This window comes from Carex rostrata, chromosome 20 (genome assembly GCF_964058835.1).
Source record: "Carex rostrata chromosome 20, lpCarRost1.2, whole genome shotgun sequence".
Classification (NCBI taxonomy): Eukaryota; Viridiplantae; Streptophyta; class Magnoliopsida; order Poales; family Cyperaceae; genus Carex; species Carex rostrata.
This window is the reverse complement of record NC_135937.1, coordinates 317468-453611: the sequence shown is the minus strand read 5'-3', so window position 1 is coordinate 453611 and position 136144 is coordinate 317468. Positions and strand designations below refer to the sequence as shown.

Genomic DNA, 136144 nt, shown 5'->3' with positions numbered 1-136144 from the left:
TTCACAAAACTAAATTCTGATATATGTTGTAGAGGTTCAATTTATTTCTGAAAACTAATGTAGATGCCTAATTTTAGAAATCATATAATGTGAAAAAACCAACGCCTTATCAATTGAACCATTCTTGCACAGCCCATTTATATGAGTATCCCTTTTGAAAATCATGATTTGTAGAAAACCCAATACCTTCTCGGTTTCACCTCTTTAGCTTAACCAGCTACTAGAGTGCTGTAGGTCACAACATTATGCTCATTCCATTTGGAAATCATGATATGTAGAAAATCCATTACCTTCTCAGTTTCACTTTTCTAGCAGCGCAGTTATAAGTGTTGTAGACTTCATGCATTTTGTTAAGCCCCTGTACAACTATTCTAAATTTATGTATAACTTCTGTACGTATATCAACTATTGTTCTATATATACTTCTTTTATCTAAACTTTTTTATATGCTTCTCCATTTGCCTCAACAACTACTATGTCTTAACAGCCGCTGCCGAAGCAACGCGAGGTACAAATCTAGTATTTAGAAATATTGCATGTAAATACGTTCATATTTAAAATATGCTTTCACCATTTTGAAAAATAAAAAAAATAAATATTATTAGCGTAGAACAAGGGTGTTTATAAGTTCATCAAATCTCTTTGTGAACTCAACTCTAAAATATATTGAATTGGCTTCAAATAACGAATCTGATCCATTGAAATTCATTTACCTTACAAGCAATGTGTCTACATACGAAAATTTAAAAATTTTAAAAATTAATTTAGTATAAAGTCAAACGGTCAAAATTATAAAGTTTATCAATTAATTTTAATGCATTTATTTTTTAAACATTTTTTTACCACTTGACTTTATACATTTTTATTTGAAAATTTAAAATTTGAGTATGTGGACACATTTTCAACTATTAAAATTTGTCATTTGAAGTCAATTAAATAAATTTTAGAATTGAATTTATAAAGAGACTTGATAAACTTAAGAACATCCTAGTACTAATATTATTATTATTCTTACCGGTATACAGGGGCGAACCTAGCATGTAGGGGTGGGCAGCCACCATCCCCCCACCCCCTGGATTTTGAGTTTTAGTGGTGATCTATCAGTATTGATCGACTTTGCCCGTTCTGCATGTTTGATTTGTAATTCGAGTTAAATTTAGTGTTAAAATCAAAATAAATTTCTTAAATTATGATTGGTAATTAGAATTATAGATTAAAGAATCAGAAATTACAAGTCATAATATAAGTGAAACACTCGATTTTTTTATCGAGTGCTCAATTAGTTATTTAAATACGATTCGATATTATTTTTTAGGGAAAATTAGTTTCATGCCACCCCAAAATGACGAATTTAGAAAAATCTCACCTCAAAGTTTTTCTTTTGCTAAATGCCACTCCAAATCTTATATATTAAGAAAAATGCACCATAAACAAATTATTATACATTTGTATTAAAAAATAAACAAAATATGTTGAAGTTACTGAAATAACCTTGATCCAAATTTCACTATTCTCCTTAAAAATGCGATTTCAACAGAAATGAAGCTATGAACATAATTACGTAAATTATTAGTTTTAGAATTAAGACAAACCTAAAGAGGGAAATGCTTAAAAAAACTGCAATTTACTCCTGAAACTCGAATTAAGAATTTTTGTTAATATAACCTTTAAGGAGAGTGGGGAACGAATGTTATATGCTGTCATCCTGTGAGTTGCATACAATGTAGAGGCAACGCAAGCCTTGCTAAATCCTGAAAGGAGGACACAATAACAGAGACACAGAGTGGTGCACATAACATGTTTGATGAAATGCCCGAATGAAGATAAGCACAGAGAGCTGAGACAAGAGACAAGAGAAGATGAAGATGACCTGAGGGAGACACGAGAAGAAGGCGTTTCGCCAAGCTCGCACATGGCACCACTACCGCCATCTACCGTTCATAACTTCATAGCTTCATCTCTGCATACACCATTCTCCTTAGAACGGAGAGGAGGCAAGCGACTAGGAGAACATGGTCTAGGAGGAGAGCTGGATGACAGCAACCACTTGCGACTGGGAGAAGAGGCTCGACGGAAGATAGGAGATGGCACTTTTTGATAGAAGAGAAGAGATGCATGATGGTGAGGGTTTTATTATACTGTTTAACCATTTCTTTTGGATCGGATTGAACTCATTAAGGGTGTAGAAATGAAAGGATGAGGGTATTTTTGAAATATACAAAAATACTACTCAAAATACAACATATTATATTTATTTTTTAATACAAATATATAATAATTTGTCTACGGTGGCAATTTTCTTAATATATGAGATTTGGATGGTATTTTTCTTAATATATGAGATTTGAAGTGGTCTTTAGCAAAAGGAAAACTTTTTTTTTTTTTTGAAAACTTGGAAGCAACTCCAAGGCTGATATATTAAAAATTAAAATAGTCCCTTACATCCACATCCACAACCAGTATTTTAAAGGAAAAAATAGAAATGAAAACAGGCTAATTAAGGAGTATGTCCTAGTTGAAAATAAATAAGTAAAGAAACTGTCAAAGGAGCATGCACGCCATGCAATCCTTTCACTACAATCTATTAATAGTTCCATCTAGCAAAAGAAGGAAAACTTTGAAGTGGCATTTTTCTAAATTCATCCTTTTGAGGTGGCATAGAACCAAATTCTCCTATTTTTTATTGAGCACTGAATTAATGAAATAAGGAAGTTCAAATTTTGATGAAATATTACTTAATGGGATGCATTTTCTTGATATGAAATTATTATGCAAGTCTCTAATTAATTCAAAAGGCTATATAAATATTAAAGTCTGTATAGCATAATTAATTAAGATGTTACTCTCTATAGGAAATATCACAAACTCAAAATTCGATGTCTATGTATATTACTAAAATTGATTTGAAATCTTTACTCATCATCTCATAACAACAATACTACCAATATAAAGTCACAGTCATGAATTAGGGAAATCTAATGATGTAATTGGTCACGATAATATGACCAATTATCCTGGTTCAAATTAACACATCTCCATATTTATTTAATTAGATACTAGATGACTTAATGTTTTGTTTTTTTTTATATATTTTTGCTTGTATAATATTCACGATGCCAGTAAACATGAAACCAAAAGACCCAAGTACCAGATGATTAATTAAATTTCTAAACAAACAAGTTTTCACCCAAAACAAAAGGTACACCAGAGAGGCTGCCTCATACAACAAAATCTCTACTGGAACAGGAAAACAAGGACCAAAAACAAATCCAACTAGCAACAACAATCTCAAGAAATAACCTTTTAGTCTCTCATCTCTCTGCTAAATATTCTCAAAAAACCTAAAGGTTGCAGTAAAACAATATTATTTTTTTCAGTAGAAAAATCCAAGAACCTTTCCACCAACATTCTTTCTCCTGGCCTCCTCGTGGTCCATGATACCAGCAGATGTGGTGAGCACAATGTACCCAAACTGCATTAGGAAATAAAAAAAAAAAACAGAATTTAAGAAATAAAAACGAGCTTGTGTATTGGTAAATTCGCACCATTAATCACAACACGCAATAGCTCATACAAGTGGTAATTCAGGAAAGTTGATTAAAAGTATTAAAATTCTTTCTATAATGATTTATATTTCATTTGAACTTGGTTATCGCATTAGGCAAAAGCGTTATAGGTTCCATAAACAATACTTCTGGCTTCTTACCATACACATGAGAGGTTTCATACCCCCACACATGAGATACTTATAAAAAAAGCCATAAATAATTACAAATGTTAACCTGTCTAGAAGGAAGAAGCCTGGCAGTCCATGACTCAATATCCTTCACACTAACATCAAAGCGAGGACTGATAACACCACACTTGTTCAACCTCCCATTCAACTCCACCACAATCTTACCAGCTCTGTGGTCATCCACGTACTCAAACTCACCAATGTAACCTGCATTTTATGTTATTCAGATGAGATTTTAAATATACAAACAAATGGGGCTTATAAGCAACATGAACTGCAAGGTAATAACATGAAAAGGTGAGGGCAGAGATTCAGTTTGAAGATTGGTGTCATTTGAATTGTAAACAAGGTTTAGCACATTCAGAAAAGGCAAGAGAAAGACTGGATAAATCTAGTACATATTGCAATTTAGAGAAAGAGATGGTACTGGAAGATGGACTTTGTGCACTCTGTGACTAACTAACAGCTTACCACATTCCTAACATCGACAATCACCATAAGCACCAATTACAATGGCACATCTTATTCACAATCCCAAACACTGTATAATATAAAGAACTGAAAAATATTGTTTACTGCAACAAGAGGGATGAAAATGCTAAATTACCATGCTTCTGCATGACAATAAGAAACTTGATGATGACTTTGGAAGAGGGACGAATCATAACCTGGCGCTTGCCTCTCTTCTCAGCATTGTACATGCTCTTCAGTGCATCATTCAACACACTAACCCTCACCATTTTTACTTACCTACAAATAACACAACCAGCATTTATAGTCTGCAAACCACACGGGGAAATTTTGGATTATATTGAGCTTTTAACCGAGTAAATATGGATATTATATACTGGTAAATGAAAGATCATATACAACTAGTCAACCAGAACAAAATTTAAATCGGGTTTAATTGGAAAATAATGATCCAACAATTCTAGTACTCAGGCTGCCTTACACAAATCTCTACACAAATGGTACTATCCGCGTCTGGTATTGGTATCCTACAATCAACATAAAATTGGGGTGCTTTGTTCGCTAAAACAGATCCCCTTTCAACGATGCATCAAAATCAAACACAAACGAAATAAGAAAAAAAATAATAATAAACTAAGCGCAGAAACCAGGAGAGCCCCAGCTCAGATAACGGAGAATCCGCTACGGGAGCTTTGAGAACTCACAATTTAGCGACACAGCAGAAGTTTTGCTTTGTTTTTGTTCGTGGCAATTAAATCGGATCCCAACATTAGTTAGGAATCAGAAAGCAAAAAGAGAAGAGGCTAACCTTCGAGCAGGTGCGCAGATCGGCGGCTAGGGTTAGGGTTTTTGAGAGAAGAAGTTTTGGTGAGGGTTCAGAATTCTCTTATTTATAGTAGGAGTTAATGGGTTCTCTTTGTACTGGATTCCGGGTACAAATCTTTTCGGATCCTATTTTGAACTTTTGACACCGGTAACTATTTTATTACATCAAACATAGCTTTACCAGCTTCAAACAATTTTCATCAATTTTGTAGCTCCAAGCGAAAGTAAAAACAATAAACCTAGAATTTCACTATGCAGTACAGTCAATATGGAAGAGCAAGCAATATATTTTCCACAAACTTAAAACCTGCAGAAGAAACTTTTATGTTTTAGAATTTTAAGAGTGACTAACATACACAAATTATTTTCCATTTTATGGAGTTTATTCCGTTCTATTTTAGTAATGATTAATTGTATAAAGAATAATCATTCTAGTACTCGCACTAAGAGAAATAATATATTACGGTCTCCACTAATTATATAGTCTCAACTAATTATTATTCTAAAATTCCAGCAACATCATTTATCTATGGTCCCCACTAATTATATAGTTTCCCTTTTACAATCCCCGCACTCGTTCTCGCGTCAACTTTTCTCTAACAAAACTAGTTGACTTCATAGGAATAAATACTTCAATGCATAAATATAAATACTTTTAGTACTTAAATATTAATACTTTCAATGTCATATGTAAAAAATACTTAGATATGTATACATTCGTAGTTATAAAATACTTTCAGTGTCATATGTAAAAAATATTTAGATATGTATACCTTCGTAGTTATAAATACTTAGAAAATAAGATATTAACACTTAAAAAAATATTAATACTTTGATGCGTGACTTGTTATGATTATCCTTTTTGGAGTTCTCCAATCATCTTCACATCAACCTTCCTCTAACAAAAATAGTTGACCTCATACGTATAAATACTTCAATGTATAAGTATAAATACTTTCAATACTTAGATATTAATACTTTCAGTATCATATATAAAAAATACTTGCAAGTATAGGTATAAATACTTGTACGGCGAGGTATAAATATTTGCGCGACGACGAGCCTGAAAGTACGTCATCATAATCTCATTTGAAAGAAAATATTACGTAGATATTAATAATATGGGAAAAAAAATTGTGTAGATTTTGCAGTCCCTGCAGGAAGTTATCTTTCTACATTTAATTTTCAGTGGTCCCCCTACAGGTACAGTGATGCGGGTACTATTATCTTCGCGCTACAGTACCCGCACAATAAATAATTGCTCACCTCATAGCTATAAATATTTTCGTACATAGGTATAAATATTTTTGTGCATAGATATTAATACTTTAGGAAAAAAATTGAACTGTGGAGTTTTTGTGATCCCCACAAAAAGTTATTTTTTCGCATTTAATTTTCGGTAGTCCCCCTGCGGGTACTGTAGCACGGGTACTGTTATCAGCTTCCTTGTATAAAACATAACATTGCTCAAATGTTTTATTATTCTTAGTTGAGAAATAAACATTAGACGACTCATCTTGAAATCCAGTACATAGACTTTTTTTTATAGAGGCTAGAGTATATGCATAGCGTATAAAGGTTCATACTTCGTACTATGAATTAATATCTTTATCTATTAAGTTCTAATAATTAATCTGAACCATTTAACATGATCTACCTATAAAATATACTTGTAGATCAAATTTATATTTCTAAAAAAATTTACTATTTTTTTAGATTGGCATAAAATCACTCAATCTAAATAGTGATTTTCTACTTATTTAAAAGATAGTAAAAAAAAATTAAAATGTAAAATTTAGTTTGTAAGTATATTATCAATTATTATGTTCGGGTTCAAAAGACTTTACGGTTTAAACACCCTTTTCAGAGAGATTTATTTTCATGTGTGCGTTGCAACCCGTATGAACATCTAAGTGCTCTTTCTTTAGTTTTCCCTGATTGAATATTTCTTTATAATAACCCTCTTTACTGTAAGTAAAGGCTCTCATGGTAAGTACACCTGATGTATTATTTTGAATAAGACTTGTTTGAATACTAAATCTAACATGATATGCATAGACATTGTAGAACTTATATGCTGCATTCTCAGTTGCAAATTCCATACCAATTTTTGGTTCTTCAAACTCTTGTACTTGTGTGTTTTCTTGATAAGTAGTTTTTCATCGATTCATTATCTAAACAAAAGCCTAAATTTAAGTATGGCATCAGTATACATAACAAAAGAGAGAGAGAGAATGAGACATTCACCTCTGATGTTATCATGGTCTCTATGCTCCATTTTAGAGTTAATTTGTAGAATTAATAATAAAAAATTAACTAGTCCAATCAATACAAGAGAAGAAGTAACAACAATGCTAAGCAAAATTGGTTTAGACATTACTACAAACACTAAAACTATGTGATGATTATCTTCTTCATAATTACTAAAAATTAAAGAATTCACCTCGTGGATGAAGAATGACGCTTTCATTTCCAATATTAGAGTCGGAGGAAAGAGCATTTGTTTGAAGTTTTGAAGAAGGTTGGGTTGACAACATGAGATTCTATAGACCATGAGAACTTATTTTTGTTCTCAGTGACAATAATTGAAGAACAATCGTAAGGGAAAAAGTTAGAGAAAGAATACAATCTGTATTCTTGATATCATTCTAGAGTAGAGTAGAGAAAAGGAGCAATTTCCTCCTCTTTTTTTTTATCTCATGGAGTAAACCTCCGTTACTTAACAGAGAAAATAACTACTGTCAACATCAATTAAGAAATCAAGATGAAATTATGATGAAATTATAACCTACGATGGAGAAAGGCTTTGGAGAAGAGTTCAGTCTAAAAGGCTTACGACAAAACTTGTTTCCGATTCAAAACTCACTTATGAGTTATTGATCAATAAAAAGTTATTGATCTTGGTTCAAAAATCACTTCTCAGTAAATAAAGAAAATATCGTGGTCCTTCTATTTAAAAAAAAAATCAATATGATATGACAAAATGTCAAAGTCGAATGATTTAAGATCAATTTTTTTTCAAAATAAATACAGTATCTTAGAATTTGAATGTACTAGAAGAACCACGATATTTTCTTTATTTATTCAGTAAGTGACTTTTGAACCGGGATCAATAATTCAAATCCAAATTTTTTTTCCAATAACAAGAAGTATTTAAATTTTTCTTACTTCCGCAAAAAATTCGACCTAAAAAATATTGATCTAAATTATTTGTCACAGACTTTCTAATAAATCCAATTATATAGTATTCCATCTATTTGCAAAGAAATATAAAAATATTTCTAATATTTCAATACAAAAATAAATAAATCAAAACATTTGGATCTGGAAAGAGAATCTTTGGATTTGAAAAATTATTTTCCAGAAAGAGACCCTGAAGCTGAATAATAATTCTCCGGTACTTCAAAATCACTGTAGATTTGTAAATTTGAAATTTTTGGGGGATATTAATAAAAATGTGAAATATGTTTGAGTTCTATTATAGAACCACAACGCGTGTAAGTTTATGAAAGTACAAAAGTTATCTGTCTAAACATCTAATAAAAACTTGACAAGATCAATACTTTTTTGAGTTCGTCTAGTATAAGATCGATAATTTATAAAATGACACTTATTATCAGAAGCCTTGGTTTTGTAAAAACTAACTCAAAAATTATAAAAGTCTATACGAACACTCTCATGACGAAGAACAAGACGATTTCCAATTTTCTTTTGACTTTTGAAATTAAAAAGAGGTGGTGACAATTAGGGGTGTTCAAATGGTTCGGTGTGTTCGGTTTTTAAACGAATCAGAAAATTTTGTTTTAAATGGATCGGTTTTTCGGTTAAAATGGATCGGTTTGGTTGAAATTTGAATAATTTTGGTTTAAATAGATCGGTTCAGTTTAGACTTCTCAAAACCGATTAAATCGAAATGTCTGGTTTATATTGGTTCGACTCTGATTTTATTGGTGTTATAATGATTTCGTTAAATCAAACCGGACCGAACTAAATTGAACTTCAATTGTTGTGTATGACAATGTATTCTTTTTGTTAATAATGGTATCAATAGATTTACTTCGGTTTGAACCGAACAAACTGAAATTATTTAGGTTTGTTCGGTTCGGTTCTTAATTGATTGATACATTTAATTGGTTCGGTTTTATTTTTGAAAAAAAAAATGATTTGATCATTTTACTTCAGTTGAAGTTTGAACCGTACCGGCCATTTGAATAGGGTGACAATTTGTGATCCCAAACTGTTATCGCATCAGAATTTCTTCCTGATCATTTGTCATTAATGGCTGGTCAATAATGATATTATGAGAATTTTTATTGGCCAAAAGTAATAATTTATTGGTGAGGCCATTATAGTAAATTTAAAGAAGGTCATGACTCATGAATATTAACAAAAAGAAAATGCAAATTTAGTAATAACTATTCCCCATATTTGGTTGTGGTCTAACGAGGTCTAAATTATTTATGTTTGGTGGAATAACGATTTGGTTGTGGCCGGTCTAAATTGGTAATAATTATTCCCCATATTTGGTTGTGGCCGGCTCAATTAAGGCACGTTTGGTGGAATAACGAGGCCTAAACTCCTTATTATAGATAACGATATTAATATTTGGATAAATTTGTTTATAAAATGAGGAGGGATCAAGTTACAACAAATTACCACAACCATTTTCTACATTTTTAAAGTCCAAATCGTCGATCCAAATCATTAGATGTGTCTCTACAATAAAATGTGTTTGGAGACCAAATTTTACAATTTTTGGAATTTTTTTACTATTTATTAAGATGGTACAAAAACTAGTCAAATTCATACCATTGAATTTTGTACCCATCTTAATAAATAATAAAAAAAATCCAAAAAATGTAAAATTTGATCTCTAAGCACATTTTATTGTAGAGATCACATCTAATTGGTTTGGATCGACGATTTGGACTTTGAAAATGTAAAAAATAGTTGTGGTAACTCAAAAATTGTTATAACTTGATCCCTCCTCTTATAAAATAATTCAGTATTTATAACATAAACGGAGGTATTATATTTGCATAAATATTTTTTTTTAATTTAGTTTTCTGATTTCTTTTTTTAAAGTTCATATGATTAATTATTCGACAATTATTTGTTTTGTATCCGTATTCGTAGATTATCCGCTCTGTATTCGTATCCGTTTAAGGCGGATTTAATTTTGAATTTTAACATCCATTTACTATCCGTATCTCTATTTGTATCCGCTTATTGACAAACGGATACAGATTTAGTATCAGCATTATCCGCTCCGAATCCGCTCCGTTTTCACCCCTAGAAAAAGGAGGATACATCATTTTATGTTTTGCAGATTTGCTGGGGTTATTTATTATTCTCATCCGGAGTCTAATATTGAGATTCTCAAGGGTTCAGAAGCAATTTCCAACAAAAAGGACTTGAATTATCGTGTAGATCCTTTCTTCAATTCTTCTCCATCTCAGTGCTGACTGCTGAGTGCTCTCTTTCACCTCGCCAATGCCACCTTCACTGAAACCTCTCCCCCCTTGCTCCGATCACAAAATCGTCCATAGGCTGCTCTCCATCCTCCAATCCCCACCTTCCTCGTGGCATCTCCACCTCCCCTCCATTACCCCTCTCCTATGCTCACACCACCTCGACCGTCTTCTTCTCTCCATTACCCTCCCTGTCTCTCCCCTTCTTCTCCGCTCCCCATCATTACCGTCCCCTACCTTTCCTTTTCGCTTCATTACACTTCTATCATCTTCACTCTCCTTCCCACTTTCTCCTCTCTCGTTCGCACTCCTCTCCTATACCCTCCCCTCCACTTTGCCTCGCCACCTGTCTTTATCTGTGTTTCACAGTTTTCTTTCTTCTCATCCAACTCTTTCTCCTCTTACCATCTTCAATCTTCTACTAAAAACCCAAGTTCACCTTTTTTCACCCTTGTTCCCGTTGCCCCTTGATTGCCTTGTACATGCTTACCTCTTTCGCCGGCAGCATATCAATGCTTACAACATCACCATGTTATCCATCGAGCACTCAATTGTACTAAAGATGAAAACTTTCAGTGATGTCATGTTCTCCTTATTGAGATTCAGGTGTTTTTCTCTTGTAGTTAACCTGTTCGACAAATTGCTTGAAAGAGGAAATTTGGGATTTTATCCTGATGAGTATATCTACACTGCTGGTATAAGAGCTTTTTGCGAATTAAAGGATTTGACACGTGCCCAGAATGTGATTTGTAAGATGGAGGAAGAAAAAATAAATTCATCTGTGATTCCATACAATGCAATGATATATGGGTTTTGCAAGAATGGGAGAATTAAAGAGGCAATTGAGATGGAGGAGGAACTGAAGCACAAAGGTATATCCCCAGACGGGGTTACTTACAAGACCTTGTTATATGGGCTGTGTAAAGATGGTTTATTTGATGAAGGTTTGACTTTGGTTGATGAGATGATTAAATTAGGGTTTCTACCGTGGAAGAGTAGTTGTTGTCTGTTAATTGATGGACTTAGGAAAAGGGGTAACATTGAAAAGGCTTTTGAACTTGTTAATAAACTGTGGAAACTGGGTTTGATTCCTAATATATTTGCATTTAATGCATTGATGGATTCTTTGTGTAAAAGTGGGAAGTTTGACGAAGCTGAGTTACTTTTTCAGAAAATTAGGGATAAAGGGTTGGCACCTAATGAGGTCAGTTATTCGATTATGATACATTCTTTGTGTAAGATAGGTGATATGGGTAAAGCACATAAGCTCTTTGATAAAATGCGGGATGAAGGTATTCAGGTTAAGTCTGTTTACCCTTATAATTCCTTGATTCATGGTTATTGTAAAGAGGGTAATTTGAACAAAGCCATGCTTTTATTGAGAGAATTGATTCAAAATGGGATTAAACCTCATGGTTCGACTTATACCACCTTGATGACTGGCTTTTCCAAAGAAGGGAACCTAACTATGGTTCTAGATCTTCATAATGAAATACCTATAGTTGGTCTGAAATGGAATGTTTATACTTTCACGGCACTAATATGTAGCTTTTGCAAAGTTGGTAAAATGAAAGAAGCCTCTGAGTTTTTTGATGAGATGATAAAGCTAAAAATTGCCCCAAATGAGGTGACATATAATGTTTTAATCGAGGGCTATTGCTCAATTGGGGATACAACAAGGGCATTTGAGTTGTTTGATTGTTTGGTGGAAAGGGGTCTCAAGCCTGACAATTACACTTATCGGGCGTTAATTAGTGGATTATGCTTAACCAATTTGGCATCTAAAGCCCATGAGTTCATACTTGATATTGAGAAAAATAATCATTTGCTAAATCATATTAGTTTTAGCGAGCTCATGCGTGGTTTCTGCAAAGAAGGGCAAATAAAGGAGGCATTGAGTATCTGGTATGAGATGGAAAATAGAGGTCTGATTCTGGATACAAAGAGCTTTACCATTTTAATTAGTGGGCTTTTGAAAGGACCCGATAAGGAACATGTGTACCCGATAGTGAAGCAGATGGTTATGCGGGGTCTTAAGCCCGATGATGTATTATATACAAGCATAATGCTTGCCTATTTTAATGAAGGGAGTGTTACCAAAGCTTTACCTTTTTTGGGTAAGATATTCTCTGAGGGTCTTTCCAGAAATGAGGTCACAATCTCGATTTTGGTAAATGGGTTATGTAAAGCAGGTCTGTTAGAAAAAGCAGAGTGGATACGTGATAATTGCGTACATAACGAGGTAATATGTGGTACTTTTATTGACCATTTTGTACAAGGGGGTAAATTGGATGAGGCAGTGAATCTACATGCGACAATGCTCAAAAGGTCTTTAGCTAACCAGTTTTCTTTCAACATGTTGGTAAATGGATGTTGTAAGGCTGGAGAGATCCAATATGCTATTGATATGTTAACCCATATGGATCTACTGGGTTTTTCACCTGATTGTATTACATACACCACAATTATTCATGAGCTTTGCAAGAGGGGTGAAATTAGAAGAGCAATAGATCTGTGGGGTGAGATGGTAAACAAGGGGACTAAACTGGACCTAGTTGCTTATAATATTCTGATACATGGTTGTAGTACTCATGGAGAGTTTACAAAGGCATTTGGGTTGTTTGAGGATTTGATTACGAGTGGTTTAAGGCCGAATTGGGGAACCTACAGAGCCCTTTTTCAGGGCACCTTTCTTTTTGATTCCTATAAAGGAGAAACATTACTTTTAAATGAGTGATTTTGAACTTGTAGAGGCTTGCTCGGCTTTGCGACACAGGAGCAGATGTATTTATTTTAATTTTATGAACCAGGTAGCAACAAATTATATACAATTTGTATCTAACAATCGTTTTTTTTTAAATATATTTAAAAAAAGGCTGCCAAAACAGCATTTCTACTGGTGTTGTAGCGTAGTGTACCGTATCATATCATACCATGCACCATACCATACCATATTCAGTGGTTGTAATAAAAGGGTAGCTCAAAAAACAAAAAAAAAACACAAAAAGAAGAAAAAAAAAACGAAATGTGAAAAAGGTTAAAATAATAAGCTTTTATTGAAGACTTTAAGATACAAGTATGTCGAAACTATACTGTCCCAAATAGTTCGTGTCTTGTACCAGTACGCGTGACTGCTATTCTTACTCTACTTTGGAGCCATACTAATTACATTTTCCTGATATATTCTTAATTACGCTACTGTTGAAATAATTTTTATTTCATTGCGTTGTTTAGACTTTATAATCTAACTTGCCATGAGCCATCTGATCCCTGCTGGTCGGGTCAGTTTGGAAATGACAATAATAATAATAAAAAAAAAACAGCATAGTAATTGCCAAGTTTATAACTAGAGCTATACAAGTTTTATGCATGCTTTTAAAAATAAGCATATCATCCAAATCAAAATATTCATTCATAGAGCTAAAGAAATGGAGAAATATCAAAGACACATCGTACTTATTGCTACAATAATTTTGCTAGATATCATACTTATCATCAAACATATATAATTTCCCTCATTGCTGACGGATTACTTCAAACCACAACTAAGTAGCCACCCAATATTTTCTTCTAATACTCAAGGAATTTACTGAGCTGATTTAACAAGCTTTTCACTGAACTGCCACAAATCTTTGGCCAATTTCTCATCACGCGCCAAAACATTAGTTTTTTGTTCATTGCAATCAGAAAAGTACTTTGCTGTGACTCCTTTTAAGCTTGGGTTCGTCGCTACAAAGCATGTTGTGGCTGCCCCCTAAAAAAAGTATTGAAATAAAATGAAAGATATTGTATTAGAGAAGTAATGATAACAAAAATTGTACTCTGTATCTTCACTGGAATTGTACCGATCAGTACCAAGTTGTGATGCATGGTACAGTAATGCTTAATTATTAGTAAATAAACAAAGAAATAGTTAAAAATTTGACACTGAAAACATTGGTAAGAAAATATGATTCATTACAGTTGCTAATTTCTAAACAAAAAATTACTGACTTTAGCAAATGAAGTGACAAAATGCAAACCTGGGGAACAGTTTTCCAGCACATGTAGGTGAATACTTTGAGCATTTCTACACAGATAAAATTGAGGAGAGTGAGCAGATATATATTTAATTTCCAAAATTAGAAGAGAAGTTGTGTAATTCAGATACATACTCATGACAAATAAGGAGTGCCTCATAAGGTTTGTCATGATTAAACCAGGATGAACTGAGTTCACTGTAATATTTGCACCTTCTTTCTGTTTCACAACAACAACCATAAAAGTAATTACTATTCTTTATTTCAATATATAAAAAAAAAACTGAAATGAAGAAAAGTACAAAATAAAAGATACCCTTAAGCGCCTTGAGAGTTCTTTTGCATGAAGTATATTGGCAAGTTTAGATTGCCCATATGCTTTCTTATCAGAATATCTACAAGAAAAATTAAATCAGATATAAATATGAAACCATCTTTGGAAAATATCTGGTTATCCAAACTGCAGACCCACAGTTATATATGGTGATAAATTGAGAGGTAGCATATATACACTGTTGGATCGTTCAGTTGTTCAAAGCAAATTCCTTTGTCATAGGTATGGTGATGTGCGATGGACGACAAATTTACGATCCTGCCTTCAATTCCTGTGTTCTTCGCAGTGCTCTTCATTTTCTCGAGAAGCAAGTTAGTCAGTAAGAAATGACCTGTTTGAGTAGAAATAACCAGATAGATGTTTGTATTGTTATCCATTTTGTTTTTAAATAGTCAAACTATAACAAAAAAAATATTATATTTATTTATTAATATTTTCATTGATTCTTATGATTGTGTGCTTCTATGATTATATCTGAATCATTACCTAGGTGATTGGTGGCGAACTGCAACTCAATTCCATCTTTGGAGAGTTGAAAGGGACAGAACATAATTCCTGCGTTGTTTCTGTACCAAAGAATTTAAAATGCCAATGTGAAGTTAAATGTCAAAAATTTAAACGCATAAAAAGTTAAAAACACAACTGAAATGTAACAGTGCAAATATATTATATAATGTGTTCAAGAATTTGTGCTTGTGTTAGTGCGGTTACATTAGTAAGTTGAGAGGTAGGTCCATGGAGAGGAACTCATCGGCGAATGTTCGCACAGATTTCAAAGAGCTAAGGTCGAGTTTTATGGTATCAACACGAGCCTTCGGGGTTTTCTCTAATATCAGTGCCTTTGCATTCGATGCTGCTTCCATGTTTCTTGCAGCAATTATTACGTGGGCCCCTCGCAGTGCAAGTACCCTTGCCGTCTCTAGACCTATCCCACTGGCACCTCCTGTTTCAAAAAAAAAAAAAAAATGCTGGTTACCATGATCAGGGGCAGAACCAAGGAGGTGAAAGCGGGGGTCAGGCACCCCCCAACAACTTGTGTATGCATATGGAACCAAGGAGATTTTCTTTGTTTGCATGTTTAGTTGCATGTGTATCTATTAATAAACTTGTGTATGCACTCCCCGAAAAATTTCAGCTCTATTAATAAAACCCAGCATATGCACTCCCCAAAAAATTTCGCCGCCCCCCAAATTCAAATCCTGGTTCCGCCCCTGACCATGTTCTGTAAAAGGACTGAAATGAGAACTGTATATGTCAGATAGTTAACGTGACATTTTTTAGTCCCAAGAAAAGAAGGTTCCATCAATTTCGGAAAACACAGTAAATTAGGCAATTTGATAGATATGTAGGGGTATATATAAAATTTCACATTCGCACAACAAGAAGTCAAGAGTTATGAAAAAGTACGAAGTTGGGTGTGAAATTATGGTACAACAAATTTAAAATCATACAGTCTGGATGTAGTCATTAAATGCGAAGGAAAAGTTCCCAAATTCTAGCAAAATTAAATGCCTGAAGAATCGATCATAAATGGATCTTAATTAAGTTCTTAAACAATTAATAACCCTGTAGGCAAAAAATAATCCAAATATGAATCTTAACCATGCATATATAGTACATGTCCAAACTTATCTAGAAGACCGGTAGTTCACATTTATTATGAACCTCAAAGAGAATATTATAGGTAGAAAGAGCATTCTTCTTGTTATTATATGGGTATTAATACCGTGAATATTTGGTGAGTGCTTTTTGATTAAATGGTACAGATGTATACTAATGTAGTACTGGAGAAGGTGTGCATGTAAGGAGTACGTAGTTGACAACAGCTAGACAAGTCAATATTTTTTTATGAGATCCTTTAAAACAGCAAAAAAAAGAAAGATATAAATTAAATTCTAATATGAAATAACAGGTGTAGTTAAATGTTTCACATAATTTAAAAATTCCCATAAAGCATCTTAAGAAATAAAGTAATTCATAATTAAAGTAAACTACAATTAATGACATATAAACAAAAAAGATTGTACAAACCAGTTACAATTGCAGTGAGTTTACTAGCGTCGATTCCCTCGGTGACTTGGTGAGATGTAGAAGCGGATCCGAACCCGCTTGGACCCGGCCACCCGGTTACAAGAGAGAACACACCCATTTTCGTTATGAAGTTGTCAGTTGGTTTTGTTCTTTCTTCACAGTTTCACAGTCACAGGGGAGGAGGGAGAGAGATAAATTAAGAGACAGGATGTGAAAAGTTAAAGAGTAGTTTTTATTTATAATTTTATATTGAGATGATGTTGGTTGTTGGTTGTAGCTAGTTTGGTGGCTGGTATAAAGAGAGAGGCGGTCATTTAAATTTTAAACGGGTAAAATTTTGGAGATTTTTCTTAATTTAGTTAATTATATATGCTTTATTCAGACTCGCTCGATCGTCGATTTTAGTTTTCTAGAGGAAAGATTAATGTCAGAAGGTGGCAAGAAGGGTACCGGATTGGATTGTGAATGAGGCGACCTTATGGGAAATTTTTAGCTTAGTTTTGTTGAGGGGGACCTAGTTCTTAGTTTTCTTAGTTTTTACTTGTTTGCGAAATGTTTGGTCGAAATTGAAGCACCGTAGCATGGGGCTGATACATTGTGAAACAAGATATTGCATCAATTACTTAGAAAACCGTAAATAGCAGTACTATTTTGAGAGCAATATTTATATTATTGAACGAAAGACAGAAAATGCTTCTATTTTCATATTCAATTTATTTTTGTATAGAATTCTTCTAATTATGATAAAAGAAACCCTAATAAAAGTTAATATTATATATGTAAAAGGAAACTATTAATTAAATACTATTTTGGACAATATAAGAATGACTCGACTTATTGTCTTTTATTTATTTTTAATTTATGGCGACATTGTTATTTTAAGAGTTGAATTGAATAAGTCAAGTCATTCTTGAATGAATTGGATCCGTAAGGTTTAGGCTGCAAAATTAATTTACATTCAGTCATCTTTAACAAACATAACAGACAAAACTGTATTATGAAGAATCAACAATACAGGTGGCAACCATGGGATTAATAACTCATGCACATTTTCAGTCAAATAAGAGCAGTTTGCATTAATATGAACTTAATTATAGGTGGCAGTAGTGGCTTTTGAGTGTTGACTTGATAATGACTTGGAATTAATGATTAATATAAGGCTGACAAATGTTAGTAGAAATTAAAGGATGGCAGCGGGTTTATGGTGGCTTTTGTGCGGGATGGGATTGCACGGGTGCGGGAACCCGCTATTTAATTTATGGGAACCCAGGCTCATGAGTACATACATAAATTATTGTAGGAATATGTTAAAATTGGTGTTCGGTTGTATCGTAGGATTAATTGTGGAAAATTCTATTTTTCTTTCTAAAATGTTTCATATAATACAATTATTTTTATTAATAAAATTATTAATAATGAAATTAAATCAAATTGATGAAATAATATTTTAAATTAGTTATTAGTTATTATTTTATAAAATATAAATATTTTTTATAATTAAATAAATAAGTATTTAATGAGATAGATATACTATGTCATTTGCATTCAATAATTTGAAAACATATTTAACAAACCATCAGATTTGTTAAATAACTAAAATGGGTACAAAAGTATATATGATACATCTCTTCCAAGAAAAACAAATTGTATTAACAAAACTGCTAAAAAATAGTCTTCATTAATGGATCAAGAAACCCTTTAAGATTTTATTAAAATATGAAAGCTACGCCATTTGGGAAAATGAAAATGCATTCTGAGTGCATAATTTTTTTCCCACCACTTTTGACCTAGACGGGAACAGTTTGAGGAAAAATGATGGGAGATTTTGAGGAAAAAAAAGGTACGCTGAACGACTCAGGGAAATGTTGAGGGAACCCATTCCTTTTCCCGTATAAAATTTTCAGCCGAACATGCCTTAAATTTAGTTTGCTATGTCTATCTAATATCTATCCAAATTTTGAATAAATAAAATTTGACGAAGATATTATTCCTCAATCCTCACCAAGTTACGAAAGATTGTGTTTGAGAATGCCCCAATTAATGCATAATTGTAAGAAATTCCACATCTGATGGTGGCGGATTTGATGTGCGATTCGGATCATCCGATCAAGATCAAATGACTCTTATATCATTAAAGACATATAAAATAAAAATGTAATCAGGTAGTTGATATCTCATAGTATTTGCCATTGTGATGAAAATTGCTAGCCAGCAAGTATTGATCATATCCTAATTTGTTGGTACCACGGAGAACATGTTTGCACTATATATTGTCACATTCAAGTATTCAACGATCAACATTGAAACCAATACACCGCTAGCTGCAATTATTGTTGTGGTGAAGTCCGTGAACTGAATTTATATATATAGGCCGCTGGTTGATGTTGATTCTAATTAATATTTTCGATTTTCGTTTTACTAGTCAATTTGTAGCTAGCTTGATTGTTCTTTTTATTTTATAAAACATGACATGCCTTCCATTATAATAAGCCGAAAATTTATAATTAATTTTTAATCTACCCCACAGAATGTTGATTTTGTTTTGTTTAAATATTCATAATAAGAACAATTAATGGATATCATTTTGTTGGTTTAATTAATTCGTAATAAGAACAATTAATGGATATCATGTTTTACCTTGGTAGTGGCGTCAGAAGGGGTTGATTCAGTCTAGAAATTAAGTTTGATAGTGACATCGGAGGAGGTACGTAGCTAGCTAGGTGAAAGGTCCAATCCTGAAAAATTAGAAGAAAGATTAAAAGAGGAAATGAACCGCCCATTCATAAAATTAAGTTGTTTGCTAACAGAAACACTGATTGCATGAACAATATAATATTGAACAGTTTGGATTCGTTGATTTTAGAGTTGAGTTGAAAAAAGAGTTTGGTGAAACTTAGAAACACCCTATTTTTACTAAAATTATTTCCACTATTTTGAAATTATATAATATATTGAATTCATGCCAGCTGCAACAATGTTGACAACCCTTCCTGATTTCTGATGATTCTATTGCAATGCCCCATCTCTCAAAAGTGAAAAAGTTGTAGAAGCTAAGATTCTTTAATATTTGTGCTAATATCTAAACTCAAAATTGGGTCAGATTTGACCATTTATTTTTTGGTATTTAGGAATCTTAAGACTTAAGAGCAGTTATTTTGTTGGTTCCTTGGAATTGGTTGTACACGTGATTCCCCCTGACATGAGATGCGTAGGTCCTCGATCTGGGCGTGTCGGACTGCATGTCAAATTGTTTAATTTTGTGATTTTCTGTCCACCGTTACGTTATGCTAACAGCTAACAGCTAACAGAGTAAGATGCGTCTTTACAAAATTGTCCTACAAGTGTCCGCCTAAAACTATACTAATAGATCATATCAGATCCATACATTTAACTTTCTTAAAACTATACTACTTAATCCGTCTAATCTTAACCAGATGGCTGAGAGGTTTGCTTTAAAATTAATTTTTACGTTTCTATATTTTCAATCTGATTATGAAATATTAATTTATATTTTCTGCTACACGGTGTACGTACTTAAGTCCAGTGCAGGTTTTAAATTGAATTTTGAAACCCATCAAATGGCACTGCAAAATATTCAAATTTATCAATCATTTCGATCTAAAATAAAAATGAAATTATTATTTCCGGTTATTTAATAATTATGAGACGCCGCTACAAGAAAAACTGCATATATGCATCTTAATTAAATATATATATATTTTTTTTTGGCGAAACTACCGTTAGACTTCTATTTACGCAACAATATGGTATAAAGTGCAAGTTGACATATGCAGAAAGAAAAAAAAAGTACAAATTTGTAGATTTTCTAATCTAATCAATATTGAATTCTTTATTTAAAATTGGAAAGAAAAACAAGAATCGCGGTTGGAAAGGTTCTAGTAGCAAAAGTCATTGGAATCGATATTTGATATATTGGAATAATGCATTTTGTTATTGATTGACCCTAGACGGATAAAACATTAACAATTTTTTAGCTAACTAAAAGCCTTTTGCCTAACCCATATTAATTGATCAATGGGCCACATGATTTTCTTTCTGATTATCATAGATGTACTGAAAATTAAAATTAGTAGTGAAGAACATAAAATCTACATAAACTGACACCACACTTAGAGAAGATGTCAAATTTCACTGTCCAGGTTGGCTGATCACACTTGGAGAGTATATGGCACCTAGATCTAAAGCTAACATGAGTCAGGAAACAACACCCCTGTTCATATTCTTGGAGCTTGATTCATAATGTTCACATTAATTGAGCCCCTTTCACATAAGGAGGAGTTAACCTCTTGTTCACATTAGTAGGACAACGTCGGAAGCTATGAACCTACTGAATGGAAGCTAAAGCTGGCGATAGACATCATCTATTTTGTTGGTTAGAAAACCGTCATCAGAGAGACGGTCACTCGAACATTAAGAACATCACGGTGAAGAAAAAGAATAAGAGGTCAAGAACAAAGAGGGTAGGAGGAAGAGAAAGGAGAAGAGAATGAAAAAGAGGGAAAAATAGACTACAACATTAACAACAAACAACACCAATATCAAACAACAACAAAACAACAACAAAATAAAACTACGAGAGAGCCGGAACAAAGTAGTGGCGAGAAACATAAACGTAAACGCCTGCTAACAAGACGGTGAAGAAAAACTGTAGAGGTGGACGTCAAAGAGGAGATGGGTGGCACGTTGGGGGGAACACGCTTAAAGTAGCAATAACAACACATACCCCAATATGTAATTACCAAAAAAGTATGTCAATTAGCTGAAGCAACGTTCCAAAATGTGGCTCGAAGCATTCTCACCTCCTCTTCTACCATCTCCGCACTTGGGAGAACACGGTTTACGAAATCCACGGTGAAAAAGTGTTTTTCCCACTCTACCAATAATGGTACCTTTGTCTCATCAAGCAACTTAACCCCGTTGCCTTGATCCATGTCAACTGACAACCCAAAGTCACATCAAGAAAACCAATGGTGTCTCCACCAAAGAATTTCTTCCCGCCAGAGCAATTCTTAAAAGCTCCTTCCAACTGCTCAAGAGCAACAATTGTATCTAAAATTTTTGTTGCCGTTGTCTCCTCTGTCATAGCCTTTAGGATACCAACAAATGAAGATAGCAACTGCACGGATGAAAGAAAACATGAAAAATTTGTTACTTGTGTACTAATGCAATCTCATAACTTCAATCATTATAGGATTTAATTTCATATGTATTGTGGTTGATCGTGGAATTAAACAACTAGTAAAAGTACCTTATCGTCAATGTACATTGCCCAGAAACGAGCAATGACGCGTTCATGGGGATCAGCAGGGAGCACAGAAGGTCCAGCACTAGATCACTTCTCATCAACGACTCGCATATGCTTTTATCGTTGTGGATGAGTACCGGTACTTTTATTTTAAATCTTGCCATAGAGACAAGCGCAACAAGAAATCTCAACGTCGCACTGCATAGACTTTTTTATTTTATTTCACATGTAGTTAATTAGTTGTAAGAAAGCTGCTGCTTTGAGATCAAGCAAAAGATACTTGAGCAAGAACTGTAGCTACTGTTCAACTATATAAGACAAGGGTTTCTTATTAGGATCCACCATGACAACTTTCTTAAAATTCATATTCTTCGGCAATTTTCGCTCCAGAATGGAAAATGGGCTCTGATGCAATTTTGTTGGGCTGAAAGACTAATTTCAGCTGAAGGAATTATGCCAAGATATTAGATTAGCATCGCATCTCTAATTAGAAAATAGGAAATCAGAAAATTAGCGGGCCGCAGATCTCTCTCAGCCTCTAAATTTCAACTTTGAAACTGGTTCAATTTGGGCCGAGTTTGGGTCCAGAAGTGCTAGGTTTGCAATATTTTTTGTGAACCGAATCTATACAAGTATCATGTAAGACAAACCAGCTGACATCATCAAGGTGACGCCATAAGCAATTAACAAATTAATTAGGTCTGTCACAATTGCAATTCTCTTGTGGCGCTCACTATACTGTAAAATCCATATAAAATAGAACTTCATACAAATTTAAGAGCACGCTCCAATTTCTATACAAGATTACAAGCAGCAATGCCTCAGTGAATCTCAAATGTTTCTAAAGCCATGTGCATCTCATGTTCTTATCGACTTATATCTAGTACAATAATTGGATGGGGCATTTAAAAAGCATCTTCAACTCATCAGCCAAATGGGATCCAATGGCCAAAGCAGAGACTGTGTGTGTGTGAGATTGAGAAGAGCGGTAGAGAGAGGTTGCCTTCGCAGGAGAGATGACGCCATGGCCACATTAATTATAAATGGTGATTGCATCATCTTTCCAGTGACGGTAACCTAGCAGTCTACCAATAATAATTCGTTTTTATTGCCAAATTAATTTTCTCTCCTTTCTGCCTCTCATCATAAACCTCTCAGTTTTTGTAATTTCTTTTTTCAGAGATTTCCGTAAAATCAAATTGAAAAGAAGAGCTCAAGTTTCCCTTACATTTTTTTTTAAATGTTCTTATTATCATTTTTTAAATAAAAGTGGTATTAACCATCAGTTTTATTAGAAACTATAGCATATTACAAAATGTGCCCTAAGGCAATGTTTAACTATTGTAGCTAATACTCAAAAGGATCACTTTAGTTGTGAAGCAACTAAGTGATATCTAAACAGTAGAGATTAGAAGGAAACGTAAGGTTTTCATAGTACTAAACAACATTACGAATTAGTAAGTGCCATATTAGATCCCAATAGAGAATTAAGGGGCTTAAGAGGAATCAACAAAGGATGAGCTGGATTGGTTTCGATTAGAAGATATTGTAATGGTTGCATCCAAGGCATCAAAGTCAGCTCTGTCTCGAAGATACTCAGAGAGGTCTGACTCTCTAGTTCATGAAAGGGATCTTCCTTTGAATCTCAGATACTGGTGTTCTCCGATGATGTATCGGTCCCCGAGAAGATTATAATGGAACCCAAGTTAAAAGAGACACATCCATTGACAAAATTTAAGTTGAATTTGAGTAAGAGTCATCTAATCTAGATTGGCACCAGTATGAAGTGAGATGATTTGGCTACCAATATTCTGAGGTAAGGTGATTGCAGTGTTGTTGAAACAAATTTTATACTTAGCTAACCATATAGTCCAGATAGTAGCAGCTCTTATCAATTTTATTAGTAATGATTTCTTAAGTGGTATATGTTGGTCCCAAAGGCACCTAGAGAGGGAGGGGAGGGGAGGGGAGGGGGGGGGGGGGGGGGGGGGGGGGGTGAATAGGTTTTTTTTATATTTTTTTTGTCTAAGTAATAAGATTATAGCGTGTCTATAAGTTATTCTTAGCGAAAATTAACTAGAATAACTTTGTCCTAAACTAAAAGTAAAGTAAATAGTAGAGTTTAGAGACACTTGACACGAGAGTTATTTACGAAGTTCGGCACTCACGTCTACGTCTCCGGTGCCCGCGACCTTCTAGATGGCGCGCCTTTCTTTACCTAATAAGAAATGATTACAAGGTGGAACCGGTGAGCTTTTACAAACTTATGGGAAGTCACACGGTCCTAACAGGAGCACTAAAGGCTCAAAGGAAATAATCCGATTCGCGAGGTCTCAAGGATTGCAAGGTGAGCGTGAGGCTCAAGATAACAAGGGTTACAAGGTGTTTGTAGTAAATAAAGATATCTCATAAATCACTCGGGTTGTTAAAGTTGATTGAGTATAGTGGAGAAGATTTTCAGTTGTTGAATGAGTATTGAAGTTTAAGATCTAGCAACCATGGTGGCTCTCTTGTTAATAGAGGAGATGAAGTTTGGCAGCTGGAGCACCCCTAGAAATCTAGCTTTGACTTCTATATAAAGGGAGAGAAGCAAATCTAGGTTTATTCTTGTTTCCATGTCTGACGTCTATTTTTCACGGCTTATACCGATCCATCCGTTCATATTCTAAAAAGGTTAATACATAGAAGTTGTAGATATCGGTCTCCTGAGAATTTCAAGCTTTGATTCACTCAAATCCGAGATCGTATGACCAAACGGTGGCCAAAATATGAAAGGTGTGTAGGCTGACAGAATTCTAGCGTTGTGACAGTTCGGGTAGCGTTGTAACGGTCCGTCTCTGGATTGCTTAGTGTTCAGTGATGCTAAAAGGTATTTTATGCATCACGGACTATCCTGGGATGTATTTTTACCGTTATAACTGTAACTGGACCGTTATACGGTCCTCAACTGTTCTGGAACTTCAGCACTCTTCAAACAGGCGTATCTTGGTGCTCGAGTGTCCGATTTTGGTATATGACCACTTTTAGGAAAACTTGTGAAGAGTAGATATTGATTCTGAAGTCTTGGCCTTCATTGAAATATTTCTATATCTTATGAGCCTGCACACATCTCAACTCAAGGAAATTATTAAATGCAATTTATGTATGTTTTGCAAATCTAGTCAAACAGATAAGTCGAGGGCTCCCAAAACCAACAGTATATAATGATCTGGAGACCATAAGTCTGGTATAGTAGTACAATTAAAGGTAAATCCATTGTGATTAGCTATCCAATACTATATAGCAAAGGCTAAGGGGGCAAGTAACAAATAAGTGGTATGTTGTTTCATATTGACCACAAATGGGCAGCTAAGACCACCATTCCAACCTTTGGTAACCAAATTTGTTTTTGTTAAAATATCGTCCTGTCTAAGAAGCCAAATGAAAACTTTAATTTTGAGGGGTATTTTAGATTTCCAGGTGAGGTCAAAGGATTTATTTGGGTACCCCCCCTTTAGATAATCAAGTATAGAGTGAGTGGACAGTGAATACACCAGTAGAAGACCAACAACAATGAATTAAGTCAGGAGCATTGGATTGTTGAGGTAAGGTGTTGGTAGAGAACATATGTTGAAGGTCTTGCCATTCTAAAACTAAAGTACTTAATTGATGGGTTGATGGTAATGACAAATAAATTTGGATGAATCACACCATGTATCTAACCAGAAACTAGTATCCTTGCCATTACCTATTTTTCTAGCTATACCTAAATTGTAAATATGTGTAAATGAGATGATTCCTGACCAAAAGGAGGATGGTCTTACAATATTTAAGCATGTGGTGCTATACTTATCAATCATAACAAGCCCTAGTTCTTACTAAATCATGCAATTAATACATTTATTTAAACTTTATTCCTATAATTTAGCTACTCCTCAAAGCCTCAAAGTACATTGTATTAGAGAAATGTGTATAGGGACGGGACTAGAAAATTATGAAGTGTTTCTGATTGTTGTTTAAAGCTAAATATTGGAAAATGCAACCGGGAAAAAAAAGTAAACAAATTCCATAAAAAAATTGAGAAAATGATAATCAAATCAAGAGCCAAAAAACCCAAAAAGACTCCACCTGGTATAATAAATTGATATGATTATAATATATGAGTTGGGTGCAGCAATGATTTTAAATGAAAGGTAAATTGGTGGTACAATGGTACCGGAAACGGTATCCACCTGGTACACGAGAGCAATAATCTTTGGTATGAGTTTGCTGCAGCTTCTCCTGGCTATTTTGTTCACGTTCTAAATAGTTAATTTTGCGGGGCGGGCGGGGCGGGGGGGGGGGGGGGGGGGGGGGGGTCTAAATGTAATTTTTTTATGCTCTGAGGCGTTGTACAGGATTTTTTTTTATTTTAACACAAAATGTTGGTGCAACAGTTATCACTTACCTTAAAAAAAAAAAGGTGAATCGATCGATGAGATTTTTAATAGAAGATTAATAATGGATTAAATGAAGAAAAATATGATAAAAATATGCAGTTTTTGTTGAAAAAGAAGATAATTTGATATTTTGATTGAAAAATTGAAATGATCAATATAACTATGAGGTTAAGCCTAATGGAAAAATGAACTAATAAGACTTAGGACAGATAGTAACAGATCTCATCTCTTTAAAGAATGATGTTTAATTTTCTCAAGTGACATCGAAAAAATATATATTTGTCGTAATTCATCGGAGTCTTTATTTCAGAAAAAAAATATTAATGGGAAAATATAATATTTTGGTATTTTCTTAAAAAAAAAAAGAGAATATGGTGATGCTAGCAATTATCCAAAAAAATGGAGGAAATGTTTAGAGATGTAAATTGGAAGGACTAGATGACTCCTCTTTTATTATCGCACTTGACCTGACTTATGGTAAATGCCATTTGATTGACTTATAGTTGGGGGCTTTGTCAAATTCCATTAAAAGTTTTAATGGTGTAGTTTACTACTTCTTTCCGAATTTATTGTATAATATATATATATTTTTTTTTTTAAATGCAAGTTGATAGATCATTCATGGTGATTGATTGTGTGTGTGTGAGAGAGAGAGAATCGCCTTTTTTTTTTCTTTTTCTTCCTACAGCATACATTAATGCCAAATGTGAGGAGAGTTGTGCAAAATTCTCATTTTCCTTTCATCTCAGAAACAAAAAAAAAATCTAGACCGCAATTTTATTTTCGGTCAAGATTGCATGATATTTGATGGCAGCAGAACGACCTGATTTTTTTTATTAATACCCTAAAAATTAATCAAAATACCAAATATGTCATCCGCTTTTTTTTTTAGAGTTAATTTCTCATATACCCTTAAAGAGTTCTTCAATTTCTTATTTATCCCTCTACTCTTTGTTATATTTAATATGCCATTTAATTTTTTCTTTTATTTCTTATTGGCCCATTACACAATAATTTTGAAGTTAATTATGATTAAATCTCTAAATAAAATAATAAAGACAAAAATGCCCCTTCGTAAATTCCAATTAAAAATTTGATAGTAGAGACAGATTGAGTCACTTGAAGATAAAAGATGAAAAATTGAGTTCCAATTTTTTGAGTAAATGTTAGAGGTCAAGTCATCAAATTATTTAATACTCATGATCATGGTGCGTTTGGATGCACTAGAGAATAGCGAGAATAGCTACTGTTGAGAATAGTAAATTAAAAATAGCGAGAACAGCTACTATTTAAGAATAGCGCTAACTCAAAGCTATTCGGAAGTTGTTTGGATTGAACATTTAGAATAGCTACTGTAGGGATTGAGGCTTTGAGAGAGTTCATTTGCTATTCCATGTTTCTGTAGGAATAGCGAGAACAGCGAGAACAGCGCTATTCTCGCTGTTCAGGGAGTACGTTTGGATGGATGAGAATAGCGCTGTTCTCGCTGTTCTCGCTCTCGCTGCATCCAAACATACAACAAAGAATCTGGTAGCGAGGACCTGCGAAACGTGGCAGATTGCGTCGCTTGAAGATTTTAGTTTCGGATCATTCGCTCTCCTCTCAAAATATCTGATCGCACCTACTGATTTTTCTGCTGCTGCTTTTTACTGGTCTTTCTTTTCTGTTTTTTTTTTCTTTGTTTGCTGTCTTTTTTATTTTGTTGGTAATCTTTAGATTTCCTTTGTTTCCCGATTTTTTTTAAAATACCCAAAAAAAATTATTTTATAAAAAATAACTAGGTTCTGAGTAGAATTTTAAAAATACCCAGACCGCACATTTTTTCCGCGCCCCGAATTTTTATTTTTATTTTTATTCCGCGGCCCGGATTATTTTTTTTATTTTCTTTTTAGAGTTTGAGAAAGAAAATATTGTTTTTTTTGCCCAACTTTGCACCTCTGGTTAACATATCAAAATACCTTCAAAAATTATGAAAATTTACCGACATGCATTTTTGACTTCATAGAACAAGACTGTGGAGTTTCATACAAAATCAAGAATGCATGTCGGTAAATTATGTTTGAGTTTTTGTATGAAAATTTGTTATGTTTAGTTTTATTATGTTTAAGTTTTCAGTTTTGTTATGTTTCATTATTTTACGATCTGTTTTGAGATTTTGTATGAAACTTCACAGTTTTATTCTATGAAGTCAAGAATGCATGTCGATAAATTTTCATGATTTTTGAAGGTATTTTGATATGTTAATCAGATGTGCAAATTTGGACTCAGAAGCACTTCTTCAGTAGTTCGGGCAATTTTTGAGAGCCGATATCTCACGATCTGTTTTGAGATTTTGTATGAAACTTCACAGTCTTATTCTATGAAGTCAAGAATGCATGTCGGTAAATTTTCATGATTTTTGAAGGTATTTTGGTATGTTAATCAGAGGTGCAAATTTGGGCTCAGAAGCACACCTTCAATAGTTTGGGCAATTTTTGAGAGCCGATATCTTACGATTTGTTTTGAGATTTTGTATGAAACTTCACAGTTTTGTTCTATGAAGTTAAGAATGGATGTCGGTAAATTTTCATGATTTTTGAAGGTGTTTTGATATGTTAACTAGAGGTGCAAAGTTAGACCAAAAAAAATCAAAAAAATAATATTTTCTTTCTCCAAACTCTAAAAGAAAAAAGAAAAAAAATATCCGGGCCACGAAAAAAATCCGCGCTTGGAATAAAAAATAATAAAAAAAAATTTCGGGCCGCGAATTTTTTCTGTGGCCCGGAATAAAAATTCCGGGGCGCAGAAAAAATGTGCAGCCTGGGTATTTTTGAAATTCCGCTCAGAACCTGATTATTTTTAATAAAATAAATTTTTTTTGGATATTTTTAAAAAAATCGACTTTGTTTCTGATTTAAATTTCTCTCCTCTTAAACTCAAATGTCTTGAGCAATTTTAACTTTTTTTTTTAATTGCCTCCATCAGTCAAAATCGACAAACAAAGCTTGCAACTTGGAATTATAAAAAGACCCAGAATCAATCACAAGAAATAAAAATTATAAAAAAGGGCCTAGAAAATTCATCATTACTGTCTGAGGGATCGTACTCCATGCACCAAAAGCTCCCTCAGAGGTTCGCTTATGTCCCATAATTTTCACCGAATTTTAAGAAAACACCCTCTTCACCAAACAAGAACAATTGTGATTCCTCTCAAGTCTCAAATTGAAAACTGCTCGCTCAAAAAGGACGAAAGACCCACTTCACCAAGCAAGAACAAGTGTGATTTTCCATTCTTCTTCTCTCTTGGCTTGGCCGATGTTGAGTCAATAGTTTGACACCTTGCTTTGAAGAGGACAAATAGAAGCCCCAAGAAATTAATCAAAGAGAGCTTCAGCCTTGTCGGGAACTTCACACGAGGTACCCCTTCAAGTGCACATCATTCATCTTCTCTAAACTTGAGAAGTTGAGAGCATTAGATAGCGTTGCCCAACCATTTAGCCTTTCTCATTTCTATGTTGCGTTTGTCAAAGGGATATTGAGTTTGTCAAAGGGACCAAGATAAAGATAAAAGAGAGAAGGATATAATAGGAAAATAAAATTTCGGACAATACTTAAATATGAATTTTTAGTTGTATGGATAAATAAGAAAAGATAAAGAGAATTAAGGGATATATTGAATATACCAAAGAGTCTAAGGGTAAATAAGAAATTAAGAAAGGCTTTTGAGGGTACATAGAAAATTAACTCTTTTTTTTAAATGTCCTGACTATCCAGCTGAGAGGCGGTCAGCTTTTTCTATCAAATCGCTCCGCGTTGGGGTGGTCAACTTCTTCTTTTTTACCAAACCGCTCAGGGGCGGGACGGTTAGCTATAATATATATATACATGCTATGCATAGCATAGAGCCCCTCCATGCAACGCCTTGGATTTTGACTTTTCAAAATTCTAACGGTCGATCCGAACCGTTCATCTTGTTCTCCATATTAATATGTGTTTGGGGACCAAATTTTACATTTTTTGAAATTTTTTTACTATTTCTTTAGATTTATTGAAAATCGCTGTTTTCAGCAAATCTGAAGCATAAAAAAACAGCAATTTTCAATAAATCTAAAGAAATAGTAAAAAAATTTCAAAAAATGTAAAATTTGGTCTCCAAACACATATTAATATGGAGAACAAGATGAACGATTCGGATCGACCGTTAGGATTTTGAAAAGTCAAAATCCAAGGCGTTGCACGGAGGGGCTCTATGCTATGCATAGCATGCTAGCATATTCATATATATATATATATATATATATATATAGCGAGAGAGAGAGAGAGAGATGGACTTGGGTGAGACGCGGAGCACCACGCGTTTGTACTTCACGCCATATTTTCATTTTGAAAGTCCAAACAACCGATCCGAACCGTTAGATGTGATCTCCATATTGAAATGTGCTTGGAGACCAAATTTTACATTTTTTAGAATTTTTTTACTATTTATTAAGCCACTTTGAAAATCTGAAAATCCGGGTGAACAGTAAAAATTTCTGGACCACCAGATCAGCGATTTTCAAAGTGGCTTAATAAATAGTAAAAAAATTTTAAAAAATGTAAAATTTGGTCTCCAAGCACATTTCAATATGGAGATCGTGTTGAGCGGTTCGGATCGGTTGTTTGGATTTTCAAAATGGCTAAAATGTACCATGGAGCACCAAACGCGTATACTCCACGTCTCACCCAAGCCCATCTCTCTCTCTCTCTCTATATATATATATATAGAGTGTGGCTAATTTGCTACCGGAAGCACTTCGACTGAGGTGCTTCCGGGGCTATATTAGCATATGTGATGTTCAAACAACAAATCCAAACTGTTAGATGTTTAATCTATATTAAAATCTACTTGGAGACCAAATTTTATATTTTTTGAAATTTTTTTACTATTTATTAAGATGGTTTGAAAGTTGCTGTTTTTTTATGGTGCAGAATTTTAATAAAAATAACAATTTTTAATAAATCTATAAAAATAGTAAAAAATTTCCAAAAAAATGTAAAATTTGGTCTGCAAACACATATTAATATGGAGAACAAGATAAACGGTTTGGATCAGTTATTTGGACTTTGAATCCGATGATTTATAGTCCAATGTACAAAAGATGCTATGCATTGCAATGCACCATAGCCCAACTCTCTCTCTCTAATCAATACAAAAACTGGTTTTGAGGATTCCTTTCTCAATTTATAATTTATCTTTGACATAGACTTTTGTTTATTACTGATTTTTAAAGGGGCATATGATATGTTTTTTTATTCCACTAGGTATAAATAATAGAGAAATTTGGATATATACCCATCACAACTTCATTAATTAGATATTTACCCATCCAAAATTAAAATTTAGATATTTACTCATCTAAACAGATCCAAATTATTAATATACCCATTTTGAAATTTTTTCACTAAAAAATATAAATCAATATTCATAAAATATTTGAATGACAATTTTACCCTTAGCAGTTATTTCCTAAAAACTTTCTCACTGTGTTCTTGTGCAAGTACGATCTCTTCCTCCTCCGTCCTCCCTCTAGCCCATCCCGCCCTTCCTCTCCTTGCCTTCCCTCTCCTCCAGCCCGACGGTATAGTGGTATGATTGTAAAACTATTATAAAGTTTAGTAACTTGTAAAATAAATAAATTATAAATACAGCTTAGCTCGTAACAGATGAATTTATCAGCTCTTGAAGCATTATAGAGTAACCAATCAAGATCTCTCTATTTGAATAAGGAGCACGGCTTCTGAGTAGAAGAGGAGAAAACTGGTAAGAGCATTGCAGGTACTGTAGCGCGAAGATAATAGTACTCGTAGTGTTGTACCCGCGGGGGACCACCGAAAATTAAATGCAGAAAGATAACTAGCAAGTGCATATTCATATGGAGATCATGTTGAACGGTTCGGATCGACCGTTAGGATTTTGAAAACTCAAATATTGAGCCGTTGCACGAAGACCCTCTATATTATGTGTAGCACCGTACCCGACTCCTTATTTTATTATGTTCAGTTTAAAACTAATGATAGTATTTTTTTTATTTACGGTTTAGTTTTGACAATTTAAAACTAAATAAATTAAAACAAACCATATCGAGTGAGTGCTCATATTATTAATTATAACCATAAATAACCAGATTAAAATTTAATTTATTTAGTCGGTTTAATTTTATATTTATACTAACTGAATAAAATTTTAATTGGACAGATTTAAATCGAACACCACTATTCACAAATAATCTCACATCAACGAATAACAATACAATACGGTTACGGAATAACAACAAAAGTTTATATAAAAACCAATATACACTCTAAAATACAAATAAAATAATATACTTTAAGTGATACCTTCCGTAAAAGAAAATCACCTAGATTTTTGTGCCGCATGAAATACCCCATTAACATCAATATTCAAATTCAAATTAATTCAAAAAAATCCTTTGTCTAAAAATAGAGCAAAAATCTAGTAACGCCTGTTAAAAATAGACTTCACCACCGTTTGGTATTACCTTCCAAAAATAGCCTAGTGCCGTTTCGGAAAGCCTACTTAAAAAAAATTTAAACGTGGGTTCGGATCCACTGGCATCACTTCGGGGCAGTATCCATATATACCCACTTTACTTCCTTACTAACCCAGTTCATAGCTCTAATCTATCGAGAGACCACCAGAACCAGCTTTTCAAACTTCCCAATCGCTCCGCCCCTTTCGATCCTCTATCAGCCGCGCCGAGCCAAATTCTCGAGGAATCTCTCTCTCAATTTTCGGGTAAGATCTCTCTCTCTCTCTCTCTCTCTCTCAATCGTGAATATAGTGGATTGCAAGGGTTGAGGCAATACTGGTCAAATGGAGTGGGAATTAGTTTAGAGGCTTAGATCCAAACTTTTTATGTATGACGGAGTAATAGATTTTCTATCGAGATTATGCTTTCAAGATTATACTAGAGATTATGTTTTAAGGATGTTGTTACTTAATGGAGTAATTTTATTATTGTTGTTCAAAGGAAATCCCGTTAACAGTGTTGTTTATGATTGATTTAAGTCATTGTTTATTTTTTTATACTAGGAATCATGCGTGGCATTTATTCGACTGAAAGCACCACAGAAAAGAGAAGAAAGATTGCACATGTTGATAGGATAAGTAACTTGCCAGATCCTATACTGATTCTCATTCTCTCTTTGCTGAGCACAAAGGAGTCTGTCCAGACCTCCTTGCTAGCCAAAAGGTTCCAGAACCTTTGGGCTTCTGTACCTGTTCTCGGCTTTGATTTTGACGATTTCCTCCCTGATGATCACTCAGAATATCTGGATGAAGACGAAGAGAATCTCTTTGAATATGAAGAAAATTTCACAAAATTTGTTGATGGTATTTTTGAACACCGAGAGCCATCAAATTTGGATTCATTCAAACTCAAGTGGAAGGAGGATGAAAGTGACCCCACTCCTGCCACTGCATGGCTTGAAACTGTTGCAAAGTTGAAACCCAAGTTTTTCTTTGTCCATATTTTCACAGAGAATTTTAATTTTGAAGTTCCTGATTCTGTCTTCGTTTGTGAGTCATTGGAAGAGTTGGAATTAGAATTGGGATTTGAGGCTATAAGCCCAAGGTCTGTAAACCTTCCCTGCCTCAAGAAAGTAACCCTTGATTCCATAGAGATTGTAGATGAGGTAATGCAAAAGCTGTCGGGGTTGCCTGCTTTAGAAGAAATGGTGCTCAGCTACTGCCAATTGAACATTTGTGATATATCTTCTGGCACGTTGAAGCGTCTGGTTCTTGATGGCTATCACAATGACAAAACTCCTCCTGACATATCAATTTCAACACCGAGTCTGCTGTACTTGGAGGTACGTTCTTGGACAATAGGAAGAATAAAGTTCAAGAAACTGGAGTCTCTTGTGAAGGCATGCATCCAGTACCATGAGTTTGATGATGAGGACCCTCTGTTTCTGACAGGTCTTTCAAATGTGACCTATCTCGAGTTAATGCTGTCTGAATGGGGTCAATTGGTATGAGTAACTTTCTATTCTAATATTTGTTAGGTTGTAGAGGAAACATGTTACCTGATGTTTGGTTGGGATTATTTTTTGTTCTTTTAAAACTATGGTAATTGACCTTGATGTGACAGCACTGATTTAGCACCAACTGTTATTGAAATCCTCCAACTCTAAGGAAATATGGCTTGCGGGTAGAACATTTTTTGTTCATTTAATCTTGTTTTGTTTTAACAATTTTCTCTTTTCGGTGTGCTGTACCAATTAAATTTTGGCCCTTCCAGTTTGGCAGCATTTGGTACTCGGTACAATTAAATTTCATTACAATAAGTATGGAAAATGTGAATGACTTCTATTTTTGTTCTTTTAGCAAATGAAGGATGTATTGAAGGAAGAAACAACCAAATTTCCAACCTTCAATAATTTAAAGACCTTGAAAATTGGAGAATGGTGCATGACTGATGAGTTTGATGTGTTAGCTTGTTTCCTCTTCCATGCAAGTAACCTTGAGAAGCTGACTCTGCTCCATCGCCAGGTAAATTTTTGTAGGTTCACAGGATGTAGTGAGAATAATAGGCTTCATTTTAACTAAGACTGAGTTGAGCCGTAATTGCAGCATTCTTGCAAAATTTTATGACATAACTGGATTATAACAAATGTTCAATAATATTAGCTACATTTTTAAGGTCCCCTCATATGCCAACCCACTCAACAAGCTGTTATCTTTAATGAATTTCCTTTTATTTTTCATCGAAAATGACTAAATTGGGCACCTAGATTTTTATCTTTATCATCAAGTCAGTTCTGCTGTGATTTTCCAAATTGCTAGTTTCAAGTAGGATTCATAAATGTGTAATCATTTTGGTTATCCACTGTTAGTGCATTTTTCTGTCAATGAAGTCAATAATTAACTCTTGAATTCAGATTATTTATTGTTTCATTTATTCTGAGAACCAATATTCAATGGGCAAGAATCTCTTGGACATACTAAATAGTATATTGTTTTGCTTGCTTGAAATTTCAATGGCTCGAAGCTAGTTTAGAATTTTGAATAACACACATTCATTTTATTGATTGGAAAAGGAAATCTCTACCAGTCAGTAGTTTTTTAATTGGATAGACTGTCTGCTTCCCTGGGAATTTGGCATCCATCTGTCCTGCCTTGAGAGTGAAAACAAAGAGCCAAAATTATGTTCCTTTGGAGTTCCGTGTATTATATAATTAACTGATATAGAAAATTATTTTTTTGGCATCCAACAGGTTTTGGGAAATTTGCTTGAGTACTTGTATTGTGTATATTTAAATTGTTAACTCAGGTGCTACCGTGCTAGTGATGACTAGAAAAGTACTATAGAATAGCTGAGATGTTACATCTGAAATGCTTGTTAATTTGCTATTATAGGAATATGTTTAATTTTTATGGGTCCAGATGAATGTGTGGAGTGCAAGAAAAGAGCCAGTGTTGATTATTATTAATAAATAAATACTCTAAGTGACTATGATCATTGGAAACTTCCCAAAACCTGTTGCAAACTACGAGTTCCAAACTTTTAGCTTAGGGGCCCTTGTTGAATATTTTGTACTAATTACCTTTGAAATTTCCACATACTGTTGCTTCAACTAGTTTTTAATTAAGGGCTGAGTCCTTCCTAATTAATGAAATAGATGATCAGCATTAGGGACATTAATGAACTAACTCTTGATTAATTTTCCAATGAAGTCACCGGCAGGTCAGTACAAGATGGAGATAAGCCTTGGATTGGGGGACAATGTTGACATTATGGAGATCAATGGCAAGAAGAATGATAAAATAGTCAATGAGCTAGTGAAGCGTGTAGATACACATCTCAAAACCAGACCGAAGACGAATATCATTTCCTCCGAGTAGTAATATACGGAATCATGATGTTTGGTAACTTTCTGCTGGCTATATTTATAATCTTTTCAGATTATTCTGCTTTTGTAGTGTAATAATTATGTAGTGTTGTCTTTTTTAGTTGTTTTTTAAATTTATGTTTAATAATTATGTAACTTATTTTGAAGACCCAAAGTATTTCTCACTCCCTCACTCTTTTCTTTTTCCCCTCTTCTAGCACGTCTATACTCTCCACTCTTGTTTATCTTTGTTTTCCCGGCCATCTATTGCCAAGGTGTCTCTCCATTATATTTCGTACACAAGTACATAATAATTCTAGCTAATTCAAAAATCTTCTATTAAATCAATTTAATTCAAAAGGCTACTCTCTTATTCTATTGAACTCTTGCCATCTTCTACCCGATTAGAGTATAAGAAATAAGGGTATAACATTTAAAACAATTAAAACACCTATATTCTAGCTTACCTTCATTTTTTAAGTAAACAACCACTTCTTTATTTCATTTGAAATATCGTTTAAGCCAAATCCTAACAAGCGTCAAGCTTTCACAACGAGAAAATAAGAGAAAAAAGATAAATATTGTTCCCTCCTGGTTGCTGGTTGTAATCTGTGAAAGTGCTAAATTTCTCAGCTGTGAAGCTATGACCTATGACTATATTTTACTTTTTGGATCATGTTGTCTTTGATGCTATGAGCTATGACTATGTTTTACTTAATAATGTTTTACTTTTTGGATCATGTTTTACTATGTCTAATCATGTTCCCTCCAGGTTCTAATCTGTACAGTCCTGATGTGCTCCTATGCTCACAATAAAAAATATCAAACCATTTTGGGCCCAAGATCAAAGCACCTATTGGGCCGAAAATTCTGGGCCAACACATACGGTATATGATGCCTAACATTTCACTTTCCAATTTTAGAATATGTGAAGCATACTCGAGATATCTTTTGGAAACCTTACGCAATGTGATCGTATTTTCCTGGAATAAGAACTGAATTCAAGTAGCAGAAAGCAACACTTGGATTTGTGCTTCAACCGAATAATACATTCTACCATACTTTTCCGTTTTTTTTTATATATATAGTTATCAAGTACTCGTAATGCTAGTTTTTGATTATTTTGTCTTAAATTTCTTTTATCATTTAAATGATTAATGACACGGAGTTTGACCATGTGGACCGTATCCGTATGCAGCAGCAGCAGGATATCGCATATGAAAATCTTTTAGAATGATTCTTTAATTACTGCCACATGTGCTAGCTGACTAGCTCAAATCTCAAACCATAAAGTAGTAGTGAACTCCACTGTGAGTGTGAAGTACTACAGAGGATACTGATCTGACCATGTGATGTGAGCTATGACTTTATTGGTTCTCTCTCTTTTCTTTTTTTAGAATTTCATTTTGCGAGCTTTTTAATTTTATAAGAGGATTCATAATTTTAATTTTTATTAAAAATATATACGAAATTCTCCATTATATTTTCAATAACAAAAATCGCCATAATTCACTAAACAATATGTACGTTCAGCCGACAGCCTATATCTTTCTTTCCTTTTTATAGAAAAAAATAACAATGAAGCTTAACCTTGAGCCTTCAAATTTTCTTTCAGTCCATTTCTAACCTTATATAGTATCAAATTTCGTGAACAAATGCTACCTAAAATTAACAAGGGCTCTAAGATTCTTGAATTATAAGAAATCTGGAATTTTTTTTTTTGGTAATTATAAGAAATATGGAATTAGATGCAACATTCTTGACGGAGTTGTAAGATGGTTAAGATCCTCGATTGTATTAAATTTGACCGATTTAATAGTTATTTAATTTTTTATTAAATAATTATAAGTAAGGATGGAGTTTTGATGGTTTTATGATGAATTAACAATTAAAATTTAAATCGGCAAAATATATTATATAAAATTTTTAAATAATTTAAAACACGTCCATAATTTTTTATAAGATATCAAATACTTCCAAAAATATTCCGCTTTCAAAACTTGCATCGAATACTCATGGGAAGTATCCATCCATTAATTATCGAATCAGATGCATCTAATAGTGCAGAGATATTTTGAAATAAAGGGATATATATTTGTCATTTTAATTATTTTAAAATAATTAAAGAGTGAGGCAATGGTACTAGCTATACTTAGCGCAGATTGGTTCATACTGTGAATTATTTTTTTTTCAAATTTCTAACACTCAATCTGAACCGTTTAATATAATATTCATATGAATATGTACTTGTAAACTAAATTTTATTTTTCAAAATCTTTTTTACTATTTTTTTAGATGGGTAGCAAATTACTGTTTTTGGATGGTCCATAATTTTTAAATCAAGTGATTTTCTATCTATCTAAAAAAATAGTAAAAAAAATTATAAAAGATGTAAAGTTTAGTTTACAAGTACATATTCATATGAAGGTCATATTGAACGATTTCAATCGACTGTTAAAATTTAAAAAAAAAAATCAAAATATTGATCCGTAGTATGGATCAATCCACAGTACCATAACCTCACTGTAATTAAATTTTAAAGTTAGAGAAATAAAAGGAGATTTTGGATAAAATATTAAGTTTTATTGTACGAATACTGAATATTATGATATTTTTATGGAAAAATTAATTATTTTAGAAGTTTAGATAGACGCACTAGAAATTCTCCCTTTAAATTTAGTCGGATCGAAATGTGTGAATCACTGCTTGAAAACTTGAAATCATGCTAAAAAAAGAAGGATCAAAATGTGTGAACTGTCAAACCACATACCATCATGGGTTAGAACTTAAAAGGACCGTTACAATATTTCTGGGATAGAATTGGAAAATTTAGATTGAAAAATAAGAGTGCAAATGTATGACAGATCTGAAATTAAGTCTTTATTTAAAATAAAATTCTAACTACTAAATTATAAGTACACATATAACATTTTATGAGAGACTGAATTGTATAAAAATTTCTAAGACAATAAAATTACATTAAATTTTAATATACATAATTACAAAAATTAAAACCGTTAAAATAACTATACATCCTTAATTACATTAAAGTATGCTCCTGAATATTTCAATCTAGTGGGCATGAAATATTCTATACAATGATGAATTTCGACGGTCTCGCCAACTAATATTTTATTAAGGCCTATTAGCAACTTTTGGTGCGTGTAGGGAGCAAGAAATAATATTGTTGTTGACTTGTTGACTTGTAGTTTCCCTTTAGCACTAAATTCACACGTGTTAGAAACTTAAAAATAATTATAGATACTATTTGGGTTGTTTCGGCAAAAATTTCATAACATGAGTCACCTTTATAATTAATACAATCTGGTAATTAAGAAAATATGAAGGGCCGGTCGGCCTCCCCTTGTATGATTTTATGATCCCATCTTTCATAATCTTATGACAGCTATTTATTAACAAACTACAATAATAACCAACAATCAGAGACGGACCCACACACAATCATAATTAATATCTATGAGTTTCATTTCATGAGAAAATAGTTGTTTTTCGACCATTGATCTATCGTTGGTTTGCCACGCATATCACAACCCTCCTCTTTTATTCTGGCTTGAGATTAAAAAAAAAATTATGTAGATGTCATTTTGAAAAAATGATTATTTATGGTGTTAAAAGCACCTGTAGAATATTAGAAGGATTTTGCAATAAATCAAATTAAAAGAATTGGTTCCAATACCATGATCCGGTGTACATTTTCCTCTGCTGGACCGAATTAAAGGAAGGAATTACATAATAAAATCAATGGTATCTTTAATGGAAAAATAGTAAGCGTTGTATTACTACCCGTTATTAATTTGGAATATTAATTTAAAAGAATTAACTAATGACATTGGCTTGCTTACAAAGTACAAATTAACTAATGATAATTAGTCAATGATACAGATACAGCCCATATATTGGGATTTGGGGGCTACAGCCTACAGCCTACAGGAGTTATGAATTATAAGTAATCATACCTCATAATCTAAGTATTCATACTTATAACTAAAGTATGAATTATTACATTGAAAACTATCTTAATTTAATATATTTTTACAAATTACTCAGTTTGGTGCTTGATTGTATTAATACGAAATATGACAAATATTTATACATCGTAATACAAATATTCATACCTAAGATACCTAACATATTTATAAAATAACTGGATACAAGTATAGATGCCTATGTGCGCAAATATTAATACCCAGTTTTTATCATCTACAACCTAAAGTCTGCTACTAGATCACAACTTACATATTGGCAAAGCTCACATATTAGCGAATACAAGTCGACAAACTCAAATCTCATATGAGGGCTTCTACTACTCTTCAGATCTGCATGAGAAAAAAATCACACATTGAGAATAGATAACAAATAACAAAACTTATACAACACATTAATTCCAAATAAATAAGAAATTATATATATCTAGCAAACTAGTAAATAAGAGAGACCAATTTATCTCTCTAGCTTATATCTTTGAGCCTCTTAATTTATCAATAATTCCAACCCCTTTCTTTTACTTGGGTTTGCCTTCTCCCCACACCCACACCTTGTACCAATTGTACTGAATTGACATTTATTTAACAAATTAATACTAATCGCATCAGTCTCTATATATATATGTACCCAATAATGATAATCACACGTGGCACGGTGGCAGCAAGCTTCAATTCTATCTCTATCTCTCTTTACTTTCAAATACTAATAAAAATATATATCGTTAATAACATGCTAAATTATTCTTCTATTACGTACATCATCCTGACGTTATATATCCTTTAATTTGTCCAGCCTGCGAATATTCTTTGATATACCTGCAAAATACGTACAAGCTCGCTTGTAAAACCACGACACAGGTTAGTATTTTGACTATAATTTTGTCATGCTAACTCCAATTGAGATAAAAATTAATTAATTAATTTTCTGAAAAACTCACAAAGAGATTTACAACTTTTCTATTTTCAGTTTCCTTCGGATTAGAATGCATAATGCCCACAAATTTATACAAAGCAAGTGCATGCTTCATATCTTTTCAGGACTTGATCAAATTTTCATGCATTGTTCTTCACTTCTTCTTCATTGATTTGTGCTCCAAAATAGTTTATTCTCATCATTTCTGCACATAAAATTTCAAACTACGCGAATCATCCAATCTTAATATAAACTTAAATTAAAATCAAGGAATTTGATCTAATCTATTAATAAACCCTAACCAATAGATATGTACATTTCATGCCATCTGAATTCCACAATATCATACTAAAATTAAGACACATGACAAATTCAAATCGCACTCTTTTTTTGTGGTATGGAGAAAAAAGGTGCAGAAATATTTTTGCTGAAGAAAGTAAATCAATTCAGCCGTAGCAATGAAAACTATGTATAATTTATAATTTAGATAGTTTTAACTACTAACTACTTTTGGCTTTAACTAAAGATGAAAGATTTCTTTCACTTACTTTTTCTCTGATCATTCTTGTTCATTTTTCCGACGATCCGTGATGAATTTTGCGAATATAAAAATACGAACCTTTTTTATTCAATTTTCTCTTTCAAATGAGATCCATGAAAACTAACTTTTGAGTTATATTTGTATTATTTTTTTTTACCACTTTAAATCTCTGTGACTTTCAGTTTTTTATCTTGTTTCAAAACAATTTAGACCTCTGTTTATAAGCCTTCAAATATTTCGTATAAATCTCACGTACAAACATATAAATATCATCAATAACCCTTCATATCTCTAGAATAAAACATATAAACCTTATGTACAAAGCCTTGAAAATTTTAATAGTTGTAGACTGAGATTTAAAAACTTGAAAATTGTACTCATGAATTTTATTTAAGAAAAAAAAACAAATAACTTCAAAATTACTTAACACTATTTCTTCATGGATCTTATTTCAAAGATAAAATCGAATATAAAATGTTCGTATTTTTATATTCGTAAAATTTATCATGGATCGTCGGAAAAATAGATTGGAATGATCAGAAAAAATAAAAAAAGAGTGGGTGAAAAGAATATCTCATTTTTTTGGCTTGAAAACAAAAGTAGTTAAGAGTTAAAACTATTTAGAAATACCTTTAGATAGATGGTTAAATGTTTGCGAGTAACATTTTAAAAAGTCATAAACATAGCTTTAAATGTTTGAATATATATATATATATTTTTTGTATCATTCATGACCCGTAGGTCTTACAACAATTCACTTCTCACACAGCTATCCAAATCCTCAATACAAAGATCTAAATCCTGTTCTATCCTGTTCCAGCTAATAATTCTCCCCCAAGTTAACCAACAGATGTGCCACTTGTAGTCTCTCATTCTCCCTGCCACAGTAAACTGAACTTAGCTGATTGGATGGGTCTTTTTGAATTTGCCAAGCCTCTCAAACTTCATTAAAATATCTCCTATCATGAATTAGAGGTTGATTATGAGCCAATGAATCCACAATTTTCAAAGAGTCAGAGAAGAGATAGGCCCGTTCAGTTGTGAGTTGTGACTGATAGCAACAATTTCCAAAGAGTCAAAGAAGAGATAGGCCCGTTCAGTTGTGACTGATAGCAACATTTTAAATATTAGCACTGAAAATAAAAGTTAGACAACATTGAAAGATTTTTTTTTTTCTGTTAAATTACTTGAAGGACGCACTCAGATACAATGGCTCGGGAGATCAGAACATTTCTCTATTATAAAGAGAGAGAAAATCTCATACAAAATAACATATTTTTATAAACAAAATTTAGACTAAATGACAAATAACATTCTTAAATACCATATTAAATAATATCTACATATATGCATTTAATACAAAATTTAGACTAAATGACAAATGACATATATGTTTTTATTTTATTTTTTGACATATTTTCATACAAAAATCTCATACAAAATGACATATTAAATAACAAATAATATTTCTTAAATTATATAAAAAAAAATGAAAGATTGACCAATCATTTATCAATCAATCTAAAAATTCTTTAAATTACATTTAAAAAATTGAAAAAAAAAACACTACTAACTTAGTGTAGTTTAAGTACAAAACTAAAATTAATTAAGAAATAAAGAATGCTTAGTCGGTTTCATTTTGGTATTAGAAACTTCCAATTTAGAATTTTTTTGTAGCCACCTCTGTGATTCTCTGGGAAACCTGTCAAACATACCCTTGTCTTACCCCCACATATTCCTCCCTCAGTTGAGTAAACTAACGCCATTTTTTCTCCGGGGGATTTCATCTCTCTCCCTCAAAAATCTCAAAATTAGGTATGTTATATCAAAATTATGCAATTTTTATATGACATTTTTTATACAATTTTTAAAAAGAAACTAAAATTGACCTTATGTTTTTAACAAAAAAACTATTCTTTGTGAGCCCATACTTAAAAAAAATGTTAAATTGTAGTTAAAATTGTGTATATATAATATTAACTCCATTAAATAATTTTCTGCCTTCACCTCTGCGTTTACATTGTCGTCCAAAATATGAAAAAGGTATTAATAATGTAAGAGATCTTAGTGTTCCTAGATATAGCAAGGATGATTAAGGATGTATCTTTTTTTTTTTTTTTTTCTCCACTATAAAGATAATTTTTGCTCCACAGCCAAGGAATGTAAATTTAAAGATTGATAACTTAGAAAGGATATCATTTTCATTTGGCAAAAGCAGCTTGTCACATGTAACTGTCTTGATTAGAGGTGTCAATGACACCCATTTACCTGTTTACCCTACCTGGATCGTATTTAATAAGATAGGTATGGGCAAAAAAAAATTCGTTAACTTATGATATGGATGAAGATTTTTTTTTGGTTAGATAAATATGTATGAGTACGGGTAAAGGTTATTTCGTACTCCTTGTATAACGGATAATTATATAAAATAAATTATATTATTAGAAGAATATTGCACTAAATATTTTAGTTTTTTATTTGAATGTTTTATTAGTTAGTTAAGGAATTGAATTGGTTAGAAGTAGGGCTGCAAACAAATCGAACCAAATCAAATCTTCTCTAGTTCGAATTTGAATTCAAAATCATTTCGAACCAAATTCAGTTCGAAATTGAAATAGATTTCAAACCTAAAAGATTAGTTCGAATTTGGTTCGATACAATTCGAACTAGTTCGATTTGATTCAAAATTAGTTCAAAATTCAGAGTAATTCGAGAGGAGACAGAGCAGAAGAAGAGGCGACGGTAAGAAAGAATGCTGATTTAGGCGACGCAGCGGAGGAGCGGACGGAGCGGAAGAACGAAAGTCGGCTAGGTTATCCTGGTGAGAGTGAGAGTGAGAGTGAGAGTGAGAGCGAGGGAAAAAGAATCTGGCGACTGACGACCTCTATTTTGTCATTTTATTGAATATATATCGAATATAAAGCGATATATATTATTAGCTGGGCCTTGGGCCTTCATCATTTTATTCAATATAAAGCGAGCGTGAAAGCGAGAGGGTATCCTGACGACTGGCAAACAATTCGCGAACTATTGAATCGAATCTGCACCGGTTGGAATTCAAAATTGAATTAATTTTGAATCGAACTGTTTTGAATTAATTTTGAACTGAATTACTTTCGAATTGATTTTTTTACAGATGCATACCAATTGGCAACCCCAAACTTATCAAATGAACTAATCTTAATTCCGCCCCTGTGAATAGGATATGGATAAAAACAATTCTTAGTGGATATGGATATAAAAATAGATCCATCCTGCTTGTATCGTATCCATTGACACCCCTAGTCTTGATTGTCATCGATAAAACTTCTAGAATATTAAAATCAATACACAAACCAATCAAAATCGTTCCCAAGCATGTGCTTTTGAGACCACCACCCCCCTGCCTACTCCAAAGCAATCATTTCCAATAGGGGGGTCAACAGCCATGAAACCATCATCCCTACCCCCTTTCTACAAATTTTCTCCATCAAATGCTCTACTATTCCTCATCCATATATTCACATTATCAAGTACAGTATACACGGCACAAGTTGGAACAACAACCGCTGCACAGAATGACCTGATCGACCAATTGCCGGGCCAACCGGGCCCGGTCAATTTCACACAGTACTCGGGGTATGTGACGGTCAATGCTACGGCCGGCAGAGCACTGTTCTATTGGTTGCAAGAGGCGCAAGGTGGGTCCGAGGTGTCAGACTCTGCACCATTGGTACTCTGGCTGAATGGAGGGCCCGGTTGTTCTTCGGTTGCGTATGGTGCGTCTGAAGAGCTCGGTGTATTCCGAATCAATTCCGACGGAGAGACGCTTTTCTTGAATGAGTATGCATGGAACAAAGGTGAAGTTTAATTACTACAACTGTAGTGATAGCTGTTCTTCTTTTTCTTCTTTCAGTTGTGATTTTTATTTGTTTGGTGCTTATTTTGTGACAATAAAGTTCGTTCAACCGATCAAGGTCCCACTTCATAACTAATCATAAAGCACAGCAGATTTATAAATTAAATAAATAAATAAAATAAAAACTGAGAAGAGCTAGTGAATTTGCAAGGTCCGGTCCCTTTTATTTATGGTTGTGAATTTGGATATTAATTTTTAATGTTGAGAATTTTTTACTTTCAGAATAAATTGATATTAAAAGGCTCTGAATGAGCCACGTGATAGAAATTGCTAGTGTTAAGACTTAAGACAGCTCGATTTGACTTGCAATTAAAATAAAAATAGATGCATCATGCATGGCCAACTTGGACTTGGAATGCTGCAAATAATGAGCTAGTTTCTTGATCACTCTTTTCTATTTTTTTTATTTTCTTTTTCTTTTTTCTTTTGATGCATAACATTACATACAAGTATAAATTATTTATTTTGTTTTCTTTTGAGAAGATGAGAAGAATATTCGTCACTTTCTCCCTCCGGCCCCCACCTCCTACTCATAGACTCATAGACTCATAGTCCGGTGGTCCACTAATTGATGAATACCCTTTTTTTTGTTCCTCCTTAATTTTAACTATAGATTTCAAAATTGAGATCCTTAGCGGGTTCATCCACACCTTATTGTTAATTAATTATCTTTTGCCGATTGATTTTTTTCCAAGTAACGTGGAAATGTGCTATGATCGAGTGGCTTGTTTCGAATTCTATTTGTGTTAGATCATCTTTATATATTTTACGGAATCGTAACTTTAATATGACACTTAAAATTTCAATTACAATATTATGAAGAGGAGGGCTCAAATGCCCCATTGCTTTATACTCCAATCGTATCCCAATATATTTATTTTTAATTTCAAAGTTCAAACAAAAGATCTGAACTGCTCAACATGATATCCACGTTAAAATGTGTTCAGAGATCAAATTTTATATTTTTTGAAACTTTTTATTATTTTTATTATTTGTTAAGGTAGGTACAAAATTACTGTTTTTCAAGAAATTATGGACATCTAAAAAAATAATTTTGTACTTATCTTAAAAAAAATAGTAAAAAAATTTGAAAAAAAAATTTAAAATTTGGTCTCCAGTCATATTTTAACGTGGATATATCATATTAAGCGGTTCGGATCATCTGTTTGAACTTTAAAATTGAAGATAAAGATATTGGGTACGATTGGAGTATGAAGCAACAGGGCATTAAAATACTTATTAGTTCCGCAATTAATAATTTATTTTAAAGTGTCACATGAATTTTTAAAAATATTTCGTTAGTGATATGAATATTTTTATCTTTGAGATTAATGTAAGGGATTGCTTTATTTATTAATTCAAAAAATATTTTCTAATTAAGAACTTAAAGTTGGTAAATATAAATGTTTTAAAATTAATATGATAACATTGTTAAATTATTGATGTGACAAATTAATTTTAAAATTTTAAAATTATAGAGACGGAGATGTTATTAAATATATTTGTTCAAAGCGGGCCATCAATCGTTATTTATTTTTGTACTTATTCATATAAAATTATCTATAATGGACACTTCTATTTATCTTGATACTGGCGGAAAATTTGACATGAAAATGACTGTATTGCATTGCAACCGACACCAAAAAATAATAATATTGTATCATATATTTTTTGTTTTTTTGTCTTTAGTATGAAAGCTATCTAAATTGTAATAATAGAGTGAAAAGTTAAATCACTTGCCATAGAAAAGGCGTTTAACAACCTTTTAAACAATAGAAAATGCTTAGTCCCCATATGGAATAAAACGTAAGAGATGAAGGGCTTTTGAATAAATGTCAACACAGGCATCCGCATCCGCTCTCAGTGCCTCTCAGGAGTAACACACGGAACAATTAGTACTGGATCGAAAATAAAAACTCAAATCTACCCCACTTGCCAACCCCAATTCCTTCTTGGGACTTGGGTGCCTGTGTCCGTGAGCCCTGCGGTATTTGGAGTTACGCAGCAGCGCAGGGTCATGATAGCTCGTTATATTCTGTATCGTTGCCATGACTCATGAGGAGTTTGATGAAATGTCTGACACTCTTGAGGTGTTATTTTCTTGTTATAGGGAACTATCACTATTCTTCTTAACTACTATATTTTTACTGCTATGACTTTATATCATGTTACTTCGTAGTTTAGTATATGAAATTACTCATACTATGCTTCTAATTAATTAGCTACCTGACTTAGTCTGTGCCATGAGTTCATGACAGTTCATTGTAAAGTTCTTCATATAATTTTTTTTTTGCCTGGCTTATGTTTTACTTGATGCTTTATTATGTGTTAATTTTTCAATAGAATGTTAAGTTTTTTCTTTTTAATAAAATGTAAACTTTTTTAGTCTTCTTGGACTTGTTTATGATTTTACCAGGCTATATATGACCATTTTCTTTATTAGGCGGTGACACTTGCTGATATTAAATTGTGTTAAATGGCAGTGGCAAATATACTTTTCCTAGATTCTCCGGCAGGGGTTGGCTTCTCCTATTCTAATACAAGCTCAGATCTTTACAAGTTTGGTGATGCTAACACAGGTATGTGTGTGCACGCGCCTGTGCCTGCAATTTCGTCTTGATGCAGTTTGATGTAACTTTGATGTTTTGATTTAGCTGTAATGTAATTCTAATTGATATAGAATAGTGAAAATAATTCATCTTCTTTTTGTGTCTGTTCTCATTTCTGTATGTCTGTACATCATTATTTTTATGGGACAATAGCCAATAGGAACCAGTCGTCCACCTTGCACATTTGCAACGAACACTTAATTTCCTAGGGTTTAGGGATCCAATTATCTGGCTAATAATGTGGTTTATTGGTCGTTATTTTATTGTAGCTCGGGATTCATATGCTTTTCTATTGGGATGGTTTGAGAGGTTTCCCAAGTACAAATACAGGGATTTCTACATCGCAGGAGAGAGCTATGCAGGTAAATTTTCTCCACTAGTCTTTTTTATGCATGTTGATTGTATCTTTTGCACAAACCTATCTTGAAGATTAATCTAAAATTTTAACAAAATTGTTAGGGCACTACGTTCCCCAGCTATCACAAATTGTTTATGAGCAAAACAAAGGCGTGGAGAATCCCATTATCAACTTCAAGGGATTTATGGTAACATGTTTTCCTCTTCGATGTTGTTTATGTGCATTTTTAAATTCTTCCTTTAAATATCAATTAGTTGCCTTTCTTATGGAAGGGATCATCCTTTTACTTTGCTTCCTTTTGTGCTTCTCTAAAATTATGAATATGAAGTGTTAGGCCTGATATATAAGCAGAGTAGGGAATATGAAGAGGACACACATTTTTTTTTTATTGCTATTCAAAATATAAAAGATTGATCTAGTGACATACTAGGTCAGACCCATTTTATCTTAAAATGTTAAGCAGAATACCTACCATAAATCGCACATTTACTGATTTCCAATCACGTATATTTAACTGGAACTACACCCAATCAATCAAATATTAGGTCGGCAATGCAGTTACAGATGACTACAACGATTATATAGGCCTATTCGAGTTCTGGTGGAATCACGGGCTTATCTCTGATGAGACATATCAAAATTTGAAATTGGTCTGCCCAATGGACTCTTCTGAGCACCCCACAAATGCCTGTAATAATACCATCAATACAGCCTATGATGAGATGGGGAACATTGACCCGTACAGCATCTACACTCCCACATGTAAGAAGGCTAGCAGCAAGCACAAGCAACTTAGAGCTGGCTATGTGAGAACTCCTGCCACTATTTATAATCTTCTTTGATGTGTTTAGTTATTAATCTGATAAGGTGGGTGACAGATAGATTACATTGTTACAATAATCCTTCATGGAAAAAAAAATGAATTCAAATTGTCAACATATCTATCAGTTTGAAGGTTTTGATGATGTCATGCGTTCATGAAAAAAAAAGATTTAAATTGTCAACATGTCTATCAGTTTGAAGGTTTTGATGATGTTCTGCATTGTGATTGTCCGAATCGAGTCAGTTTCACTTTTGGTTGGGTTTTCTGTGCATAAAGATGAAAAAGAACACGGGTCATCCTTTCATTAATGTCAAAAATAACTTCTGATACTTTGGAACCGTAGTAGAAAAATCGGGTCCAAATTAATTACTGTTTCAGTTCCAAAGAAAAAAAAATGTTCAGATATACTTCCTGAAATGGTTGACAATCTTCTACTCTTAATTGGGATTCTGAATTTGCTTGATTTTTAAGTTCTGATGCTTTAAAAGGTGATTAACTAACAATGATAAAGAAATGTTTGTACTTAGCGTTTGATGTTTGGAGGTTATGACCCATGCACGGAGAGATACTCTACAGAATACTACAACCACCCAGCTGTGCAAAAGGCTCTGCATGCAAATCTTACAAAAATCCCCTACTCTTGGAAGACATGCAGGTTTGCCCAAAAACAATTAAAAATCCTTAAGAATGTTAATGGTTTGGTCCTTTTTTATTATTACGAGTATGTCAGCGCATTATACTTGGTTTACATATTGTAGTATCTGGACTTGGCAATTGTTAGAATGTCTAATTTGACTCCTATATTACCTAGTTAATTACATTAGGGAAAAAGGGGGAAAAAAAGGTGATATGATTGCCCAGCAAACTGGTAAAATAACTGCTGGCAGGATCTTTCTGAGCTAGCCCCTTTGCCCAATAAAACTTCTATTGCACATATTTTCCGAATGATCTGATAATTTCTGTTTGGTTCTTCTTTTTGAACAGTGATATAGTAGGAGTTTATTGGGGTGATTCACCGAGATCCATGTTGCCCATCTATGAAGAGCTCATCGCGACTGGGCTGAATATTTGGGTTTTTAGGTAGTACAAAATTGTTTGCTTATGACCATCAAATTAGTCAAATATGACATGAAGATGTGAATGAATGAGAGATTGAGAGATCTAGATCTCCTCCAATACTGTACAGTTATTCAAAATTTCTCTAAATCTTGCACTTTCTGACACTTACCATTATTTGGTGTTGCAGTGGTGATACAGATTCAGTGGTTCCTCTGACTGGCACAAGATATTCCATTGATGCCTTGAATCTTCCTACTATCAAAAATTGGTATGCATGGTATGATGGCACCGGAGAGGTACTCAATTCCAACCCGCTAATAAAATGCTGAAATCTTTGCCCCTGCAGGAGCACAATAAAGCCAAGCTATTATATAAAAATTCTTAACAAAAACTCAGCCAAATTCTACTAGTGTCATCAACTAGACCTAGTCAAGATTTTCTTATTGAGTGATTGCACAAGTGGTTATCAAAATTTTCCCTAATGATTTTATTAAACAATAACTCAGCCATTGATTTGTTTCTCCCAAACCATTGATTTTTGTTGATCCTGATTTGGTCAGTGTGTCATCATTTATATCGAATGCACAGTCGTTAACATTTTTAGTTTTTATAGTGACAGTAGCCTGCTTACTTGTTTGGTTTTGCTATCAGGTTGGTGGATGGAGCCAGGTGTACAAAGGTCTGACACTTGCAACCGTAAGGGGCGCAGGCCACGAGGTTCCTTTGCACCAGCCACTTCGAGGCCTAATTCTTTTTGAGCATTTCATAACCAATAAGCCTCTACCTAGTGGCAACAACAAGAATTAAACTTGGAAGCAATTTAAAAAAGATTGGTCATGACAAAAAAATAAAAAAATAAAAAATTGTACTTATTTTTCCTTTCATTTATTTCTGAGAGGGAAATTCTTTATACGAAAAAAAAAGATAAATTACACAGTTCCTTATGTCGCCATCGGAAAGTGTAAATCAACATATTTATTTCAATTAATTAAAAATTTCGTAAGATAGTTGTATTCAAATAATTCTTACTATCGTTAAACCTGTCATCTACATTCTCAAGCCATATTATTGTGTTATATGTCGATCGGCAAACGACGAGGGAAGATTATTAGATCAGAGGTGTTCAGACACGTTTTTACCAACATCTTTAATTTATAGTTAAGATTATTGATCAGTTCTTTAAATAATGGCGGGTAGACATGTCTGTAAGTTTCTCTTAACAGCCATATAAATTCATCAGTTTGTAATCTTAACAGTAAACCCCTAGCATCCACATGATACAGTTCCGAGTGCTTGTCATTTCCCCCGTGCAGATATATGAGAAAAAACAAATTAAAATTGTAATTAATTTAGCGTTATAATTTCCAACATGATACAGTGTTGCAGTAAAACAATTGCACTTGTCATTTTTCATCATTCCTATTTTCTATTTCTTTCTTAAGAAATAGGAACGTATTGTAACGGTTGAGATTTTCCAAAAAGCCACGCAAAATATGAGATATCTCAGAGGATGCGAATTCGATCGGATGAGTTCCCGTTTTCTGTTGTCGAGGATCTTCTGTATCTATCCGTGCGGCTAAAATAATAAAGCACTTAATTGTTAATATAGTGCAAATCTGTCCCTCGACACGGATAACACATAACATCCGCCACTAATTTTCTGGGCTACGCGAGACAGCTAGAATGCATATCCTCTGCATTAACTCAAAAATGAATATCAACCGTATGATTTTAAACGGACTAATTCAATATCTGCTTATGATAATGATATGGAGACTCTTTAATATTAATGTGGATTTAGTTTGTACATATCTTAAAACATATTGGATGGTCCGAATTCATTAACTCAAAAGATTCATTTTTGAGTTAATGTAGAAGATACGAATTCATACAACTGGTACCGATAAAAAAAAGTAACCATTTTCTTACTGAAATTTTTATTAATAGAAAAATAAATAAATAAATATCGATAATGAAGAAAAAAATAATGTAAAATTGAGATCTAAGAAAAACATGATAGTTTATAATGTTTAGAGGAGAATGTTATAAACAATTACAACCCGATTAATTAGTCTGCTCTAATTATTCTCTAATTAAACTGCGAAAAAAAAAATTCTGGACTTTATAGACTATCACGGTCAGAGAGGTACAAGGTTTTGGACTTCATATAAATCAGTTTAAACTGAAATATATCTCAAGTCGAAGTATCTTTATTATTAAAAAAAATCAATAAATCTCTTATCTCTAACAAATTAAAAAAATCAGTTTAAACTGTCCTCTTAATTTGGGAGATAATTTTTTAATTTGTTAGAGGTGAGAGATTTATCAAATTCTTTAATAATAAAGATACTTGGACTTGAGTTATGTTTCAGTTTAAATTGATTTCTATGAAGTCCAGCAATTGTACCTCTTTGGCCATGATAGTCTATGAAGTCCACAACTTTTTTTTTCTGCAGTTTAATTAGAGCATAATTAGAGCAAACTAATCAGACCGTGATTGTTTATAATGTCCTCTGGACGTTATAAACTATCACATTTTTTTTCTAAATTTCAATTTTACGCCATTTCCTTCTCCATTCTCGATATTTATTTATTCCTATTAATAAAAATTTCAGATTTTCTTAAGTCCCATTAAAATTTGTAAATTGTATAATCTTATTCTATGTAATTAATCTTAATATTTAAATGGATATATATTTTCGTGTGTATTGCGGAATAAGGTATTGCTTTTTTTTCTTTTTTTTTTCAAAATATCTGTCTCGTTATAGTGGGAAGAATGAATTTAGTATTTAATATTATTGAGATTCATTATAATGATTTATTCATTCATTTTATGAATTAGGTCACATAATTTATAAATTCCTTATTCGAAAATAAAATAAAAAACGTGCATAGTTCTTATATCGCATACTTCAAAGTTTTTTTAATTTTTTCAAAATGATCATGTTCTTAGTGCAAACACAATATTTCCAATATGAATATGTTTTGTTATCATGCAAAAGATCTCCCAGATTTACAAAACCCTTCAATTTTCAATTATGATAAAGTCATATATTGCTTTGTTCAAATAACATTATAATTAGCTTTTAGTTCAACAGCTTACTAAAATAAAAAAAAATAAAAAAAAAAGCATTTCACTAGACTTCTAAAGCTGGAACAACATGGAAAAATTGCACCGTTATATAATTTTATATAACTTTTAGTATAGATAGAATACATTGATTTTTTTTTTTTTTGTTTCTTTTTATTTGCAAGTTTTTACATTAAAAATTACCCTGATGGAGTTACTACGCCATTTCTTTCGTTTTAAAATAGGATCTAAACTTGCGTGACTTCGACTTTAATATCTTTTAAAATCATGTATTATATCTTCATTCCGTTCATTGTTCTATTTTATGAACATGCAGACTACCGATTTTTTTATTTTTATCCAAAATTTAAATTGAATTTCAAAAATCAACCGAACCGCATTTCAAATTTTAAAACTACCCAAACCGCTAAACGGTTAACCGGACCCTAGGTTCGGTTAACGGTTTAGCGAACCCTTGGTTCGGTTAACCGTTTAGCGAACCCTTGGTTCGGTTAACCGTTTAGCGGACCAAGGCTTTGGGTTTGGTTAACCGTTTAGCGGACCAAGGCTTTGGGTTCGGTTAACCGTTTAGCGGACCAAGGGTTCGGTTAACGGTTTAGCGGACCAACAGTATGGGTTTCGGCTCTATAAATATCAGTCCGACGGAGAGATGAAACCAAAAAAAAAAAAATTGTTGTTTGAGAGACGAACGGAAGAAAAGGAAAAAAAAAAAAAACCGCTGTTTGAGATACGAACCGAAGAAAAGAAGAAAAAAGAAGGTAATTTATTTTTATAATTAATTTGTAAATTATATAAGTTAATTTGAAATTTCGTCTACTGGAGAAGAAGAAATTAAAATATCCAACCAAAATACAACATATTATAACCGTAATATTTGCATATATTATTGTTATTCAATATGTACCACAATTTTTTTTTTGACCAACTTGTGATAAATAAAATAAATTGGCAAATTGTTCATTATTGTTATAAAAAATATAAATCAAAAGTAATGGAGAAAGAATGTTACTTATTATTTAATTCATTATTTAATTTAATAACAAATTACGGATTCTTTTTTTTTGAAAACTTGGTAGTAGCTACCAAGGTTCCAAAATAGTTTAGAATATGACAAAAAAATTCTAAAATGATTTAGAATTGTTTTAGGAATCCTTACGGAGCTCTGACTGTCTGATCAACCGGCTCTTCGATTCAGGTATTTTTTGTTTTTTATTTATTTTAATTGATAATATAATTAATTAGTTCATTTTAAACGGTTCAGAATATTGTCGAAATAATTTAGAATTTTTTAGAACATTCCAAAACGGTGTAGAATAATTTAGGAATATCCAAAATGGTTTAGAATAATTTAGAAAAATGTAAAATGATATAGAATAATTTTTAGAGGTCCAGACAAGTTTTAATTACTTATATGTTGTTATTTTATAAATTGCCAGACCAATCGAAACTAAAAATGACAACCATTTGTGCGAAAATTTTTATTGGAGGGGAAATCCAATACAATGATGACGAGGTCCTTTACAGTACCCGAGCTAAATACTCAGTACCGCTAACCGTGAACCACAATTTTGATTATCTTCAGAATGAGATTTATAAATTTGTTGGGTACAATGCTAGTCAAGCAAATCTGGAAATTCAAGCCAGGTTTAATATGTCCACCGATGGACAACGTGACTATCAATTAGTACCGGTAATGGACCAACAATCGTTCGAATTCATGTTAGGAGTTGTGTCGTCTTTTTCACAAAGGTTACCAATTCTGGAGTTATATGTAGAATTGGAACCGAACTGTACCAGTCAGATTCCTGAACCTCGATCCCGACCCAGTACAAGTCGAAATCCTGTGGATCCTGACCCAATGCCAGTTAGATCCCGACCCAGTACCGATCGGCACTCTGTGGATGTACCAATGAGACACCGACCCAGTATCGTTAGCAACTCTGTGGATCAACCAGTTATACCCGGACTCAGTACCAGTCGAAACTCTGTGGATTTACCAGTTAGACCCCGACCCAATACCAGTCGGGTCCGTAGACAGGTACGTGATTATTCGCATTTACCTGTGGATGCAATTGATTCTGACAGTTTGGAAAGTGGAGATGAGATGCTCTCAGATGAGTCATTGGGTTCCGACGATGATATTGAACCACTCAGCCAGTCGCAATCAAAGTCTCGTCAAACACAATCCCGTCAATCACAGTACCCGATAACTGGTCGAGAAAATATGACACATCCGGTTGATAGTTTCAATGACATATCTGGTTTTCGGCCTGCGGATGTCGATTTTTTCGGCAGCTCAAAAAAAACATTCGATAATCCGTTGGCTAAGGGCGTAGTCTATGAGTCAAAAACGGCTCTAAGGATAGCAATCAATGAGTTCCATCTCGATAAGAACTGTGAGTGCAAGGTTCTTAGAAGTGAACCCAGACGTTACGAGGTGGCGTGCAGAGATGTTTTTTGTAAATTTAAGTTATGCGCCAAGCAAAACGGTCTTTCAGAATCTTGGATTATTACCAAACAAGCGTATCCTCATACGTGCAGAGTATTAGCAACACGTACTGATCATTGTCAGCTGACAGCAGAGATGGTTGCCCTTGCAATTGATAAGACTATTAGAAGGGATGTGTGCTCTCCTATAAATCATATCCGAGATATCGTCATGCAGAAATATAATAAGGTAACCCCCAAGTACAATAAATTATGGAGAGGCCGTGAGCTTGCTATTGCAAATCTGTTTGGGAGTTGGGAGAACTCGTACAACTTGCTTATTCCACTATTAGAAGCCATCAAAAGAAACAATCCAGGAACCAAGTATTGTGTGATCTCGACCCCGATTGATGGAGAAACTGACAGGCTTTTCCACAGAGCGGCATGGGCATTTGGAGCTTGTATTGCAGCGATACCGTTCCTCAGACCAGTGATTAGTATCGATGCATGTTTCATGTCGGGACGGTACCAAGGAAGGCTGCTGATGGCATGTATGTACGATGCCGAAAACCAATTACTTCCAGTGGCTTTTGCAATTGTGGAGAAAGAAAGTGCTGACAACTGGGGTTTTTTTATGAGATGGTTGAGGCTGGAAGTAATTGGAGATAATCGATTCTTTTGTGTCATATCGGATAGACATTTGGGAATTAAAGCCATGTTCCAGGATCCAAATCTCGGGTGGGATGAGACTACCGATCAATGTGTGCACCGGTATTGCTCTCAACATGTTGCCGAAAATCTCTACAAGCACGTGGGGCGTAAGAGAGAGGTTAGCGATAGGTTCATAGCTGGAGTGAACAAATGCAAACCTAGGAGGTTGCAGGAGATGTTACAAGACTTTGAAATTGGTTGTCCGAAGGCTATCGACTACCTTAACAAGGTGGGTAAGAGGAACCCTAATGATGAAGACGAGCTTCCATGTCCGGAGAAGTTGTATCAAGCAGAGGACGGAGGTCACCGATGGGGGATAATGACAACAAATGGGTCAAAGTCACTGAACGCCGTGTTCAAAATTAGTCGGCGATTACCGGTTTCAGCGGTCGTGGAGGACACGTTTTATAAGTTGAATAAATGGTTTTTTGACCGATGGAGCAAAGCTCAAATGAGATTTCAGCATGGTCAGGTGTGGTCCGAAAGGGTAACCCAGTTATTGCAAAAGCGTATCGAAAAAGGAAGGGACATGACTGTGATTCCTTACCGTGGAAGACATGGTATTTTTGAGGTCATGGTTAAGGGTGAAAAAATACCAGTAAGGCGTAATCAACCGAGACTTGAGTATACTCGTAGGGATTTCGGTTATAGGGTTGTTGTTATGGACAACAACAAGGTTGAATGTGAATGTCAGAAGCCTCAACTGACCGGCATACCATGTTCTCATTTCATGGCAGTTGTCCGCGAAATGAGATATGATGAAAATTTATACGTCAACCCCTTGTACCGTATGTCAATAGTGTTACAAACATGGAGTGGACATTGGGAACCGAAAGGCAACCAATGTGAATGGCCTGCATATAATGGCCCGAAAATTATACCTGATTCGAATCTGATCAAGAAAGGACGGAGACGACACGACCACATACCGATGGAAATGGACAGAATGCGTGGTCGGAGACTCGGACACCAGCCTCATCGTGAGACAATTGATCGGAATGCTGCAGGTATAGCTGATCAATCAACTATAAATACATGTTTTAATTAAATTCACAATTTAATACATGCTCTACACTACATGTAGAGGATGCAACAAGACATGCACAAGCAGCGGCAGAGCAACCGGCAAGAACAAATACAACTGTTTGGCGCACCATCGGACAACATTTCAATCTGCGTCGTAGAAATTAACTTGTGTGTTATTTTATTTGTATATGTTTAGAACTAATTCATTCTGTATGTGTTGAGAACTATTTTAATTTGCTGATTTTTAAATTGTAGACGATAAAGATGAACAGTAACAATCGAGAAAAGACCGAGGAAAAGAAAAACAACTGTCAAGACCGAAGAAAAGAAAAGACAGAGGAAAAGAAAAACAACTATTTTGAAATATCTGATGATGATTTTGTAGATAAAAAGGTCTGGCTAGCACGTCCTATGGGAGTGATAAAAAAGACTGGCTAGCATTGTTAGTAAGTAGGTTGTCAATTTAAGTTTAGTTCAACTATTTTATTTGTATGTGCTAAGAACTATTTTATTTGTACGTGTTGAAAACTATTTTAGTTTAGAGGAGGCGGTTACGATGAAATGGTTAAAGTTACAGATAACCAAAATAGATAACTTTTACAGACATAGATAAAAGATAAGTAAATAGATCAAAGGCCGGGCATGTCTGGGTACAAACTGGACGACATCAGGTCCAAGATATATGCACGGACATACCTAGCAAAATTCAAGACAAGGTGAGTACATTATTGATAGGCTAAAGAACGGATAAATTGATATATATATATATATATACTTACCACTTCAGCGTATCCTCGTCGCGTTCTACTGGTAGATTCTCAAATCGTTCACGAAACTTAGATTTGAGGAAAGTCAACTCCATGCTTTTTTCATTTCTCTCAGACCCCCGTTTTTTCAAAAGATCACTCTGCTCATGCTCTTTGATTCCTAACAATTCGAAGAGCCTGCCTTTTGCATTCCTCCCGTCTGTAGTCCCCGTCACTGGGACTCCCGTAATGGGCAAACCCCATAAACAGCTGACGTCCTCCAAAGTAACTGTAATTTATCAAATTAAAAAATATAAATTTCTTCATTTGAATTGTCAGTAAATTATCACAAAGAACAGATTTATTTGAAATGGTTTCGAAGTTAATACCTGTCATCTCTCTGAATGGAAGATGAAAGGTGTGTGTCTCGGGACGCCACCGCTCCACAAGTCCGTGTATCAGCGCCGCATCGATTTTTTTGTGAGGCATGCATGCGATCTGGTATAAACCCAATCGAATCAAGAATGGCGCGTATGCAGCGTGGTACGCGGTCATGCAACGGTAGTGCTTCACGTTTATAACCTCATTTTTCTACATTACCGAAAATAAAAATTAGAAATTAAAACAAGATGATATTTCTGAACAATTCAGAAAAAAAGAAATAAGTAATTGCTTACCTCCTCAGAAGCCTGACACACCCTGTGACTGGTATGCGGTATCCACAACAGATCACTAAAAGTATCCCGCGCCATAGGTACTTCATCATTGATTTCGTCTGTCATGCTACAAAATTAATTCAAAGTTAATTCATTATTTTCAAAAAATTTAAACTAATCTAAACCGTTTTGGATGTTTCTAATTATTTCTAAACCAATTTGGATTACCTAAATTTTCTAAACTATTTTACACTATTTTAAAATTTTCTAAATTATTCTAGACCGTTTTTGAACTTTTCTAAATTATTATCGACTATTTTGGAACTTTCTAAATTATTCGGGCACCACTTTAAAATTTTCTAAATTATTCTACACTATTTTACAACTTCCTAATTTATTTTTCACCATTTTGGTATTTTACAAATTACTCTAAACTATTTTGGAACTTTTCTAAATTATTCTACACTATTTTGGAAGTTTCTAAATTATTTTTCACCATTTTGAAATTTTACAAATTACTCTAAACCATTTTGGAACTTTTCTAAATTATTCTAAACTATTTTGAATTTTCTAAATTATTTTTCACCATTTTGGAATTTTACAAATTACTCTATTTTTGAACTTTCTAATTTATTTTTCACCATTTTGGTATTTTACAAATTACTCTAAACTATTTTGGAACTTTTCTAAATTATTCTACACTATTTTGGAAGTTTCTAAATTATTCGGGCAACACTTTAAAATTTTCTAAATTAATCTACACTATTTTGGAACTTCCTAAATTATTCTACACTATTTTGGAACTTTTCTAAATTATTCTACACTATTTTGCAACTTTCTAAATTATTCAGGCAACTATTTTAATTTTTTCTAAACGGAACTAAACCATTTCATAATAATCAAAACAATATTCCAAGTAATATTCCAAACAAATTCTAAACAATCTTCAATATTCCAAACAATATTCCAAACAATCTTAAACAATATTTCAAATAATCTTAAACAATATTCCAAATAATTTCAAACAATCTAAACAATATTTCAAATAATTCTAAACAATCTAAACAATCCAAACAATATTCCAAATAATTCTAAACAATCTAAACAATCCAAACAATATTCCATGATTCTAAACAATCTAATCAATATTCTAAAATATTCTAATTAATATCATAAACTATTTTAATATTTTAAAAAAAAAAAAACCTGATTAGTCTCTGAAACTTCTTCTCTCTTCTTCCCGCACTGATGCAACTCTTTCTTCCCAAATGCAACACTCAACACTCAAACTCAAACTTAAACTAAAATTCAGCAGCTCCACGTGTCGTCACCCCAGCCTGCATGACCCCCACGTATAAAAATAAAAAATATAAAAAATAACGTGGGTTCGGTTAACCAATAACCGGACCGATGATTTACAGCCACGTGGCGACACACCCTACATGACCCCCACGCGTCTAATTTAAAAAAAAAAAAAGCTGGGTTCGGTTAACCAATAACCGGACCAGTCTTTCCGGTTGATAGCTAACCGAACCAAGGGAGTCCGGTTCACGGTTAACCGAACCCGTCTTCATCTTTCCGCTAAACAGATAACCGGGTTTTTTGTGCTGGTCCGGTTAACCGTTAACCGGAAATTTGGTCCGGTTAACGGTTAACCGGTTTGGGTAGATTTCGAATTTCACAAGCAAACCGGTTGATTTTTGAAATTCAATTTAATTTTTGGATAAAAATAAAAAAATCGGTGCAGACTACATGGTAAAAAGGTTGTACTTTCCTATTTGATATTTAATGGACATGAAAACAAAAAAGTAAACTATATATATCTTTTATTTATTTAGATCTCCAAAATTTGGATTTATTCAGTAAACATTAATAAAATTACCTAAATATATCAACTAACTCTTTAATATATATATATTTTTAATATCTTGTCCGGCCAATTTTTTTTGTAACATTTTATGTCTGCGTAAAGTATAATTATTTTTCTTTTGACCAAAAAAAAATCAGTTTAATTATGCCATCCTTTTTCTAACTTGAACTCCTATATATTCACAATTAGAAAACAACAGCTTTTATACGGAAAATGACCAATGCATGAAATTCGCCCAACAATCTATACTCGTATATAAAACTAGTATTTTGCCCGTTGCAATGAAAATATATTATAAGAGAATTAAAAAAATTCATACAAAATGATATATTTTTATAAAAAAATGTAGATTAAATAACAAATAATGCTAGTTAAATGACATCTACAAATAAATAAAGTTCCTTAAATGATATATTGAATGATATATATGTTATTATTATTTTTTTTATCTTTTTGACATATTTTAAAAAAGAGTAAAGATGTTGCTCCCCTTAAATTTGTCCCCTATCTGCCCCCCCCCCCCCCCCCCTAACAATCTTCTTTTTTTGTTCCTTCGCGTGGTCAAAATCCACCCTCTTCAATCTTCTCTTAGAAATTAAAAAAAAAATTCAACACAACTCAAAACTCACCCTGTTCTTCTCCTCTACTGTTCGCCACCATCTATCCACGCCGACAATTGTGATGGCGGTCGAGATTCGCCGAGGCAAGCGTGGTGCACCGTCGAGATCCGGCGAGGAGAGCGTGGTGCACCGTCGAGATCCGGCGAGGAGAGCGTGGTGCACCGTCGAGATCCGACGAGGAGAGCATGGTGCACCGTCAAGATTTGGCGGAGAGAGCATGGTGCACCATTTGAGGGGGTCCATGCTAGCCCAGCAAAGGTTGTTACAGTGGAACATATGAATATTTTATTAGTTAGAGATGAATATTTTATTTGTTAGATATGCATACTTCATGTTAGATATGAATACTTCTTGGAAGAGATGGAGTGAGAGAGACGAATCTGACTTTTGAATGTTGAATTGTAGAAATTATTTCGAACATGTATGAATACTTCATTAGTTAGATATGAATACTTCATTTGTTAGATATGTATGAAGAAGGGTCTAACTTTGAATTTTGAATTGTATAAATTATTTCAAACATGTATGAATACTTCGTATCGTCAGTATGAATACTTCATTTGTTTAGATATGAATACTTCTTTAGTTAGATATGAATAACATATTGATTTGCTGTAGTGGTCCCCAATCTTAGCAAATGTCGCTTTCAGACAGTTGCGGTCCCCAATCCAGGTTGTCACAAGACGTCAATGGCCCCCTAGTCGTTATTGGTCCCCTCCAACTTGTGTTTACATATGACGAATGGTTCTGATAATAAATATGAATACTATACATTCGTATGTATGAATACTATACATTTTGACTATTAACTCAGAGTATAAATACCTCCATATCAGATGTTGGAGTCAGTTAGTGGTCCCCTGTCAAAAGTTGTTTGTCTTTTAGTGCGGGGAACGTTTAGGGGACTGATATGGAGGTACTGTTAGTCATTCCCTTTAAAAAAAAATCTCATACAAGATAACATATTAAATAACAAATAACATTTTTTAAATGATATAAAAAAATAGGAAGAAATAAAGATATGATCAATCAATTAAAAAATTCTTTAAATGACGTTTAAAAAATAGAAATAAATATGGACCAATAAGAAAAAATAATATAATTTTCATGTGACAAATACGTGTCTAACTAAATTTGGATTTCTACACGTAAAAAAATATAAAAATAGAATCAGAAAAAGAATGGTGATTATAAATGCAACTTCTCCTTTACATTTCTTGCGAGTTGTAACACATGGACTAAGTGCTTAATTGGAACATAGGGTCTGATCTCTCGCTTGCATTAATTTAAAATCATTGTGTCATTGATTAAAATTTCATAATAACCGCTAATAACTAACTCTAACTGCCAATAACTTCCTATAACTGTAATTTCCGAAAGTACAGTTTGAAAGTACATTTATTTTGTCTTGTTGTGCAAGTTGCAATCTTTTTCTAACTATCATGGGACCACTTCAAATAGTTGCTGGATGTTTTGTGATTAAGTGATATATTTTATGTGATATATTGTATAATTATACAGCATGTAAAAGTAATTTTACAGTATTCGCGCAAGTCAAAGCTGTGGACAAATGGTGGACAAAAGGCTGTGGACAATTAGACGCTTCCAAATAAAATACCTTTCTTCATAAATTATTAACAAAATACTCTTGTAGGCCCTATTTTCCCTCCCTCTCACTTCTCCTTGTTTACTCCAATAATTTTTTATTGTGACCCAGCACAAAAGAATAGACAACATTTGGCCCAAGAAAAAGCTACTAAAAAAAGCATTAGTTACTATATCTTTCAAGGATTTGTTTGGCAACTTCCATTTGAGATTGAATATTCCCGCTGATGCACAATCGCCAAAAAGGAGTGGAATTATGAAAAGTAAGTTCGATCATTTTGACGGAATAGCGGAAGATAGCATGCAATATATATCTACACCCGGAATAGTGAATTGCATCTCCTTAATTTTTAAGTTTTTATCCTTATAGTTTTCCTTCTTTTTTTTCCGCCTCCCTAAGATATATCGATGGTTTCTTGTTGAGAAAAGAAAAGAAAAATTCAAGAGCGTGCCTCATAATTACTCACATCGTAAAAGAGGGAAGAAAAGAACACAGAGCGAAAGGGTTTGACGATGATGCCAGTGAAATATATTTAGTATTGTGTCCTTGAAGTTTTAAATTAATGTTATCCTTAATTTGGATATTTGTATTTTTTTTAATCAAATTATTTATAGCTAACCTCAGTTTCACCAAAAACTGAAAAAACTTGTAGAATGACTAACCTCAGTAGTTCATTCGAATTTTGAGAAACAAAAGAAGCTATATATTTTTTTCAATACAAATCAATATATAACAGTCCATCATCAGTTACTTTACTCTGGAAAAAAAAAATTATTAACTACTACATAAAGAATTCAAACCCATGATCTCTTCAATATCACCCCCTCTAGTACCTTGTATGCTCTAAATAACTGGGAAATGCGGACTTGGGAAAATAGGCCTAATATGAGTCTCTAATATGAGATCGGACTTGGGAAATGCGGTGCATGCGTGTCAGCACATACCCAGCCGTGGTCTGGTCGTCATCCAAAAAGCAGCCATCAGACTGGTCTAACTCGCCAGACACGATCTTTCCGGCACAGGAGAAGGAGGAACCGGTGTGGCATGAGAATGTTAGGTCAGTGAAGACATTATCAGGCACCTCTAAGTTGACCTCGCCATCCGGTGTTATCATTTACTTTCACCTCTGGCTCTTAATTTGTTCAGACTGAAATCGACATGTGATGTGCTGCTACATTTCATGTCGACTGGGGACGGTCCAATGGATGGTTGTGACTTGTGAGAGATAGAGTTGTGGTGGCTGAGGTGGCCATCTGGTGCTTAATTTGGGGTGTGAATTACTTTGTCAGTATTTTAAATGGAGGTGGTGTACTGTATACAAACTTAGGATAGAGTCTTTGGGGGTAAGGGAATGTGAGGAGCAAAATAGGACGAGATAATTAATGTATGGTTGCGATACTGACACGTGGCATGAAATTCGTTGGAGGTGGGTATGAGGGAGTGCATAATTGCATAGACCTGTTTCTGCATTTGGCTAATATTAAATTGATTATTTTTAAGGTCCATGTAACTAAGTCATTTTTCAATTTTTAAAGTTTAAAACGTTCATTCGAACCGTTCAAGTTGATATATATATTAAAATGTGTTTGGAGACCAAATTTTATATTTTTCTTGCGAGTTGTAACACATGGACTAAGTGCTTAATTGGAACATAGGGTCTGATCTCTCGCTTGCATTAATTTAAAATCATTGCGTCATTGATTAAAATTTCATAATATTAATTAGACTATCAAATTTTCAAATTTGTTGTTTACAATACATTAATTTAAGTAAACAATATCTTTATTAAAAAAACGTCTATGCTTTACATTTTTATTTGAATGATGTGACATCAATTATAAATTTATCGTAGTTGTTAAAAAAAATATAGAGAGTATGCTGTTGCTAGTATATACAATGTTAACCAATAAATAGATTTCTTCCACGGGAAAAATAAAGATGATTTGGGTTTTAAAACCCCTTAATTTGTAGCACATAAGGGAAAAATTAAATATAGATTCAATATGGCCCAAAAGATTTATTCCCGATTTCAGTTTTCTTTGTTTTGCTAGACCATACAAAAAGTTGAAATATGCTTACATGTAAGATCTATATATGTTAATATGAATAAATGCCGTTGAAGGAAATAAAGGTGACATGAGAATGCCAACAGCTAGCTAGCGTCTCTGTTCGTGAGCTCCACCCCAATACTATATACCACTGGGCAATTCATGTAGCCATAACTATAGCATCAAATTTACTAGTCCATTCTTTGAAAACAGACCCTATATATTATATATATACTATTCAAAAAAATATCATTACAACATACAATGCTAGCCGTTGTAATGCACAAAATACTCGAGCGTTGAATTTACATCATATTTTTTTTTTTGTTAAAGAATATACATCATTGTGCACCAGTTCCATACCAACAGAAACCATGCATACAAGAACCACAATAATTACCTACATAAATATAACACCTCTCCCTCCAAAGGACCAATTATCCAACAAGAAGATTTTCCAAGAGATGAAATTAACCAACAAAAAGCATCAAACGAGAAAACAATAATTTGTACCAATCTGGATCTTCTTCAAGCCTGTTCAAGGCAACAACCTGCCCCAAAAGAATCATCTCTGAGTCTCTAACCTTTAAGAATCCTATTTAAGGCAACAAAACTAACCCCAAAAAGAATCATTTCAGGTTGGAGGCCAGAGCCGTTAACATGGAATCATCATGCACAGCCTTACTTCATAAACTTTCTCTATTTAAATCTCTAATTTTCCTTCTCCATCTATTTGCATTCTTATGCACAGCATACACCGCACAACAACCAACTGTCTTAAAAGATGCTGCCCAAAATGATCTCATTGACCAACTGCCAGGTCAACCCGGTCCAGTCAACTTCACGCAGTATTCGGGGTATGTCACAGTCAACGCTACAGCCGGCAGAGCCCTTTTCTATTGGTTGCAGGAGGCTCAGGGTGGGTCCACGGTGTCAGACTTGGCGCCATTGGTACTGTGGCTGAATGGCGGGCCGGGATGCTCTTCCATCGCATATGGCGCATCAGAAGAGTTGGGTGCTTTTCGAATCAACTCTGATGGAGCAACGCTCTACTTGAATGAATATTCATGGAATAAAGGTTAATTTTGTGTACTGCAGGGATTTCATATTGCTACTGATTCAAACAGTACCTCTTCCCTAATTTATATTACATAATTAAGCCACAAATTTGTGTTAAATTGCAGTGGCAAATGTGCTTTTCTTGGAATCTCCTGCCGGAGTTGGCTTCTCATATTCCAATACCACCTCAGATCTTAGGACTTGTGGAGATAATAGAACAGGTACATGTTGTCAACATGTCCAGCGCCTTATTAAACATGTACAATCAGCAAGGCATTTATAAATCTTTGTTATACTCATTATTAAATATATTTTGGTTTGTTTTGGTTTGAGATGTTTAATTATTGTTTTACTGTAGCTTCGGATGCATATACTTTCTTGTTGAATTGGATTGAGAAGTTCCCCAAATACAAATACAGAGATTTCTACATTGCTGGAGAGAGCTACGCCGGTAATTAATTTCTCTCTGCTGAGTAACATCATATCCATTCTTCAGCTATGCAAATTGAAATTTATGTATACAATTTTTATGACTAAAATTGTTCACCATTTTATGTATTAAAATTGGATATATTGTCAGGGCACTATGTTCCTCAGCTATCCCAAATTGTCTATGAGAAGAACAAAGGCATAAATAAACCCATTATCAACTTCAAAGGATATATGGTAATTCATCTCCCTATTTCAATCTAGCATCAGTTTAGCTTCAGTCTGCAAAATGGCCACTGACAAATTGCATTAAAAATCAAGTAGCATTTGAAGTTATAGCTACATGACAGTAGTATGTACACAATAATTGCCCTCCTTAAAAATGGATAAAGCAATAACTTTTTCTCTATCTAAATCTTCATATTTTGTTGCCTTTTAGAATAAACAGCAGCATAGTGCGTGACACACTTGACATGCACCCAGTTTTCTAATTTTGGAATTTAAATTAAAAAGACATATTACTATTTGTGTAAAAAAGGAAAAGACTACCAACATTGTGTTACATATTCAGCTTGAAAATTAGGGCAATATCAATAAACTAAACTATAACATAACCCACACAATTACTTCTAATACAATTACACACTTATTAACAACTGAAACAATATGATCAATATTAGGTTGGCAATGGACTGATAGATGACAGCAATGACTACAAAGGACTGTTTGAATACTGGTGGAACCATGGATTGATATCTACCGCTACATATAAACTCCTACAAACTGCTTGTGCATTGAATTCTTTTATAAGTCCCGCCGGCGGATGTATTAATGCTCTAGATAAAGCCTATGATGAACAAGGTAACATTGACTGGTACAGTCTCTACACACCCAAATGCCAGAAGTTTCTTTCTAAAGTACTCATGCGAAGACAATACAGAGCTGGACATGTAAGAATTCTTGTGATTATCTATAATATTTTGAAATTGTATTTGCTTGTTAATATACTACAAAGTTGGAAATCAGCTTCAATCTTCCTCCAACAAAAGTAAAAAGTCGAACATTTTAATTCCTTTTGAGAAACTTGTTAGGAACATTTAATTCAGTAAGTCTGATTGTTCATATTATTATTAGAAAATATTTGATGGCTACATATGACACGATGATATATAAACACCCATTACAGAAAAAAAGTTTGTTATCTGCAAACATGATCAAAAGAGTAGGATTAATTTGTTAGAGTAAATCATATATTGGTAACTTGGAGTTAACTTGGGCACCTTTTACAATCGTCTGCATAGCGCCTATTGACTTACAGAAGAAACAGGCACCGAGCTGAACAGGGCACTGACAGCAAAGTGCCCGTGTCAGTGAGTTTTTGCCAACTGAGGGCCTTATGATGAACATAAACAAGTAAGAATATGAGTGATTCAACTGAATACATGTCTGCATGTAGGTTAAGACCAATCTTTTCAGATTTTCCACATGGAATTGGAATTTGAATGTTTCTGATGTAGCATTTTCAAAATAAATGGAGAAGTCCAACAAGTGTCATGTCCATAGTTTGCTTTCTTGGGAATTAAATTAACAACTCTTGCATGAAAGTTATTCCAATACCATAACACTTTATTAGGCTTTAGAAATAATTTGCTGATATGCGTGGTGATAGATCCTTCTCAGTTTACAGTACTTAACTATACTGATAAAGAAGTATTTGTTCTCAGCCTTGGTTTGCAGGTTATGACCCGTGTACAGAGATATACACTAGGGAATACTACAACACCCCAGCTGTGCAAAAGGCTATGCATGCAAATGTTACAGGCATCCCCTATGCTTGGGAAACATGCAGGTTTGCACTATATATTCCATCTGAAAATCATCAGTCCAAGACTTTATGTTTCGTTTTTTTGCATGCATATCTTATTTGATTTGTCCTGTTGGACTCTATAACCAGGAGCAGTAGAATTTCTGATTTGACTGACAGCATGCCGAGGAAAAAGGGGGTTACTTTCTTACATTTCTGTAAATGGAATTCAGTGGCAAATGGATATAACAACTTTTAACATAATGTTTTAATACATGGCTTCAGTAATTAAGCAATGCATGCAACTTTTGTTTGTGCTTCAAGTTGCCCTGACATGTGGTGACACCGAACAACCCAATAGGCTTATGTTAAAACATTACATCACATCAATTTTATTGAAAATTCATATTTAGATTGAATTTCTATATGCTATTTATATTTAAGTAAAAAGGCATTTTATGAGTTCTTTGAAAGATGTACTTGTTTCAATTTGCTTCTTCTGGAAGTGTAATAATTATTAATATATGTACTTTTTCTGGTAATCTGGAAACAGTGATACAGTAAGGACCAATTGGAGCGATTCACCCAGCTCCATGTTTCCCATCTATCAAGAACTCATTGACGCTGGACTGAGGATTTGGGTTTTCAGGTAAGACAAAAATAGAAAGAAAAAAAAAATGTTCTGCACAAGTCTATGTACGCAACAAGTCGAAGAGTTGGATACTTGCAGTTTTTAACAATATAATTGTCATTTGGTTTAAATAGTGGAGATACAGATTCAGTGGTGCCTCTGACTTCCACGAGATACTCGATTGATGCCTTGAACCTTCCTACTACCACTAGCTGGTACGCGTGGTATGACTATACTGCAGAGGTAAATTAGCCCCCAACTGCAATGCAAATATTAACAACTGTCGAGTCTCCAAATACTCCATTTTCTAAACTATTTGTAAATAAAAAATATATACTCAAGTTGCCATATAATGCGCCTTTGCATGTTTGTCAGGTGGGTGGATGGAGCCAGGTGTACAAAGGTTTGACACTAGCATCGGTGAGGGGTGCCGGCCATGAGGTTCCTTTGCATCAGCCACTTCGAGCCCTAATTCTCTTTGAATATTTCTTAAATGATAAGCCTCTGCCAAGTACAACCCCAAAGAGTTGATCGGAAAGAAGAAAAGGATACCCAAGTATGCGTAACAATAAATTTTACAAAAATAGCTGGTCCTTACATATTAAACCATGATAATACCGGTACAGATGTGTCATTATTTGTTTTTGTATTCATTGTTTTGCATCAGATGGACAAGTGCATATGTTCTTTTGGCTCCATAGGATGCATACAAAAGTTATCGGGTTTTTTTTTTTTTATTTCTGAACACCATGTATTCAAATAAATTGAGTTTGTAAGCTACGATTATATTTATAAATGAAGCATTGCTTGATTATATTAGTGATCATTTAGCAATAAATTCTTGGTTTCCTTACAAGTTACAATGATAGATGTGCACGAAGATTATGGCCGGCTATGGTGATTATAATATTTGTAGCTGGGGTTTGATATTAACTGAAAGTTCAAATGGATCCAAACCCTTCATTTATTCTGATGAAATATATAGGTATCCATATCTCTTCCATATCTCTGAGATGGTTATGTATATGAAACCGTCGGTGATGATCATAATCGCTGACCATTTATAAGCGTCAGTGATTGTCCATATCATCACTAACAGGATCCAGAACCATCATTGATATCAATTTACAACCATCGATGATTATGTGGTTATGTACTAGTGCATTCTGAATTATTGAAATTTTTGCAAATTTAATGTTCGTTCGGGAACACATTGCCAAATAGGTAACATTTTTCTTATTAATATATTTGTTGGCGCTAAGCCAACCTTCAAATATATATATATATATATATATAGCCGACGGCCATATTTGATGAATGATACAATTAATGAGTTTTGTCCAGGGCAACTATAATTTTCATCACTTTATTTCAAGGTGTAAATACTTTGTAGTAACTTAACTATTCAAAGAAATAAAGCTTTATTAATTTTTATGTTTATTAATAAAGCTTTATTTCTTTGAATAGTTTAGTGAAATGTTAGGAAGTTAGCCATGACAAAGTGTTTCCAATGAAACAACATCAATTAGCCATAGCAAAGCGTTTCCAATGAAACATCATTCACTTATTTAAAGATTTGAAAGGAACAAAGTGTTTCCAATGAAACAAACTTCAATTAGCCATGGCAAAGCGTTTCCAATGAAACATCATTCACTTATTTAAAGATTTGAAAGGAAAGATATAGCATAATTTGTAGGTATTAGGACCTGCGCTTAACCCTTCAAAAGTTGACCCAAAATTGGGACATAATTTGGTGCTTTTCCTATTTTGAAAGCTATACGCTGTTAATCCGATCTGGTTGGACCCCTACAGTTTGAATTGCGACTAACCATTTTGCTAAGGCAACAACACACATGCAACCTTTTTAGATAATAATATTGTTTTTTATATGAGAGAGAGATCGTTTGGAAACTGATAATTTATTGGCCTGGTGACATAAAAAACAATAAATGTCACTATGTTCACATAAAAGAGTACTAAATATAACAATATTAAAATACTTCAAATCTTTTACATATCTACTTATCTACTTAAAACTATTGTCCACTACGTTAATATTGGTTCAAGCCACCTCCCCATCATTATTAATGTTCCGGATCTTATACACTTTCTCATAGATTGCTGCTTTTTTTCTCTCAAGTTTTTCAATCCGCTCCTTGATATTAAGCATTGTAGTTAGTCGCTGTGCTTGAGACATATCTTTCTCCCATTTTGCAATCTGACGATCAAGGGCTTGAATCTGTAACCAATACAGTATATATAACAATCTGTCACAGTCAGTAACAATTAATAAAGATCTTTCCACCTACCCGACAACCATATTAGAAAGAGATGAGAAGAACTCACTTGGCGACTAGGCCAGCGCTGCAGTCCATTTCTTCGGCAAACATGTTTCAGAGCAGTGGAACAAACTCCAAGCTGCTTTGCAGCCTCTGCTATTGGAAGGTGCAAGTAATGTGCCAGTTCAGGTAGCCCCATGTTTGCTGTTCGTTGACGCTGTCAAAAGCATTCACCAAGATACATTTTATTATATCATCGTATTATAATTAAAGATGATGATATCTATTCTATAGCTAAGCATTTTCATAAACAAACCTGTAGTGCTAATTGATTTCCTGAGGAACGGCGGTTGGTAGCAGCAGGATCAACAGGTCTAACTTGTGGGGAATCTGGAATGTCAATAGCAGTGCTACTGGAACTACCATCTGTAGGCATGGCTGGTGATGAGATCAAATCCAATGGAGGATTTTGCATTTGAGTCTGACCAGGTATCATAGCTGTTGGTGCCGGCATTTCAGGTAAGTTGAAGCTAGATTCAATATCCTCAAATAAATCATCTTGAGTATATGAAGATTCTATAATTAATCATAATAAATAAATAATTAGAATATAAGTAGGGTTTCTAAAAGAAATTTTATTAATAATATTTGAGTTTTAAAATTTTAAGTTGTTAATTTAATGTCAACGATCATTTTTGTGATTTGTATAGGTATATTTTGTAAACCGTGAAAATTCATGCTAACATTTCATTTTCCAAACAAATTATTTAATAATAAAATTTCATTAGTTATATAATATGTTAATTTCCCAGTAACAACAGTTTCCTGGGCATGATCAATTTCTGCTATCAACGAATGATCAAGTACATATACCTCCAATTTCAAAATCTGGCGAGTCCTTAAACTCAAATTCTAGCGAGTCTTCGAAGCCAAACCAAGACCCCAAATCTACACTCAATGTCTCATCCATTGCGGTGGTGTTCATATCAGCGCAAAGGGTATCATAGAAAGAGGTCAGAGAGTCTTGCACAGTTCCGGTGGTATCTGTTTGAAGAAGAGATACACTCCCAACAATGAAACTTCTAACCCAATTAAATGACCTCATACTTAAGCTGCAATTGACAAAAAACAAAAAAAAGCACAAGCACAATTATATTTTCAGTGTCACAATAATGTGCATTCATATAATCTTGAATAAACTATGTGGTTTAAGTACATTCAAAAAATAAAATGATATTTATTGATCGAAGTTTCTTACTCCACATAAAAAAGCTCCCTTGTGGATGGCCTTCCTTCCATTCCAAAGGACTCGACATCAAATACTGCATGGTCAAATGTTCCGATTGCACCATGAACAGTGAAGATCAGATTTCGGTTAGCTACACTCAACAGGAAGTATAAATTATAAAGAGAGAAAGTCGTCAAAACCATCAATGAGAAGAAAACCATGCACCAAAGTGCCTATTGAAGATAATGACGAATCATCTTTCAAAAAAAGATAACGAACCAAATCAAGAATTCTAGATGATACAAGAATCAGTAAAGAAATAATTGTTGTTTTTTGTTTTCTGATAAAAATTACAAGGCATAATTAGTAATTAAACTACGCTATATCAATCTTTATTGAGTCGGGTTTTGTTCTTGATTTGATTCCTTTCTATCTGTTCAATATTTTTTACTATCTTCAACAGTGCCTAACGAAAAATTAAAACTCAGAACTCACAACTAGAGTGTGATACTAATCTCAGAGTAATGCATCCACTGCAGTCCCTCTGTCCAGGCAAGTATCTATGGAAAACTGGTTCGTATGGAGCTTCATTACTTGGATTGGTAGACGATGAATCCTCTATCTGGATGTTTTCCATGGCCGTAATAATGACCCCTTCAATGCTTAGTTCAGTACTTTCGGTCTCCATATCTGCAGTGGCGGGAACTATATTTGTTCCATCAAAACCCTGCGTTTGTTGAAGTGCCTCTTGATCAGGCAGTAGTAGTGGCACTTGTTGAAGTGTTTCCTGAGGCAACAGTGGCATCTGTTGATACGCTTCCTGAGGAAATAGCGGTGTTTCTTGATGAAGTGCTTCCTCATGAGTTAATGGCAGCGTTTGTTGATGGAGCACTTCCTGAGTTAGTGGCACCAGCGTTTGTTGAAATGCATCCTGAGGAAATAGCGGTGTTTCTTGATGAAGTGCTTCCTCATGAGTTAATGGCAGCGTTTGTTGATGGAGCACTTCCTGAGTTAGTGGCACCAGCGTTTGTTGAAATGCATCCTGAGGAAATAGCGGTGTTTCTTGATGAAGTGCTTCCTCATGAGTTAATGGCAGCGTTTGTTGATGGAGCACTTCCTGAGTTAGTGGCACCAGCGTTTGTTGAAATGCATCCTGAGGAAATAGCGGTGTTTCTTGATGAAGTGCTTCCTGGGGCAACAGCAACAGTGGTGGAGTTGGTTCCAGCGCTTCCTGAGGTGATAATGGTAGTGGCGAAAGCACCGTTCCTTCAAGGAGATCAGGGTCCAGAGGCGATAGTGGCAGCGGCAATAATGGCAGCGGCGAAAGGGAACCAAAGAAACGAGACACATCTCCGTCAGGATCATACTGTTCATTGGTAGGGTCCATGTTGGAAGAAGTGAGAGCAGGCACTGATCAGTCTTTGACACTTAATTGACAGTACAATGGATGGAAGTAATTAAAGAGCGAAACAAATTAAGTAGGGTAATGGCGGCGGGTTAAAATAATAAAGTGAAGTAAGTTAAGATGGGGCCAGGGGCAGGGGATCTGTACGGACAGAGGAGTCTGTTGGTAACGACTTTTTGAATATGAAAAGGTGCTAACTGGAGTGTCCAGTTGGGTCAGGATTCCGTCTCATACATACACTGTTCAATACATAAATGGATAGATATATATGAAACAAAATAAAAATTGATGCAATAACGACAAGTTCGGCCCTTATTTGGGCTTCAATTTAACTCAATATTATTTCGGCCTAAAACAGAGGCTCAATTGATGGCCCATTGATTAGAGTTAACTTGATGAACCAGATCCAAATTAGACCATAGAGCCTAGCATAATTTTACATCCAAAATTCAAGAGCATTTATAGAATTATTGCAAGGATGTTGCATGCAATTTTTGGCAACCAACTTTCATATAAAAAATATTTTATTTTAATTCAAAATTTATATAATAAAATATCATCCCATTAATCAGATTGTGAAGTTCATCAAGTACATAAAAACAAGAACAAATTAAACAATGGCTTATTCGGTTAGACAGAATCATGTCGGCATGCTATGTAATATTTTATTATTTGCTTGATGACAATGCCGGAGACTCGGCTTGCTATATAAAAATTAATTTCAGAGTGCTCTTTTTTAATTAAAAGAAATTAAAGCTTTTAAGATCGTTATGCATGACCAGTATCAATTGATAACAGATTTGGAGTGTCGGCTTAGTAATTTATATCAAGGTTCTAAATAGCGTTTATAGCGGCATAGCGGGGAGACAAAAAAATAAAAAAACCTTTAGCGAATAGCGTAGCTATAGCGGAAGCTATCATAAATAGTGTTTTTTTATTTCAAAAATTATATTTTATATTTCTACTAATAGTAAACATGTCTCATCAAGAAAAAAAAAACACCAAATTGATTAAGAAGTTCTAATATTCATATTGAAGTTCAATTTCTCACGGACAAGGTCCCTAGACATTGTTTTCATTTTTCATTTTTGGAAAATCCAACAATAATGCATAATACAAAATTTAATTGATATAGCGGTATAGCCCGCATATGTTCCATTATATTAATATAGTTTGATAAATTAAAAAAAAGTCCATCTGGACATTAACGCCCATTAAAATTGCAAAATCATAAGACCATGTAGCATAGCGGACCGCTATAGCGGTCGTAGCTCGATTAGCGCAGTGTTACTCCGTAGCTTAGCTTTCTAGGTCCAAAACCGCTGTAGCTAGCTATTTAGAAGCTTGATTTATATCAATCATTTTTATTTATGATTATCTAATTAAGAGTCTGGTAAATTTTTCTGAGAAACAAGAAATCATCCTGTTTTATATCTTTTCACTAAACTAAAAGTATGAACATTGATTGATTATTGGAGGCATGGAGTTCGAGTTTCACCAATTTAATTTCAAACACCTAGGGGTGGCGACGGTTATGGTAAGGATCGGATGGATACCCGTTACAAATTGTTTATATATATAATTTATTCTTATCTGCTACAAATTATCTTACTCGTACTCTGTTTTTATCCGTTATGGTTGTTGAATAACGAAACGGTAACTGATAAATAACGAATAATACTAATATAATAATTATTTTTATTAGTTATTAAATAAAATATTAAAACATATTCATTTATTTTATACATGTATAGTACTTTATTGAAAAAAAAAGTCTGATCATGCTAAGCACAAGTAAACTAATTAAAGTACTCTTTTTAATACTTATTAATATATATTATATAATATTTTTTTTCTAATTATCTGATCGAATAACGGATATGAAATAAACTTTACCCATACCCTTACCTGTTTAAATTACGAAAAAAATTTATAGAAAAAAAAATCTTACTCGTATCTATCTTATCAATTACGATAAGAGTCAGATAAACAGATGAAAGGGTGTCATTGACACCCTACAAACCCCCCCATAATTTGCATTACTATTTCATTAAAGTGGGAAGTAAACAAAATTTTAGTATCTTATTATGTTACGAAGTATAAAACATGTAAATGAACAAATTACCCAACGATTTGTTTAGTACACTTTAGCAGAAATAAAAACTTCTGTGTATTTGAATTATTTTGAAAACAACGAACGGGCGTTCATTTTCCAAGAAAAAGAAAAAGAAAAAGAAAAAGAAACAGGCGTTCACGTAGGTTTGACCTCAATAGCTGGTACTATATGGGTTGCACGTTTACGTTATGCTGCACCCCGTGATCATTTTACTTATCGTACCATAACAACCGTAAAAGTTGCAATATACATTCTAAAAGTTTATGTATCCTCTAATGTGATATTTTGTTACAAAATTATACTAAAGTCCCTATATGCTCAGATTAGGGGCTGTACACGATCCTACATTCATTTTTTTCTCAAAATTCGTGCATTATTTTAGATAGATACGCCAAAATATCCCCAAATCCATATTTAATTGTATATAATTACTGACATTGAGGAGGCACAACTTTACTGAAAAATAATTCCTGACGAACAACTTAACCAAAACCTCTCACCATATATACAACTGAAAAACAATTCTAAGACGTCCAACCCCATTCACTCTCAGAAAAAAAAAAAACATGAAAGCCCTGCTATTCTTATGTCTCCTCATCTCCTCAGCTGTCTTTGCATATGCTGATTATGACACCACGGCGCCCGAGAATTCACCGCCGGTATCTCAGAACTCGGCAGCGATCCCGTTAGATCCTAATACAATGATCAAGGTCGTGATCGAGGGTGTCGTGTTATGCCAGGACTGCGGCACAGCTCGCGGCACCTGGTCCCTCTTCAACTCCAAACCCATTAAGGGTGCAAAGGTTAGCGTCACCTGTCGGGATTCCAAGAACAGGCCGGCTGGTTTTTATGCAGTAGAAACCGATGACAATGGGTATTTCTATTGTCCCTTCGATGTGGCTCGCTTCAGCAATTATTTTGGCAGCGATCCCACCAAGGCTTGCTTCATTAGGTTGCTCTCTTCACCTGATCAAGGTTGCAATGCATTGACAAATATCAACTGGGGCATTGTCGGTGCTCCTGCGAGTTTTGCCGGTAAGTTGTTTACTGGTCCGGACTATACGACTGTGGTCCTTGAGGCGGGTGCACTCGCGTTCCGGCCAGGTTGGTGCCCCATTTCAGGCTAGTTCCAGTTGAACAAGTATATGCCATTATACCAATCAGAGGGTATTGATGGCCTTTACTAAACGTTTTCTTTTTCTTTTATTTTTTTCTTTTTTGCTTTGCGTTTTATTTTTCTTGTCTGTGAAGTTGTATGAATGTGTTGTTAGTTGGAATGTTTGGGATTCTAAAATTATATTTTGCTTGTAAGTGAAAAGGTAAAGCTCGACTATATGAGCTTTCGGAACTTAATATAATTAACGAATGTTTTGTTATCCTTACAATTTGTTTTTCATTAAATAAGTTAATTAATTGACTATTATTACAAGTCCAATATGTGTGCTAGCTACGTACTTTGGAGAAATTTCAGGTGAGCTAGCCTCTCTAGAGTTCCTCTCCTTCCTAAACCCCCGTTATAATCATTAAACTGGGAAATCCGATGATCGCGTCACTTGCTATTAAGTTCAAGAGGGCAATCACAAGTTATTGGTTATTAAGTGTAAATTTGTGTTGCTTTCTCGTAAAACATATATCTATAGCTAATTCAATTGTGTGAAAGTAGTGAATTATTGTAATCAAGTTTGTGTTGCGAAACTTTTTCCGATTAAATTTTACCATCAGCTACCAGGAATAAATCACACATAAATATCTCAATAAGATACACAATTACCCTTCTCTAGGTTCATACATTTCATACACTGCTATTCAATACACAAAATGTAAAAAGCATTTTAGCGCGCTGCAGGAAATTTACATTTTTTTTTCCTTTTTGGCAAATTATAATTCCTAAAATTGCTTATCATTTTAAAGCAACAAGCAACATTATGGAAGTTAGCTATATATGATTCTGGAAAAGGGAGCTCACTTTGTGAAACTACATTAATGTGGTACAGTTGAATCCATCAGCTTATACCGCGTTTCTTCAACACCAGTAACTCCCATTTGGATCTCAATAATTGTGTGAAGTGGTACCTGGATGCATAAAAGACGCAAGAACAGATTATTTTCTCCCCCGTCTCAAGGTTAGCACTCACAGATCTCATGTTATACCGGTAAATACAAGTATTGGAATTACTAAGGCCTCAAAACAGGAGGCACAAGTGCCATTATGTCAGCAATACAGTTATACAGATTCCTATCAGTCTTAAATTGTTCATCAAATGTGCAATGCCATAGTACAGGAAAGAAATGACAGGCTCTTTGTTCTTTCGAAAATAACATTTATCTCATGCCACCTGCTTCCACTTAAAATCAAATCCAAGCACAAAACCATTAAAAAAATATGCATAAATGCAAGTTGAAACTTGCAAAAAAAAAAAAAAAGGTACCTCAATGCCAGGAACTTCTCTCAATGGCCTATCCGCAAAATATGCATACAATGCTCTCAACACAGCCTATTTATGGCATTGCCAAATTAATTACTAAACTATTGAAGATGTTTATTACTTGAAATAGAAGGAGGTTTCATCAAGATCTAGAAGTTTATTACTTGAAATAGAAGTGGGAAGGAGGTTATTATTTATTACAAGTACCTGGTGAGATATGACTACCACTGGTGCACGTTGCCTTTCAAGCTCGATTATGACTGGCTCTAACCTTTACGTATATCAAACAAATGTAAAACACAAGAAAAATATACCATTTGGAAACTTTTGATAAAAAAAAACAATTTTCTAACCTTTCTTTTGATAAAAAGCATTTTTCTAACCTTTGGATGACATCAAGATAAGACTCTCCACGAGGATAGCGGTATCTCAGTTTATCCTTTTTACGTGACCTGCATTGTAAAACTAAGATCTTAAAAAGGCCTATTGGTAATTCGGTATACATGCCCCTAAAATTCTGGTGATTTGGAAATAAACCTAGTCAAAGATTGGCTATTTTTAGTTAGGTATTTAAGTAGAAGTACATACTCATATTCTTCAGGCATGTTCTTCTTGATCTCTTCATATGTCATGCCATCACATACTCCCGAATTTATCTCATCCAGTGCACGCCATTGTATCTACCAGTTTAATGAAACTAATATATCACCTAAGAGAAGGAAAAAATGAACTGGGAATGTTGCTAGATAGAGAGAGAGAGAGAGAGAGACCTTCGGGAAGCCAACAATTGGAGTTGCAGTCAAAATTGTTCTCTGGAGAGTGCTTGTCCATATCTTCAGCCCATAAAAGAAAATACTAGATGACATGAGCAAAAACAGAATAAAGAGAAACCAAGGAATAAAGAGAGGTCATTTAAGCACAACTCCTGGAGGTGCTTAAACATTTCTATTCACGTCTAAAGCTTACAACAATTTCCCCATATGAAGAAGGTTGTGGCATTTCATTTAATCATCTTAATTCTACCCTATTATTATTTTGTTGTATTGTTTGTTTAAAGTAAATAACACGCACAGAAGCGGTTTTTTCAGACTTCAGCCTTTTCTCGATAAAATTCGCCAGCTTCTTCGAGTAAAGTTCCCCGGCATCACTGTAAGTTTTTTAGTTTATTACCATTTAGAAATGAAAGTTGAAAAGCTTAAAGATCAGAAGAAAAGATGAGGCTCAGCAAAGTAACAAGTACATTTTAGAACATAAAAAAATATAAGCTAACAAAAGAGAACCTCAAGACTGTGTCCCCCCCAATCCTTCCTCTAACATTGTGTAAGCTCTCACCATGTCTCGTCAAAAGAATAGGCCGAGGTGCCAGATGTGCATTGACCTTGAAAAGGGCGAAAATAATCAATACAACAAAAAGGCCAATTGAAACAGCTTTGATGTAATGAAAAAGTTGCTTTCATTGTTTTTCATTTTATACAGCAATTTTACCAAGAAAAAGACAATTCGCCCAGGAAGATAACCACTAATGTTGTTAACCTGAAATTAAATGAAAAATGCATATTATGAAACATATTTAAAAAGTGATGCAGAATAAGCATAATATACAGAAAAATAAAATAAAAAAGCAATACGTAAATTTTCCAAAATTATAAATGAGAGGGTATTGAACTATTATTTAGCAGATGGCAAAAGAATGCCCAATTAGTACACTGATGAAGACAAAATCTTACTTGCAGCTGGCCACCTTGACCACTGACCATGTCTATCATTTTAATGTACGAACCCTCTTCTACCGGTTCATATACCTACAAGAATGCTCATAAACCCACATGTTATCTTATATAAAGCCCACTATACAAGACCATACCCTTACATATGGAATGAGGCAGAAATAGATAACCTTTTGATAATGCACTAATCGTTCTTTGAAATCCCGCAACCCTGCTTCAAAATCTGGCCTGTGTAATAAATATACAGACTTTTTAGAATAGGGCATGAGTCGTATTATATTCTTAAAGAGGTAATGAATAATGATGCAAAATTTCTCACTCCTCAGCATAATCAGGGCTTTGTTGAATTTTTAGCCGAATATTCCTTTCAATTATCCTCTCATCATTACATATTGTTTCCAAAAATATAACCTAAACCATTTGAGAAGGGACCAAAATAAGTATCAATAAAAAGAACCTAACTCAGGACAGAAAAAAGAAACATTTTTTGATATATAAAAATTAAGTATACTACAATTATGAACCACAAGGGGAGATCATTACCTTGCATTTACCTTCCGCCATTTTCATCAGCATAAGTCTCCTCCTTCTAGTGCTGTTTGTTGCATCAAATATACCTACCTAAAGAAAAAAATATATATCTTATTATTTTAATACAATCATTAGTAGGGAACATAATGGAATGAAATAGAAAGGAAGAATAACATATTTAACCTCTTTATGTTTGAATAACTAATGAGGGAAAATATATTTAACTTTCATTCCCGTCTTATTTCTCGTTTTGTTAATTAAAATTTAGAAGGTTAATGAGAAATTTAGTGGCCAGCTGTTGTAGGTTTGTGACAAAAAAACTTGGATGAGAATTATATAGATAAGATATAGAGTTGATCATTTGTGTCATTTTCTCTGAAAATATTTGCAGCAAAATTACTTTCCATTCATGAAAGGTTAAACATTTTCTCTGAAATCAATTCTATTGATTACAATCATGAAAGGTTAAACATTTCCCCTACTGTGCCCTTCATCTCCCAATAATTTGGTCAACCAAACATGATTCGAGGAAATTTTTTTCTTTTATTTCCATTCCCTCCTTTCCTCTACTCTCCATCCAAATAAGGTGTAAAAAAAATTACCTTACCACCCTCGTGCATCCAGGCCAACATATCCTCCATTGCTAAAGCAGCCACCTAGGAAGTTACCACCATGGATTGAAAAGAAAATTCTAGGAATGAGAAATAAACACAGTGCAAGATCTTAACATACTAAAAGTTTGTCAACTATAATTACAAAAAGACAGTATGATAATTATCAAAACTATATAAATGAATGAATTAATAGCATGCTTATTATTTTGAATATCACAAGGATGGTTAATAACTGGACTAGGCTATAATATAAAAAACGGGGAAAAAAATTGCAGTTACCTCATTTCGTGCCTCCATGCCATCAGGATTATCAGCACGGAAGAAATCCGCTGACTGAGAAATAAAAAGCTTAAATATTTATTACAAGAATTTCGACAATTAACTGTGCATAAATTGTGTACAAAAAAAAAAAGAGAAAAGATTAACTGAATACCTGATTAGTTCCATGCTTGAGCCGACGATACTGAAAAAAGTGAAATTATAAAATTAAAAAGTTGACAAATTAAAGGTACTTACATTTTACCAGTGAGTTGCTACAGATTTTTATTTTACATGAATCCAGTGAAGAATATCCGCACCTTACCAACATTAAAATGCTTTGTTTCATGGCCCAACCACCTGAGATATCTTGTCAGTTTAGCTGCTGTGAACGTTTTTCCTCGTGCTGGCAAACCCACCTAAATGTTGCAAAAAAAAATTAAATAATAAGAAAAAAGTCATCAACAAACAGCCTCAAAAAGGAAAAGACAAAATTAATATAAGGATGGAAATTTGCCAAAGAGCCCATGCATCAATGTGAAACTGCAGAAGGTCCTTCTTTTCTCTTTATTATCCAAAAACCTTGTATTAAGAACATCAAGTTCTGCTCCTATCTAATTGCAAACACAGAACAATATTGACTGAATCTAATAATTTGAAAATGAACTTAACTTCATGAAAGTACAGTCACTCCAAATCGTAGATGAAAAGCATGACATTTCAATTTTACTTTCTTACTGAATGTAGAGGCCTTTTGTAAGTTACAAAGGGAGGGGCCTTTCCTGAAGTTTCTTAACAATGGAATTATGCACATTGCAAATTTTCTGAATAAATTTTCCATGATAAAAAAAAGTACCAGAACAATCGCCAATCGACGGTCCTCCTTGGGTGCATGCATTCTATCTGCTACAGCGGCTGCTGCTACAGCTCCTGCCGCCTCAGGCATAGTCTATTTTTATTTTTTCAAAAGAGTAATAAGTACATGTTGATGAAGTGATTGAAAGAGGAAAAAATAAATAAATTATGGGTAAAATGAATGTAACAAAAAGACCTTAGACTCATGATCCAAGTTGAGATTGGTTGTCAGAGTGGTTGCACTAGCTGATTTGACAAGACGAGGAGACCCCACTCCTCTATCTACAAATAAACCCTTTTGCCCTTCTTTATTTTGAAGTGAAGAGAAGGTGCCGACTGATTTTGACTCCATCATTGTCGAAGGAGAAAACAACCTTGTTTGATCGATCTCACTTTCCTGGAAAAAATTAATATAAAACATATAATCTGGATAAGGCTGTCGTTCTAAGTCCAGTACACGTGAGCCTCTGCTAATGAGGTGCCATTGCAGAAATGCTCTATGGCTAGCTTAAATGTGTGTTATTGTGGGCTTTTGATAGAATATGTGGAAAACGTTACAATACTTTTTCCATTTTCCTATTGATTTTTATGTTTTTGTGGGGTATACATTACTCTAACAGATCTGACTGTAATATTATACGGTATGTCCCAGGTTCATAATGGTTATGACAAACTGGAACTGACAAATATAGTACCAAATCCTAAGATCTGAACCATACCTTCGACATTTAGAGTAAATCTGAAGAATTAATGCTGAGACAGTTACTTAGTACTGCATGTGCTAACAGTACAAATATAACTTGCTTCCATGTTTGCACTACCTTGATGTAGTTGTCAATGTCAATGGTATATGAATTGCTGTTGATTGCACTGTTCAAATTATCGGAACTAAACATCGGTACTTCACTTTTCCACTGATTTCCAATTTGAAAGAGAGACTTAGGGTTTTCAGCTCTGTTAGCCATATAGCCGGTGCCAGATGCGCTTGGTGCTGGAATTATGTAGTGCTCCAAATCAAGTTCCAAGTGATGGCCTGATCCATCCTGCTCCATATTTATCAATTATTAGTAATTGCTATATTTTTTTTAAATCATGAATAGATTTCCCAGATTTTCAGGTCAGAATATGCTTTGAACCAGGCAATAAAGTTTATATATAATTTTTTACTTATTACTTATTGATATAGCTTCTTTTCAGAATATGCTTTGCAACCAGTACTGCTATCATATCAAATAACAGCAACAAATTGTTACCACTACTAGCACTCTGTTAACAGTACAGTCATGCTGCAAAATGCTATATGCCCACTTGCAGGCACCTATGAAATATCTACCTGGCAGTAACTGGTACCAGACCACCGGTACTAGTTTAACATTGGACTTACCAATACTAACAACCAGTATGGCAAAAGAACAAAAATAAAAATAAAAGCTGTATGGTTCAAAATATTAAAAAACAACCTCAACAGCTCCATCTGGTGCCACATTGATACTGACATCTGGAATACCACGCACCCGAGATGGCTGAAGGTTTTCCCGGTACACACGCCAGCTGGCAGCAAGATCCAGAGGAGAGACAATGTCAGCCTTAATGAAAACCTGGCACTCCAGCACCTCTTCCTCTCCATTTAACTTGAATAATGCAGGTTTTGCATCACCTTCCAGCAAACCTCCAGTTAATAGCCGAATTGGCCCCTCCTCTACTACACATGGGCTGATGCCATACTTTGGTTTTAGTAGAAACTTGAAATCTAAAGTTTCTGAAACCATAAAAGAAAAAAAAAAAAAAAAACAGAGAACAAATAAATGTGGAACTATTTAGGTTATGCATGCTAACATGGGTGTCAGATGTAATATTCCTATTTGATTAATTATATTGGATGACTAAATCCAATTTTCAAACTCAAGCCGCTATAAAATTAGAGCTTGTAAGAATTTGAGCCAACCCTGAAAAACACCACACCCAGCCTGAGCATGGTTCGACCAAATTATTATGAAAGTTAAAGGACTCAAATAAGCGGAACCCGAAGCAACTGGAACCTGATCAACCTGCAAAACTGATTTGGAGCAAACCAGACCAAACCTGAAATGAAATTAACCCAAACAGAAGCAGCCCCAAATCAGCAGGACCTGAAATTTGACAGCCCCTACACAAGAAGTGCTCAGTCACCTATTCCTGAGAGCAAGAAACGCAATGTGCCACTATCATCCAAGACCTGTCATGGCAATTGATCATGGCAATTGGAAGAACCCACCTAAACTCTGGTAGACCCTTTGCACCACAGGGACACATAAGGTTCGATGATTAGCCTACCAAAGATTGTCCTCCTGTAGTACTTAGACGGGAACCATTCCCCCTTCTATTCCTTTAATCACTCCATATTATGCCCTTTAGTTGACCTTTACAAAGGACAACAGACTGACTTACAAGGTTCCTCATTCACTGTTTCACAGCTTCAGCCTTTAGATGACGAAGTCAACAAAGACTTGAGGGTGGACTTGGCAAGCAGTTGAGTTCATACAGGAGAACCTATCCGACTCAACAAAATAAAATTACAACTCCACAAACTAATTTTGTCTGCACAATAACCCGTAACAACCAGATTTCTACCCAGCTGACCTAAAAACCCAAGTAATTGAGGCCCTAAACGACCAGAACCCAAAACTGACATCTGAAACAACCAAAAAACCAAAAAAAAAAAAAAAAAAAAAATGAACCCGAAATAGCCTGAACAAAACCTGGATTCAAAATAAAACTCAAATTGAATACTAATCCAGTAGCCCAAAAATCATTCAGACTGAACTTGACCACCCACTTGTTTGCAACCTCTAGATAATACACTTGAGAACTTTCTGAAATCAGAAAGGAGAGAATAATTCTTAAGATGGTTATTTAATTATTTTAACAGCTCTTTTAAAAATAAATCAAGAACTACTAGGATAGGATTGGTATATAACAAACACATAAACACAATGCTAATTTTAGGCAAAACTTAACTAAACCAACTGTAATTGAAAATATTCTTATGGGTTAAACAAAAAAAAAATAACAAATAAAAGTCAGATGATGGGAAACCAAACTGCAAGGTTTGCAAGATTATACCATGATCAGGAGGCACTACAAAACTGAGCTCCCACATAGAAGCCAGCTCTCTCTCCATCGAAAGCTTCATTATTTAAGATAAAAAATATATAAAAAATCTGTTAGTAATGAAAACATTTTTCTCTATCTTACAAATTACTACCTCGGACGGCAAGTTTAGATGGCAAAATCCAAAAAGTGACAGGCGTGGCTTTATTCATAGGATTAGTGCATTACGCCATTACATTAGCACTTGCCTGTTTGGACATGTAAAGATCTTCAACAGTAGCACCAAAAAAAAAAAAAGGTTGAACTTTGCATGTTTGCTGAGCCTTTCCTATTTTGTGGGCTCATATTTAATTTCCTCTCATAGAAACATTGGATCACTAAAATTGGCCAACTCAAAAACACCAAAAAGGGAAAAGATTACATACTGCTTTGGATGGATCCCAAGAACCAATGATACGCTCGGAGCCGTACACATGGGGCACGAGGTCTCCTTTTATTCTGAAATTTTCCATCTTAAGTGACACGTACAGTTGGGCCCCGCCTTCTCTGTACGACCCACCATGACTAGAGTCCGTACTCCGCGACATAGTCGTCCCCATTGTTGCTTAGAGAGAGGGGGAGGTAAAATTGAACTAGTGGGAGGGAGAACTTTGCATCAGTATATTTGAACTTATATATAAGAGATAGACAGGAGACAAGATTCGAATGGTGGAGAGAAGGATGGGGTGGGGCTGATGGAGAGAATACGATACGGGAACTTATCCTTCTGTAAAAATATATATGCCGCGTGGAGAGATAAGCGGGTTAAAATTAATCCTCGACTGACCCGTTACAGATAAATTTTTTTTTATGATGAGGTAGAAAATCGAGGCTCACTATAGCGAGGGAAGCGTATCAAAGGATGAAAGCGACTCGAGTCGGAGTGTATGGGTAAGACTTAAGAGCAGCGAGAAGAAGATAGATCCTGCTCCGGTTTTGCACTTGGACGGCACCAACCTCTGTGGCCATATGTGAAGTAGAATTCTGACCATGGGTTTCTCTCTGTATTTTCGTCGCCACATAAATGTAGCTTGTTACTCGACTTCTCGATCGTTGGGTGCGCTAAAGGGATAGAATAACTGTCAGCCAGCCGAAATAAATTTTTTGGAGGTCCACTTACAAAGGGAAGCGTATCCTCTGCGGAGCTTTTAATTTAATTTGATTGGTTCGTTTTGAATTAAATGGGCAGAAAGATAGTTGGACAAATTTTGGCAGTGGTAGTGCATCAGGCCATCCCACTTTCAAGAAAAAACCTAGCTAACTGTTCAAAAATCAAAACCCATGAGCCTTCAACTAGTGGTTTGCTAACGGGTTACCCGTGACCCGTTCCGGGTAACCCGTTAGGGGTAACGGGTAGGACGGGTAAAACCCGTGACGGGTAGACGGGTAATTTTTCCAAAACCTCTATCCGGTCCGTTTATTACCCGTACCCGTTGCGGGTTGACGGGTACGGGTACCACGGGTACGGGTCCGGTCCGGGCGGGTTTTTTTTTTTTTTTTCTGTTTAATAGAAACGAACGGCCCAGATTTACTTAGGATTGTAGCAAATTTAAATAAAAGGTTGGATTTGGAATTGGAGGGACCCTACAATCCCTTAGGATTGCACTGATCTGAAATTTAAAAGGAGGCCGCCAAAAAAATTTGAAATTCAAATTTGTAATGGGTCGGGTACGGGTAATGGGTACGGGTACGGGTAGACGGGTAGGCGGGTACGGGTAGGCGGGTAAACGGGTACGGGTACAACGGGTTTTTTTTTCAAATGCCTTGTCCGGCCCGTATATTACCCGTACCCGTCTACCCGTTTGACCCGGGCAACGGGTACGGGTCAAACGGGTAACGGGTACGGGCCGGGTAAAACGGGTTTAACCCGTTTCGGGTATAGCAAAAGACTACCTTCAACTCCACTTGACCCAATTGTGACGTCAAATCAACGACCTCATCTCTCACTGCTATAATTAATAAGAGTAAAATGGGAATTAATGTTAAATATATGATGCATGGATTAATTGGATAGATATGTGAATTTCTTATAATTTTCTCAGCAAGCTATTACATCACCTAAGTGCATGTCTATTTATAGAGAATACAATAGCATCTATCTCTGTTACAGCATGTAATTAAATCCTAAGCTATCTCTAACTGTTTCTGTTAAGATGCCTAACTATTTCCTTTGCTGTTAAGAGGTCCAGTAGCGCCTTCACTGGAGGCATCCAGTGTGTGTCTATTATGTAATCAATAAATTGAGCACCGACTTTGACAGATAGCTATTTTGCAGCTAAATTTATTTGAAATCTATAATTGTCTTTTCAATAACAAAAGTGTAATAATAGAATTTTTTTTTTTTTAAAGCTTGGTAGGGACTACCAGGAGTAACCGCAATTGTAATTTTCTTCTTCTTCTTTTGATGGTCTGTAATTTTCTTTCTCAAATTATAAACAATTATATATATGTGGATACTCTATAAAAATAACCTTTTTAGAGTGTTGTGGACGCCACAAAAATATATGTCCTCTGAAATACCGAATTTTTTTTTTCTTACCAACTTCTAAGAAACAATAAACAAATTTGACAGGTTTTCGTAAAAATTCAATTTTTATCAGAAAAAAAAAAAACAGATTTAATCTGCCTCATTATTTTGAACAAGGCACAAATTAAATTTGCACTCCTTAAAAAGCAGCACTGCTGACTATTTCTTCTAAAGATATCTAATTTGCGTCTCTTTATTGGATGAGACTTGGGAGGCAGATTAGACCACTGTCTGGCTGTCCCTGATAAAAAATAGAATTTTATCAAAACCCTATCAATATTGTTTATTATTTCTGAGAAAATGGTAAGAAAATAAAATTCGGTCAGAAATATAAAGACAGTTGAAATTTGTCCAGTTTATATTTAAATTTTTTTTAATTTAGTTGGTTCAGATTTATTTATTTAGAATTTCCCCGTCTCAGATTTAAAAAAATGGGGAACGTCGGTCCTAATTGCAGAATGTTGCTTTGTACACAATATACATACAAAAAACTTAGATGCGTTGTTGTTCTTTCGAAGACGATCCGGCTGCTTCATCTCACCTCCACGGCTCCACCTCTTTTGTCTGTCCGGTTCACCGGGTTCCCCTCTAATTGAGCGATGACTTTGTTTAAGAATTTCACTGCTTGTTGTTTCGTCCCTTCATCTCGATTTTTTTGGATTCAATTAAAAGTGTTGTCAATTTGTTCCACCCCTATAATATCTACTATAATTATATATGAATAAGATACGTGCTTTTATAGTTGTGACCGATAACGAGAATGCAAAGAATTGTCTTCTTTCTGCTCTCTTTATTTTTCTTCTTCTTTCTCATCTATAAGTGGTGTATGTTCTGGTCTGGTTAATTTAGTTTCCGATCTAGTTTGATGCATTGCTTTCTTAATTTAGTAGTGACTGTTTCGGTCTGATTTGATTCAGTGTCATCTTTTTCCTTTTCCTCTCTGAGTGGTGAATGTATTGATTCATCGATTTGATTCAATGCCTCTTGGCTACACAATTCTTTGAGCGTTATCAATTTTGAAAAGAATAAGACATTTAAGGGTTCGATGCAACGCGAAGAATTACTGTTGTGTCTACATTCTCAAAAAAAAAAAATATAACACCTAACTACTTGCTAATCGGATGCAAATAGAACAATTCACATTCTCTGATTTTACATATCTGTCATTTCTAATATAGTAAATTAGATGATTTTATATGTAGCTTAATGTATAAGTTTCATGTTTATATTTTAAATAAAGAGAACATTTATACTAATAGCTTTATAAATTGTTGGATCAATACAATTGCTTACGAATTTTTAATCAAATTTTAACTAAAAAGAAAAATTAGGTGCGTTAGGAACACCATAATATTCCGTATATAATGATTTTAAGAAATGAAATTACCGAAACACGCGGACTAGTAATTCTACTTAAATTTAAACACCAAGTCGTTATCTTCCTCCTTTGAGTTCTATAGTTTAGCGGGCTGAAAATAATGGATATATCATGTATGGTTGAAAATAAGAGCGGTGAAATTTTGCTGTGAGCATGCATGATACTCTGTTATTTTACACGCGTCTTCCTTGTATTACACGTGTTATTTGCAACCTTCTAGGTTTGATTCTAGCATCCAGAGAAATTCACCGCCTCTCATCGAAGTCGGAAGTCGAAACTCGAAACTCGAAACTAGAACCCGGTCTCGGTCTACCGTTGTATAACCTTGGAGGAGGATAAAAGAAATTAAGGCCTCAAATTTAGATGATTCTTAGCTGTTATTTTTTACAGCAACAACAACATCCAAACTAGTTATCCCATTAATTAATTAATTAATTGTCATCAACGGATAAAATTTTCTGATATAACCAATATAATATTGTGAGATTAAGTAACTAATATCATTTTTTGAACACATAATACACAAAATTCAATCAATCAAGCGTGGTTTGTGTGGTTCAATGCTATTATGGTACTTTTGGTTAGTAGTAAATAGTAATGTAGTGAAGTGACCCCTTAATGCGGATTCCATGTGTAGTTGCTTGTATCTTTTTTGTTTAGTAAATTTGCGCGTTTTGTTACTGGACATGGCTTTTATGAAATTATTTTGGGCTTTAGATAAGGCCCAAATGTGCGACAAGCTGAGCCCATTTTTTTTTTATTTTTTCACCCCCTTGGACGGTTTGACCATAGAAGATTAGAAGAGCATCAAGGTGTCGTATCTTAACAAACAATTGAATAGTTTCTTGTATTAGTCACTACCTGCCTGGCATGCTCATCTTGTTTATAAATGATGTCACTTGGCCACTTGGCCTAGGCCTTATTAAATAAAAAAAATGATGTCACTTGGGATGTCATCATTCTTGGAGATGCTATTATTTTTGTATGATTTTGTGCTCCAAGATCAAAATGAAAATTCAACAACTAAGAACTGAATTACTACGCGGATCTACGTACAGAAAAGTGGGGGTAAGACGATGCTTTGTGACAAGATAAACTTATCCTATTTCCAAAAAAAAAGGATAACATATCCATTCTTTAATTTAAATCATGTCTCCAAAAAAATAATAAAAAAAAATCATGTTGGTTCACCTCGTATAGCGTGTCCCTTAATAATAAAGTTGCGTGAATCAGTTCCCTCCTATGGGCTATGGATAAGATTACTTATGAATACTGACTGACTGAATTTAGGTCCCACAAATTTATACTCCCGAGTCCCGATCCGCAAAATGGCCCCCACTATTGACGGGCACTTGCGTATAGGCTAGGGAGGAAATAAATCTGCTACGATTCTAAGGAACCGTAGGAACCTGCTTTTCTAAATCCAACCACTCATTTATTTAGAGATTCGTGCATCAAAATTAACTGTGTTTTGGGATTCGTGCATTCTAAAATATTGATGGTTAGATTTCAAAAAGGAGGGTCCTACAATTCTTGTTGGAATCGTAACAGATTTATTTCCAGCTAGGGATTGGACCTGCTTTCTAAACCGGAGCCGTACGATTACATGTCAGATTATAATCGGCGGTCAGGATCAAACATCTTAATAAGGAACTTTTTAAAATCATAAATAAATAAAAAAATCAACTTGGTTTTGTTTTTACGTATTGAATTGTCATTCCGAAATTTTTATTAATAGAAATATATTAAATAAATATCGAGATTAGAGAACACTTTTGATTTTTATCGATAAATAGGGAAAACGTGATGGAAAATCATAGTCTCTGGCCGTTATGGATTATCACGGCCAGAGTTAGCACTTAATTAACAAGATTAGCCATTCTAACTGAACTATAAAAAAAATCCTGTCCGCGATAGATTGGAACGGCCAGAGAAAAAAAAAATTCTGTCCGTGATAGGTTGGAACAGCTAGGTGCAAAAAAAATTCTGTCTGTGATGAATAGTAACGGCCGGGAGGGAAAATAAATAAAAAATTCCCTTTTTTTAATCTCTATCACGGCCAGCCTTTTTTTTCTGCTTCTGGCCGTGATAGATAGTAACGGCCAGGGTTTTTTTTCGGTTTTTTCTTGTGCGGTTCAGTTAGAATGGATGATGATTAATTAAGCGTTAATGCTGGCCGTGATAATCCATAACATCCAGAGGTCATGATTTTTCATCACGTTTTTTCTATATCTCGAAAAAATCCAAAAGTGTTCTCCAATTTCGATTTTTATTTAATATATTTCATATTAATAAAAATTTCGGAATTGTCATTTCGACTTGACTTGAGGTAGTTTTATAGATTTTGGAAAAAAATTGTGTGGCTATGGACTAAAAATTTGTAAAATTACGACGGACTGAAATAGCAATTTACTATGGAAGAAAAAAAATTCAGACTGATGTTTCGGTTATTATGGTTTTTGTAAAAACGAAATTAATTAAATTGGTTTGGTAATTTATTTTTATTTATAGTTTCTAAAAAAATTGAGAGTCTTAATTTCCACATCCGGGATTTTGTTATTGTTCAACCTTGTAAGGTTGTTATTTTCATCTCCGACTCTCCTAATATTTCCCTGCTCGCTCTCTCCAAAGATTATTGAGAATTGAAGTGCCCGTTTCACCCAAAAGATGGCCGATTCAGCTCGTAAGGATCTCTATATCTAAACTTTTTTCTGAATTTGTTTTTGATCGCTCGGATTTCTTATGATAGTTAAAATCACGTTGCAAAAAAATGCATAATTGATCCTTTCAGGTATAAACGCACAAAAGATTGGGCTTCCTGCGATGGACCTCTCCATTGCTTTTCCTCAAGCTACACCAGCTTCAGTTTTTCCGCCCTCAGGTGCCAATTGCCTTTTCTATTTCTTCTTTGTATCTAGCTTTTTCTATTTCTTTATTTGTTTATATGTTATACTCGAGATAAAAGGGCTCTAGTATGGATACAGCAAGAAAGTTTAAAAGTTATTTGTTTGGTCGAACATAATTAGGCTTTTAGATTGTCTGATTAGAGTTAGCCTGAAACAGCAACCTGAGGACATTTTTCCCCTTTTCCTTCTTTTGGATTCTAATTATTCAAAGATTTTTTTTTATCACTGAAACACATTAACTTAACATTAATAATGGAAGAGCATAGAAAATGGTATGTTCATGCACTTCATTGATTTATCTTTTTTCTATTTTTTAAAATATTATGTTAAATTCAAATCTCATTTCACAGTAGCTTCGGATTATTATCAATTTGATGATCTTTTGAGTGCCGAAGAAAGAAGTCTTCGCAAGAAGGTCCGAGAAGTCATGCATAGAGAAGTCGCCCCTATAATGGCCGAGGTTCCTGTCAATTCTCTCCTTTTTGTGGCAATTATGTGCACCTTTTTAAGTTAAATTAAATCTTTTGGTTTACAATTGGCAATCGGTGAACCTAAAAATTCTTTGTTTGCATATGGACATGGACATGGACTGCTGATATGTGCACCTCAGAGGTTCTTTTTTTGTAATTTAATTTGAATACTTTTTTGAGCAGTACTGGGAGAAGGCTGAGTTTCCATTTCATATAGTTCCGAAACTTGCTGACCTTGCAGTTGCTGGAGGTACAATTAAGGTATGACTTCCTTTTTTCCCTTCTGTTTCAGACAACTTCCCAAATGCAACCTCAATTTTTGTATCTAGTGGGTTTTTTTTTTTGGTACCTATAGGGTTTTGGGTGCCCAGGTCTGTCTATTACAGGAAGTGCTATTGTAACTGCTGAGATTGCACGGGTTGATGCTAGCTGTTCTACTTTCATTTTAGTTCATTCTTCCCTTGCTATGCTCACAATAGGTAACTTTCTTTTTTAACTATGTCAGTTCAGTGCTTGTGGCGGATGCATCACACAAATCCAATCAAAGACTGATTTGTGTGCCTCTATATATCATCAAAATTGTTATTTTTCACAGGGCACCAGTTTACATTCTTTGGACCTTGCCCCACTCCTTTTCCATTTTATTGCTTATATGGTTCCCATATTTTTTTTTTCTTCTTATTTTGGTGTAGCTCTATGTGGATCAGAGGCACAAAAAGAGAAGTACTTGCCATCATTAGCTAAATTAAAAACTATTGCATGTTGGGTTAGTTTTACTTTCCTTTCTTATTTCTTTTTTGGGTGAAAAAAGAAAGAAATTAGATTCAATTTTTATTTTCTTCTATTTCTTCTGATAGATAAATATATTTGTTTTGTGGTACTTCATTTATTGCAAAATTATGTGCATTAGAAAATTAGGGATTCTTTACCAGACAACAAGCTGTAGGACATAAACCAGAAGCTTTAATTTTATTGTGTCGATCTAACTGAAGTTTGCTGTTTCTTTACTAGGCTTTAACAGAACCTGATTATGGAAGTGATGCAAGCTCTTTAAAAACCACTGCCACAAAGGTTTTATACTGTCCTAGTTCTTTTTTTTAATCATGAAAATAAAAGAAGAAAACCACTTCATGATGATGATGTCAACCAACATTTCTCGTGTGTTAGTACCTTCTGTTGGCTGAAGAATTCCTTTTTTCAGTTGAAAACAACCAGAAAGTATGTACCTAATATCAGGTAATCTATTGACCTAATTGATTGGTTATGTTTAATTAAGGCATTTTTTTGTTTGTAATGACATAGGTTGCAGGAGGATGGGTGCTAAATGGACAAAAGAGATGGATAGGAAATAGTACATTTGCTGATCTACTTGTTATCTTTGCGCGAAACACTAGCACAAACCAAATCAATGCGTATATTAACATTGCACCTTCCTTTTTTTTTGCATTTTTTTAGTTTCAATACTTTTGGACAGCCATTTAATTATCTCTTTGTACCTTGCAAAGGAAATTTTCTAAGAGAGACTACAGGTAAATACAATACATGAAATTTCTCTCTGAGAAAAGAAATCGGTAATGCCAGCTCAAAGCTCAAATATCATCTATAGATTTGTACACACAGAATTTTAATATTTTTTGTTGTGGATATGAACAAATTTCTCTGGTTGGGTTTCATTTCTACTCTATCCCAACTTGTTTGAGACTAAAGGCTTTGTTGTTGTTGTGGATATGAACAAATTTCATGGAGCCAAGCACCAACAGGGTTAACTGGCTTTGAATCAGGCATTCCTTATTCATGTATGGACTCAATACTTCTTCATAGTAGTGCTTTCTAATCGACCTTTTTATTTACAGATTTATCGTGAAAAAAGGTTCTCCTGGATTAAAGGTCACAAAAATTGAGAATAAAATCGGGCTCAGGATGGTACAAAATGGAGATATTCTTATGAAAGATGTTTTTGTACCTGACGAAGATAAATTAGCTGGGGTCAATTCATTTCAAGATACCAACAAGGTTACAATTACAATTAAATAACTATAGTACTTGCTACTCTCTGCTACTGAGCTTTGACCTGTTTTGGTTTACATCAATACTGTATCTGACAAACCAGCTTCACTGAATTACCTATGCTTTAATAATGCCGAATGGATACAAAACATACCACTGGTAAAAAGTGGCTACAAGCATTATGCCCACTTATTATGAACCACATGTAATTTTTTTATGTGAATGATGCAGGTACTAGCGGTTTCGCGTGTTATGGTTGCATGGCAACCAATAGGTATAGCAATGGGAGTTTTTGATATGTGCCACAGGTACCTGACTGATCAGTAATTTAGATTTCATAAGTCTAATTTTAATAATGCAAATTTGTCTTTTAGAACATTTTTTTAACAATTGTAAGGCAATCGTGAAAAATGATAAGAAATGAATAAAGTATTTGCAAAAGTTATCTCTATTGGTATTCTATTTTGGCTTGAAAATTTGAACGAAATTTTCACAAGGTTCCTGGCTTTGAGGGACATACTGCACGGTCTCTTTCTTCAAAAGATTTTAATATTCTGCCGGCTTCTAGAGATATAATGAAGAATTTGTAGTTCACTTGATTAATATTATATTCATGCTTGCAATAAACTCCCTACAATTTGACAGGTACTTGAAGGAGAGGAAGCAATTCGGGGCACCATTAGCAGCATTTCAACTTAACCAAGAGAAACTTGTCAGGATGCTTGGAAATATACAAGCCATGTTGTTGGTTGGATGGAGACTTTGTAAATTGTATGAATCTGGCAAAATGACTACTGGCCATGCAAGTTTAGGAAAGGTACTTGTATTCTATAATATTTCAAGACAACTATTAACTTACTTGGACAATATCTCTTTGTATGTGTGCTTGAGTGTTGAAATAAAGAAATGCATGTGTGCACAGGGGCGGACCCAGATGGAGCCAGGGAGGGCCCTGGATCTTGAATTTTTATGGATATTTATAGGCCCGGACCAAATTAGAATAAGTTCCTTGAATTATGATTGATAAGTAGGATTAGAAGTTAGTGCATTTTGAAATTAGAAGTCAGAGCATTCAAAATTATAAATTAGAGCATTATTTTTTATCTAGTACCCGATTCGCTATTTATTTGCCCTGCCCCTGTGTGTGCACACACCTGCAACCATGCACAGAAGTGATGCCTGACTAGGGACTTGAAATATTAAATTAAGGATAATGGAGGTATCAATACTCTGGATTGGATCCTTTCTCTTGTGGGATTTCAAACTGTTGATCCCTGCCAGACTCGACCAGATACATCATCTTGATTGAGTTTAGTAGGATTCTAATATGGCCAGTGTCAATCTTTGATAAATTAGGAAAAGTATCTAGGAAAACCTTTTTGATTGGCACGTGTAGATTTATTATAAATCCTTATGTAAAAAAGGTTTATAGTTGTAAGTCTATATATAACTTAATTTATGTTTGCTGCTTGGCTGGTCACTTGATTGGGTCTATTTATCATTCAACCAACCTACGAGGTCTCAGGTCACAGATCTGTAATGCCATACTAGTTTGATTGGGTACTTGTACAGATATGTTAAATACTCTAATCATTGACCATAAACAATCCTTGAGATATCAGAAACATTGATGAGAATAAGTTGATACTTGATAGCACTGAAAGGGCATTTAATTATCTACCAGGTTTTTTATGTGTATTTGTCTTTTTTTCTTTAGTTTAATATATTTTCCCAAACTGTGGTGTTTACAGGCATGGACATCATTGAAAGCAAGGGAGGTTGTTTCTCTTGGCCGAGAGTTGATGGGTGGAAATGGAATTTTGGCTGATTTTCTAGTTGCCAAGGTATATTCAATGAATTTATTTTCAGTCGGATTTGAGTTGAATGAAATAAGAGAAGTACAAATTAGGTATATAAGTTTGCTTAACAAATGGACAGAAAGCATTTATGATATTGTCCTGACATTTTGGTACCTTCTAGACTGGTACAAGACTGAAAAATGGTATGAAATTGCGTGCTTGTGCGTATAGCATGCTAAAAGCATGTATTAGGTTGGTTTTGGACCTTTTTTCAATTGGTTTTCAATATGACATTCAGACAACTCGCTTTTGAAATTTTCAAAATACAAAAACAACTCACTTTTAACATGCCTTAATACTTTAGGCATTCTGTGATTTGGAGCCAATTTTCTCATACGAAGGCACATACGACATAAACAGCCTGGTCACTGCAAGAGAAATCACAGGCATTGCGAGTTTTAAACCAGCAATTTTAGCAAAATCAACTCGAAGCCGCCTTTAAATTTAGATTGGATGGCTGGGAATATACAGCTCTCAAATGTCCTGGGCGCAACCATGGCATAGTAATAGTTAAATGAACTTCTTGCTTGGAAATCAGCACAACGCAAATGAAATAAGTTAATACTGTGTTTAGCCTTGTTTGGAAACAAAATAAATTGCTGTTAACAGAATTGATGTGATAAGTTGTGTCCATTGCTATATTTTTTTAAAAGGACGTCTATAATTATTTTTCTTCAAGTTGGGGTTCGGAGCATCCTTATTAGTACATGTGAAATGAAATCCCATCCAGTTTGCCATCTTACATGCCCATCTGTAATGGAGTTGTAAAAAAATGGGAGAAATAAACATTTATGGCCGTATTTAAAGCTTAATACAGTAGAGATGCCTGCTTGTATCAGACACCAGAGGTGGACACAAAGGGGGGAAGATAGATATCCTATAAAGGACTAAAGGAGTATTCAATGAGGATTGAGGGGTGCCGATATTAGTAAAAGAGTATTGAAATCTTGATAAAAGGATCTCTCTTTAGTCTTTGCTTTCTTTTAGCCCAGAATGATAACAGTATAAAAGTGGTAAGGTTGGAAAGAGTGCATTCATTATTATTCAACAAGGCGCTAGCCTAATAATTACATATATATGCTTTAGGACTTGGAGAGAAGACCCACCACCAATTGTCCCCTTTTCAATTATTTTTCTTTTCCTCTTATCTGTGTCATGTATCATGTAGTATTATAGACGTCAATGGCACCCTTTTATCCGTTTACTCGATCGATCCGTATTGTATTTGATAAGACAGGTACCGATAAGATTATTTTTTCATAACTTATCAAATATGGATACGAGTAAAGATTTTTTTTTTTCATCATCTAAACATATTAGGGTACATGTAAAGTCTATTCCATACCCGTTACTCTATCGGGTAATTAAAAAAAATTACATATATTATATATATTAAAAAAACAATGAATATCTAGCTACTTTTGATAGTTGTGTTACACTAATTAATTAACCATTAAAATTAAAATACGTAAATAAGTTCCAACAAATTCTAATAAAGTTTAGACCTTTAGAACACGTATATATGTGTGAAATGAATGTGTCTAAATGTTTTTATTTAATAAATAATAAAATTATTATTATATTAGAATTGTCCATTATTTATCCACTACCGTTTCGTTATCCAACAACCATAATGGGTAATAATAGAGTAAGAATAAGGTAATTCATAATGTGTAAGAGTAGAGTACATATAAAGATAATTTATAACAAGTACGGGTATAAAATTGCTTCCACCCGTCCCTTATCATATCCATTGACACCCTATGTAGTATCAAATCAGGTGGACGTGTGAAAATATAGTACCTCAGAAAAACCTCCAAGAGTGATATGCCAGGTTTCCATAATTCCAAATATGATCCTTCTGACGCTAATTACAAAAGCATATAGGATGACAAAATTTTGTAAATGTTTAAGGTGAAAATTAGCGTGAAATTGAATACAAACTTGGATTTGGCATAAATAAGAGCCTAGAAATAGTTAACTGGAACATGTTATGGGACAATGATGTTTCACAAGTTGCATCAAAAGGCACCTGTCATCTATCTGTCTGAATATACAAAATCTCAGGAAGAGTAAGGTTTAATCATAATTTCACTCAAGAGAAAGGGACATTTGCGCCCAGTTCATGACCTCATTTAGTCTGAAATTAATGGACCCGTGATGGAGTTTTACCCGAAACCCGTTTTTAAACAAATCCAATTTATTTTTTCTTAGAAATATGAATCATACACATGATGTATAAACCTGAGCCTCGTAATTCGATTTTGCAGTTGTAATGGAAATAGACAAATAGTACTTGTTTGGAGCGGTCCAGTATAATCTGACCCGACCCACTAATCAAGAAAACAGAACAATAATAGAATGTATTTCTCACTGTTTTTGCTGCCTTGCCAAGCAATCTAGTTGTTACCACCTTATTCAAGTTTGGTGCATGAAATCCCCTCTCCACCCACCTCTATCACTCTATTTCCACAATAAAACCCCTAATCTCACACACTCTTCAACTCACCATCCCTTTTTCCCTCTTTTATACAAAGCCTCATCACTCCACCTTGTAGCTAGCATTCAACTAAACAATAGTAACACACCTCTTGAGCATTCAAATTTAGCTACAACCATGACTAAAGGCTATCTTGCCACTTTTCTCCTCCTCTCTCTTCTTTTACTCATCCTTAACCCCGCCTCAGCTCAGACAGCTGCCGCACCAGGTCCCGCAGGGCCACCAAACATCACCGCAATCTTAACAAAAGGTGGCCAATACACAACATTACTCCGTTTAATGACTTCAACTCAAGTCGCCGACCAAATAAACAACCAGCTCAACAACTCAAATTCCGGTCTAACCATCTTCGCACCGACTGACAATGCATTCAATTCTCTCCCTGCCGGGACCCTAAATTCCCTCAGTGACCAAGACAAAGTGTCTCTGATTCAATTTCATGTCGTACCGAATTACATGACAACTTCAAATTTTGAGACTGTCAGCAATCCTCTCAGGACACAAGCAGGAAATTCCGAGAATGGCGAGTACCCCCTAAATGTGACTGCAGCAAGTAAGTGCATTGCAAAAAAAAAAAAAAACACAGTGCCAGAAAAAATTATGACAAGCACTGTTACTTTAAAGTAATAAAATAACCTCATGACCATCTATTAGTTCACCAAAGTAATAAAAAAAAAGCATTGTCCATAATAAGAAGTTCACTAAAATACAATTACAAAGCAAACACAGAGTATGATCTTGAAGTTCTATCTCGGCATTGTTCTCTCTCATTCTGTTAAGCATCAAATACTTTAGCTTAGTGTTCACATATTCTTTCCATATAAAATTAACATCCATGACAGACAATCAGGTGAATATATCAACTGGAGTGGTGAATGCAACGGTCGACAATACAGTATACTCTGATGGACAGCTGGCAGTGTACCAGGTCAACCAGGTACTGCTCCCTCTAAGCATTTTCGGGTCCCACCCACCAGCACCAGCACCAGCTCCTGCTGCAGCGAAGAAGGATAAGTCGAAGCCGACATCAGATGCACCAGCTGCAAGTGATGATACAGACACTACAACTAACTCTGCAACTAGACACGCAATGGATCAGTCTGTTATGAGAGTGGCTTTTGTTGGTTCACTTTCTCTTATTGCCTGGTGGTTCCTTTGATCGAGTCTTGTTTTTTATGTGATGTGGTAAATATTTTGGAGTGTATTGAGAGGGAAGTTTATCTTTTGTTTTTATTTTTTAAATTTTTGTTAATTTGCATTTAATTCTTGTATTGAATTTATATGTATTTTCCTTATAAGGTCTGAGAGTGGACTATTGCATCTGTTTCTTATGTTTATTTAATGGAGACTATTTGTTAGAAAACTGACATTACAAATTCAATTTTTAAAAAGAAAAGGGGGGAACAGATTGGATGATATGATACTCTTTGGAAATTGAAATTTGACAAAATATGAATCTAAGAAGATCTGGCATGTAACTAAATTTTTATTGAATTCAAATTTCATCGTAGATCATGGTGGTTTGGAATTTTTATTCACAGTGGTAGCATACAATAGAGTGTCTGAGATTGGTTGAGTACAGATTTAAGCTGACAATTAATCACTTCAACCGTAATTGTCACAAATTATGGTAAACTGAAACCAGCTTTGCATTTATTAGCCTTAATATTGTTTGTGCCTGAATTTTAAAATTGCAAAAATGCACTAAACCCTGATTTCAAAAGGTTGCATTTCCTGTTCCCTTTCTGGTAAGGTCCAGTACTTTGAAACCAGTTAAACAATAGCTGTGCAAATTTTTTGTTCTATCTTTGTACGTTTGAAGTAAACATTCTAGATTAGCTTGATTCATTCATGCCATGTCAGAGATGTTGAAATGCTTCATTTGAGGTTTTTGGGAGCACTAAGTAAACTTCTGCTTTATATTAATATGCATGAAATAAGTAGGAAAAAAACAAATAAAGCAAGGGGCAAAATGAAACTCGGTTGGAGACCCTTTGTATAGAGTTGGGCTATTGTGCCTCATGAAGTAAATACCACATTTTACTTCACACTCATATCTCCATTTTCAAGGTCCAAATAGACAAATAGTCGATCCGAACTGTTCAATATGAATTCCATATTAAATGTGCTTGGAAACCAAATTTTATATTGTTTTTAGAATTTTTTTACTATTATTTTAGATAGGTAGAATGTCACTGATTTTGGATCTTAATTAATAGGGTTTTACATATCTAAAGTTGAAAAACTGTATCTCAAATTTCACAAAAAGAGAAAAGAACCCGGGACAAAAAATAGAGATCAAATCAGTTGCTGGCTATTCCATGCCAATCAAGGGGAAAAAAAAACTCTCCAACAGCACTAACTAGTTGCAACTATTCTTTCAAAAGTATGCAGGGACAATTTGTCAAGATTGTTAATGAAAAATAGCAATTAAATTTTTAAAACTTTGACAAGAAGGTGCATTCTCTTTTACCAGTCTGAGAGGTTTTTATATTTTATAAATAATTGCCAGAAATAGTCACCAAATTAGGCTGACCTAAATGAGTACTTATTTGATGCTGTACAGCTACAAATAAGGATTACCACTGCCAATTACATAAATATTAGGTTCTATCTGCTATTATTATTTATGAACAACAACACTTAAAATGGGACATCTTGGTCATGTTTAAACTCACATGACTTCAAAATTAGATCAGCAAGCAGCAAATTCTCAGGGGCATTTTGGTCAAGTTAATTGAATACATGGAGGCTTAAAAGCTTTTGTTGTAGATCAAATTAGGGACTAATAAGAGATGTTTTATTACTTCAAACAAGTTAAATTTTTGCCTTGAATATAATTTGCATCTTGACGAGAAACATTCTTTTTATTATTAGTTCTAACCAAGTTTTGTGACATAATATCATAATTGCTGATTCATGTGAATTTATTATTAGTTCAAAAAATATCTGTTAGTATTTCGCAGGATACATGTGATTTTATTAAAAGTTGGGTTGTAAAACAGGTGGAAATTTATTTGAAAAGGCATTGTCGCATTGAACAACTCTCAATGAAAATTAATATCCAAAGAGGTTCTTGAGTATTTGGTGAGAGAGAGAGGGAAATGTTTTTGTATGATCTGTCATGTAAGTATATGATTTGTAATACAAAAGAATTTCTAACGAAAAATGAGTTGTAATAAAAGTGTATGTTTTGCTATAGATAGTTTGCATTAATGTCAGAGACTATTGGGAGTGAAATATTTATATTATGTTTCTTTCAATATTCAAATTGTAAAATCAACACACTAAAATTACTCCCTATGAGTCTAGGACTGCAAACGAATCGAACAGAATTGAACTTACTCCAGTTTGAGTTTGGTTTGAATTAAAAATAATAGTTTGTACCTATGTAAAATAATAGTAAAAAAATTATAAAAACTATGAAATTTGGTCTTTAAGAATATTTTATTATGAAGATCATATTCAGTAGTTTGAATCGCCTATTCAGACTCTAAAAACAGAGATAAAAGATACGGAGCATGTTGAAGCACAAAATTATGATACATTTGAACCCTCCTCGGTATAAAATGCACATTAATTTTAGTGATCAACAAAATTGATCGCCCACTCGCCATGCCCTCCAAATTATGTTATAATTGAGAAACTAAGGAAAGATTTTGTTGATTACCTTTAGGGAGCTGGAACTCTAATTAGAAACTCAAAAAAGGAATACTGCCCGTTAATCATATTAACCAAGCACAATTTTAAAAATTGCTTCATTTATATTAAAGTGCAATTTTAACCATCTGAACTTCTTCATTTATCACTTTTTAACCATTTCATATAGTACACATCTATTTTTTTAATACATTTTCAAAATCTCTTAACAATAACAAGACATGGTCTCCATTAGAAGTCACTGGACACGTTTATAAAGCTGAGGGGTTGTGATGGTACGGCCAATTAGCAAGAAAACCAAGGACGGATGCTTCAAATGTTGCTGCAGCTGCATTTCTCAAAATGGCTGCCCAATACATGAGAAAAACAGTGACGTTTTCCATACAGGACCAAGAAATGAAAAAAAAAAAAAAAAAATACTGTTAGGCGTAATTAATGACACCTAAAGTTAATTACTTCGGGATCAAAATGATAACTCGGGTCAAAATTATGCACATCAAATTTATCCATTACTCTTTAAGACAGAATGTGTTAATACAGAACTAGCATTTTCAGAAAGTAACACTCATAAAAATGTTTCAAGAAAAGTACTGACAATTCTAATTAGCCAAGAAGTTAGAAATAACAATTGACATGAAATTAGACAGCCTTCAAGATAACAAAACATAGGCTAATTTTTTTAAGAAACTAGAACTCTTTCCAACTATATTAGTTTAACTCACTATGTTACAAAACCAAGGAAATCAATAGTTTGTTGCGTAATGTATATATGGGCAATTACACAAGTCCTGCCACGCCCATAATCCAAAACATATAGTGTATGGGTCCCAACACAACACCTATGCACATCCCAATATAAATCAAATAAAAGCTGATGTGTTGTACCATGTTGCATCATATTGCTTTATACATTCTTAATTGAAATTGACCTCATTGATGGAAGAAAAAATCAGTTTCAATAACCAAAAAATAAGCAATCTTAAATTAAAACCCATTTTAAACTAACCCACTTAACATTACTCAACCTACCTATATTTTCTGTAACCCTCAGGGTCTTAACCCACCTCGTATCTTGATCCAGATGCAAAGGTGCTATATTTAGGTCCCAATCGCTTGCCAATCATGTTGCAAAGAGAAGAATTAGATAATATATTTCAAATTATATTAAGATAATTTTTTAAGTCCATAAAAGCATATAAATTCAAGCACTCACCTGAATATATAATAATCTCAAAACCTACCACAGCAAAGCTAGCAAATATTGGTAGTAGTTTACATCCAGCAGCCACACTACGAAAAACAAAGCAAGAAAAAGAGAAAAACAAAAGACCATACGACTTCAATAATCTCCATAGAAATAAAAATAGCATACAGACCATACAGCCATCCAACTTGGGTTTTGCTACTAATGCATAGTATAGAAAGATCTAGTAGCACTAAAGGGAGGAATTATAGGATGAAGTATAAACCTACCTTTAGGCATGTCTATGGAAGAGATCATACAAGAGAATTAGGATTCATACTACACACTATTGCAAAGAGCAAGTAGGTATCAGATTTTCTAGGGTTTAGTAAGGTCTTGAGCGTTGACCGCCCCCATGGTGCCGGTCAGGTCCACCACTGTCACGGTAATTGTCTCTCCTCCTATCACCGCCACCTCCTCCTCCACCATAGCCACCACGCCTAATAATCACAAATAACAAGACAAAATCATAATTCCAAATACATCACAACAAGTATTGAGAACTACCTCTTGTACCTCTGAGAACATGAGAAATTGTGAGCTTCAGTAAAATAAGACCATCTGTTGAAGTTTGATAATGGTAGAACAGGTATTTCCAATCCTTTTGTAAAATATGCACCCAATTTTTTTTCCAAGGGGATCACAATGATATTTAACAATCTATTAATGTTAACAGAAACAACTTCTTCTCATCATAACAATGATAACAACAATAAGTACATGACCAAGAGTTGTACCCATGGGAATAAGAGGATTGAGGTTTTGGAGCAGATTTCTCAGCCATTGTGACATTTATTTTGAACCCTCTCAAATCGTAGTCTGCAGCCAAAGAAGAATATTCAAAATGCATCAACTATCAAAAGTGCTGTCTCAGTCTAAAATAAATAAATAGTATGACATAGTGTAAATCTGATAGAGAGAAAGAGAGACTGAGAGAGCATACTGTTGTAAAAACCACTAGCAGAATGAGCAGCAGAGGGATCTTCATAAGCAAGACAAGCATCACCTTTATTTTTCCCATTGTCGTCTGTGTAAATTTTAATATTATATGGCCACTGATCCTTATACCCTCTCTTCTGCTTGATTCTCCCCACCTGAAAATTTCAACCAAAGTAAAAAAGGAAAGAATTAATTATTTATGATTTGTAAATAAAAAGTGCCAAATTGCAAGTCAATTACACACAATGACAACTGCTTGCATCTATTTCATGTAGTAATTGGACATTCTAATTTAAGCGAGGAATAAAACTGAAATGTTTTTGCTTTAATATTCCTTCCTTGTGATCCTTAATTTATCATAAAAAAAGAGACCACAATCTTTGGCATAAAGAAAACATTGTTAAAACACTCCACTGGAAGATAAAGATAGAAGATGATTTAGAAAATGAAAAAAAAAATCAAGTGTGTAATCCTTTACCAGACCAATACCGCCAAAAAGTTCTTGCAACTCATCAATAGAAACATCAGGGGGCAAATTGGAGATATAAATCCTTGAATTATCACAGGTGTCACCACAATTCTCATCACACTGCTTAACTTTCACTGGGGCCTCCTCCTGGGCTCCGCTGCTGCCCCCGCGGCCCCTGCTATCACGATATGCACCACCAGTGGCACTCCCCTCACCATAGCCCCCATCACGACCACGAGATGGTGCCCCATAGTTGCTACTATTGTTGGCAATAGGCGGTGGTGCACCATAACTCGGTGGATAAGAGTCAGGTCCCCCTTCATATCCCCCAGACTGCACCCCATAAGCATTATCATACCCATTGTTACCTCCATAAGCACTCGCATTGGGGATGTTATAGTTACCAGCGGGTTCGCCATACTGATGAGCTGGCGGTGGAACTTGTGCATAATTATCCTCCTGTCCCGCATAACCACCATAACCACCTGTAGCATCTCTGTTATTATAGCCACCTCCAGCATTTCCGTCATCTCTATTACTGTAACCACCATCCCTATTCTCTCTATTATTATAACCACCATCTCTGTCTCTATTGTAGCCGCCGCCACGACCACGGTCACCACCCCCAGCACCATCTCGACCACGGCCACCACCACCAGAATTATAGTCTCTGCCTGCAAAACAAAAGCATTAGTGAACACATTTCATAATCTTGGTAGGTACCAGCTGCTGGTACCAACTTGCTTGTAACAGTTTGTGGATTATTCTCCATTACGTTTAGTCCCAAATACTTGAACCCATTAAAGTATAGTAGGTAAATTATAATTAAATAAAATAACTTTCAATTGATTTAAGGCCACAATTTGTAGTTTTATATTTTTGCAAAAAGTAATCTGCATGCCAACTTGTCCCCATTATTAATGGAAGACCACCTCCACAGTACCATAATAAATAGGTAGTACTGATATATCCCAGCACAAAGTGAATGAATATATTATAAAATAACATGGCCTACATAATTGGAGTCGTTTGTCAAGAATGAGTACTGTTGTGTCACTTTATTCAAAATACCTCCTTTGTTATAACCATCACCGCCACCAGGTCCACCACGGTTATATCCACCGCCTCCGCCAGATCTATTGTAACCACCATCTCCACGGCCTCCTGTGTTACCTCTATTTGCCCCAGCAGGATTAGGTGTCCCACATTTGTTGCACTCCGTCCTCCTTGCGAAGTTCACATTTGCACAACTAACGCAAGGATAATAACAATATCAGATCAAAGCAAGGAGGTAATCTCAAATTGCTAACATATACTGGTTCAGTACCAACCTGATCTGTTTATTTCAAATTTTTTTGGGAAGCATCAGTTTGGAGAATATATACTGATGGTTAAACCTTGAGATAACAGTAATTAACAGCAGAGACTTCAGCACACTGGCCATTATCTAAATACCATGCTTTGAAAGAAAGAAAAATATGGATTGTATTTCACATACAAATTCAATAGCTCTTTTAATCAAACAGAAAAACAAGAGGAATAATAAAATACAAATAGATGCGTTAGAGAGATAGAGAGAGAGAGAGAGAGAGAGACTTGGGATCAGGGCATAGCCAGTCCCCATCACGGCCCGGACCACCAGGCCCACGGCCACCGCCGCCGCCGCCTCCTCTTCCACCGCCACCACGGCCCCCACGGCCTCCGCCACCATATCCACCAGAACCACCTCCACGGCCACCTCCCCCTAAAGATTTTTACAATTTTCAAATAAGTTACATGAATCATTAGGTGATCCAATTTGGGATAATAGGACGAATGGGTCACCAGAATAATAAAAGAAAATCTACCTCCAAAGATTAGGATTCTGTAATGGTAGGGTTATATAGATACAAAAGTTGGAGTCTAGATAACAATTTACCAGCTCTAATAAATAGAGTTTAACAGATCATTGCCCAAAAGATGAAGTAGATTATAATATTTAAGTGCTCGCTAATTCCGACTTCAGATCTAGCAGAAACTTAAGGCTAGAAGACGCAAAACAGTAAAGAAAAACTGCATCCTTTCACTAACCTCGGTTGTCGTATCCGCCGCCGCGATCGTAACCTCCCGACATGGATTTAAGTTAGGGTTCAAGAAAGAGAGAATTAGGGTTTAGAGAGAAAGAGGTGCGAATTAGTTAAAAGAAGAACGGCGCAAGCGGCGAGAAAGATTAGGATGATATCCGTGGTGTCGGTTCTGCTGCTCTATCTCATTAAGGTTTCCTTTCTACATCCGTGCCGTCTGATTAAAATTCGACGTTTATGATATCTCATACCAGTCAACGGGAAACAGACTGACAAACATAAAACTGACCAAGAGTTGCTTTGCTAATTGTCCCACAGTTTTTCCATGCCTCATTATAAGCACTTGTAAAAATTTGCCTTTATCAACAATGAATAAAAAAGTTTTCTTTTTTTCAAAAGAAGAAAAAAAAATAGTGTAAAAAATAAGATATATTGCTTTAATATACTTTTTTTAGAAATAAATGTACCTATATAAAAATTTTATATAGTAAAAATATTCAAAAAACATAAAATTTGGTCTCCAAGCATATTTTAATATGGAGATCATGTTAAGTGGTTCAGATTGACTATTTGAACTTTAAAAAAGAGATAGAAGATGTGAGATACGATGAGCTACAAAAGGCACGAGGCATTCCAACCCTTATATAATTATATGTGAGTAAAATTAGAGTGCTCTTAATGCTCCTTAAATATTTTTTGGTGAATGTATTTGTTTGATTGATTTTAAATGACAAATACATAAATAATCTATTTTATGAATGTTTTTGTTTGGGACTAAAGGCTTAGTTGTTGTTGTATGAATAATGTGTTTACATGCAAAATTTTAATTTTTTTAAAATAATTTATATAAAGTCAAATGATAAAAAAAACTAATGTATTAAAATTAACTAAAAAATCTTTTACTCCTTATATATTTTCACGCTGGACGCATTTAATCAAGTCACATCAGGAGAAATGTTTTTAAAATATGTTTCTTTTATCATGTTTCTCAGAAAGAATATTTTATTAATGAGACTAGGGTTTAGGGTTTAGCAACTTTAAAGTAAAAGCAATTAGCCTCATAAAATAACGTTCTACTTCAAAACATGCAGTTCACGCCACATTTGCTGGTTACATAACTAAAAAATTAGCTAAGAGTAGAAAAAATAAGAGGTGGTTGTAAACAATTCCACGTAGCCATTCTTAAAATCATGTCCTTTAAACGGTTAATCAAATATAAGCGCACCGTTATGAACTTATGATATAATATAATGCACGAAATGAGATAATGATTTTCTAAACATATTGTTTCCTCCTATCATGTGGTCTGTCAACTAGTGTATTGACAACACCCCAGTGGGGCAGCTCATTCCCGGTCCGCCCGTGCCCGCTGCCCTAGGGTATCTGTGCCCGAGCCAAGGGTATAGGCGGGTACACGGGTACGGGTATAGGACGGACCGGACCTGGCATTTAGGGAAAATATCCGGCCATACTCTGACCGCCTTACCCGTTTACCCGTGCCCATGAACTCGTATACCCGTGTCCGTGCCCGTATACCCGTGTACCCTTACCCGTTTACCCTTACCCTTGTACCCTTACCCGTTTAACCGTTAAAATTTGAATTTCAAATTTTTTCAAACAAACCCCCCTCCCCCCCGCCGATTCAAATCAAACCGGGCCCGGTCCAGTCAAATCAAACCCGACCGGACCCACCTATCAAATCCCCGGTTTATACGACACTGTTAAAAAAACAGAAAAAAATAAACCGGACCGGACCGGACCGCCCTGCCCCTCAAGGGTACAACGGGCACAGGTATATGACGAGCAGGGCACAGTTTCTGAAAAAAAATACCCGGGATACCCGGCCCGAGATACCCGTCTACCCGTGCCCGGGTATGCCCGACCCGCCCTGCCCCTACCCGAGATCAATACACTACTGTCAACCAACAATTATTTTAAGTTGTAAAAAGTTGCTACATTGTTGGTTAACATATTGATGAATCCGGCTAGTATGACATCAATCTATATAACACTAACTCTAAAACTCTATTGAATCGACTTCAAACGAATAATCTAAACCGTTTAACCCGATCTATTTCATTAGTTATGCGTTTGCATGCAAAATTTATAATTTTTCGAGTTTATTTAGTATCAAGTCAAGCGGTCAAATGTGAAAGATTTTAAGTTAATTTTAATGTATTCATCTTTCAATATTTTTGACGATTTAATTTGATACTAAAATAACTCGAAAATATATAAAATTGACATATAAACACATCACTCATATAATAAATCGATTTAAACAGTTTAGATTTATCATTTAAAATCTATTCAACAAATTTTGAAATTGGTGTCATATCATACTAGCTGGACTCCATACTGATCTCTTAGACAACTAGCGAGTCAGTTATAAGCTAGTTGTGCTCGCCTATATACTCTGTTGACTATTAAATTAGAAACAAGGTTCATTTTTGTTTTGTCTAGAATGTTTTAAACTAAGTTTCAAAAAACTACTTCAACATACTTCCCCCCTCAAATTCGCCAAAAAGAAAATTAACAACCATTTTACAGGCGAAGCATTCTAATCTAGTAAAACTACATAGAATCAAGATTAAAATTTACTTCTGACCAAACTACAAAGAAACGAGTGCCATAAAGTGCTGTCAATGGTAAACCTACCTTGTATTTCGTATATGCACTAGGATGGCACTACAATAGTACAATCTTCTGAACCTACAGACTACAGACTACAGTCTTGCAACATATTGGTGTTGACCTGCAATCCACAGTGAAATATTGTTGTAAAAAAGAAACGAGTATTATGATAAAAATATGGGTCCACTAAGAAGGAATACAGGCAACAGAGTTTCCGCTGGACTAAGGATGGAAAGTAAGATTACAAACTTCGACTCATTTCCTTGTCACAGCACTCTTTGAATGGCTTTTCCACGACCCTCTTTGCTTCAAGTTTTTCTTCACCTGTTTATTTTTCTTTCCTTTTACAATTTTCCCACTAATATTGTCATCATCACTTTGTCCCCCATCTTCTTCCATCTCTCCCCCAAATCCCATTGCCCTCTCATACTCTTCCTCATCTATTGCTCCTTTTTTCAATTTTTTTAGGAGACGGTATTCTTGTTCAAGCTCCTCATAATCCTCTTTGCTTTGTATTGCCTTTCGTTGCCTCCCAGTTTTCTTCCTTGTGGGGGCATTTGCATCATTGCCGTCTCGGTCCTTCTTGGTTTTTTCGGGCTTTGTATCATGACTTGTCTCAGCCTCCGTTTCTTTTTTCTTCAATGCCTTTTGTTTTTGCTTCTCTCGGGCTTTATCCCTGCATTAGAAAACAATAATAAGAAGGGAAGAACAATATAACTCCAAACCTACATTTTTGGAGAACAATTACAAAAATCATATGACATGAAAAATTCTAGTTGCTTTGAGGTTCATTTTCCTTTTCGTTATGTATGTGAAGGACTGTCAATGAATATAAAAATAACAGTATCCCAAACCTGCTCATATCATTTACAAAATGAAATGAGTAAGTTCCCCTCATCTACCTTCTGCTGGGTTTTTTATTGCAAATACACATCATCCTTTTAAAATTTATGTGGTGACATTAAAAATATATTTCCAAAGCCATATTCCAATCAATGAAAGTAAGACTTACTTGTACTTGATGAGAGTTAGGTCAAGATCATCAATTCTACAGAAACCATCTGTAGAGAGAGAATAGTGCTTAACCTCCTTCATCAATGGGATTTGTAGCAACCCATACCCCATTGCTAATTTCCCTACCTCTAGTTTCTTCCACCTTTACCAAGGAAAATAAATTTTAAAAAAATATCATAAGATGACAGTAATCCAAAATAAAGGATAATTTGAGAAAAATTGACTTGCTTGAACAAATACCAACCTAAAAATATAAGAACAATGATGCTCCTTGTAAGCCCGAACAAAGGAAACAAATGCTTTGGCACCTTTCTCCATCACATCTCTATCTTCTTTGGCTGCACGCCTTATCTAAGAAACAATGAAAACATATAAACAAGTTGTATCAACAAAATTTTTGTACCAATGATGTGCACAAATGTGTCTCAGGTCCTGGATCTATGGTTGAGAATTACATAACTGATTCTTAACAGAAAAGATGTACTTGCCTGTGGTACAACGTCAGTTGCATCAAGGTAAGGCTGTCTCTCTTCCAAAGGGACCCGTCTGAGCTTGAGAAACTCCACATAAGCCTCTTCCTACAAGGAAAATTTGTCCTCTTTTACAAAAGAAGAGAGAGCCAAAAGCATTTTAGGTTTAGAAAGGATGTATATTCCAAAACCTATGAGCTAACCTTGGGTAAGAGAAACACAACAGCACTTCCTTGCCGGCCAATTCTAGCCGTTCGTCCTGCTCTGTGTATAAATACATTTGGATCTTGTGGCGGATCATACTATAAAATGGATTATGAAATAGGGATCAGAAACTCGCGTGTATATTAGTGCAAATATTTTATATTTGGACTTATCAGGGAAAAGTTAGTTTCCACAAATTCCCAAACCACAAAAGCCAGGCAAGCAAAACTGAGGAATTAAATCACAGTAGTTCGCTATAGGCAAAATTGTTCCGACATCAGGTACCACAGTCCATGCATCTTTCCATTTTCCTTTGCTTTTAACTTTTTATCATACCTGCACAATCCAATCCACACCTGGTATGTCAAGACCTCTAGCCGCTACATCTGTACATAATAATATACCACTTGCAAGAGATGAAAAGGAAGCCAATGCTTTCTCACGATTCACCTGAACAAGTTACAGCAACAAAGATAAAATCACTAATTTCGATCATTGTAGTTGATAAAAAACACCGAATTTCAATAAATGTGAATAAAATTTCTACCTGTTTCATTTTTCCATGAAGAGGGATTATTGTGGAGCCTTTGAGAGCTTTAATTTGGGGGAGAACGACCCCCCAATAGTCTACACATGCACATGTCATAAAGTATCTGAAACCATGCAACATTACAAAAATAAAATAAACAAAACAATTACTATAAATAATTGAAATGGAAAGAAAGCATACATTCTTTCAGAAGAATAGTCCATACATAATTATTTTTTTGGATAAGTACTGTGACAAGAAGGCAACAAGCTGAGATGACTTATTTGATGATTCACATATCATATACTGCAGATATAAACCAATATTAAAAAAAGAGAAGTTAATGCAATGGTTAGACTTAAGAGATTTAGTTTGGTCTTAATCAACATATGCATGATTGTAGCTTAATGGAAATTTTGTTGCATTATTGAGATTTTTTAGGCTTAATTTTGATTAGTTCTGGAAAAGCTGCATCACACTACCTTCACTAAACCAGGACAATCAAGAGTAGTAAAAATATGCAATCCTTCATTATACCAGTCACAAAATCAATACTACTACTGGTACCAAGTTACAACATCAAAAGGAGAACATAGTTAGCTTCTTACCTCTATGTGAAGGCCTAGTGGAGTCCTGGAAGGAGCTGACTGGTCAGAAATTCCTAAATCACCCTTTCTCTTAACCTCAGTCTTGACCTCGACCCTTACAGGATTCCTCAAACCAGCTCGAGACAGCTCCACAACTGCCTCAGTCTGAGTGGCCGAGAAGAGACCGGTACGGCGCTGCTTCGGTATTCTTGCTAGAATAGAGGTAACTTGTTTTTGGAACCCCATCTCCAGTAGCCGGTCAGCCTCATCTAAGATCAGTATCTGTTTAGACACGCAATTACATATAGAGACGTCATGTGCTTTTACTATTATCACTTCGCTTTCACCTTCCTTGTAAAGAGTTACTCTTTTTTCCAAATGATAATTATTGTATGATTGCAACTTCTCCATGAATTCAATATAGCCATAATGACATTAAATTATATTCCTACTTCCAACTAATACATTACTTACCTAAATCATAAGGATTTTTATTTTACTATCATTATTTAGGTGGTGATTATGTCCAAGTTTTGTCAATGGATCATAGTCCTGGTCCAACAGGGACATGTGCATGCAGTGGTTCAAACCAACCCACAGTCACTAAAAAATAGAAAAGATTAATTAAAGGTAAGAGCAATTTGCTAGATGCATAAGAAAAGAGAAAAGTGAGTGTACACTTACCTCAAGGTCACGAAAATCAAGGATATCAAGACGATCCATTATATCATACAATTTGCCAGGTGTACCGACCAAGATATTGACCCCTTCCTCCTCTATTTTCTGCAACTCTGATTTTATATCCACACCACCCACTAAAAGCATGGAGTTTGTTTTGGGTACTTTCTTGAAGAAGGGCTCTGCTACATGGTATATTTGGGATGATAATTCCCTCGTAGGAGATATTATCATACCAAGCACCTAGCAATATATATAAAACAAAACAAACTCAATTCATGAAATAGTAGGATGCAAAGTAATCTTAAAAATATATTACCACAAGTAACTCAAGGGTGATAGGCATATTGAAACTATTTTCCAGTGAATAGTGTTTGGCTGAGGAATATAATATCAGCTGCTACTTTCTATGAGTAAGAAAAAGAAAATCAAACTTGTGGCAAGGTTGAAGTTTGAATTTAGTTTCACCTCACCTCGTGAATAGCTAAGTTTTATCAACACCTAATTAGAACCTAGCAATTAGGTGGGATTGTGCATATTCCTAGAACCAATGTCCGTTTTCCTAATTTGCTCCAAACCACCTCCGTTAAAAAGAATAACTAGTAGATAGCCCGAATGCCTACCCAATTGAGAGAGAGAGAGAGAGAGAGAGAGAGAGAGAGTGTGGCTTGGCTCATTCTAACTCTAACCTGATGCTTCTTAGGAGGTGAAACAGCGCAGCTTCTCATCACTATTTCTACAAAAGGAATTAAAAATGCTAATGTCTTTCCTGACCCAGTCGCCGCATCAACTGCCACATCCTTGTGCCCTAAAAGGAGCGGTATCGTCGCCTCCTGCACAGGTGTGCAACGCACGAAGCCGCCTTCTTCGAGAACTTGCAATACAGGGTCGGAGAGAGGTGGGGTCAGGTGGGAGAAGCTCGTGGAGGTTAAGGTCCCGGTCGGTGGATCCACCATGTCCGCCATGGCAGGGATTAAGGCTAGGGTTTTAGTTTTAGTTTTAGTTTTAGTTAGACCCCTGTTGCCAGTTGCGGGATGAAGGAACTTTTCACTTAACAAGATGGCCAACCTATAGCGGCCGTTAAAATGCGAACAGAAGGCCCGATGGTATCCAACCAAAAACTGGAGGGACGGCGGCGTTCCTCACTTTTAGTTTTATATACTATGACTATCAGTATCAACTCAAAAAAAGTAACTTCTATATAATTTTATAATTTTATTTATATAAGATATTTAAAATATAGGATTTTTTAAAAGTTAAAAGAAAAAAATTGATAAAAATGTTAGATTTATGAATTGGATGTATATCAAGTTTCATGTTTAAGTTATTTTATAAACGATAAAACTTGTATCAAGTTCTATCATTCTCCAGGTACACCGTAAAAATATAATATACTATATAAATCGGATTTTTAAAATTAGTTTTTTATCAGTGTTTTCTTTTAAATAATTTTTGTATCAATGTTAAGTTAATGTATTGTCAATTAAATTTCATTCTTTTATTGAGGCTCTTCAATGCATTGAATGAACTTAATTTTTTTATGAAAATTAGCGTGCAATTTTGTTCAAATGGTGTTAGAAAAAAATTTAAATAGTTAAAAAACTGCCATACAATCTCGAAAAATATTTTCACACAAGTTGAAATTTCCATGAATAGCTGCGGGGTCATCGGACTAATGGAGAGCAGTTTATTCGGCCCAACGTGTTGTCAGTTGTCACTTGTGAACCCTCGATCTAATTTAATGAACTGTTTATTTTTGTTAAGAATATCAGAGACTCTTTATCTTTATAAACATGACAGTACGGATGTACCATTTTATAATTTTTTGAACCGATGGATCAGGAACTGGTCATACACTACAAAAGAAGATAAAGTTTGGCAATCTATTTTTTTTTCTACTGATCTGCAGCAAATTACTGCCTTAAAAATATTTTCACACAAATCATGAAATGGTACAGTACTGATATTATTACTAAAAGTCAACACTTGACTATCTATATTCTGATTCCAATTCAACATCATTACAAAACCATATTATTAAAAAACGAAAAGAAAAAACAAAGAATAAAGCTTGCATGCCAACTTAGTTTGGCATTCAATTTTTGAAAAGAAAAAAAATGTATAACAGAGCAACAATTAGTTACTAAAAAGAATTGCAGAACCGACCATCAGTTAATTACTGCTCACCGGAAGCTTTTACAACTTGTGCAACAATCACAGTTATATCATCCAACTTACCACCTGAAATTAAACATGTTTATTCATTGAGCGGGACAATTCACGCAACTTGGCACCATGCCGGAGTGTAGCACAATGGTCAAGGATAACACACACAAAATCTAATTAACAACCGAAAGTTCAAGAAAACATGACTCACGTCAAACAAAAAAGATGAAGGAATTTGAACTCAACATCAGGTTTTTGGTATTGGTACACATCAACCCAGCACCCATAAATCTAATTAACTTTTTTTTTTTCTGTCAATACTAATTCCAAGGTGACTAGTTTGATTTGTTCTGGTATGGCCTAACAAAGGACCAATACATTGATTCTTGCCAACTTCCCGAGCACTGAGGCACACATACCTGTTAACTTCTTTCCGAGTAATTTCTCCCACCATTCCACATCAAAACCCTGCAGAAGGAAATTCATAGTCATATTAGACAACATTTAGGAACAAATATAAATATAAAATATCAACAACCAATGGTAAAGAATTCCATCTCATACCCTATTTCGTGATTCGATGGAGAATGGTGAATCAAAGTAGAAGTCCTTTGAATGATTACTAGCAAGTTCTGCTAATTCCTTGGCTGCAATTTATAGAATATATTGATTCAATAATTTGTGCGAAAATTATTCCAATAAATGAATAAACAAATAAACTGTAAAAGAATTTTATTGGTTGGTATGTCTCTAATCACTTCTTTTACTCAACTGCGCATATCCTTTTTATGGAACAACAATAATTGACAGTAAACAAGCGTAGCCAATAAGAAGTTCACACACAACCTTCCAACTCTTTCCACATTCAAATATTGGCATTTTTTACTTTGTCTGTACCAGTGCCAGATCAAATTTTGTATCCTGCTCATCAGGTGAAAAGACACAAAGCATACCAAGAACTAATAAGGAGTCCAGCTAGTATGACATTGGTGTCATATGACACCAACACCAAAATTTATTGGATAGACTTCAAACGATGAATCTAAGCCGTTCAAACCGATTGACAGTGTGAGTGATGGGTTTACATGCAAAAAATATTTTTTTTTGAGTTGTTTAAGTACAAGTCAAGCGGTCAAAAATGTTGAAAAATGAATGCATTAAAATTAACTTAAAAACTCACATTTGACCGCTTGACTTGATACTAAATAAATTCGAGAAGTTATAAATTTTGCATGTAAACACACAATTAATGAAGTAGATCGCTTTGAACGGTTTGGACTCTTCTTTTGAAGTCGATTAGATAGGTTTTGGAGTTCGTGTTATATACTAGCCTGACTCACTAATAAGATCTACAGTTTGGGACCAGACTAGCATTTAATGTATCCACATAATGACCTCATGGTTGTTATCAGTAGATCCTCCCGAATAAATCATAGCAAGTTTAGGACCAAACTTAGCTCTAGTGTATTTCTTATAATACAAGGGATTTTCAAGGGTGTAGTATTTCACCAAGAGGGAAACCTTCTTAATTAATAGCACATCTTAATTTTTAAAAAGCAATAAAAAAGTTTACCAGCCTCGGCCATGTCCTGAAACTTGGAAATTTCAGAGAGAATCTCACTATCAAAAACGTTGTCAAAAAGGCCATCAGACCCCATCACAATTATATCCTGCTCTTTCAATTTTATGCTACATACCTGCATTAGAAATTGATTATATGCAGCAATTATTAGATTAAATAGTTACTAAAAAAAGTTTATTGTATAGACGTGTTAAGAAAAAAACAATTTCACTTAGCAGCAGCTGCTAAGATTTAAAAAAAAAAGAAAAAAACAATTTAATGAAATCATAGTTCATAAATAGATATTGGTAATTCTAATGTAAATTCAAGTTTTATTGTACATACTACATACTGTCTTAGATACATCCTAAATAATAATTATTGATTAAAGGGTTAAAATAGTCATTTCAATAATAGTATCAAACTGAGTATCTTATAATAAAATTTGTACCGCAATCCCAATAACTAGTTTAAAATCTCAAGTGTTTGGTTTGTCATCAATCTGTACATCTTCTAATAATTAATCTGACAGAAATACCCTTTTCTGGATAAAAAAAAGGAAAGGGGGTGTAAGTCCAACCCGTAAATTGTGGATTTAGAATTTAAATGGTTAGGTATGGATTGAATTTTGATAAACCCGACATAAATTTTTTGGATGCAGATTCTTTTAAAATTGTTGAGTAAAACCTGATCCAACTGATTTACATTATTTCTTAAGAAAATTTGTTTAAATATAACCATAATAGTAAATATCATCATAGAATAATGCGGCATTTTCTGAATTACAGTATTTTAAATATAACTTTCTCTAGTTATTGTTAGTTAGAATATATTATATTTTTATTCCAATGATAACTTACGGTTAGTTGTGTTTTTTTTTTTTTTTTTGCTAACAAGTTTTTTTTCAAAATGAAACCCACCAAACCTGACCCCTATCGTAAATCGGATCGAATGAACTTTATCTTGATTGGTTAGTCAAGGATTGAAAATGTTGTGATCCAACTATAGTAAATCAAATTGACGACCTAGATAAAACCCGACCTACCTGATCCATCTACACCCCTACATTTTAGCCAGTGGATGTATCTAAGACATGATGTACCTCAAAACTTGGATGCATGCTAGAATCAACCATTAGATATTAAAATTGGACCAGCTCAGAAGTCAAGAGAGAGAGAAAACAGAAAGACCAAAAATGAGAGGAGAAAAAAAGATGTACTAGTATAGTAGTAACTAAGTGAGTTAAGGATGGATGTTCAATTTATCATTTGCACTTATCATTATCAATATCAAGCTTCAAAGGCATGGTTTTGAATAAATATTTTCACTTTTGCAGTTCTGATAACAGGTAAAGAAAGAAAGAATGTACAGTTGCATCTTCATATGTTTGACCAATTGACTCTGAGCTTATCTGGTATGGACAGTCAAAGTAATGCTCTTGTGGACATGAGGTGAAGATCACTTGTCCTATTCAATAAAATTTGCAAAATAAGCAACATAACTAAATTAAAAATAAAAAATAAAAGAGAGTCCGGAATATATTGGCCACGAGTTCACCTTTACGAATGATTCTCAAGCCACAATCACCAACGTGTGCGATTTTTAAGGTCCCGTTCTTCTCCATCATAGCAAAGAGTCTTAAAATAACACATGAAGTAAATAAAATGAAAAAAAAGGAAGAAGAAAACTAAAGCGATGATAGGAGGTTAGTTTCCTCATTTGGATTGTCTTTCTGTATGATAGAGATCCCTATATGTTTCACAACTACTCAAAGAAGTAGAGAGCACCCCTTTTAATGCCAGAATGGCTGAAAATTAGTAACTTTGGGCTAATCTCTCGGATAATTCTACAGAAATAAAATGTCATGGTAGGATATCTATGTCAAAAAGTGAAAAAAAGAGAGGTTAATTACTAACGCGGTGGCTGATCCCATAGAAGTGGTAGCCTCATGGGACTTCCTCAAGAGAATTTGGGGGTCACAATTTACCTGCCAAACAAAAAAAATACAAAAAATCGCATTTTACAAAAATAACCAAAAAAAATGTAGTGAGGTGCAGGTTATTTCAGCACTTTACAATTTACTCTGAGATTTATTGACCATACTATACACAACTTGACTGGAACACATACCTCTTCATCAGCAAAAAAATTTGATACATGAGACATCAATTCACGAGAAAATAATGCAGGGTCAACCTTCCTCTCTGCCCATCTGTTCAATTAAATAGCAAAAAAGCTAGAAAAATAAAAGTTAAAAATATGTGTATAGCTAGTGCAAGTTAATATGCTAAGCCTTAAATTGGACAGGATATATTGACAACTATATTTGCATGACGGCCATGATACCCAATAAAATGGAAATCAAAATTTAAAATAAAAATAAAATAGATATGTTCTCTGCAGTTTCAATATGTTTGGTCGCCGATCAAGTGTTGATAAATTGAACTGTTATTTTTTTTCAAATCACTTGATGTGTGATGATAAAAAGCATTTTAATTTTCAATAAATTCAATAAACAAGATATATAAACTATAGAGGACATTATTTAAGATTTGATTCCTTTAATTTTGGATAACTGACTGACTGTTTGCTCAGTTGTCACATTTGCAAATAAGTTGTTGTCAATATAACCTATCCCTTCTGGAATAATTTTGATGAAACATATGTTTATTTTACCCCGAAACACCATCAGCAACAGCAAGAACTCCATTCTCACCACTTATGAAGAAGGCATCCTCTCCACCTCTTTCTACCTTGGAAGTTGACAAAAAAAATTCCAATTATTCAATTTACTTTTTTAAAGACGGAAGAAATCGTCAACAAGAGAATTAGCAATAGGCAGCATTTACCTTTCTGGGGTGGGGAATGAGACGAGCCCCAACTGATAAAGAGATCTCAGACCTATGATAGCATGAAGAAGCGATAATTTTGATTATTCATACAAAAATATCATTAACTAAAAATTGACCAAAACAATTCTATTATAGTTTAGAAGTTGGATAAGATGGGGATGACGGAGAATTGAGTTTCGAAGAGACTAAGAAGTGATAGTATGTACCTGACTGTACATGCAGTGCAGATGGGAAATTGCCTCCTTTTGGTTCTAAAGGGAAGATTGAGAAGAGTACAGTTGGATATGGAGACAGAGAGACGCCACCCGGCACCACTAACCATTTCTCCGTCTCTTTTCAATCGGATGCTTCTATTAATTGTTGCTAGCAGAGATTGTGATTGTGATTGTGAGTGTGAGATGGAGAGCGGTGAAGCGAGGCAACGTCGACGACAAGAGATATCAGATATGGTAATGGGTGCAGAACTGCGCCTTTTCCTTCTGGCTGAGATCCGACGGCTCACGTGGCATCACTTGGGATGGCATATCTCAATTTACCCTTACTTAAAACGAGATTTCAGAGATCCCAACCTTTCCATTTGAAACCAGCGCAGCGCGCAGATCTTACAATTTTAGAGTAGAACTAGGGTGTTCTTAAGCTCACCAAAGTATTTGGTGAGCTTGACTCAAAAACCCGTTAAATCGGTTTCAAATGACGAATCCGAACCGTTGGAATCCGTCTATTTTACGTGTGATGCGTCTACATATTAAATTTTTAAACTTTCGAATTAGTTTAGTATAAAGTCAATTGGTCAAAATTATAAGGTTAATAAATTAATTTTAGTGCATTCATTTTTTGAACATGTTTTGACCGCTTGACTTTATACTAAACTAATTCAAAAATTTAAAAATTTCACATGTAGACGCATCACACGTAAAATAGGCGGATTCCAACGGTTCGGATTCGTCATTTGAAACCGATTTAACGGGTTTTTGAGTCAAGCTCACCAAACACTTTGGTGAGCTTAAGAACACCCTAGTTCTACTCACAATTTTATGAGGGCATATTACTTTGTCTTAAATCTTAATCCTACCTAAACATCTCTATTTTTAATTTTAAAGTTCAAACAGACAATCCGAACTGCTCAATATGATATCCACGCTAAAATATCATTGGAGATCAAATTTTATATTTTTTGAAACTTTTTTACTACTTTTTAAAATAAGTACAAAATCATTGTCTTTAGATGATTCATAAATTTTTTAAATAACAGTAATTTTCTATCTATCTAAAAAAAATAGTAAAAAAATTCTAAAAAAATGTAAAATTTGATTTGCAAGTACATATTCATATGGAGATCATGTTGAACAATTTGGATCGACCGTTAGAATTTTGAAAACTCAAATATTGAGCTATTTCACGAAGGCTCTTTATACTACGCATAGCACTGTAGCCAACTCCTCTATTCAATTTACAAAAACCATCAATAATGAAAATGATTTTCTCATTTTTTATTCTGAAATTAAATTTCGGTATCTAAATTATCTATTCAATTCTCCCCTACTCCTCTTTGGCTGCCATAGAAGATTAATATAAGAAAAATCGAAGTTAAAATTCTGTATGGAAACTAAATTTCGAAAATCAATTTCGGTATGAGTTTTCTCTCTCATCTTTAATTCGATCCCACTGTAATTAATTAATTAATTAATGATGGTTTAATGGGTTGATTGTTTGAAAAAAAAAAAAATATATATATATATATATATATATTCAGTCCAACTGCAATTAAATAAATATATGATGAGCTTTCTCTTTCCTCTTTGATTCTCTTATCTTTTATATAAATATTTGTTTAGCAGGTAATTGGTAAAAAAAAAAAACTTAAATTGGATATTTTAAAAAAGAGAGTTCAATGCAAATAGAAATTCAACTTCGTTATTGGCTTGGAATGAGTTGAACCGTGTGGTCATTTGGTATGAAAATAATTTTTGGCATGAGAATTATATATCAAATTTGATTTACGATATTGATTATTTAAAAAATAAATAAACAATCAATTCGATATTTAATTTTAATTTTTTTATGATAGTTTATATACAAAAAAATCCTTACTCTGTTGCACCATTTTCTCCTCCTTTTCCGAACCCAATAATTTTCCGTCATTAAAATCGGAAATAAATCTGTTGTGATTCTAAAACAATCGCAAGACCCTGTGATTTCAAATCTACCTTTTCATTTTTTATAATACATGAATCTCAATAATATATATATATTTTTATGCTCGAATCTCTAAACATATAAATGGATAAATTTAAATAATTACCCAGCTGATCTGTATCGATTAAAATCTGCTACATCTGCTCCTCTATTCCCATCGAAACGATAATAAATTAGACATCAGTCTCGAGCATCTCCAAGTTGAGATCGAATCGTCTGCCCCCCGGGGGGCAGGAATTTCCTGCCCCCAGAGTCTCTGCGGGTGGGACCCCATTTAAAAACAGTAACAAAAATTAAACCCTTAAACAGTAACGGTCCCACCCCGGTCCCACTGCGCAGAGACTCTGGGGGCAGGAAATTCCTGCCCCCCGGGGGGCAGAGGATTTGATTTCCTCCAAGTTGCACGTGTTATGCATAAAATGAAATCCAACCCTTCAGATTCTTCAGAAGGAAGCATTAAGCATACATATTGGCATAGTGACAAATTAATAGTTTGGATTCGATTCGGCGAGATCAAAAATTCATAATTTGAGTATAATTCGGATATAATTCGGAAATAATTTGTTACAAGTGTATAACTAGGAAGCAAAAAAAAATCACTCGAATTTAAATTGCTATACAAAATTTATGTAATTCCCAGACACAAAAGATCTTAACATCCACTCAAATAGTGTCCGACATGCTTCATTTTTTTTTTTTTTTTTTTGAGCGGCAAGTTTTTTGAGAATTGAGATAGGAAATAGGGATCACATGGCCTGGCAACAAGCTTTTGTTTTTGCTTCTCTCCTCGCGTTTCTCTCTTCTTGTGAATAATAAGCGATAAGTTTGACGAATTTTTATGAAAAAAATGCAAATAATTAGTAAAATTATTAAAATTCGCGTTTTATTCGGTCAAAGGTTCAGTCAACGTATAATACAATGTTCGATTTGATAATATAAAAAAAACAAATTATTTGTGAATTAAACGCGAATAAACGCAGACCTTGTCACTATGCATACTGGGAGTCATGCGCGTTCACATTCTGCTGCACAGCGAGTGATTTTTTCAATTTTATTATAATTTAAATTTGGTCGTACTATTTAGGATAATTTTTTGTATCCACTTCAGTTGTATTTTTATCTTAGCAGAATGAAATAAACTCGGCCATTTTTATTAATATCCCTAAAAAAAAAGAAAATTTTAAAAATGTCCCTGTCCCCCAATTTTTATCGAATATGCCCTGACCGCCTGGGCCTGGCGCGGCCCAAATAACCCAGTGAGGCGCCCCCCCCAGTGGCGCCCCATATCACAAGTGAGGCGCCACCCCCTGGGGCGCCTCACTGGTATTTGTTTTTTTTTTTTTTTTTTTTTTTTGAGAAATCTGAGGATTTTGATTTGAATAATTTTGTTGAAAAAAGTGTTGGGTTTATGTGTATGTGTATGTGTATGTCAAAAAATAAAATATTATGTATATGTGTATGTGTATGTGTATGTGAAAATTCGGGACCATCCAAAAACAGTGATTTTCAATAAATCTAAAAAAATAGTAAAAAAATTTCAAAAAATATAAAATTTGGTGACCTGATTGTAGGAGTATGCGGGGGGTGGCAGGGGGGCGGCAGCCCCCTGCGAGCGATGTCTGAGACTACTTATTTTCAGTGAAGTCAATTGCATGAAAATTCTTTAACCGACGGTCCAGATTAGTCAAATTACCCATTAAGATGTGCGGTCCAGATTAATCTGTTTTTCTTCACAAAACTCTTCAAATATTTTATTTTTTAGCATACACATACACATATACATAATATTTTATTTTTTGACATACACATACACATACACATAAACCCAACACTTTTTTCAACAAAATTATTCAAATCAAAATCCTCAGATTTCTCAAAAAAAAAAAAAAAAAAAAAAAAAAAAAACAAATACCAGTGAGGCGCCCCAGGGGGTGGCGCCTCACTTGTGATATGGGGCGCCACTGGGGGGGGCGCCTCACTGGGTTATTTGGGCCGCGCCAGGCCCAGGCGGTCAGGGCATATTCGATAAAAATTGGGGGACAGGGGCATTTTTAAAATTTTCTTTTTTTTTAGGGATATTAATAAAAATGGCCGAAATAAACTTATAGACTTATTTTAGAAAATTAAAAATTCATTCTGAAGCCGGTGGGCCGTGAGCCCGTGACACGGTCCACTCATAATAATTTGGGCTAAGAATTTAAATTGCATTTAATTTCAAGCTGGAATTGAGATGTTAACAGTCAAATCGAGTAAGCGCAAGTTTTTACGAGTTGTGCTGAATCAGTTTGAGTTGGGCTTAGTTTATTCCAATTCAACTCGTCTCGCAGCTCTAAATTTTTTATATAATTCACTCACCTCGTAAAATTTTAAATATTTTACTTACAAATTTAAGGATACGTTTCGATGAAACAAGAAATAAAACAAGAATAAAACTAATTTTAAATTTAAAAATAGGAACTAATTTTGATTTTTGATTGGACTAGTAGAATAGTGAACTAATCTATGTAAGACAAACAAAGAATAGTGAATTAGTATTAGTTTTGCTTTATTCAAATATTGAATAGTTCAAAAAAATAGTGTTATTATCGAATTAGTGCTATTCTTGCTCCATCCAAACACATCCTCAGTAATTAGAAGAGATTTCTTTTATAATCATGAAGACTTGAATCAAAATTCCAACCACCATATGTATCCATGATCGGGTGAACTTCTGGATGCATAGGTTCATGCATTTAATTTATTTTAACTGTCCGCATTTAGTCAATTTTGACACACATTTTATCCTAATTTTTTTTTGGACACTTTGTACACATGTATTAGTTGAAATTAATATACAAAAATGAGGCATTATCATGCTAAAATTTTAAAATTAGGAATATTTGTGCTAAAAAAAATGTGGGATAGACAGACTAAAAGTTTCCCCAGAATACAAGAAAAGTGTAATGTTTTGCAGGGGCTCTTTTGCTTATTCATCAAATTCTTTGCATTGCGGGTTGCGGCTTTCTCCATCTCTCTGATCTAAATTTTTGCTATCGATCGAGGAAAGGTGGAAAGCTGATAGGGGCGGAGATAGAGGTTGCTGCTAAACCAGCCATGTCGAGGTCATTTAAACGCGAGCTCCCTCCTCCTCAAGCGGTTACTCTCTCTCTCTCTCTCCCCCCTGTAATTGGTCTGATGTACTGTGCCAGTGAGAAGAGAAAAAGATACAGTAATAAGCAAATTCCAAGATAGAAAGCCTTAATCTGACGTCTCCATTTGTTCAATAAAATGACTAATAGGCAAATTCCTAGAAAGAAGCGTCAAATTGACTTCACCGTTTGTTAAATATCTCAGTTTGGTTGTAGAATTTTTGCAAGTGTTGGAGCTGTTAGTAGGGGTTTGATTGCTCCTCTGCTAGTTTTTTTCACAACCAGAACTTCAAAATTTAGTGAATAAAGTGGAATTGATATACTGCTAGGCAGGGGGCGGAGGCAGACTTTCACAAAAAATATGGGGGTCGATTTTGCAATACCCATAACATTTTAAGTTATGGGGTTACTTTCACAAAAAATATGGGGGTCGATTTTGCAATACCCATAACATTTTAAGTTATGGGGTTACTTTCACAAAAAATATGGGGGTCGATTTTGCAATACCCATAACATTTTAGTCTAAACTATATAACAAAATCAACTACTTTTGGAAAAGAATGGGGGTTGATTGACCCCCATTTCTCCTTATTAAATCCGCCCTTGCTGCTAGGAAGCTGCTTATGGAATTACTGATTCACTTCATTCAATGGAAGTAGCATAGAAGTTCAGAATAATTGGTTAATAATTCATTCAAAATTACAGGCCATAGAGAAATTAGAGAAGATGGTTAACGAAGGGAATTACTACGAAGCTCAGCAAATCTACAAATCCACTAGTGCAAGGTACAAATTTTTCTCCTTTTCAATGAGATATAGGTACATGAGATGATGGATATTAACCTTTATTTTGTTTCAACGTAGACCGTTGTGTAATTTTTGTTCGGAATTAGTAAAATAGACCTTAAAAAAATAGAAAATCCCTTGCAAAACACATGTCAGTAATAATATGGGTATTTTGTTGTGAAATCTTTTTACTGATATTAATTTAGTATTATGTATCCAGTACGAGGATAGTACCTACTTAAGGTATTGGTATACTTTGTATGAGAGGCGTCTATCACACGCTTCTTAATTTTTGATGAAATAATACAGGCAAAATGAAATCTGACCATGTCACAGGTATGCTTCTGCACAGAGATACACTGAAGCATTGGATATTCTCGAGTCAGGTGCCTTACTTCAATTAAATAATCAGCAGGTATCTTATCTACTTATATTTGTTTTCTATGGATAATAGAATATTTGGAATAATTAGATGTTATTTATAGTTTTGAATACTTCATGTGTTCGAATATTATAATAATATTCTGCAATGCAAGAGGAAGTAAAAGGTAATTAAAAGAATAAATAAAGAACAGATGGGAAATTGATATTGACCTGTATACATAACAAAACCTCTGCATCAGCAGTAACCAAATCCAATGTAGAAGTCATCATTTGAGCAAATTGAATTTCAGGTGACATGTGGAGCGGAGCTGGCAAACCTATTTGTGGAATACCTAATTAAGGGGAAGTTCCCCTACAATAATGAAACACTAGGTACTATAATTTATTTTGTAGTTTTTCTTGCTTTTAGAAAGGATGTGGGTACCTAAAAAGTAAAACCGGCACTATTTCATCAAAATTTACCCAAATTATTCTTTCATACATAATTTATTTTACAAACTCATATGTGATATGATAATTTGCAAAAAACATTTTAATATTCCCCATCACCTATCTACATTAGCGCGAACACTTCCCATATAATCTGCATAAAGGATGGGAATGGAAGGTTAGTTTGTGCATTGTTTGAGGAGGTATGCATGATGTTTCGTGCTTTTTACATTGTAGATGAAATTTGTTGCACCATTAAACATTGAATTATAACAGCAGCTATAATAGTTATAATAACAATACTATAATTACGATTACTAAATTCTTTAGGGATTCTATTCTGCCCATTGATGTATCTTTTCATCCTTAATCATTATTTTTTTAAATCTTAGGTCGTGTAAGTATGATATTCGAGGCATTTCCAAGAATATCCTTGCCATTGGAATTGCTAGTAGATGACGATGACATGCAGAAGCTGTCAGAAGCAATGGTAGCAGCTAAGGCGCGTGTCGAAAACTGCTCTACTTTCTTGAGAACTGCTCTCAAGTAAGTCTGTTTTATTTAACTATCATTTGTACCTATACCTGCACCAGTCAGCTTCAATTTGGTAGAAGCTCCTACAAACAGAATGATAGTAGTTATGACAAATCAAATGGTTGAATCAGTACTTTCAAGTTTCCACCTTACCTGGGAATATCATACTGTTCAAATCTAGAGTTGTATCGGTTTGTACCTGGTCGCGCATCAAACTTCTAATGAGGCTAAATATGCAAAAATTGGAAGTGGCTCTCAACAGTAAAACATTTGTGCAGATGTGGTATTGTCAGTCTCAGTGGCTAATTAGGTGTATATATTAGTTCCATACCTATACTAAAACTGTCAATCCTTTCATAATCTTCATTTTAGGTACTTCCTGTTGTATTTGGTATTATTGAGACCTAGCTACGTTGTGATTTTGTACGAAGGAATTATTTAGTTAGTTGGCTTGCTGTTCTTTTTTCCTTATTAGGTGGTCGGCTGAGTTTGGAGCATCAAAGAATGGATCACCTGAGTTTCATGTGATGCTCGCTGATTTCATGTATACTGAGTCTCCTGAGACAGTATGTTTGTATAAAATTATATTTAATAGAGCTGCATGCGCACTCCTCAACTCTGATTTTCTATTTTAACTAGAACTCCATTTTGTTGTACAACCAAAAGTTATCATTGGTTTCATTTGATATTCTTACTTCCATATGTGAAATCATTTCTTTCTCTGTTTTACGCGGTACTCATTTAAATTGGGTAACTTGTGACATATAACATGGATCCAAAAGGAAATATGAATAATTGTCAGACTAAATTGTAAGGTTGAACCCTCAAAGGACGAAAGTCGAATCCTAATAAAGCACAGGGATAGTTAAATGGTTACTTCTTTTGCCATCTTTTTGTGTAAATAAAGTAGATATGTCCTGATGCGAAAAAGTATATAAATAGGCGAGATCTTAATAGTTTTCTTTATTTCTAGGATATGGCAAAAGTCTCAAGCCACTTTGTCAGAGGAAATAACCCTAAAAAGTTTGCCAAGACTCTTGTCAACTTCATGAGCAAGGTAAGACTCAAAAAATTAACTTTGGTGCTGCATGCAGGCATCCTATGTGATGATGTTCCAGACTTCCAGTATTAACTTGTGTGAATCCGTTTTGCCAACTATGTTAATATATTGTTAACTCCTTGAAGTTTCCAACATGGTCAGTGACTCAGTGATATATAATCCTACTGGTGTGCTTCACTGGTTGGGAGGACAATTAATGACATGGTATCTCTCCGAGTTATCTATTTCATTGTAATATTTTATTTTAACAGTGTTACCCAGAGGAAGATGATGTGGCAATTGCACGTGGTGTCTTAATGTATGCTCCTTTTATTTTCATTCGACATGCACATGTGTACTAAAATCATATTGCAAAACTGATGTTACTTTTTCCTTCCTTTTTTCCTTGAAAGGTATCTTTCACAAGGGAATCTAAGAGATGGAAACATCCTTATGGATGAGATCAAGCAGCAGCTTGAGTTGGATGAACTCAACTTACCAGAATCTGAATTAATGCAATTCATTGAGTATCTTTTGCTAACGTAAATATTCAAATCGGTATTCTTAGATTAAATCCGTTCTTTGTAGTTTTCTGCACACATCATTATTATGATATTATCCAAAATGCCCAAGCTATCTTCCATCTTAATAATTCAGGGAGAAATACAGAGGCTTAGTTTTGGCATTTTAAAGAAAAAATTACTAGGGGTGATGAGAGATAGTAACAAGTTTTGGGCTGTTATCTTCATTTGTTTCTGATTTATTTGTGTATTTGTGGGTGGTAGGTTGGAAAGAGATGCATATCCAGTTATGAAAGTTTTAAGGCAGAGCTTCAAATCAAGTATTGATCGCGACCCTTTGTTTGACGAGGTAACAAAAAGTGGCATTAAATTTACTTTTAAAAGAAAACCCTCCTGATGTAACAATTTATTAAATTAGTTACGCATGGTTGATAAACTTATAGAGAAACAGTTATTTGGCTTTATTTTCTGTGGGAGTGGGGGATTGTACTGAGGAAAAATGAATACCTATTTTGTGGTGTAAAGTGTCAACTGTAACCAAGAGAGAGAAAAAGGAGAAGAAGAATAACAAAATAATTTTTTGAGACACTACTCTTGCTTTTTTGTTTACTGCAATATTAATATTTCCTCATTGTGCAGTCTTTAGATGAAATTGCCGAAAAATTTTACAACGTGAAACGTAGATCTGGTGGCTTACAAGGTCTTTTAGGCGATCTTTTTAAGGTATAAAATTCTTGATGTGGGATGTGGGATGTGGTTTAGTACTCAAACCCCTTCTTTTTTCCTTTGTTTTTACATACTTTTCCTAACCATTTGTTGTAAATTGAGAGATCTAATGACTAATCATCATAGCTGCGAATAAGCAACTTCATCTGCATAGTAAAATTTGCACATTACAAGTGGAGGAAAATCGTGTAGTTAATGGATTAACTACCCTCGTTACTTCAGTCAACTATTTGTTCGTTGAAAATTTTCTCAATACAAGGCCAAGGTCCTAGTTATGAGGAATCTCGGCTAGTATGCATTGCACGCATTATGTAGACTGTTCCATATTTGTTACTATACTTACTCTTGAAACCAAACTTGAGATACTTTGATGTGCTCAGACTTTTACAAGCTTGATAACCTTTTTATTGAAATTTCAGGGACAAACCCAACAAGAACTCCTAAAAAAGTATGATAATGGGTTCAAATGCCTTCTGTTCCTATTTGGGAACAAGTTTGTTAAGAAAATGCTTTTGGATCTCATTTAACCTTACACCATCTATCTGAACTGCAATCCCTAGTCTTTACTATCATCTGGTATCAATCAGTTGTGTTGATGTTTTGAAATAATGCATGCTGCTTTTCTTTTGTCATTTTTTTTTAGATGCCAATGATGTGAGGTGCATTTGCTATTATTGAGTTATGTCGGCGACTCGTTGAGTTGCGTACGTGGATTGATGATATGTATACTCAGCAGTTGTACTATTTAAAGAGCTAGGTATGTGCTTGAGAAGCAGGCAGTTTTGCAATTGATGTACAATTTGTTGTCACATTAATGTGTAAGTAGAAAACACTAGTGCATTAAGCGTTAAGCTCCTTTTGATAGGACTAAATGAAAAGCATGTCGAGTACTTTGATTTTAATTACCTTATTTTATTTATTATTATTTAGAATAAGGTTGAAGTACCTTTACTTTTCATGCCTATTAGTGTTGCTTCTTTAAAATATTAATGTTCTTTTTTGGAAATAGGTGTTATGTTGCAAAAATATGAATACAATTATCATATCACGGAAATGGTGAATGTAATTTACAAAATTATCCATATGATTTGTCTTTTGTATACAATTTTTGGGGAGAATTGTTGGTACACCTATTAAAACAATTTTTGGGGAGAATTGTTGGCTAGCCTTTGGTCGATTACAATTCAGGTAATTGGTGAGCGAAAGGACAACACACGAACGAAGTCAAAATATGGAATGTAACTGGCTAATTTTTCTGGATTAAACTAAATGGCATTAAGCTAGCACATATTTAGTTGGAGCACCACATGGGAGATCTGGTTTGACTCGTGGCAGGGGCTCCCAAGGGCAAGTACTAGAGTGCCAACTGCACAGAAGCCAAACATAGCACTATGTGAGGCGTGGCCAGTGATCCAAAACATTATTAATTCAAATGAAACGCTTCAAGCTGAGGAAATAGAATTCACGAGATATCGATCGGATAACCTGGAGGTGGGAAAATCTGGAAGTGCAAAGCCCCGGCAACAGCTAGGACCTAATGCTCCAAGGTAAAACGCTCACGAGAGACATGCTATGTAGAAGAGGAATGATTATGAATCTGCCTCTAAACTGTGCAATTAATGTGTGATAATTGTCCAGTGGAGTCCTCTCTTCACGTGCTATTTTTATGTCCATATGCAACTCATGTGTGGTTTGAAGGTAGCAAGGACCCTTGGCATTTGGCAAACAGATTTCCAAACCGGCTTTGACGATTTCCAGAATATGGAAACACTCCTGGCGTATGGTACAGGCCCACAGTACTATGAGTCTATGACCCAAAGGGAGTGGACTTCAAGATTCATGTGTGTTGTTTGGGGAATTTGGAAACAGCGAAATGAAGATGTGGCTCAAATTTTAGCTAACAGATGCACTGAAGAAATGAAGATGTGGCTCAAATTTTGCTAAATGGAGCGGTACAACAAGTTAACGAGATGTTTAAAAGCTTAGGTCTGATGTACATTTTTCTCCCTTTTCTGTTAGTTTTATGCAAAGTCTTGATTTGATGCGATCACTGTTTGCTTTACGAAGAGTGCGTCTGTTCCACAAAAGATAGTATGAGGCCAAATCATTGGCGCTGGTTGTAATGATATTTTCTATTAATCCAATTCACTTGTCAGCGACTGGCAAGTTTTCAAAAAAAAAAAAATTCAGTAGCTAAACTTGAACATTAACACTCAACAAATTATTCATTAGAATGCAAAAGAATATTGATCATAATTGGATAGTAAGAACATGTTCGTTTGACGAGAAGGGTAAATTAGTCATTTCATCTTCAAATAAGAAGATTAATAATAAGTTCAAATAAGAGTTTATAATTAGATTAAAGAAATGGGAGATGAGAATGGTTGGTTGATTTCAGTTGGGAAATAAGTAATTTTCAAATTTTGATGAAAAAATAGATATTTAGAAGTTTTTGATAGGTATAACATTAAGTATCTCTAACTTTCATTATTTAAAATTCTAGCTGTATATTTTATTATGGTTCAAAATATAAGTTCTTTAAGAGTATCTACAAGACTACAACGCAGGAAGCGTTTACAAATTTAAAAAATTCTAGCTATATATTTTTCTATGCTTGGCACAAAACTATAGTTTTGTGCCAAGCATGGATAATTAGCTGCCGGATTTTGGTACTGCGATGGTTGTGTAGTTGGCTAAGGGATCATTGAAGTTGTAAATTATAAAAAAGAAAACACACACACATTAATGTCTTGTTTTAATTGGTATAATATCATAACGGTGAATTACATGTCCAATTTCTCAGTAGAGAAAGGGGAGGTAGCGCAATTGACTAGAAAAAAGTCTTAGAGTTGTTGTACCTAAAGATCAAGAGTTCGATTCTCCCTCACAACTTCGTAGCTTCTGCAAAGGTTTTAAAAAAAATTCTCAGTAAATGGTACTTAACTAGTTTAACTTCTAATTCATTTTCTCCAAGTAAATTGAGACCTCAATTTAAACATATCCTGTAACATTATGAAAAAAAAAAATTGAATGAATATGAAATAAATAATCGAAACTAAAATACAAAATGTACGAAAATATTTATAATATTACTTTATATATATTTGGACTGATTTTCAAAGTGTGTAAAGTGAAAGGTTAATATTGTAAAAAAAAGTTGAAAAACATAAATGTTAAATTGATAAACTAGGAAGGTGGGACCCACATGACAATTCAATCTACTTATTTGCATTCAATTTCTTTCTCTATACGGATCAAGATACTTTGATCTCTCTTGCGTGGCAAAACCATATTGCTCCAGCGGCTACAAGGCCACCTAGCTGCTTCTGTAATTTCTTTTAAGCCCGCTTGCTTGTTCTCTCTCTGAACTCTTATGTTTCTTATTATTTTTGTTTATTTTGTTTTCTTCGGAAAATAACAGAGAGATTATACCTCTCATTAGCTTGGCTTTTGCTATATCAAATCATTGGCCGATACACTCTTTTTGAAAGCTTCACAGTTATTGGTAATCTCCTATATTTTTCTATTGGATGTGAATTTCTTCTTAACCGATAAGGGTTTGGAAATTTTTGAAGAAAGTGGCAAGCAAACCATATTCTTCTTGCCAAGTCAAATTGAAAGAAATCTTGTTTAAATTTGTAGTGGTGATGATATTTACAAATAAACTTATATATTTGAAAATGTGAAATGGCCACTCTTTTTTACTTAATGTGTGCTAGTTGAATATGGTTTTGATATGTGGTGGAGTGGTTATATGAATACAAATTTTTATGTTGGGTATTATGAAACCGGTACAGACAAATACCAGTCTTATTTTAGGTATTGGTATGTTGTTTTATATTTCAGGACTTGATAGGAAAATAGATATAAATTGCAAAGTCCAACATATATTGGTAAATAAGATTTATAAGAGGGGTCTTGGTGCAAATATCTCTATATATATAGACAGGTTGAAAATTAAATGTAAATTGATTTGTATTGTGGGTCTTCGGGTACAACAAATGTGAAATTTAAAACAAAATATATATAAATATAAAAAGGCTCAGAATTATTTAGCTCTGCTTGAAAATAAATGGAGTTGGATTATAATTTTTCTTAGACATATGATCTGGTAGAGTGTAGGACTTTTGTACTGATTGGATTGAAATCTACTAGAAATAGCTAATCATAAATAACTGAAATGGATACTTCTATATATTAATAATAGAATTGGGTCTATAAACATAATTATAGGTATATGAATTTATCTAATAATAGTATCACCTTGTGACTTCAAAATTGAATCTAAACTAATCAATTTTGAAATATAGTAGTTTTAAGAAAAGAATATTGGTTAATAAGTATACATTGTACTATGAAATAATAATTAATTATGGATCATATACTGTTGTGATATATGAAATTGTTACATGTATTGATTATAATATATTGTTTTAAAGTTGGCATAATTACGAAAGAGATTGATGAGATGGAATACTAAGGAAGAACAAATTGTTAGTGACCTCACCTATTGCCTTACGATATCAGGTGCGAGGTTATTGGATTAATCTGAGATTCATAACTAGGAATCAAATCGTAACTCGCTGTGCATTTTGAATATTTGATTGACTGCATGTATTGAACTGTTGCATCATATGCATAGCCCAATACAACTGAAACTGAATTACAGGTAAGTCTGTTGACTGTCATGTTGATATTGTTTATTGATTGGTTTATTCTTATTGCAAATGATTGATTGAGACCACAGTGATTGAATTGAATGAATATTGAATACTGAAATCCTTGAACCTTCATATAGTGGAGAAAAAGGATTATTATACGTAAAGTCTAGCTAGCTACTAGACTTTACTCCAGGACCCTTATGCGCATATGGTGAATGGCCCCAACTGAATCCAGTACCGGTTGGATAGGGGATATTGAATAAATGTGAATTGTGACTGTAAGACCAATGAACTGTGGTAACTGTCTTATCATTGATTTTCTTTTCGATAATGACAGTATTGTGATATTGATTCCGTATTGTTTCTGTTAATCAGATGTCGGGATAGTTAGAATGGTATAAGCCCTGACACGACAGATACATGTTATAGTATCTATCAGTGTGACCAGACTAGAAATTGTAAAGTTAAGAAACCAAACGTTACCAGACTTAGTGGTTATAAAGATTATGTCCCAAACGTTACCATACCTAAAGTATTAAGAGATTTTGACCCAAACCATTTATTCTGATAAGATTCTTAGAGTTCTGATTTATTTATATAATTTTTGTTGTTCAATTGGATACTGTTATTGAGCATTTGCATTCGTCATTATAGAACTGAATTGATAATTTCTCGTGCGGTGATTTCATTCTGAATATGGATTTCCTTCGAATCCAATCATCTGAGTGGCAATCAGCACTGAGAAATAATTTATTATTTCTCACTCGTTTCCCCTTGTGGGTTACAGGTTTATTATACGAAGATAAATAACACTTTCGAGTAATATTTGACAGCAGGGCCACCTAAAGGTATGGGATTTGAGTTTATTATATCTGACAGGGTGCAGAGAATATATCTCTAGCATCATCCACTATAAAATGTCAGATAATTATTGTAAATGAATTGAGATGTGGCAAAAATAATGGATGCTATTGGCAATGCATAAAAAGATCCATGCCTTATATTACGTATATTGTTATGGTAAATAGACATGGTAGAAATTGTCGCACCTCCGGATCGGAGGTGTGACATATCCCCATTTGGA

The 136144-nt window shown here is 34.2% G+C and overlaps 16 protein-coding genes across 23 annotated transcripts; 8 read left to right on the top strand and 8 right to left on the bottom strand.

Moving 5' to 3' along the window:
* Positions 1-3142: 3142 nt before the first annotated feature.
* LOC144572164 (small ribosomal subunit protein uS8z/uS8w-like) lies at positions 3143-5148 on the bottom strand. Of its 2 annotated transcripts, none has more exons than XM_078321601.1 (4): positions 5016-5148; positions 4344-4486; positions 3783-3943; positions 3143-3472 (listed from the first exon to the last, which is right to left on the bottom strand). In XM_078321601.1, the coding sequence occupies exons 2-4, from the start codon at positions 4474-4476 to the stop codon at positions 3374-3376; spliced, it is 393 nt and encodes a 130-aa protein (XP_078177727.1). In that variant the 5' UTR covers positions 4477-4486; positions 5016-5148; the 3' UTR covers positions 3143-3373. The 2 variants fall into 2 exon arrangements, with proteins under 2 accessions (XP_078177727.1, XP_078177728.1); XM_078321602.1 differs by having other exon boundaries at positions 4912-5060.
* Positions 5149-10449: 5301 nt separating this feature from the next.
* Positions 10450-13381, top strand: LOC144572735 (uncharacterized). Its single transcript, XM_078322410.1, has one exon. The coding sequence runs from the start codon at positions 10526-10528 to the stop codon at positions 13238-13240; it is 2715 nt and encodes a 904-aa protein (XP_078178536.1). The 5' UTR covers positions 10450-10525; the 3' UTR covers positions 13241-13381.
* Positions 13382-13842: 461 nt separating this feature from the next.
* Positions 13843-17181, bottom strand: LOC144572362 (short-chain dehydrogenase TIC 32 B, chloroplastic-like). The gene is made up of 8 exons (XM_078321907.1): positions 16888-17181; positions 15568-15799; positions 15343-15422; positions 15034-15187; positions 14839-14917; positions 14658-14742; positions 14526-14572; positions 13843-14257 (listed from the first exon to the last, which is right to left on the bottom strand). Exons 1-8 carry the CDS (start codon positions 17003-17005, stop codon positions 14090-14092), a joined length of 963 nt encoding a protein of 320 aa, XP_078178033.1. The 5' UTR covers positions 17006-17181; the 3' UTR covers positions 13843-14089.
* A 4455-nt stretch (positions 17182-21636) lies between these two features.
* LOC144572772 (putative glutathione S-transferase GSTU6) lies at positions 21637-24770 on the bottom strand. The gene is made up of 4 exons (XM_078322448.1): positions 24651-24770; positions 22812-22891; positions 22157-22235; positions 21637-22024 (listed from the first exon to the last, which is right to left on the bottom strand). Exons 1-4 carry the CDS (start codon positions 24768-24770, stop codon positions 21782-21784), a joined length of 522 nt encoding a protein of 173 aa, XP_078178574.1. The 3' UTR covers positions 21637-21781.
* Positions 24771-33230: 8460 nt separating this feature from the next.
* Positions 33231-36632, top strand: LOC144572333 (F-box/FBD/LRR-repeat protein At1g16930-like). Of its 3 annotated transcripts, none has more exons than XM_078321869.1 (4): positions 33231-33346; positions 33644-34422; positions 34940-35104; positions 36290-36632. In XM_078321869.1, exons 2-4 carry the CDS (start codon positions 33649-33651, stop codon positions 36455-36457), a joined length of 1107 nt encoding a protein of 368 aa, XP_078177995.1. In that variant the 5' UTR covers positions 33231-33346; positions 33644-33648; the 3' UTR covers positions 36458-36632. The 3 variants fall into 3 exon arrangements, with proteins under 3 accessions (XP_078177995.1, XP_078177992.1, XP_078177994.1); XM_078321866.1 differs by having other exon boundaries at positions 33644-34584; XM_078321868.1 differs by having other exon boundaries at positions 33644-34584; positions 36300-36452.
* An 8601-nt stretch (positions 36633-45233) lies between these two features.
* On the top strand, positions 45234-51671 carry LOC144572332 (serine carboxypeptidase II-1-like). The gene is made up of 9 exons (XM_078321865.1): positions 45234-45741; positions 48284-48379; positions 48679-48771; positions 48869-48954; positions 49313-49573; positions 50118-50245; positions 50575-50670; positions 50837-50945; positions 51301-51671. The coding sequence occupies exons 1-9, from the start codon at positions 45330-45332 to the stop codon at positions 51454-51456; spliced, it is 1437 nt and encodes a 478-aa protein (XP_078177991.1). The 5' UTR covers positions 45234-45329; the 3' UTR covers positions 51457-51671.
* Positions 51672-65890: 14219 nt separating this feature from the next.
* LOC144572330 (serine carboxypeptidase 2-like) lies at positions 65891-70187 on the top strand. Of its 2 annotated transcripts, XM_078321863.1 has the most exons (10): positions 65891-65993; positions 66089-66528; positions 66635-66730; positions 66868-66960; positions 67090-67175; positions 67619-67888; positions 68663-68787; positions 69296-69391; positions 69508-69616; positions 69749-70187. In XM_078321863.1, the coding sequence occupies exons 2-10, from the start codon at positions 66111-66113 to the stop codon at positions 69902-69904; spliced, it is 1449 nt and encodes a 482-aa protein (XP_078177989.1). In that variant the 5' UTR covers positions 65891-65993; positions 66089-66110; the 3' UTR covers positions 69905-70187. The 2 variants fall into 2 exon arrangements, with proteins under 2 accessions (XP_078177989.1, XP_078177990.1); XM_078321864.1 differs by lacking the exons at positions 69296-69391; positions 69508-69616; positions 69749-70187 and adding an exon at positions 68893-69149 and having other exon boundaries at positions 65962-66528.
* Positions 70188-71435: 1248 nt separating this feature from the next.
* Positions 71436-73754, bottom strand: LOC144572771 (uncharacterized). The gene is made up of 6 exons (XM_078322447.1): positions 73376-73754; positions 72911-73031; positions 72526-72764; positions 71969-72228; positions 71720-71869; positions 71436-71612 (listed from the first exon to the last, which is right to left on the bottom strand). Exons 1-6 carry the CDS (start codon positions 73683-73685, stop codon positions 71436-71438), a joined length of 1257 nt encoding a protein of 418 aa, XP_078178573.1. The 5' UTR covers positions 73686-73754.
* Positions 73755-76967: 3213 nt separating this feature from the next.
* Positions 76968-77528, top strand: LOC144572770 (non-classical arabinogalactan protein 31-like). The gene has a single exon (XM_078322446.1). It carries the CDS (start codon positions 76968-76970, stop codon positions 77526-77528), a length of 561 nt encoding a protein of 186 aa, XP_078178572.1.
* Positions 77529-78150: 622 nt separating this feature from the next.
* LOC144572329 (6-phosphofructo-2-kinase/fructose-2,6-bisphosphatase-like) lies at positions 78151-86617 on the bottom strand. Of its 2 annotated transcripts, XM_078321861.1 has the most exons (23): positions 86328-86617; positions 85915-85978; positions 84273-84571; positions 83634-83855; positions 83009-83209; positions 82814-82906; positions 82278-82376; positions 82133-82162; positions 81979-82032; positions 81688-81741; positions 81098-81175; positions 80874-80965; positions 80725-80782; positions 80555-80629; positions 80313-80360; positions 80108-80205; positions 79899-79974; positions 79598-79660; positions 79416-79507; positions 79211-79279; positions 79035-79098; positions 78831-78896; positions 78151-78474 (listed from the first exon to the last, which is right to left on the bottom strand). In XM_078321861.1, exons 1-23 carry the CDS (start codon positions 86499-86501, stop codon positions 78382-78384), a joined length of 2262 nt encoding a protein of 753 aa, XP_078177987.1. In that variant the 5' UTR covers positions 86502-86617; the 3' UTR covers positions 78151-78381. The 2 variants fall into 2 exon arrangements, with proteins under 2 accessions (XP_078177987.1, XP_078177988.1); XM_078321862.1 differs by lacking the exon at positions 85915-85978 and having other exon boundaries at positions 86328-86523.
* A 5767-nt stretch (positions 86618-92384) lies between these two features.
* Positions 92385-97766, top strand: LOC144572328 (acyl-coenzyme A oxidase 4, peroxisomal-like). Its single transcript, XM_078321860.1, has 13 exons — positions 92385-92529; positions 92638-92727; positions 93106-93212; positions 93406-93483; positions 93578-93701; positions 93915-93988; positions 94234-94293; positions 94525-94634; positions 95076-95235; positions 95461-95537; positions 95875-96046; positions 96981-97073; positions 97393-97766. The coding sequence occupies exons 1-13, from the start codon at positions 92514-92516 to the stop codon at positions 97528-97530; spliced, it is 1299 nt and encodes a 432-aa protein (XP_078177986.1). The 5' UTR covers positions 92385-92513; the 3' UTR covers positions 97531-97766.
* A 1646-nt stretch (positions 97767-99412) lies between these two features.
* On the top strand, positions 99413-100951 carry LOC144572327 (fasciclin-like arabinogalactan protein 11). The gene is made up of 2 exons (XM_078321859.1): positions 99413-100141; positions 100431-100951. The coding sequence occupies exons 1-2, from the start codon at positions 99520-99522 to the stop codon at positions 100745-100747; spliced, it is 939 nt and encodes a 312-aa protein (XP_078177985.1). The 5' UTR covers positions 99413-99519; the 3' UTR covers positions 100748-100951.
* A 3517-nt stretch (positions 100952-104468) lies between these two features.
* LOC144572134 (transcription initiation factor TFIID subunit 15b-like) lies at positions 104469-108125 on the bottom strand. Of its 2 annotated transcripts, XR_013517682.1 has the most exons (8): positions 107970-108125; positions 107496-107643; positions 106971-107149; positions 105909-106573; positions 105435-105585; positions 105229-105310; positions 104722-104931; positions 104469-104538 (listed from the first exon to the last, which is right to left on the bottom strand). XR_013517682.1 is itself a non-coding variant. In XM_078321560.1 (7 exons), exons 1-7 carry the CDS (start codon positions 108010-108012, stop codon positions 104817-104819), a joined length of 1383 nt encoding a protein of 460 aa, XP_078177686.1. In that variant the 5' UTR covers positions 108013-108125; the 3' UTR covers positions 104469-104816. The 2 variants fall into 2 exon arrangements, 1 of the variants encoding a protein (XP_078177686.1); XM_078321560.1 differs by having other exon boundaries at positions 104469-104931.
* Positions 108126-110744: 2619 nt separating this feature from the next.
* Positions 110745-115160, bottom strand: LOC144572397 (P-loop containing nucleoside triphosphate hydrolases superfamily protein). The gene is made up of 11 exons (XM_078321958.1): positions 114768-115160; positions 114085-114321; positions 113422-113682; positions 113040-113119; positions 112832-112937; positions 112621-112734; positions 112284-112382; positions 112099-112188; positions 111855-111961; positions 111609-111752; positions 110745-111272 (listed from the first exon to the last, which is right to left on the bottom strand). The coding sequence occupies exons 1-11, from the start codon at positions 115041-115043 to the stop codon at positions 110852-110854; spliced, it is 1935 nt and encodes a 644-aa protein (XP_078178084.1). The 5' UTR covers positions 115044-115160; the 3' UTR covers positions 110745-110851.
* An 863-nt stretch (positions 115161-116023) lies between these two features.
* On the bottom strand, positions 116024-121098 carry PBCP (Protein phosphatase 2C family protein). Of its 2 annotated transcripts, none has more exons than XM_078322325.1 (11): positions 120864-121098; positions 120655-120706; positions 120482-120558; positions 119936-120041; positions 119722-119792; positions 119363-119442; positions 119175-119272; positions 117818-117941; positions 116809-116891; positions 116664-116712; positions 116024-116319 (listed from the first exon to the last, which is right to left on the bottom strand). In XM_078322325.1, exons 4-11 carry the CDS (start codon positions 119969-119971, stop codon positions 116255-116257), a joined length of 606 nt encoding a protein of 201 aa, XP_078178451.1. In that variant the 5' UTR covers positions 119972-120041; positions 120482-120558; positions 120655-120706; positions 120864-121098; the 3' UTR covers positions 116024-116254. The 2 variants fall into 2 exon arrangements, with proteins under 2 accessions (XP_078178451.1, XP_078178450.1); XM_078322324.1 differs by having other exon boundaries at positions 119936-120017; positions 120864-121063.
* Positions 121099-125805: 4707 nt separating this feature from the next.
* Positions 125806-131394, top strand: LOC144572097 (golgi-to-ER traffic-like protein). Its single transcript, XM_078321507.1, has 12 exons — positions 125806-125988; positions 126687-126766; positions 127103-127181; positions 127441-127522; positions 127972-128125; positions 128589-128679; positions 129087-129170; positions 129425-129471; positions 129566-129694; positions 129938-130022; positions 130313-130396; positions 131043-131394. The coding sequence occupies exons 1-12, from the start codon at positions 125947-125949 to the stop codon at positions 131055-131057; spliced, it is 972 nt and encodes a 323-aa protein (XP_078177633.1). The 5' UTR covers positions 125806-125946; the 3' UTR covers positions 131058-131394.
* The last annotated feature ends 4750 nt before the right edge of the window (positions 131395-136144 follow it).

Bases quoted from the DNA above. Each gene is read 5' to 3' on its own strand.
- LOC144572164 (XM_078321601.1), bottom strand. From the start codon at position 4,476: ATGGTGAGGGTTAGTGTGTTGAATGATGCACTGAAGAGCATGTACAAT. The intron at 3,944-4,343 runs GTAATTTAGCAT...CATAAAATGCAG, and splicing joins TATTGTCATGCAGAAGCATG to GTTACATTGGTGAGTTTGAG. The intron at 3,473-3,782 runs GTTAACATTTGT...TTCCTAATGCAG, and splicing joins GGCTTCTTCCTTCTAGACAG to TTTGGGTACATTGTGCTCAC.
- LOC144572735 (XM_078322410.1), top strand. From the start codon at position 10,526: ATGCCACCTTCACTGAAACCTCTCCCCCCTTGCTCCGATCACAAAATC.
- LOC144572362 (XM_078321907.1), bottom strand. From the start codon at position 17,005: ATGGGTGTGTTCTCTCTTGTAACCGGGTGGCCGGGTCCAAGCGGGTTC. The intron at 14,743-14,838 runs GTATCTTTTATT...GTTGTGAAACAG, and splicing joins AACTCTCAAGGCGCTTAAGG to AAAGAAGGTGCAAATATTAC. The intron at 14,258-14,525 runs GTTTGCATTTTG...TACTTTTTTTAG, and splicing joins GCTGGAAAACTGTTCCCCAG to GGGGCAGCCACAACATGCTT.
- LOC144572772 (XM_078322448.1), bottom strand. From the start codon at position 24,770: ATGGAAACAAGAATAAACCTAGATTTGCTTCTCTCCCTTTATATAGAA. The intron at 22,236-22,811 runs GTCAGCTGGTTT...GAAGTGATCTAG, and splicing joins TATGGCGTCACCTTGATGAT to TGCTGGACCTTCTGTGCTCC. The intron at 22,025-22,156 runs GTACTTTTACTA...TCATCCGTGCAG, and splicing joins CAATGTACATTGACGATAAG to TTGCTATCTTCATTTGTTGG.
- LOC144572333 (XM_078321866.1), top strand. From the start codon at position 33,649: ATGCGTGGCATTTATTCGACTGAAAGCACCACAGAAAAGAGAAGAAAG. The intron at 34,585-34,939 runs GTATGAGTAACT...TTGTTCTTTTAG, and splicing joins TGTCTGAATGGGGTCAATTG to CAAATGAAGGATGTATTGAA. The intron at 35,105-36,289 runs GTAAATTTTTGT...TTTCCAATGAAG, and splicing joins TGACTCTGCTCCATCGCCAG to TCACCGGCAGGTCAGTACAA.
- LOC144572332 (XM_078321865.1), top strand. From the start codon at position 45,330: ATGAAACCATCATCCCTACCCCCTTTCTACAAATTTTCTCCATCAAAT. The intron at 45,742-48,283 runs GTGAAGTTTAAT...GTTAAATGGCAG, and splicing joins TGAGTATGCATGGAACAAAG to TGGCAAATATACTTTTCCTA. The intron at 50,946-51,300 runs GTACTCAATTCC...TTTTGCTATCAG, and splicing joins GGTATGATGGCACCGGAGAG to GTTGGTGGATGGAGCCAGGT.
- LOC144572330 (XM_078321863.1), top strand. From the start codon at position 66,111: ATGGAATCATCATGCACAGCCTTACTTCATAAACTTTCTCTATTTAAA. The intron at 66,731-66,867 runs GTACATGTTGTC...GTTTTACTGTAG, and splicing joins TTGTGGAGATAATAGAACAG to CTTCGGATGCATATACTTTC. The intron at 69,392-69,507 runs GTAAGACAAAAA...TGGTTTAAATAG, and splicing joins CTGAGGATTTGGGTTTTCAG to TGGAGATACAGATTCAGTGG.
- LOC144572771 (XM_078322447.1), bottom strand. From the start codon at position 73,685: ATGCCACTGTTGCCTCAGGAAACACTTCAACAAGTGCCACTACTACTG. The intron at 73,032-73,375 runs GTGAGTTCTGAG...TGTTGAGTGTAG, and splicing joins ATTAGTATCACACTCTAGTT to CTAACCGAAATCTGATCTTC. The intron at 72,229-72,525 runs GTATATGTACTT...GATTAATTATAG, and splicing joins GCCAGATTTTGAAATTGGAG to AATCTTCATATACTCAAGAT.
- LOC144572770 (XM_078322446.1), top strand. From the start codon at position 76,968: ATGAAAGCCCTGCTATTCTTATGTCTCCTCATCTCCTCAGCTGTCTTT.
- LOC144572329 (XM_078321861.1), bottom strand. From the start codon at position 86,501: ATGGGGACGACTATGTCGCGGAGTACGGACTCTAGTCATGGTGGGTCG. The intron at 79,661-79,898 runs GTGCGTGTTATT...TATGGGCTGAAG, and splicing joins AGTCTGAAAAAACCGCTTCT to ATATGGACAAGCACTCTCCA. The intron at 78,475-78,830 runs GTACCTTTTTTT...TTATGCATCCAG, and splicing joins GAGAAGTTCCTGGCATTGAG to GTACCACTTCACACAATTAT.
- LOC144572328 (XM_078321860.1), top strand. The intron at 93,213-93,405 runs GTTCCTGTCAAT...TTTTTTGAGCAG, and splicing joins TCGCCCCTATAATGGCCGAG to TACTGGGAGAAGGCTGAGTT. The intron at 95,236-95,460 runs GTTACAATTACA...TGAATGATGCAG, and splicing joins CATTTCAAGATACCAACAAG to GTACTAGCGGTTTCGCGTGT.
- LOC144572327 (XM_078321859.1), top strand. From the start codon at position 99,520: ATGAAATCCCCTCTCCACCCACCTCTATCACTCTATTTCCACAATAAA. The intron at 100,142-100,430 runs GTAAGTGCATTG...CATCCATGACAG, and splicing joins CCTAAATGTGACTGCAGCAA to ACAATCAGGTGAATATATCA.
- LOC144572134 (XM_078321560.1), bottom strand. From the start codon at position 108,012: ATGTCGGGAGGTTACGATCGCGGCGGCGGATACGACAACCGAG. The intron at 107,150-107,495 runs GTCTCTCTCTCT...TCCTTGCGTTAG, and splicing joins TGGCTATGCCCTGATCCCAA to TTGTGCAAATGTGAACTTCG. The intron at 105,311-105,434 runs GTATGCTCTCTC...CTTTGGCTGCAG, and splicing joins TGCTAGTGGTTTTTACAACA to ACTACGATTTGAGAGGGTTC.
- LOC144572397 (XM_078321958.1), bottom strand. From the start codon at position 115,043: ATGGCGGACATGGTGGATCCACCGACCGGGACCTTAACCTCCACGAGC. The intron at 112,383-112,620 runs GTATGATAAAAA...TCCATTTTATAG, and splicing joins GTGTGGATTGGATTGTGCAG to TATGATCCGCCACAAGATCC. The intron at 111,753-111,854 runs GTTGGTATTTGT...TCCTTGGTAAAG, and splicing joins CATTGTTCTTATATTTTTAG to GTGGAAGAAACTAGAGGTAG.
- PBCP (XM_078322324.1), bottom strand. From the start codon at position 120,979: ATGGTTAGTGGTGCCGGGTGGCGTCTCTCTGTCTCCATATCCAACTGT. The intron at 119,793-119,935 runs GTATGTGTTCCA...TTTGTTTGGCAG, and splicing joins ATTTTTTTGCTGATGAAGAG to GTAAATTGTGACCCCCAAAT. The intron at 116,713-116,808 runs GTATGAGATGGA...TTCCTTCTGCAG, and splicing joins CCATCGAATCACGAAATAGG to GGTTTTGATGTGGAATGGTG.
- LOC144572097 (XM_078321507.1), top strand. From the start codon at position 125,947: ATGTCGAGGTCATTTAAACGCGAGCTCCCTCCTCCTCAAGCG. The intron at 128,126-128,588 runs GTAAGTCTGTTT...TTTCCTTATTAG, and splicing joins TTCTTGAGAACTGCTCTCAA to GTGGTCGGCTGAGTTTGGAG. The intron at 129,695-129,937 runs GTAAATATTCAA...TGTGGGTGGTAG, and splicing joins ATTGAGTATCTTTTGCTAAC to GTTGGAAAGAGATGCATATC.